Source organism: Larus michahellis, chromosome 1, assembly GCF_964199755.1.
Source record: "Larus michahellis chromosome 1, bLarMic1.1, whole genome shotgun sequence".
Lineage (NCBI taxonomy): Eukaryota > Metazoa > Chordata > Aves > Charadriiformes > Laridae > Larus > Larus michahellis.
In genome coordinates, this window is record NC_133896.1 from 207,308,269 (window position 1) to 207,452,447 (window position 144,179).

The 144,179-nt window shown below is 39.5% G+C and overlaps 2 protein-coding genes across 9 annotated transcripts; both read right to left on the reverse strand.

Moving 5' to 3' along the window:
- Nucleotides 1-4,641: 4,641 nt before the first annotated feature.
- Nucleotides 4,642-95,821, reverse strand: YAP1 (Yes1 associated transcriptional regulator). Of its 8 annotated transcripts, none has more exons than XM_074570895.1 (9): nt 95,224-95,821; nt 92,013-92,260; nt 47,660-47,775; nt 39,352-39,465; nt 26,305-26,498; nt 24,774-24,821; nt 13,719-13,849; nt 7,328-7,440; nt 4,642-6,732 (listed from the first exon to the last, which is right to left on the reverse strand). In XM_074570895.1, the coding sequence occupies exons 1-9, from the start codon at nt 95,542-95,544 to the stop codon at nt 6,494-6,496; spliced, it is 1,524 nt and encodes a 507-aa protein (XP_074426996.1). In that variant the 5' UTR covers nt 95,545-95,821; the 3' UTR covers nt 4,642-6,493. The 8 variants fall into 8 exon arrangements, with proteins under 8 accessions (XP_074426996.1, XP_074426931.1, XP_074426970.1 ...); XM_074570830.1 differs by having other exon boundaries at nt 26,317-26,498; nt 95,224-95,692; XM_074570869.1 differs by lacking the exon at nt 39,352-39,465 and having other exon boundaries at nt 26,317-26,498; nt 95,224-95,692.
- A 731-nt stretch (nt 95,822-96,552) lies between these two features.
- Nucleotides 96,553-118,151, reverse strand: CFAP300 (cilia and flagella associated protein 300). The gene is made up of 7 exons (XM_074572973.1): nt 118,019-118,151; nt 117,467-117,548; nt 115,739-115,811; nt 109,878-110,044; nt 107,495-107,667; nt 101,241-101,307; nt 96,553-96,947 (listed from the first exon to the last, which is right to left on the reverse strand). Exons 1-7 carry the CDS (start codon nt 118,126-118,128, stop codon nt 96,810-96,812), a joined length of 810 nt encoding a protein of 269 aa, XP_074429074.1. The 5' UTR covers nt 118,129-118,151; the 3' UTR covers nt 96,553-96,809.
- Between the last annotated feature and the right edge of the window lie 26,028 nt (nt 118,152-144,179).

A 144,179-nucleotide genomic window follows, 5' to 3' on the forward strand; every position in this document is an offset into this window, starting at 1 on the left:
TCACCTTTTGCAGGCACTGAAACTTTCCTCGGCAGCACTCCGAATCTCTCCTGTATGGAAAGCATAGGGCTGACACACCGGCTTCCCTTTTGCTGGCAACTTCGTGGTCTGAACGGCCACCCAGAGCCCACCGCAGCCTGCAGGGCACTGGTCTAACCAGGCCTCTCTCAGCTACTGCCATTTGCCGTGAGATGTCACCACCTAAGTCATGCCATTTCTTAGAAACGTGGCCCTGGGATTTTGTCGTATGCTCGCACGACCAGTACCTTGGTTTTAACTGTAGGCTTTGGAAGCCCAGAACTACAGCTGGACCTCTGGGAGGCCTCTGGGTCACATTCTTCAACAGCAGACGATGGGTATGAACGGATTATATCGCTTGGTGGAGCCTGAAAAAGTGTCACTTGTCAGTCAAGAGAGCTGAGACAATTGTGTTTGCATACCTGACAATCAAACTAGGAGTGAAAGGCTGAATAAAACTGTCAGCTTTTAAAAAATAAAAATATAAAAAGAAACCGCTGTTCACACCAGGTTGAAGCACTGGTGAGGAGTGCTCCAGCAGGCAGGGTGGCACCGGCGCCGGGAGGACTCCCTGCCCCTGGCTACAGAAATCAAAGTAACACAAGAGGGAAGGTGAACTTCCCCAGTCCCTGGGAAGACAAACCAGAATAGGAATCCACCATCGCTCAAAAAAAAAAAAAAACAAACAAACAAAAAACAAAAAACCCCCACCATGCTCGCCAATAACCACCCCGCAACAGTGGCTGTGTAGCATGTCTGGAGCCAGGCTGGGATTTCTGCATCACACTACAGAGTTCACACAGGATGAGAGCTGGATGCTGCAGAGGAGGAACTCTCTTCTCCTTTGGGGACAGAACAGCACCAAGCGCTACAGCCCCAGCCTTTAGGTGTTAGGCAAGCAAAACTCACAGATGGTAAATACAAGAAATAATTTAAACCACACTAGAGTATCTCGGAAATAACATACATGGGAAAAGGAGAAAGAGCATTTCAGGTGAGATCTAACATGCCATTCTTACAGAACTCTATTTTGTTGCTGCGTAACAAGAAAGAAAAAGCCTCCCGGGCTGCTCCTGACTTCCCCCATCTTTTTTTAAAAAAAAAAAAAAAAAAAAAAAAAAAAAAAATCACTCACTAATAAAAAGACAGGAAAATCCAATAAAATTACTTTGCCTCTCATGTTCTAATACTAGCAACTTTAATATAGAAAATACTGTAATCAGAGTGACCAACTTAATTCCCATATAGAGAAAACAATACCAGTCAGTAACAGCCTACATCTGCAGCATTCAGTGTTACCACCTCTGCATTAAGGAGAGGAGTACGTCAGGACAAGTAAAAATTGTGAGTTCCGCCCTCCACAAAAAAAATAAATTAGGCAGCTTTGTTAGATGTACTGGCATTTAAACGTTTCTTATTCAACATGCTTCCTCAATTTTTTTTCTTTAGAGAAAAACATAGTGGCATTTTGATTAAGAGACATGAAGTAGTGGATGTGGTAGTTGTTACAAAGCTCTACCCTATATTCTAAAGACAATTTGCTTCTTCAGTTAGTGTTGGTTTTACCATTTCATGTCAGCCAAGATTTGTCATGCTGTACGGATGTCTTTGACTTTGATGACATCTAAATTTAGAGGGTGCGGATAACTACTGTTAGCAATAATAAGTGGTGATGACAAAGGGCAAAAAACACATTTACTCTTCAACAGGAACGTATGAGCTATGGACGCTGATGCTGTAAATAAAATCGATGGCCCCACTTAATCTCCAGATGAACCGCCAGAACAGGAGGCGCTAGACAGAGCACAGCCTGATCTCAAATAATTATTTTGTTAATGATCCTAGGTGAAAAATGCTTTTTTTGTTTTTGCTGATAACTTGCACATTAGCATTGGGAAGACTCAAGAGCTTCCTTGGAAGCATGCTATTTCTAGCTTACTGAAACCAATACTTTTTATGTTTAACTAAGCGTTGAAAATATTTCAAAAAGAATTGCCAAGTGAGCCTGGACCACCTGGACCAGATCTCCTGCTTTGCCATAGCACCGTCTATTCAGGGCTGCCTCAGAAGGTCACTCGTACTTCCACTACTGCAATATCTCACCGTCTTATAAATGGGAGAGAGATATCAGCAAGTCAAATTCCGTGCCTTGCCTTGCCCTGGCACTGCCTTTCTATTCCCCAGCGCAAGGTGTGATGTGAGGTTTAAATCTACAGGATGTGAGTGAGTAATGCTACGAAACCACAAATAAAAGACAGTGATTTAGAAGCATTGAGCTCTGAACTTCTAACTAAGAAAACACACAACTGCACTGAATTTCTCAGGGTTGAGGCATTTCAGTGCTGAACAGTAGCAACTCTGGAACTGCTAAAATGCAAATAGTGTATGACTTCAGCCACCGCGAATTGCATTACATTAAAAAGAAAAACCACCTTTCAGAATTTCTGCTTTACAGAAGGTCAGAATTAATGAATCCTGTCAAGAATTTTTTAAACTAAAATCTTCAGGCACTTTCAAGGTATGTCATTACATTATCTCACAATTCATAACTCAAAACTTGGAAATGAAAATAGTGTGTCTTTATTGATAGTCTAACACAAATTATTGTATAAACTCAAGAGTTAGCCAAAAAAAACATATCTTCTACGTGGGAAGATCCTGAACATTGCAAGTATATCTGCAAAAAGAGGATGCTTTCTTATAGTAGATAAGAGATGTTCTGTTACCGGCTCTCACTGTAGTGCCGTATCAATTAAAGTATTGCTTTACACAGACTACGAGGCTCAGCAGAGTCACTGTCTCTACGTTACTGCAAGCGCACAGAGATGGGTACGTTAACGTTAAGCCTTCTCTGGCTTCAGTGGGACTCCTCTGTCTCTTAGGTGAGCTTGTACACAATGTCTGCAGGACTGGAGTTCTACGACTACAAAAGCTGTGACAAGGGGGACGAGAACAGACATACCACAACAGGAATGCCAACAGTTCAATGCATCCATCTTACGGAAGGAAATCAGTCTCTTTACATACTACTGAATGTTAAAAACAAACAAAGATGTTTAAGCACAAAGTATATATTTATACCAAATAAAACAACTGAAAAAGTATTACATAAAGAAAAATAATGTAACAGAATGTACTTAAGTACCTAACTTACAGTCATGCTCATATCTAAAAGTAACATTGGTAACTAATATATATAATTTTTGACAAGGGTGCATTTAAGAGTTCTCTAACATACAACATATTCTAAACGTGGAGAGTATTTTTTCCAAGATACAGAAAACAAATTATTTTACACAGGCACACCTGTTAATTTGTATAAAAAAAAAAACATGCTTGTAAGTGAAAAGGTCACTTTAGTACTAATTTACCAGATGCATGAAAGCTACGTAGTGTTAATCATGTTGAAATCGTCTCTTCTCCTTTTGCATTGGTGAGCGCCAACACTGAATGGTACAATATTTGATCCGTGTGGTTTACTGACACTGCAACCTGTTTCCAGGCAGTGGCCCTGCCCGGGTGTTGAACAGCACAGTACTGTACAGCCCCTTCTGTCTGCATGTAGTGTATTTATAACTAAAAGCTATTACAATTATTACAATGATTTCTGTTTCAATATATACATCAGTATAAAATACTACGCAAAACACTTTCGCATTTCAAACAATTTTAACCACTTCATCAAACAATGCATTTGCAGAATTAAAAAAAAAAAGTAAAATCCAAATTAATGTTGATTGCCAACAGTACAGCATCTCTATGGTATGTTTCCTAATAAATGAGAGAACGGAAATGTATTAAAATCAATTAAAATAAGTATCACAAAACAGAATTAATGTTAGAGCAGTTCAAGGATTCCCAGTTTGTCAGTATCTACCCTAAGCAGTGCTACCCAAATACAGTATAAGCCATTTAGTGTTTCTACAATGAGAAGAAAACATTCAAATATTAAAGCTGTGACAAACACACAAAAGCAAGGAAAGAAAATTTGTTCTGTACTCATCCCTGTTGTAGCAAGGTACAGCATGTCAGGAGTTTGCACTCGGTGCATCGTATGTGCTGTTATACCTGGATACAACTGTGGAAGACAACTGAAACGGAATAAACTCTGAATTTCCTTGCTGTTGTGGTTTAACGTCAGACCATTCAAGTTATAACAGCTTAGTGTCTTTTTTTCCTGAAGGGAAGGAGAGAGAAGAATTCATAATGAAATTGTAAAAATGCTACTAAAATCCCTATCTTGGACACAATATACTGCTTTAGGAGCTACTGTGTCATTGCACAATATAAGTGGCCTATTAATCGCTGAATTATTGGTGTAGCAGAATATATTTATCATTATGGATGTGTTTTGAAAAATCGGTATTTTAAAACCTGTCTGTATTCCATAACAAGCCACAAACAAATTTTGTGTATTTCAAACACTAATATCCTTACGTAAAGTAGTAAATATACATTTATAGTGGCAAATTTCAAATCTCTGCCTCTGCTGCTTCAGTTTTTAAAATGAGACTTGGTTCAGAATTTTCATTCATTACATTATCCTAAACCAGAACTATTTCTGAAGCATAAAAGAATCCAGATGATAATAACAACATGGGGGTTTTTGTTTTGTTTTGTTTTGCTGATTCATTCCTAAGTTGAAAAATAATCAATGTCTTTTAAAAAACCGACAAAACAAAAAAAACCCCAAAAATCTCTCCCAGGAGAAGTCCCTGCTAGCTGAGATTTTTTTCAAAACGGTTTCACACTTACAGTATCTTTATAGTCATGTTATACACCCTAGAAAATAAAGGCTCATGTTGAGAATGGTGACAGGCCCTTAATTATAGAGGTGTTAATGGGTGACACTATTTTTCATCATAAAAAAAACCAAAAGCCCCAGAAAACTTCATAGCTTATACTGAAAGTTTGATTCATGCTCATTTTGTTCATTTAAAAAATACTCTTTGGAAACTGTGTCAACTCCTGGAGACAACTTAGTGATAACGTCTTTTCCTGTTAAAATAAAGATAATTCATACTCACCTCTACCCCATGCTAAGCTCTACTACTAATATACACTTCATTACCTGCTCATGTCACCATCTAACACATATCTTTACATTCTTCTACATATAGTGTCCAGGGCTTATTTTTCACCAAACAGAATTGGATAACTATTACACTTACGAGTTTTTCTTCAGGATATTATTTTTTTGGTGTTCTAGCCTTTTCAATGCAACTTAGGAGTGATACTAATAGTTCAGACTTTTTCCGTACTAACTTAAGAGAAACTTTTCATAGTTTTTTTCCCCATGAAGGATTTTAAAATCTAAACTCGCTTAGATATCAAAACTGAAAAAAACAGAAGAGAGATTAGATGCATCTGTCATTTTAAAATGGCTTCTGCTACTTTAAAATGCATTTTTAAAATTGTACATAGGACACTTAGGATTCTACCTTTTACATTGCTGCAATCAGCTTCTAATTGAAAATCTTGCAAATAACCATGAAAAATAAGCCACTGGTCATGAATTCTAATGATTACATTCAAAACTAGCCTTTAAAAAAAATAAAAAAGTTACAGGCAAAACATACTGGTTTATGTACTCACTAGCTTATCAGGCTACAATAGGCATGTTTTAAGTATAAAAAAAGCAGACAATTCAGATTTAAATAAGACTATGTGAAATCAGAAAAAACCCTTAGATTTCACTATTTAAAAAAAAAAAAGAACACCTATAATTACTTCCCATCCTACAGCTACAGTTAAACCAACTAACAAAAATAATCAAAGTATTTTTGACAAAAAAAAGTTAGGCTAGAATATGTGGCAACAATCAAAGTTCATATATGTTTCTATGTAAAATGACTCATGATTTACTAATAACATAAAATATGAACAAGAGCACTTTGTGACTAATGAAAGAGCTACTAGTAGAAACACTTAATGCCAAACAGTCTTCAGCCCTCCTTTAAGTCATATCTCCAAATCAGTATTGACTTCTTTTGACCAGATACATCATTTTTGGCTTGTCACCCCAGTATGTCATGTTTTACCACTTGCCACAGGCAGCAGGAGACAACTAGCCGAGCAAACTACAAGCAGTGACATGCAGAAATTAACTCCCAAATCTGAGTACTTAGATAAAATGATATGCAAGCGCACACTAGGACAAAAGGAATGGCATTCGTCATCCAAATAGGCTCATCATCCCTCCCCACCCCCCTTGAACAGTAGTTGCAACAGCAATAGAAAAAGATCAAGAAGATGTCTGTTCTTCAGAGTCAACTGTGGAAAAAAGTCAGCAATATATAACAGCAGCGATGGACAAGGAAGAGCAAAACGAAAGAATCTTGTTGAATATTTGTTCATTTACTTTTTCTGAACACAAGCCAAAGCGTGCCACACTGGCTTGTTCTGAACTTCAGATACAGATGTCCTATTCTCCTTAGATCCTTCACAGATTTAGAATTCAGTCTCCCTGAGGCCCCTATAACCAAGTAAGAAAACTCTCTTTATCTAGCTTGGTGGCTGCCAAGACAGATTCCATGTCATTAAGGATGTCAGAGCTCAAAGCCTCTTGCAGACTTGGCATCAGTTCTTCTCCTTCTATATTCATCCCATCTCCTTCCAGTGTCCCAAGGTCCACATTTGTCCCTGGAATGGCTTCAAGGTAGTCTGGGAAACGGTTCTGATGGGACGGTATGTTACTTTGGCTGATACTGTCACCTAGTTATAACACAGAGAAGGATGGATATTAAACATACAGGAAGTACCAAACCCACAGTTTATCAGGACAACTGGTTAAAGGTCAATCCTGTATCTCTTGCATCATACAAGCAATATGATTCACAGAAATGCATCACAAAACCCAAAGATGACTTGCCTGCATGCAGGTGTACAAAGAACATGCCTTTGTTTCAAGCTTTTCACCTACTGACCCAAATCTCTAAAGATCTTTGATGTCATTTAGTGTATTTTCATTTTTACGCTTAAAGGAAAGACACAATACTGAGTCAAATATTGGTTTGGAGCGGTATTAGCAACACTGGATGAGGTACTGTTCTCAGCATTAACAAACAATATTACTTAAAAAAGCAAACAGACACTCAAATTCCATATAACAGGAGCGATACTATTTATCGGCAATCCCCCATCGTCCCAGTAGAGCTGATTACAAGCATGTTTTCACAAATCTAACTACGATACTTCTATCACAGAAATAGGAGAAAGTATCACAGCTTCTCAGAGTAGGTTGTTTTCATTGTAAGTGGACACGAGCATATACAGAAAACATGCGTTAAGGATGTACAGAGAAACAGACCTGTATCCATCTCATCAACACTGTTCAGGAAGTCATCGGGGGTTCTGGGTACACTATAACTGCTCATGCTGAGTCCACTGTCCGTGCTTTCGTCTCTGGAGTGATACGTGCCACTGTAACAGAAGAAAGGGAGCAGAAAAAATGAGGGCAGGGTACTGAAGAAATTAAAATAAATGCTTGGTTTTGGCCCGATTCAAGGGCTTTGAGAAGATTGCTGTCATGAGAAATGCTCTATTCTAATAAAAAACTGAAGCTTTTGTCTGTGTGAGACACCTGGGGTTTATTTTATGCAGACCTTTTCCAACTAACACTGTATTATTTAGATTCAATTTAACTTGATGAGAGCACACTTATGCAGCTTAAAAAAACTGCCTACCTGCGTTCTGCATGGTTTTAAACTTTTCACGCCCACCCACAGCTGAAAACCACTGGAAGCATATCGCAGATAGTCCCTAATGACTATAATAATGGCGTACCCTTTCACGCTTCTCCAAGGATAATAAAAATATTTCTAACTATTAATGTCCCATGTTTAATCAACCACTGAGGCGTATTTTTAGGTCACTGCTGTTATAAATAGGAGCTATAGTTGGAACTCCTTTAGCGGTTCTTCAATTGCTTCCCACTGCTGCATTACTACGAGCTCAGTCACACGTGTCACGGCACGAGAGCGCCCTAACATAAATCAAATCCTGGTACAGAAGCTGTCCTGTAAACAAACCCTGTTCAGAACAATCTTGTTGACAGAACAGTTAACAAAACAGTGAGGGCACAGGGCCTTACATGTATTCCCTTTCGCACTGCCATCTTACTGCCAGCGGAGTGAGCAAGACAAAGAAAGCTGCAGTGGGAAATATGGGATGGGGTGGAGAGCAAGTAGGCCAGTGTATTGAGTTTACACAGCAAGGTTTTGGTAGCAGGGGGGCTGCAGGGATGGCCCCTGTGAGAAGACACCAGGAGCTGAGCCCATGTCAGACACAGCTGGTTCCAGCTGGCTCCAAAATGGTCCTGCTGCTGCCCAAAGCTGAGCCCATGGGTGACAGTGGTGGCATCTCTGTGATAACATATTTAAGAAAGGGTAGAAAGCCACTGTGCAGCAGCTGGGAGAGACGAGTGAGAAAATGTGAGAGGAACAGCCCTGCAGACACCAAGGTCAGTGAAAGAGGAGGAGGAGGTGCTCCAGGTACCAAAGCAGAGATTCCCCTGCAGCCCATGGAGAAGATCATGGTGACAGAGGTTGTCTCCCTGCAGCCCACAGAGGACCACGGTGGAGCAGAGATCCACCCTACAGCCTGTGGAGGACCCCACACTGCAGCAGGTGGATATATAGAATCATATAATCATAGGGTTGGAAGGGACCTTTGGAGATCATCTAGTCCAGCCCCCCTGCCAGAGCAGGGTCACCCAGAGCAGGTTGCACAGGAATGCGTCCAGGCGGGTTTTGAATGTCTCCAGAGAAGGAGGATCCACCACCTCTCTGGGCAGCCTGTTTCAGTGCTCTGCCACCCTCAAAGTAAAGAAGTTCCTCCTCATGTTTAGGTGGAACTTCCTATGCTCAAGTTATGCCCATTACCTCTTGTCCTGTCCCCGGGCACCACTGAAAAGAGCCTGGCCCCATCCTCCTGACACCCACTCTTTCAGTCTTCCAGACTGAACAGACCCAAATCCCTCAGCCTTTCTTCGTAAGAGAGGTGTTCGAGTCCCCTAATCATCTTGGTAGCTCTCTGCTGCACCCTCTCCAGCAGTTCCCTGTCCTTCTTGAACCGGGGAGCCCAGAACTGGACCCAGTACTCCAGGTGTGGCCTCACCAGGGCAGAGTAGAGGGGGAGGATGACCTCCCTCCACCTGCTGGCCACACTCTTCTTGATGCACCCCAGGATGCCATTGGCCTTTTTGGTCACGAGGGCACATTGCTGGCTCACGGTGATCCTGTTGTCCACCAGGACTCCCAGGTCTCTTTCAGCTGAGCTGCTCTCCAGCAGGTCAGCCCCCAACCTGTGCTGGTGCATGGGGTTATTCCTCCCCAGGTGCAGCACCCTACACTTGCCCTTATTGAATTTCATAAGGTTCCTCTTTGCCCAGATCTCCAGCCTGTCCAGGTCTCTCTGTATGGTGGCACAGCCTTCCGGTGTGTCAGCCACCCCCCCCAGCTTTGTGTCATCAGCAAACGTGCTGAGGGTGCACTCTATCCCCTCATCCAGGTCATTGATGAATATATTGAAGAGGACTGGACCCAGTACTGACCCCTGGGGAACACCACTCGTCACTGACCTCCAACTAGACTCTGTGCCCCTAATCACTACCCTCTGAGCTCTGTCTTTCAACCAGTTATCTATCCACCTTACTGTCCATTCATCAATCCCACTCTTCTTAAGCTTCCCTATGAGGATGCTGTGGGAGACCGTGTCAAACGCCTTCCTGAAGGAAGCTGCAGTCCATGGAGAGCCCATGCCGGAGCAGGTTCCTGGCGAGAATTAAGACCCGTGGAGAGAAGCCCAAGCAGGAGCAGGTTTGCTGGCAGGAGCTGTGGCCCGCATAAGCAGCTGTAGAAATATACCCTCCCCCTGCATCTCCTAATATCCAAGCTTCACAACATATTTTCAAAAAAAAATCTGTATTTTTTCAGGTTGTGGTAGCATTCACTGAGAATCCTTACTGATTTTCCAGCTTGAATAATAAATGAAGATCAACTTGACATACTGTTCAAATTAGCATTTGAAAACATATTGATCCTTCTCATAATGTGCTCATGAAATATATAGTGTATGCCTTTTTGTCAAGTATGAAGAACCAAACAGAGGATGGCTGAACAGCTACTGAACGCTGTATCAAGTAGAATGCCATCAGCCATGAATAAATATACATATAGATATATATATAAATATAAAAGATTTCATGAAGACATCTTTGCCATACAAGAAGGAAACCTAACATTTCTTTATAGTGAAGTCATAATTTTATTTTTTTTTTAGATTGATTTAAAAATAGTATCCTCACACATTTGATAACAATCGTAATAATTAAGCTATTTAAAACTTCTGTGAAAAAAAATGCTGCTTTACTTTGTGGCACAAAATACCAAAAACAGAACCGAGACTATGCTGCACTAAATCACTCTAGTTGAGAAGGCTTTTTGGCTGCTGCTCTCACACTTGGAATGTCCAGCCTTTCTCTTGAAATCACTCTTTAATACACATTTCCTCTTTCTTCAACAAGGATTTCTTCATTTAGTCGTCACATCACCCAAAATTACCGCACGCAACTAAACTGCATTACCCAAAATAGAGTGGATGCTTCTTCAAGTAATATGTGTTAAAATATGTGTATACAAAAGAAGAAATCCCAAATTAGGAGAACAGAGAATTACTGTCACTACCAATATAAATCTAATAGACAAAAATATATGAACAGAGTGGGAAAACAAAAGGTGAAATAGTCTAATAGTCTGCCTCGATGGATGTCCCATTCAAAAAACCAAAATCTACCACAATGACAGTAGGTACCGGAGACAGCAGGCAGAAGACTGACTACAAAAATGAAAACACTACTGTGCATTTTCTCAAATTGCTCCAATATAGCAATTATTTTCTAAGATTTTTTGGATGTTCTGATTATGTAGGCAGTGGAAATTATTTAACTACCTCAACTATGGATATCCAACTTTGGTACCTAAAGTTAGGGGTATTTTCTCACCAGGAACTTATTTGTACCCCACAAAGATAGAAAGAAGCATTTCTGTGAGTCTGAACTTTAACACAAGGCACATCAAGGAGATCTTTAGGTCAAAACTATTGGACTGTTGTATCTAATTCAGAGACAGAAATGCATATCCACAAATGTCCTTTTTTAAAATCCCTTTCCCTTACCTATATGACAGAATTAAGTGCTGTGATGTACATAAAATTACCTAGAAGGAGACAATGCTCAAAACAAAATGCAAATTAAGATATTCTGAACTTGAGTCAGGTACAGATCTTCAGTATTCCGTATCAAGTAAGGGCTACCAAAAAAAGCCCACTTAAACCTATTTGCAACTAGGCAAGTAGTATCTTTATGCACTTTACAGTAAATAGTCCTTGCTAACTATCAACCTGCCAAAAAAATTACAAGCAACATGAATTGGCGCTTTCTAGCTTTTTTCCTGTTTCTAATTAAAGGTAAAGATCCATCATTTTATATGTTATGTGTGCCATTTGAAATCTGAAGATGCGTTCCTTTCGGGTCAGAAAAAAGGTTTTGAAGATGTGAGGATTCTATGTCATTTAAGAACAAATGTCAAAATATACCTGGCCTCAACGTATGATGGCAACAGCCTTCCAGAAATTCAAGCTAGTATGTTACCACACCACATCAAGGCCATCATTTATCTACAGAGCCTTCTCATAGGAAAGCAGGTCGGTTTTAAGATTTTTTTGGTCCTTTTCATTCCTTAGGACGGGGCCAGCACAGTTAAGGCTCACACCAGATCCCAGGATGAATTCCATGGAGGAGAATCCCTCCCTCTAACAAAACAAAACAAAAAAAAAAAATACACACCAAAAAAACCACCAAAAAATGAAGTTTTCCAATCAGATTTGTCTGTGTAGGAGAAAAGCCTTCCCGAAGGGCTTACTCAAAACGTGGAAATACCACTTACTTCCTTAGGGAGTTTAATAACAACACACAACTATTCTTCTCCATGTGCAAGACTTTTTTTTTTTTTTTAAACTTGTTTTTCTCCAATATATAACAAAGCACTGTGTACCTCGAGACAGAAACTCTTCTCCTGCTCTCACAGTAGCACAGACAACGCTACCACAGATAATACTTCATGCAGTAGGAAAAGAAGCCTAAGAGCAACGGATGTTATTTACGTAACCTAAACTATATGAACGACAATGGATTTCACTGGCAAGATGGAGGGTATGTTCTTGCACCAGCTTCACTGAACTTTACTAATTTTGAGAATTAGATTGAGGATAGAGCATATGAAATGATGGAAGAGTCTCCTGGAAAAGGCAGAAAATGAAACAAGCTAATTAGCTGCTGATAGAAAGTCAATAACTGGAAAAGTTACATACAATGACAGTACATCTTTAGGGATGAAGAACCTAAGCGTGAGACATCAGCAACATTAAGTTATTTAGAAGAATATGGGAAGGGATTTACAACTGCAGCAAAGGTTTAAAAAAAGATTATAGCTGTTTTCAGTATCTAAAATTACGTCAGGTATTTAAGCTTGACCTACTCCAAAATCATGCCAATGCTATCGTGATGTGGACATTTTACCTTACAAGCAGGTTTGAAACTGTATTGATGGCAAAAACCATGAAGTTAAGACTTATATTGAAAGAATTAAGATGAATTTAACGGGGTTTCCCATGAGTATAATAACGTACCATTAAACAGAAGGATGAGCATATTCTTATACTTCATGAGTATTTACAGTAAGCATCCCAAAGTTAGGCTAACATTTCAAAGTAATGCAGAAAAGCAGTAATTAACTCTGACAGAATACATAATTTTTCTCTTTTATGGTATGGGATACTGAGTCAGTATCAGTTTAGAATGCTGGCAAAATACAGTCCAATGAAGGTCTAAAAATTAACTACTCCAACTTAAGATCAACTACTTGATACCGCTGAAACGTTAGTAGATTTGTACTCTATCAATTAAAAGTTTATGTGGCTTGGAGATTTGACTATTTTACCATTTTCATCTTTTCTTTCCAGCATGCTAAGCAAAAAATACAGATACAAGTTATCTCATGTTGCAACGGTTTCTCCAAAGTTGTTAGTACGAAGCATCCGCAAGTTTTAATTAGAACAGTATTTCCAACAAAAAACACACTCCAACTCAGCAGGATTAAGGAAAAAGTTACATGAAAAAGACTTGCCTATACTGTGAAATTCTAAATCTTGAGTTAAAAGACCTACTTCAAAATAATACATCATTTAAAATGAACCATGCCACTATTTGCAGACCTAACATTAACAGAGTAAAAATACTGCTAAATTAAATACCTGAAGTGGAGGGAAGGGGTGAATGGAGAAACCTTAAAATGAACCTCAAGGTGTAGTCCTAAATGTGCCTCACGGTTCATTTGATCTCACAGCAAGCTATTCACAAATTCTTCTGAGTCAGTAATTTGAAATGACTGTTAGTCAACAGATTATGCAGAGGCAAACATGTTATGACTTTGAATAAGAAACCTTCCTACAAGTCTGAACAGACTACTTCCTCCCACAGGAGACAGCTTTTAATCCTCAACTTTTACTAGACTTGCCATTTAAGGAAAGATTCATTTACAGCTGTGGCTTTTGGCACAGACAGATGTTCAAAATAAACTATTACATGTACTAAACAGAATTTTAAATCAATTTTTTTCCCTCTAGCAGCTATTCCTACAAACCTGTTAAGAAAGGGATCAGAACTATTTGTAGTCATTGTTCTCAGTTCCTGAGACATTCCAGGAGATGACACGGGATTTTGAGATCCACCGTCTTGTTCCATTGTTGGAAGCTGGCTACGGAGAGCCAATTCCTAGAACAGGGGGAAGGGGAGAAAGAAAGATCACGTTAGGCATTTGAATGCACTTTTCAGATACATAAACACATGACATTATAGGCAATTGATGCTTTTAATGTTTTGAGTTACAAGATTTAAATGAAATTAAGTTTCTGAAGACAAATAAAGAATTTTTACTGTCTACAGTGATAATGAAAGTTCCACCAGTCAAGCCCAGTATTACAGACTTCACTGTAAATATATTTATGGATATAAATATCTGTATGTTTACATAAATCTTTTCTAGCTCATTTCAATATGCTTTTGCTAAGTCTATTCTTAAGATGAAAAATAAGAATTATTAACACTATCTGATCCCTAAGATACATCTGTCTAGCTCTGCTGACTAGCACTTTCCCTCCCATTTCTTCGAAGTTCCAATTTAGTCCCTGGTTTCCTTTTTACCTCGCTTGTTTCATTCAGCAAAAGTTTAAAGTCTTTACAAGTTCCCATTCACTCCTGTTTGAGGCACGCATTTAGCAATTTCTCATTGATCGTATCAGTGATTGTCCCACATGTAAATCTTAAAGCTCTTCAAATGCCTAGCAATTGCTTCGTAAAACTAAGGCACTGCACTTCTGAAGTTACAAACCAAGATTAGATATATATTTTTTACATATCTGACCGTGCGCCAACTTGAACCAATCCATCCATAAAGGTTGTCATTGCTATTTAATGAAAATAAATTTTAACATAAAATACACAAGATTTAAGGTGGGTGGAGATAAGCTGCACTTTACATAAGTTCCCAGTGCCCCTTCTCTCCCTTTAAACAGGTAATCCATGAGTTACACATGTGAAAAATACAATAATTTTCTTCAAGCAACTCTCCTAAAACATCATCAATGGTTCACTGAGTCTGTGCTTTGTTAATGTAGACACTCGTAAAGAAATGTATTGACCATCTTGTTACCATTATTAACAGTATGTGATTTCCAGACTGTGCCTGGGAAAGTAATCTCAGGCAAAACCAATCTTGTCAGTCTTGACAATACTCAACATTTCTCACTTGTAATAGAAGAGGTCTTAATCCATTCTCAATTATGAGCCTAAGGACTACTGTAGACTTTTAATATGTAATCTTTCTCCAATTCTTCCTCAAAGTGATCTCTTAAAAAAAGTCTAGGTCTTAAGTCTAAAAGTCTTATTTTTCAGCAGATTGTGCCAAATATTGAATGCTTCCCTACCACCTGTTTTTTTTTTTTTTCCCCTTTTCTAATGTGTGTATGCTTCACTCCCATTCCTGTGGATTATCATTCTACATATTCCTTTAATACCAAGTTTCATGTCTTGTACTAGAAGTTTTTCTCACTCCAGTTGATTAGACCTTGGCAGAAGGTGTACACACATACCATTGGTTTCTGCGTCCGTCACACCCAATTGCCTACTCCAAGTAAATCCAGTCCTCTGCTCACCACCGCTTACTTGGCCACTGTTCTTAATAAATAGTAATAATACTCCTTCTCCTCATTTTCAGATCACAGGATGTTAGGTACCTTTTAATCATTTCTATAGGCTTATCTGTATGATTTTCATTTGCTTATGTAATAAAACCAAGTGCAAAGACTATATAATGAAGTCTTACTTCACAGCTAAATTTACAAACTTCTGCTACATCAGCCTTGATGGAAGAAGGCTGATACACAGGTGGACTCAATCCGTAAAAAAAAAAAAAAAAAAAAAAAAAAAAAAAAAAGGGTTTCCTTTCCTGGAATGCTCCGCAAATGGTGATGTGAAGAAGGTAGAAGGTCTTAGAGCAGCCACCCCAGAGATGGCTCAAGAGCTGCTCCCTCACAACACAATCTTTATGCCCTTCTCTATGCCCTTCTTCTGGAGACTAGAATTCTTCCAGATGTCACCTGAGCCTTCCCTTCTCTGAGAAGCTGACTTCGTGTGATGTAGCTACTTTTAACTAATTCTATCTTGCTATTTGTCCAATTAAAAAAGAGGAAGGGAAAATAATTATTAAAAAAAAATCAATTGATTTTGCACTGCTGCCTCTAGAATCTTTCCATTGTTGGGTTCGTAGCTGGAATACAGCGCACCTTCCTTCTGCGCTCTCATAGCAGAGCTCTGCTCTTACGTAGCTACAACCACCTGGCTATGGCAAGAACGCTCTGTCCTTCCCCCCTTCCCTCTTGCTTTGATCTGTGCGTTGCGTTTTCATTTCCTTGGGCTGCAGTCCCTGCCTGGGATGAAGAGGAGGGGCCAGAAGCGCCAGCGCCTGGGGAAGAAGCTTAATCACACACCAGTGTCCCAAAGAATGATGACAAAGCAAAACCAACACGGAGTCATTTCCGTATATAAAGCACTAAAGTGACATTATATCTCATTGCATGGTAGGCTTGTCTTTCCAATCAGCACTGCCTTCTGATGCAATAGTTTAAAAAAAAAAAAAAAACCCAACCAAACAATACACCCCCCCCCCCCCCCCAAAAAAAAACCCAAACCCGAGAGAGAGAGAGAAGAGAATTCCATACAAGTCGTGTTCTCAAGGGCTACTGACACCAGAAAAGAAAACACTCACACATTTCTCCTTCAGGACCTTAAGAAAAAAGTCATTACAAAGGAATAAGCAATTTGGAAAAAGCAGGAAAGTTACCTTTGTGTTTTCTAAATCCTTAGAGGGCAGGAGAGATTGAAGCTTCCTCAGTATATGAACTTAAATAGTATGGTAAAAATTACCTTAACTCAGATACTATTCAGCTAAAAAAGAAAAATTACATTTCACTGAAGGCCCAACTAAAAAGAGATGTATTAAACCACAGGAGAGAACTGTATTTTGCCTATTCTTTGGCACGTACGACATATTGAAATAAGTCTTTTAAGTATTAGTACTACTTATATCCTTGTTTCAACAACACTGCTAAAAAGTGCAAACCTACCACTCTTTTTAACTATTTATAAGTAGCATTACTGCTAATTATTCAGGAGGCAGAAGTACAGCACTTCACCCTAGAAAGAATGTTATTCCATTACGCATTCAAGTAATAAATTTATGTCAATCTGGGAGTCAGAAAGAGAAAGAAAGAGAAAGGAATTACCAAAAAAAGACGAGCTGCTCAGAAACAAATACAGAGTGATTTTTTATCATTCCATAAGATAACCCATGTTTTTTTACAAGCCCTACAGAGTGTATTAAGACTAGTTTTAATTAAAGGTGCACGTAATGGAAGCTAAAGCTGTGTCGCTTGAAGAACAGTCTTCTTCCTTATAAAACTGGCTTTCAATAAAAAAAGTTACGTGTTTCCTATACCTAAAAAAAATGCGTGGGAGTGTACAAGCCTCTCCCAGCTCCAAACAGAGCAATGTGAACTCTAGGCTTTTAGTTCATCCTTTAAAATATATCCTTTATTAGAAGCACTTAAAAGTCTGGAGGCAAAAATAAAACCATGACAAAATCCTGGCTTAGACTTCTATAACTTGATCTCATCTTATTTTTGTAAGTATGTCAAACTTTTGAAGTACCTCTGGGAAAATAAAAGCTTAGCATTCCTGTTGTTAACACAAAAGCTGAATTTTGGTTATTACATAAAGACCAAAATGATCTGTCATCTCCTTAAGCAAAGTAATTTTAAAAACAAGGTCAGCATTGTATGCTTTATCTGGCTGACCTTATCCATTTTTTGTTCATAATTGCACACAGATTAAGTTTTACATGAAGTTTCTGGTCATTCACACCATGTCCAAATTAACTTTATAAAATTACTCTTTTCTGAGCATTTTTATTTTTATCTTCATTGTGCTTTTGAGGAAAAAGCATAAAAAAAAAGAAAGTAAAAAGAAAGGTAAACAGAAAGGTAAAAGACTCCCTCATGCAACTCACATATCATGTTCTTATTGTATTAAACATATGATATGCTACTCGACTTGAATTGATATATCGTTATAACTGGGTATTTTTGGTAAATTTCCTTTAAAAGGGCCAATTGTAACACTTCTGCCCTCAAACACTGCTCAACTATCAAACAATCCACAGGCTCCACTGGGATGGGAGAGAACTGTTTGGGGAAAGGGAGGACCACGAGACTTATGGGCAGACTTGCAGCACCAGTTATCCTTCAGACTAAGTATTTACGTTCTTGTTTGAGGGCCACAAAGTTAGGACACATGTACAAAAGAAACAGAAAACACATGGACAGATGAAGACGAATTCTGCAATGAGGAGTTACGCAATTAGTGAAGAGTAAGGGGGAAACATAAATCATTCAGTGTTGCAATCATGAAAACCAGAAAAAATTAATTTAAGAGGTGATACTGATAGGGAGATAATTAATTGTATTGTATATACTTGGCAAAGAACTCAATGCTACACAGAGCACTGTAAGCACAGGTAAGGCCACATAAATTGGAACAGATATTCGTAAATAAAAGCCTGGCTTCTCGTCTGGCTTCGCAGTCCTTTGCTGTGCCACTGCTTCATATTCCTCTTGGTATCTGCCTGCCCCGTGGCTCCAGCACTGCCCCTGCCCAGCCAGGATGTCCCGGAGCACTAGCGAGGCAGGTACTTGCCAGCATGAAGGACACACAGAGCTCTACCCATTTTTGTTTGCTTCTAGCAAAAGCTGTTATTCACGGCCATCTTGTACTCAGGTCAACATGGCTTATATCTTCTTCTGACCGACTGCTCAGCAGCACTTCTGAGATTAAGTTTTGCAACTGCAAGCAGCACCAGCAACGCCAGGAAACCCACTGCAGGGGGCTACAACTCCCATACAGACACAAGTGTGTCCTGAAGAAATTAGGGGCATAAAAAAACCCCAAACAGACAAAGGCAACGAATGCAGATCTGATTTACTCTATAGGCTTTTAGACAGGGTATTTATCCATAAAGATCTACGTTCACAAGCTAGCAGTAAAATTATTTCGTTAATCTGTAAAGTTTAGGTTCTGCAAGTGGAATCGGAGATTCTGAATTTTTAAGTTACTCATATAATACAAGTATCTTTCCCACTGCGTAACTTCTAGCTACCGATGCTCAGCATTTCCCACTTAAACTAACAGCGAGTGTGAAATTCAAATTCTACAGCTCTTGCCACACAAACGAATAAACAAAAGTTTCACTTAGATATATGGTTTTCAATAAGGAATGAAGCTATACTATTTCCGATGCCAAAGAACATTTAAAATGCTTAGTTCCCAAGACAGCTGAACAACAGCTACGTTGCCTTTGCAGTAAAACTAGCTGAATTCCACATTTTGTATATTTTGATGGCAGCCAACATACCCTCCCCCCCCAAATCCAGCCACACAGGACTCCCTTGCAATAATGCTTGCCTATTTACAGCCAGTCATGCTTGCATTTTCTAGGCAGTCTTTAAAGTAGTACCTTAGTGTACTGCTCGCTCATCACAAATAGCAAAGACTTAAGTAATAATTAGGTCAAGGAACATCTCCATAATTTCTACAGGATATCCAACTCCAAGCTGAAGTTCTCGATGCTGTGGCAAAACTTTGTTTTATTTAATAGTGTTTAGAAGAAGCAGAGTTTGTTAATGAGGGCACAGGAAGATGTGTGTCTTGATCTCTTAATCCCTGTGGGTCTACACCTGTAGCCACACCAATGCGTTGGCTACTAGATTATGAAAAAACAATGTTAGACACATCCTGTTCTGCTGCCTTATTAAGACAACCTCTGGCAGACAGCTGAGTTTAATGGCTGCAGTTCAGTTTGCCAGAGCATGACAGACCTCTCCGTCAAAACTCATTTTATTAAGAAGCGAGTATTTTGCTTAAAAAAATAACATACAACCCCCCGGCTGCAGCCTTCAGCCCCAGTTTAGGATGGCTCTAGACAGCTGTTGAAGTCTTCTCCTGAATTAATTTCTAAAGTCACGGCACTGCACGGGTGCGCTGCCTTACCTGTAAGCCTCGTGGTACACTGTAGCAAAGCTCTGTGTAAATGACAGGTACTTGACAGATTACCTGAACTAACCTTTAGCTACCTAAAATACAAGTGCTTTCCTAGAAACAGATGCCTATATTAGGGGCAATATGCTAAGATTTGTTATTACATGCTAAATTTACTGCCACAGACTAAAGAAGTCAGTTCCTTAATTTTGGAAGATAGTCCAGTGAATAACAACAGTTTGTTACCTTATGAAGTAAAATATTCCTGCTAACAATAACATATCAATAGTTCAATGAAAACTGAGATAAACATACACAAAATTTATTTCTGCCTACTTGGAACCTTTAAGTTACTTATGATATCATACGTGCTGCTCAGCTCCCTTGTCTGCACGGCAGTTCTCCAGTAATATTTTGTTACTTTGCAAAGTGAGCAATCAGTAACAATTTCTGTTCACTGTGCAAAACCACATCTAACAGAAAACTTAAGCCACAAGGGACAAAGCAAGCCCTAGTATTAGTGAAAAGAGCTATCAAGTGAGTAAAACACAAAAACAGGAGGGATACAATATTTACTTTCACTACAATGAGAAGTTTCAGGTATTATTTGTGACTATTGATTAAAAAAGTTCATCCAGAAGCAAAAATTTTAAATGCGAAAAAAACCCCAACTTTGTTGGAAAGACTCTTCACTGAGTGTTAGCTAGCTAACTTGTCACATAATGGATTCAAAACTTTTCACATGATGGATCTCTTCAGAATAAGACACATCACAGACCATTTTCCCTACCAAATATCGAGCAGTAAGGCAAATTAAAACCGAGGGACACAATACAGCTATGAATTTTCCACAGGTGACTTGTTATTTTCTTCCTGCATCTTGTAAACGAAATTTTCAAAGATGTTTCTCTTTATAAGTGGTCATACCTTCACTGGTCAAAAAAAGCCGTGTTCAAAGACCAAATGTCTGGCTTCGGTACCGTATCTCTGTTAAAAGAGCCCAACAACAACAAAAAAACCCAGCCAAAAGCCAACACCCAGCCCCCCAAACCCAAACACCTTTGACGGAACCAAGACAAGTCATTTATCTTGTTGATCTGGGTTAGCTTCAGATAACACACAGAAGGATGGGCAACGAGATTCAAGGGACAACACTGTTTGGGATTCACTAAGAAACTAAAATAACTATTGCCCACCATTTCCACTGAGATTTGAACACAAGTATATCCTGTTATTTAAAAGACATATTACAGGGAAGGGGGGAAAAAAACATGAACAAACAAACTCTAAGTCCTCAGTAAAACTTCCAGCTTCACTAACATCATGGAACTCCAAGAGTACAGAATTCAAGACTGTATTTGTTTTTAATGTCTTCCTTACTTTCTAAAAAATGTCACAAATCTGACAGTAACATAGCTTTGTACTGGTGTACATACAAAGTGACTGAAAAAAATCTTTTATTGAAATACAATAAAATTGTCCTAGGAAATTAACATTTTCCTGGAAATCTCATTGACTAAGCTGATGAAAGGCATCAAACACCAGCTAAAACGAACTCTTAAGGAATCATGAGAAACAAAAGTTGATAAGAAATAAGTCCAGGGCAACAGGACAGAGAACATGAGAGGCACATCATAAAATAAGAAGGACGAAAGAATGGAGACAATGAACAGAGAGCACAGAAAGAATCACTTTATCATGAAAACAGCTGTGTAGCATGCTAATCTTACTAGCAAATACTCTAATACTAGTGGCAGAAAAGTAAGAAATCTTCAGTCTTAACACAAAAAAAGTAGTCTCCACAACATCCAGGAATAATGCCATCAGTATTTCAACAGTATTTGACTCTCTTTCTTTCCATCGTACACTGGAAGGCAAGAAATCCGTTACCTAACGTCTAGCCAATTTTACGATATATATAAAAGAAGACTGATGGCTACTTTAGGTGAGACATTGTTGACAACCAGATGCTAACTGCAGTAAGTAGAAGGAGAGCTACTGGGGATGGAGAGAAAGTCAAGTCACTCAATCTCTTAACTAAGACAGGTAGACATCTTTAAGGTGTTCACAGGTGACTGATGATGATGATAAGTGTAAGTAACTGGTCAGATGCTTGCTGTTTTCAAATTCCCTGGATGCATCAGTAGGTCTTGTTTATGCACAGTAAATATGGAAGTTATAATCTTGGCTTCAAATACCTTTGACACTGACATTTTTGGAATTATAATAAAATGCACCCTCATTCAAACAAAAAGTCTTTTACAGTACTTGCCAGAAAAGATGAAGCTGAGCAATTGTTTAGTCTTTCCAGGAGGTATTTAAGTGCTAAGGCCTCCATACATAACACCTTGAGTGTTAGTGTCACTACAGGATACTAAAATATCATGGCAGAGTAATAAAAACTAGCAAGGACACAATGTTCACCCAGTACCGAAAAAAAAACCTGTCCAAAGATATCAATACAACCATGGCACTGTATCCAGGCTATATGGACACAAATGTCAGGAAGGAAGAGGAGGCTGGGCTGGATGCAGGATGTTGGACTACCTGACCTTCACCAGTCCCTTCCAACCTACTTGATTCTATGATTAAGAAAAGCTCAGAGACCCAGTAAAGGAACATTTTCCAGGTTTTGTTATCCATATAGAAGAGATACTTCGTTAGAGGCAAGCTTCAAGAATGCTGGTGTAGTGTAATTTCTTCACAAAAGGAAGACCTTGACTAAAACAGACCTTCTCTAAAACAGACTTAGTCCTCCAAGAATTAAGAGCACTGAACATTAGAAGACTTTATTTTCCGTATTCCTTAAAAGAACATCTAAAATTCAGCAAAAGCAGATATTATTCTTCCCCCAAGCAGAGCTTTATCACCATGAAAGCAGGTAATTCCTCTAAACTTAATTTTATGCACAAAGGAAAGGAAGGATCTGTCAAAAAGGAAAAGCTGACCGAAGAAACGTTTGCTCTTTCTGCAGATTTTTTAGATGCACTAGGTTGACTGTGACCTGATAGGATGTATAGATTGAGACTTCAATAATAGCATCACTAGAAAAGACAGACAACATTTGCTTCTATAGTACAAAGCCTCAAGAAGGATTTAGACAACAATTTCCAGAAGCAGTTCTCTAAGCACCTTCTTCCACACGTGGCTGCTCGCTACATTTTTGAAGTGACACATGAAAACACGGCAAATACATTTAGATGATACAACATGAATAATCTAGTATTATAGAACTTTTAAGTTAACATGATTGCCTACTTCTCTATCCACCAGATGACTCAAACACAGCTTGACTCATTAGCAAGTGCAGGCTAATAAAATTGATCCCGGGCAGGTGAGTATAGAGGTGAGCCTGGTACGAAGCCAGTTTAAATGTAAATGGAATCCTGATTTTTTGCGTAAATCCTTTAAGCAGTTCCCATTCCAAACAAAGCAGAGTGACCACCACATATACACTTAATGAATTATCAATAAGGTCCCTTTGAGTTGGTTTTTTTTTTTTTCAGTGTTTTAGTGTTTTAAGCCAGAATTTCAAGAAGTTCCAAAAATCTGATCTTATTAAGTATGAAACTGATCCCAAAGTTCTCTATTTTCTGCATATTTCTGAGTTGGCAACAGGAAGAAGTTACTGTGGAAGAGTGAACAAGTGCATGACAGAGCTTCAGGCATGTAAGAATACACTTTTGGCATTCAGTAAGAAAAAAAAAATCCCTTCTGAATGACCTAATTGTGGCAAAAGATAAGGTGTTTCCAACTGGTGTGGAGGAGTGTGCGTCTCTGTTTATTCCCACGTATACCCACAGTTCTTAAGGAAATTTTTTTCTCCTTCTTCATAATAGGATCCAATATTGATCAACGAGATGATTATGAGTTTAATGCTCTGTAAATGGATTAAATGATTACATCTTAATTAAAAGCCTTCTGTTTTAGAGCTGCACTGATATTGCCAAACAAGAAAGTGTTTTCTCCAGGGTGTTATAGTGCTTTCTCTAAGGTCTGAGGTTTCTATTTCGAAGATGATCTTCTTGGGAGAACTACTGACGTACAAATTTTGTGGTACTCTTCAGAATGCAATGGCACACCAGTACTCATGGCTTCCAAACACAGGATACTTTCTTTTATTCTGTTTTTCTTGCCTAGTATGCATAGTGTTTTTCTTAGAAAAACAAAGTACAATACAAGCCAATATAAATATTGTCCTAAGCACCGGTAGATTAAGAATACTGTTAGCGATAGCAAGCAAGAAGCTCTCTGAATATATCCATAAATCCACCCTTTCAGAGATTCATTCCATATTCAACTTCTTAAGAGCCTAAAAGAAGTCCGCATTAAACTGTTTATTGTGCTTCACATTTTGACCAATTTTCTTTTGGTCTGAGCTTGGGAGGCTTTTCAGAATTGTTGCTTCCTATACAGAAAATGTATTTGTGCAGAAGCCTATTAAATGTCAAAATGGAATAATTACATATCATATCCCCATAGCAATTATTTTGTTAGTCTAATCTATTAAATAATTCTGTTACGCTGTACATGCTTAAAAATCATAAATATTTCAAGTGACTTTTTATTAACTGATTACAGATATCCTTTAAGATCATACCTGTTTAAACAAACTGATAAGAACATTCACATGAACAGTACTTAAAAGTCACAAAGTACTACCTTAGATATAATGGGAGGTTTGCTTTAAATACACATCTTGATGACATCAGGACTGGAACGGCAGTATCCTCAAGAATGCTAAACAAGAAGGTTGTTTTCAATGCAGAAAAACGTCCAATGAATTCCTCGTTTGCTTTTAAAAACTGATATCAAAGTTGTGTGTAATAATGCAGCACGCTTATAAACAACGTTAGGGCCACGACCAGCGAAGTGGTTCAAAAACGTGTATGGCAGAGCCTGGGCTTTTTTGGTTGGTGGGGGGCTTTTTCTATTGGGTTGTTTTTTTTCTGTTTTTAAGAATGCCTTTATATAGCAAAAAGTTCCTCAGCTAGCCTAACGTAATGCCTTAATTTTTCTAATTATGCTGAAACATCAGTTAAGAGCCTACCTGATGTTTTGGAGAATTTGCTGTGCTGGGATTGATATTCCGCAATGCCTAAGAGTAAAAATAAGATGGATAAAAATTACTTTAGCTGCATGGTTTGCTTATGCAGGCTGTCTTATAAACACCATCTTGTAGTATCAAGCCCCCAAGACAGGCCAGATGAGACAGGATAAGGGAGTTTAGAGACTATGAAAATCATGACACAGTGAAACAAAACTCACAGGTTTACCAAGGATGCATAATTGACAGATAAGCTTAACGACCAGGGAGAACAACATGAAGGGAACTGGCTGTCACCTGGTCCACAGTTAGTCAGGTTCTCAATGACAACTGAGGCAAGAAGACAATTAGAAGGCCTACCTCGAAGCATGCTAGCACAGAGTAAAATGTTTGTTGGTGGATTAATAGCAAAGCAGGAACAGCAGAAGCCCAGGTGCTTAAGCGGAGAGAAAGTCCTGATGCCACCTTTGCAGTGTATTCTTACCTAGAGTACTATAAAAAGTAACGGCTGTAAAGATGACCCCTCTTACACCAAGAGACACTGAAGATTCCTACAAAACAGGCCTTGACTACAAAGGGGATAACAGGAGTCAGATTCCAGGACAGAATACTGCAGGTGATGAAGAAAGAGAAAAGCTGTCTTTGAGGACTTTAAGACGTTATCCTCTACTGATACAAGGCCCATCACCCAAAGTGAAAAGGGAACAGGGTAAGATTTTAGAAGGTTTTCCTCAAAGAAACAATTAGTGCTTTCTCTGACAGCGTCAAAAAAAACAAGGAATATCCTAAGGATCTAACACAGATGGTAGTAACTCTAAAAACGTTCAGATAGAAAAATCAAAGCAGAATGCTTAAAGTCAAATGGAAGTCAAGCCCGAATTCAAAATCCAGAGATTCCAATGTCCAGTCCTACACTTGAACTTTTGCTACATAGAGTAGAAAAATACGGAAAGGAATAGCTTGAAGCCTAATCACGAAGTCTGAAATTCTTCAGCATAAGAAAACCAGAGATTCAAAACGCAGCACGAGTGATTCAGTTATTCCATGCTCCACTCCACTGTTTAACAGATAGCAACAAGGTGTCTCCTCAATTAATCTTATACAAACTTTAAAAGTACTTTGAAATCCTACAGACTGCGACAGGTTCTAAAAGTGACTTTCCTCCACTTAAAAAGGAGAGCTAAAGCAGCTGTGGGAATCAACTTTTGTATGACTCAGAACTCAATGAATACGGAAGATATTCTCACGAGGAATATCCAATCAGATCAACAGTGCGTAATGTCATCCTAATAGTAAAGAAGCCTGTTCTTGGAGAGTTTTGTTAGGGAGAGGAACGAGGGAGGAAAGCAAAATCCTTCAGTCTGTAAGTCAGATGCTTTCACTATTAAGCTGATATCGGTAACAGAATGAATTCAGACCTGTTTAGATCTCAAAGCTTTTTGTACAGTCACCGGTCTTTAAGCCTCACTGAAACAACAACTTAGCCAAAACAAAACATAATGTACAAAAGAAATAGTGGAAGTAGGTGTCTAACCTGTGGCCTCACCTGCCGAAGCAGTTCTTGATGCTTCAGTCTCAGCCTTTCCTTCTCCATCTGTAGCTGCTGAAGTCTCATCTGTTGCTGCTGATTGGAGCTACTCCCACCCATCACACCACCTTGGGGACTCTGAGGAGCCAGAGGGGGTGGCTGTTTCACTGGAGCACTTTGGCTGATTCGCTGATTCATGGCTAAGGAACCAAAACAATAAACATTTAAAAATGAAATTCAAACAGATACATGCAAGGAAAGTAGTATCCTTAGAAGGCGTGTATTAAAAACTTTATAAAATAAACCTACAAGCCATGACAATACAAAACATGCAGCTACGTCGATGTTCAGAGTCTGAAATGTATGCTCACATGTGTTATTCCTGTGAAATCAATGCAACAGTCTCGTGTTGAAGAGTACATACTTGTTCTAAAAGCTTCTGAAAACAGTTAAATGCATGAATTGGTGAAAAATTCAAAAGTGGTAGTAAAATATTTCAGGTTTAGTTAGAAGGATCTCTCTCTTCTTCCTAATAAACTATTCTCAATTTAGACACAAATAATACCAAATCACTTCCCTTATTCGTGTGAAATCTCAGAATCATTAAGCTCAGGAACACAGAGAATGACAAAACAGATTATCTCACTTACATCAAACTACATTTGCTTAAAGGCCACCATTCTTTCCAAGGTGGTGCAACAATCATTCACATCAAGTTTTGAGTGGTACAGACTCTACTTAAGGCATCTTGACATGCAAAATTAGAGCTGGTACAGAAGTGGCAGATGAATTACACAGCAAAAAATACTGCCATCATCGTAGGAAACATTTTGCCCGTGCTTATTTTTCTTTTACCCCACAGAAGTATGTGATGCATCTTCTCTGGGGCATGGAGAAGAAAGAGTGTCGTCTTGTATGGCTAATGCACAGTGAGAACCCATCTTCCACCATAAAAGCAAGACCTAAGACAATTTTATTTTTATAAGATAATGCATGACTGGGATGCATCTACTTGACAGGCGTGATTTTCCCCCCACACAAGACCAGTATAGTTAAAGTCAACAGCAGCACTGGAGCTCCCGTAGTGAAACAGAGGGCTGGGAAAAGCTGACTGTATTACAAGGGCACTATTTTCAAGGGCTTTCAGTTTTGGAACTAGCTCTCCCATCTTGTTGTCTGGAACAGCCTGAATCTGTTAACATTCACAATCTCCTGCAAAATGCATTTGCTGAAGCAGTGATGGGAGAGTGGTATGGATTTATTTTTATTTTTTTCTAGGAATGAGGATTATGGTTTATGGGAAACTAAGAGGAAAAAAAAAGGGAGCGCGCTTCTTTTTAGGATGACAGACTGATTTGGTGCGAAGAAAACCATCTGTTGTATTAGTCTGCATGAATGTTTTCATCATGTATAGAGGATTCCTGGAACTCTAACACTTCTAACCATCATAAGAAAGGAGAATTGTCTCAGAAAGAATCTGTATCGTCTTTTCTCTGAAAAGCCCTTAAGTCTCCACTGTCTTTTGAGTGTTCAACTTAAGGTACAGCAGGTGCTTGTCTTCTGTTCCAAAAAAGCCTAAATATATTTATCTCATAATAGCAGTAAAAATGGCTGTTGCTTCACAGCCTTGCTCCCTTTTCCCACTGCCACAGCTCAGCTTTCCATTGAGAGGTAACATAGGAAGAAGAAAAGCTGTATGCTCACTGGAGTGAGAACAGAAAAGAAAAAAGTCAAAACCAGTTACAGACTCAAGTCTCTCATCTACCCTTTCGACTATTCCTTAAGTCCAGCACAAAGTAAATAGTCTATAACAGACAGGTGGGTCACATTCTCATGAGTCAAGTCAAAATAAAATGAAGTGTCAAATAGCTTGAAGTAATTTGAAATAATCTTTGATGTAGTTGCTTGTGAGAAAGCATCATACATCTGATCACAAACAAGATAAAACTTCCTCTAAAGGTAAGTGAACAGGTAAAGTAGGAATAGAAACTGAATCCCAGTAACAAGTAGGAACAACAGAGAACACGAACGGCCGAAGGTTCAACTCCAACCTCCAAGTCCCATCCTAACCCAGCGGGGGAAAAAAAATAGTGGAAAGATGACACTTCTGTGGATTAAAGCTTAAAATCAAGCACTTGATCTTACAAGACATCCAGCACCATTTCACCATCAAAACCGAACCTCAGGAAGAAGGTGACCAGGATAAGCCAATCAACCAGCTTTGTGACATGAGCTGTGGTCCCTAGACCAGCAATAGAAGAGACAGGACAGCTTGTTCCTCTGCTGAACAGACACAGAAGGTCCATGCGTCCCAAGACACCAGAAAGTGTTAAGCAGAAGTTTCAACAGCACCAACAGCTGTCCTGCAAGGATGTGGGCAGTGAACTGCAACTACAAGCTCCAGGACCTCCAGTGGGCAATCTCTGCTGGAAGACTGACAGCAATTAGACTGCCTACATTTACCAAATCAGGATGAAGCTGAAGCTAGAGAGAGCAATGCAAAAGGGAGGCAGCCCGCCACCCAGCAGCTCTAGACAAGCTGGACATGACACTGCTGGAGTGGGGAACAGATCTCCTCCTTTCTCTTTCTACCCAGAATCCTATTAAGTCTGGAACCTGGACCATGCCCTTTGCTTTTTATATCTTACCCTCCTTCACCTCAAAAACAGACAATGAAGGGGTTAGTAGGGGACAACAGAAACCAGCCGTCTCTTGCTGTTAGCTAATTCTGCAACTCAAGCAGAAGTCTGTGCTACCCTTCAAGAAGTTCCAGGATTCAAACCCCGTTATTAAACAAGATGGAAGGTCAATTACAGTGGAAGGTAAAAGGGGACAAAGGTTAGAAAACTGCAATCACCTGAAATAAGGACATCTAAGTTAAAAGCACACCACCTAGTTTGTAAAAATTAAATACCCAAAGCTGAAGAATGTCAATTTTCTTTTGGTTAAAAAGGCTGCTTATATGGTCTTGTCTCCAATGATATAATGACGGTTTTGGAGTCCCTGCCTCATGCAGTTCACAGTCAAGTCACGTTACAGATAACCTCGTGAGAATTTAACAGTTTCCAGCCTTAGTTAAACACTCAGGTGCAGTATCACTAACATCCCTTCAACACGTTATGAATTTGTTTTTCCTGCAGGCACCATACAAGTGTCACTCCCCTAGGTCTCTTTTCCACTACTATGCAGCTTTGGAAATAATTTACTTCTCATGCCAAGTTCTTCATATTTTATATACCTGTATCTTTCTGACAGCTGCTTGTATTATTCTAGTTCTCTCTGATCACAGTTTGCTCCATTCTTCCCATCTACTGACTTTGCAATTAAAACCATAAGAAACAAATCATGTTTGTCTGATGTTTTTCATTTTATTCCCTCATCCTACATCCCTGAAATGCCTTCTATTGTCCATTCTAAAGTAAGGTATATAAGTAAAGTGTATCTAAAACAGGAATATAAATAAGATATTGAGACTTTGGTGTATACTTAATATTCATCAATATTGGGGGGAAATTTAATTATATGATTTGGTAACTCTTCAGAAACTAAACCTAAAAATATAGTTTCTAAGTTCTTATTTAGGTATCCATCAAAAGGATTTTTCGGAGCATGTTATTATTTCAAGAACGCAAGTGCAAAAGACTTCAAATTGACAAGATTTTAAACTGCCCAGAACAGACCATGGACATGTTTTTCGTGTAAGGGACCTGTTTTTAACTGTGAAATTAAACTAAATGTTTGGACATTAAAAGAACGTACTGCTAACTGAATTTTACTGCCTTAACAACATACCCAAGAACCAGTGGAAAAAAACCAGCAGTAATAACACTGAAGGATTTTCAGCTATCTTGTCTGATTACACACGCGTGCTATCTTCAAGGGAAACAGAAAGAAGAATGTAATTTTCTATAATTTCCAACCCAATATTTAATGAAACGCAGGAAAACACATCTTGTTTCAAGTGACAGGAAAAACCAGAGGGTTTTAAAGGTTTTTTTGTTGTTGGTTTGTGGAGGGGGTTGTTTGTTTTGGGTTTTGGTTGTTTTGTGGTTTGGTTATTTTATGATTGTTTTTTGTGTTTTTTTTTCAATTCTCAATTCTCTACTACATACCGAGGCCATGACTGCAGAAATCTGCACTCTAAAGAATATGCTTATCAACGTGATCTCAGACAAGCACATTTTATTTCTTCCACACCTCACGGCTTTGTGATGATCCTGACACACACGGCCCTTTTTAAGTACTTTGAATTCAAAGGCAACGAGCTTCATTTATCTATTAGAGTCAGGACTTTTAGTTTTCTGATGCATCCTGTGCCTTACCTTCCATGGGTATGGAAAGCATTTAAATAAGGGGCTCTGCACCCACACAGAGGAGGCTGCAGAGACCTCACAGGCAGAGAAGGAACAAACAAGTCTTTGTTTCTAGGAGAGGGGGATCTGAGGGGGGAGGAGGAGGGGCAGACAAGTTAAAAAACACGGGCAACTTAAGACAATAAAAAAAATAATAATAATAAAAAAAAAAAGATCTTGCCGTCCTATAAAATGGCTTAGCTTCACGATCTGCAGAATACAGTCAGTGGTAATAGGTGCAATATGCTTTTGAGAACCGAGAATTCGTGGTCTTCAGATGTTACGCATTAAGTGTTCTACTGTCCGAACTCAACAGCAAAATGCCTATTCCGTACTGCAGCAGGTAATACTTGACAGTCACCGAAAAAAGTTTACACCGCTGTCTACATCATGAATGGAGGAAAAAAAGAAAAGAAAAAAAAAACCAAACAAACTAACCAACCCCCTCCCAAAAAAAAAAAAAAAAAAAAAATCAACGCCAAAACAAACCAAGAGAGAGAAACAATTACCAGCCATTGATGCTAGAGAGAAAAGGCCAGCAGATTGTTAACAACTCAAACATAAAAGGCTAATTCTCTCCCAGAGGTCCCAGGGCAATGACAGTCTGCAGTAACACAGCACCTTTCCCCTATGCAGAATTATACACAAAAATTTGCTGTAGAGCACCCTTAATGCTTAATAGACACAGCTGAATGTTTGACGTTTTCTTCTTTTGTATTTATCATTTCACCCTTCAAAACTAAAACTAATTTTAATCTGCAAATGTAGAGACATTTGAACAAACAACAAGAAAAAAGCTCAGGATCTGAGCATACTATAACTTACTGTGCTTAATAATAAGAATCAATGTTTTCATTGAGGGAACTGAAAAAGAGTACTTGTCCCCTTCAGCTTAATTTGGAAACCAGTCAGTTTTTGTGCATCGTTTTTGGCTACGGCCAGGTTTTTGAATGGTGCTAGTTTGCAGCCCTGCAACAAAGGCAAAAATCCTCTTTGATTAAATTGAAAAGAGCTGTGAAGAAAAAAAAACCACCAAAACCCAGCAGGATTTGAAAGAATGAGTCTCGGAAGTAATAAAAACTCGTTCCAAGTGGCTTTTTTAGAGAGACTTCGTACAACAATTTGTTGTTTAATCAGGATACAAGTCATGTTTCTGCACTGCATTCTTTGAAATGCATTACTAATATACTACTATAATGCATTACTATATTGCTTTAAGGAAATCCCAGTTCCAGTTTCATAATGCTGCTGTTCTAAAACAACCTAAAATTTAGCAGAATAAAAATATTCCATTGTTTTCAGTTTCCGATTAATCTGAGAATCCTGGAGTTTATACCCTGAAACAGACTCTTCTCCAGGCTCATTCTGATGTCTTAAACGTACAAACAAATCTTAGTGTCTTAGTCAGGTAAAAAGAAATATTCACACACTCCTGAGCTGGACTCTTGGTTAAAACAAGATATATCCAATGAAAATACTATTTATTACAGAAGTATGTCCAAACTATGGATTGACTACTCTGCATTTATCAATTACTTTAGTTCAAATTCAATTTTTTTCTTTTTGTTCTTCTATCACTACACCACCTGCTAATTAACACGATATAAATTTCTTTGTTTTCTTTGATAAAGCTGCCATTGTTTTTAAAAGTCTCTCTGTATCCTACAACGAAGGGGTAAAACAGCTGGATTGACTGACCGCCACTAAGACTCTACAGCATCCACAGACAGATTCTTAACACACTGCAAAGTAAACTGGAGTAAAATGCTGCTGCCATTGTTCATGAATCTAACTTTTTTTTCCCCACAGAAGTCAACAGCAATATTTATAAAGCACTTTCACTCAACATATGCCAGTTTCAGAAGAACTGAAATATTCTGGCCAGCCAGAAAAGCAAATATAAATGAGATTCAGCAGTAACGTAAATAGCTGTAAGAAACTTCTGCTCAGTGCGTGCGTATAAACCAAAACATTTTCCATTCTTTAAAAATAAATAATTTTTCATTTTGAAAGCGCAAACAATTTTTAAAATATTTGACTTTATTTTTAAATCCTTATACAGAATGGAACTGACAGCGTAAGTATTAGTACTACAGGAGAACTATGTAGGGGACACTGCATAGAACAGATTATGAGAAGAAACCTCAACTAATGTCATTTAAGTTTAAAGTGCACATATGAAATACTGAAGACTACAGAAAGGTCAGGACTCTGAGCTCATCAAGGCCCCATGTCTGTCCACCAAATAACTGGCAAAATACATTTAATCAAAGCTAGTCCGCATTTTAGACCAAAGTTTAATCACCAATGAGTCTATTAAGGGTATCAACTGCAAACGGTTTCACTGCTTCATCACCACATAATACTTCATGGGACCAAAAGACAAGCTTCTGTATAATTTCTTATAAAATTATTATTATTTTTTTTTTAAATGCAGATTTCCTTCCATTTATTTGAGGGGAACAAACCCTGTGTATATCCATGTGCACATCTGCACTTTTTTAATCTCTGTCATAAACCCACTAGAAATGGTTAAACAAGAATTACAAAATCCAGTAAAAACTACTGTAATAAAAAGAAAAAAAAAAATCAACAGTATAATGTCAAGAAATCGTTTTCTCTATATAAGAAACTGAAATCATGTTTCAACATGATTGAATTCAAGGAGGAAAAAAGCAGACGCTTCTTTGAATTTTAGATTATATATTATTAGATATAGAGTACATAATTATTGTGTGTGTATATATATATATTTAGATCACAGATAGTGAATGATGTGTTCAAAAAGATGCACCTTCAATTTAACATAGTATGCTCAATAAAAGAGCTACACAAACTGCAGTGTTAGAAGGATAGGGTGGAAAAAACAGCCCTATCAGGAGTGCAATTTTCTTTCACCACCACAGCTGTTCTAGCACAACACTGGAAGTACGCATTATTTTTACTGGCATAAAGACACCATTACCAACAAAGCTCCTTTCTCAAACAGAATTAAATTATTCTGAAAACAAAACAAAACCCAAACCAGGTATAAACTTACATAAACCTCCTGCCCTGACAAATCCTTAATAAAAGTGGGCGGGTTTTTTTCCCTTTTTATTCCTATACACATATTCTACATAAAGTAGATAACTGCATTCTTACACAGTACTTGTGGACAGGTTTAACAATTTCTTCAGTGAACTCTGCTCACTGAAGAGGTCTAAATAACATCCCTACTTTCGAACAAAACAAGATTTCACTTTCTGATATGATGATGAACAATTATTAAGCATTTGTTGTCACTACTGTAAGGGCAGCATCCCCTATCACAAAGGGATGCTTGACAGTGGTATTTCATGTGCCTCTGCAGGTTTGTAACAAGCTCACCAGTTCACTGAAAACTGATGCTGCTCCACCTGTACGCAATCTCTGACACACATACCAAAATACAGAAGTCTCTTCCCCATCCTAAGTGATCACCTGAAACCGTTCTTCTGGAAAAATAGAGTCAGAGAAGTGAAAAATCTAATACCAGTAGACCTTACAGAGGAGTCAAATCCAGTTTGGTTTAGAGAGCCTGTAAAGAGGATATGCCATTGCATCTGCACATCAAAACCAGCCGTGGCTCATTCTCTTCTTTTGTGCAAAACTAGAAGGCAGATCTGGAAATTAAAAAATCTGAAATGCCACTGTGACCAGACATAAGGTCTGGGCCTTTTTTTTTTTTTTTTGACCAGACAAAAGTCAAAAGAAAGTTTTCCAGTCTAGGGTTCTAGTTCTATCTTGTCCACAAATCTGCTTCTGGCAAGGCTCCTACCAACTAATTTGAAGAGACACATATTAAACAAAGTGCTAGACAGGTAAGGAATAAGAAAGAAACACTGTGGAATACTTCCTTTTAATTTCGAATACCTAAAATTAGCAGATGCTCCAAGCTTAAGCTTTTAAGCGCATTTCAAGTTTGTTGTGTGGTTGGTTGGTTGGGGTTTTTCATGGAAATGATAAATACACATTTCAATGATACCTACAGATGCATTTTACTTCGGTATTTCTGAACAAGCCCTTTTCATTGTTTCAAATGTTTAATGTTCTTACATTACAGAAAAAAGGAAGCAGAAAATCCTGATGTGCATCCTCCATGCTCCTATACTTCCCATCACTTTTACTCCTTTTCCTACTTGTGTAGTTCAAGCAGCCGCTGCACACTGAGCCCCTATGGCACTTTCCATAACGACACTAAACACTGTCTTGCCTTGCCTTCCCCCTCATCCAAAATTCATACGGAACTTCAAAATCATTAACATAATCTCTAAATGGGAGTGATGAACATAAAGCCGTGGCAATTACTTCAATCTGAAGTCACAACTTTTGCTTCATACCCCATATGGCAGCTCCAACATTTGACAGAAGAGAAGGAAAAAGACTGGGCATATGTGTAACACTGGTATGATCACTAGTAACAAGCTATAAAACTGAAGTCTGGAATAAAATAAGAAGAAAATTGAAATGCTATCTTGTCTTACTCCAGTTCCTGCAGACTGACTTGCCTGACTACTCTACCGGAGTACTACTGTTTAAACACAAGACTTACACTAACACAACAGACACACAGAAATCAACTGCCAGTTTCCAGTATTTTCCCACTTCAAGTTCACCATCCTATCTTTGAATTTAACAAATTAAGTATCCCCAAAAGGCAAAGTATTTTTAGTCGCATTTCAAAAAACAGTCCTACCACCTGCAAACTGAAATAACAGTTGAAATCCCTGTAATGGTATTTGATACAAAAGCCAATTCTTGGAAACTTTTAGCAATAAAGTTGAATGATTCCAAACTTCAACTGGTTCTAGGAAATATAATTTTATAGAAAAAGCAGATGTTGTTCTACTTTACTGCCTCCAGCCACTCAGAATGCATTACTGACCTGCTTCCTACCCAGACGTTGACTATCAAGAAAACGTATTAACTTATCTGAAGGCGTAAGAAAACCAGTAAGATCTGTGAAGAAGGACCAACAGACAAAAGCAGAAGCTAGTAAAAGACAAAACAGTCCAAAATCAAGCTGAGAGTCCAATTCCGTTAAATTTAAAATACAACAACAAAAAGTAGTCTGAAGCCCCTTACTACAAGGCCTGCAAAGGCACTGAGAAGGTAGGACAGCATGTTTGTACCAGATGCTCCACTAGACAAAGAATCCTGCTGACACAGGCCTAAGGACCCCTCCTCCTATCCCCATTCCTTTGATGCCATGTCATCTTTTATGGTTGTCCGTGCTTGGCATGAGAAGGCCCTCCTTTCATACTTAGCTCTTCCCCAGATTTTAAAGTTTGTGAATTCTCCTAACGCAAAACTGTTCTGAAGTCAAATATGTAGACTTGGAGGATCAACATCTGAGCCACAACAAGACTTTGCTGCTGCTGTTTAAGTGGTGTAGCTGAAGACCTCAAGCCCACTTCAAAGCTGTTAGATCTGAGTCTTGGAACAAAGTTCTTATCTTCAACTTGGAGCACTCAGGTTTTAGACCCAGCCTACTCCACAGCAGGGCATTCTGACAGGGACTCTTATCTGATGCATTAGTCTTAAAAGCCTGCTCCAAGAAAGAATCCATGTTAACTGCATCCTTTTATTTTCTGTATAAAAGCATGAATGCAATACCCAAATTCCCCTTACCAAGTCAGTCAGTAGGTGTGTCCGCCTAAAACCATTTTTTCAAACTGATTCTCCTGTCTCCCTCTTTTCTAGCCACATTAATGGAAAATTCCCAATACTAAATACTACTTAATGGGAGAAAAAAAGAAAGAAAGAGGTATATGCACACCTAGTAGAGAAAATAAAGATGAATACGAAGCTTCCATCTGATGAAGAACATACAGAGACGTAAGGGCTGTCTCCCTGGAAGCTGGGAATTCAGAAGCAATAAGGGCAAAGACTCTTCAAACCTTCTGTTTCTAAATCCTGGAACAGAAGAGTATGTTTGCACATACCATTCAACAGCTTTATTGTTTTCAATGGTTCTTCAGATTGGTGAAAGTGGCAGTATCAAGGATGAAATGAATTTCTCCTTCATTTTCAATCAACATTAGTATCACTGTAATAATCACAAGCTTCAACATTACAAAGATCAAGTCACCTAGGATTGCTTCTAAAAGTGTTAGTAGCAAAAGTAGTGAAAACCAAGCCCTTATATTAGAACACAGTGATAGAAAAAAAAGAGTATGGTGATCCTCAGGGGGAAAAAAACCAACAGGATTTTCAACTTATATTAAGCACAGAAAGGTAAACTTCTGAGTCATTCACATGCTATTTAGGGTCACAGCACATATTTGTTGAGGAACTCCACACAATAAATAAATGCAAGGCTCCGTAAGTTTGCTCTGTCAAACAGATTTTTTTCTTCTTCACTGGAGTGACTTAAGGAGGTCACAAGTGAGAAAGCAACAGGAATACGATTTTGTATTTTCTTGGCTCAAATGATAAAAACATAAACCACAATACAATGCGTACAACTGAAGATTTCAAGGAAAACTCCTTCAAGCTCAACAGCAGCTAGCAGCTTGTCTCTATTTGCCATCACTCTAGATCAGAAGAGCCCACATGCTTTTTTTTCCCCCCCCCTTTTTTTTTTTCCCCCTCTTTCCTGCCCCTTTCAGTTACACTTGAGCTCTTTGACTGAAAAGGTCTGGAACAGATTAAAAGTCCGACCACAAAATAAAGAGCCTTGGCATATACTCAAGCCTGTCTGGGATACACATACACAGTGGGCCCAAAAAGGGAAGCTATGCAGCAAGAAACCCTTATGCAGTCTTTTGGACATTTCTAACTTCTTTCAGTTTAACTGTACAGCCTTCGCATTTGATGGAGTTTCAGCGTGCACAAGACAAGTAGCTTTTGCCCTTAAAGTTAGACCATGCTATTTACAGGAGTACAAAATAGTTCTGAGAAACAAGATTCATCTTACTCTTGACCTGCCAATTAAAGCCTTTTCCCCACTCCTTTTTACTTCCAGCTCATTATTGGAAGCGATAAATACAAAGAAAAGCAAAATACATACCCTGCAAGATTACTTAAGTAAATATAACTGACCCGCCTCTTTTAACTGCAAAAGGCAACACTGATTTTCAAAATGACTGCTTCCTTCACAGCCTTATTCACATATTAAGTAATTGTAAAGTTGCCAATTACCCACACACTCCTCTTGCAACACGCAAACAGGTCTGCAACCCTGACTGGTGTTAAAGTCAGCGCGGACATTTGCCAAAGCTGACAACCCTCAATATACGCCCCACCTTTGGGCTCAAGTTGCACAGTGGTTCAACCTGTCTACAAACTGGTGAGCAGTTTATAAACAAAGTGTGACAATCTGGTCTTCTCCATAAGAGCAAGCAGATGTTTAAAGTAAGCACTCGAGCCTACAAAACAAAAAATGCTGAAATTCCTAACAGCCAGTTCAGGAAAAAAAAACCCAAACAAAAAACAACAACAAAAAAAAACAAAACACAAGAGCAACTGTTGGGTTCTGCAGCTCTGTGTTTATATGGCATTCATGGAGTTAATGCCTCTCCCAAAAGGGGCCCACAGTTGTTGTTAGGTCAACCCCTGTAAAGCTTCAAAGGCTTTGTATCCCCTCAGCCTGACCTACTCAGTGATCTGCACACTGTTTTCATTTAGTTGCACCGAGTCCAAAACTAAAGCCTGAAAAACCACAATGATCTCTTCTTCTTTTTTTTTTTTTTTTTCCCCTCCTTACCCCTACTGTTTTTTCCATGGGTCTGGAAAAATAGCTAAAATCCAGAGCAGCTGAAAATAGTAAGTTATTGGGAAAACAAATCAAGACCAAATTAATACAGCTAATAAAGCTTACACACACAGGTCATGGCTTTATACAAAAACTGAAGTTGTAATACCACCTTAAATACATCAGAACAATCACTTGGACAACCCAACAAACTAGTTTAGAGTCTCTTAACGTTATATGCTATTGCTATTCATAGTCACCAGTGCCAGTATTTTACTGAAATGCTTGCAGCTTTGCTTTTCATAGATTGAAACCATTATAAAACGTGAGATACCAGTTCTATTTTGTGAAATTTTTACATCTAGACCTTGCAGTCCCTAACTTAAGTTACTGTTTCTATTTCCAATATTACATAGTCTTTACCCCCACAAAGAGATTATTAAAATAGAAACAACAAAACTAATAATTTCTGTCCATATTGTTTAAAACAGAAAGTTTTGTCATGATCATCACTGTGACAAGCTGGAATTATAAGCTGGTATATGTTTCAAGTGTATTTAAACAGCATATATTATTATTTGAACAATGCCCTCTTTAGGATAGCGCAAAGGAAAGTAAATATTTGTTTGGGAATTAAAAGATTCTTCTGTGGTAAAGTTTTGCAGTTTTAAAGGGAAGAGTGAGCCTGGCTGAAACTGTCTCTAGGTTTCTGAATGCCACCAATTTTGGAAACTGTATGGACCATATGGCAAAATCCCAACCCCTAGCATTAGAAACTTTGGTGACATACACTCCTACAGGATATATGCTAATCCTTTTATTCTTTTTTTTTATTTTAATATATAATGATTTAAATAAGGTATCTATAATTGAAATTAAAATATATTTTAATTGTACTATAAAAAGTTTTCAAAATATGCCTGCAAAATTAAAGCTGAGCGAACTGAAGCGAATCAAAAATTCTGAAGTGAGATGAACTTTTACCAAAGCGTGGGTCAAGCCTTGGGTCTAGCCAAGATGTAGTCTTGTTCTTATGGTTTATGTAGTAAATTTCTCCATCCTGGGTCATAGCTTGTTCCCATCCATCGGGGAGTGGGCCTGCAATATAGAAGGAAGGAGTTGATGGCGGGCTCTTGTTTGCTCCAGCTGAAATTGATCTAAAAAAAATTCCAACATTTTACATATATAACAGTACATGAAGAATTTCAAGCTCATGTCTAACGTATCTGGGATAAGGGCAAAGAAGTGGCGGGTGGGAAATCAAAGAACAGAAAGCACTTCTATCATTTTGGTTTAGGATTTGGAGTTCAATTTTTGTAACTTGTTTGCATCCTTTCGTATGCTTTTGACACTTCCTTTTGCTATAGCGTTATAATACAAAACCAGCAATAAGTCAAGCCTGCCAGAATGAAACCAGCATGAGCACCAGGAAAAAGATGCAGCATAGAGGTATTCTGCCTTTCACGGGAAAGTTCATCTAGTGATTAAGGCCCAGCAGCAGCAACAAGGTAACGCTGAAGAGATCCTGAAACATCCCTCTATCTTTCACAAATGATTAAAAAAGTGACAAAACTCATCTTCCTTTTACCTCATACCATAACTTTCTGCAAGTGCATTAAAGGCTTAAGCAAGCAAAAACACAAACCTGAAGAACAGGAGGCAAACAAGCAACGAAAAAGTGAAGGTAAGAAAACACCAGCAGCAGCTACAGACACAGTGCTACGCCTCTACGAGCAGGAAGGCACAGGCAGGGAGACCTACATTTAGGACATGGTAAAAGGGAGGTAGGCGATGGTGTTCTGGAGTCCAGAGCCAAATGTCTGAACACATGGAGTCTTGAGGTGTGTTTCCCTTGTGTTCCAAACAGCGGCTTTCAAGAAAACCACCTTTCATCACTCATCCCCATCTCTGTATGATCATGTATGTTCATCTGTATTTTGCTTAGTCTGAAAACTGTTCTTAAAGTTACATTCATCTCATCTTATCTGGCACATGCTTTACAAATGCACGTTTTTGAATTCTTACACTCACATAGACATGGACTTTTAAAAACACCTAGATTAGATGCAAGATCTTGCCTGTATCTCTTCAGCTTTCAGTACAATCCTAAAATGATATGGCAAAAGATCCACTGCAAATGTTAAGAATGTAAAAGAAATTAGAACAAGACCTGCTGCAGGAAGCCATCATATTTCAACCTCTTCTTCCACTCTTCCTCAGTGTAATATAGTAATATGCTAGCAAAAGCCCTTTGGCTGTTAGACTTGGACTAACAGACCATTCTGTACAACGTAAGATACATTAAGCATGCACAAACATCGTAATTTCACAGATGAGATTCAGATATACACACAAAAATGTGTGTATCTGATAAATGCCTGAAGTACCTACTATGCCCACGATCAAATTACATTAGCTCTTTGGCTGTCATTTTGTCCTGAAGTCATGCTCCTGTTGAAGGATTCATTGTCTAAAGCTGGGGAGGGGGGAGAAGAGAGGAGGATACATTTGTTTGCTTAATCTGAAAACATGTTCTTGGAGAAATGTCAAAAAGAGTAAAATAATCATTCAGTTGCATTCCAGTAATATCCCAAGGCATAACCAAGACAAGAATTTGTCTTTGAAGATCCCCTGCAAACAACATTTCTAATTTAAACTCTTTCATTTTGGCTCAGAAAACTATGCCTTTCTCTAGCAACCCCACTACCACACCATTAGAGCTACAGGTTTACGAGTGAGCAAAAAGAGTGATCTTAACCACTGGACATTTCCTTCCCATCCTTCATCCTCACAAGCTTTAAAAGCCACATACAAGTGACAAGAGCACCTCAGCTTTTATCAGAGGCTGGTGAACAGAACAGGCAAGAAGGAGCGACAACACTGCAAAACATTCCTCCATCCTAACATATCCACAATATAACAGGTCTTCAATGCAGAATTGAAAGCTAAAGTGCAAAGAACCCTGTGCTTTGTTACCATACCCAAAGACCGGCCAGCTAATCAGTGACATGCTATTTTATGAAACTGGGTCACAGTAGCACACTGACGTGTCCCACATCATCCAAGCAATGAAGAACCAAAAGTGTTCCTTGACGTCTAAGCCAACACCCTAGCCATGTGGGCAGACCTTCACGCTACCATTCTCCTCAGAGTCCTTCTACGCCACACATCCCTCGGAGATGAAACTCAGCAAGAAATTCTCTTTTGAACTGCAAAGCCAAAAAACCCAGCTGGCTCTAGGAAAAACAAAACTAGCCTTGGGGTGTCAGTCCTGCTGAACACTGAGTAAAGCATATACTGGTCCAACATGTTCCTTTGTAGCAAATAAGAACAAAATGCCTTTGAAGCAGGATGCCAAGAGCCCATCAGTCCACCTACCTGGTGGAAGAATACTGCTTATTAGAGTCAGTGATCTGATGAGAACTAGCGTACCAGAGAGAAACCTGGGCAAGGTTCTCTTTCTAAATAAAATACACAGCTGTGGACAGGACAGGAAAGGTCTGACTGCTCACCTTCTCACAGTAGCAAGCCTTCCTCACTAAGTGCCATCAACGGCTGCAGAAACATAACTTTTCTCTCTAGAAACTTTTGGCATTAATCACGATGTTGCTTTCTTCCTTGGCCAGTAAACTGCTCGTGTTTCTACTGTCATGCCTACATGTTGACATGGTAGTGCAAAAAATTGATTAGTACTGCTTTCTGTAATTCCTATTTGGTTTTGTGAGCAGTTGTGAAACCAGAAGACTGTCAAGTCTGATTTTGTAACTGGCTGCCTGACAAACCCTGTATTAGAGGAAAAAATGGAAAACTATGGTGAAGAATAGCAGACACATTCACTCAGAGCATCTAGGAAAATTCCTGTGCAATACATGTCCCTTCCCCCGCCACCAAAAGGCTCAATAGGAACAGAATTCCCAGCATTAGCTTATCTTTTGAAGTGATTTAAGTTATAAAAGCTCCATATTGCTGCTATTCCGACCTTCTCACCAAGATGTGGGTAGTTACTACAGCCCATGTTGTACAAAACCAGCCACGCTGGGTCTAACCAAAAGTCCATTTAGTCCAGGCACCCAACCTGGGGCACCAGACAGATCGCACTGCTGAAAGCGGCCCATTTAGTGACTGTCGCACTCGATGAACTTTTAAACAAAGCACTGAATACAATACACATATAGACCCAAAAAGCACAGTAGCTATGAATAGTTGCTTGGCCTCCAACTACGTCAGGTGATTTCTTGAGCCAGATTGTGTCTACTTACTAGGTGCCAAAGGATCTCTCTTTCAAGTACTTTTCCAGTCTTCCCTTGAACCTTTGCAAACATTTAGCACCAACGCAATCACTGTGGCATGGTCTCCTACTAGTTCTGTTTGATGCCTCCTAGGTTAACTGAATACAACCACAACCATAAACTTACAATTCTATCAAATTATTGGCACTGAGAGAGACAACCTTTCTAAAGGACTGATCACTTGTTGTGGTACTTTTAAAGACAAGGTTATCAAAAATTAGATTCCAATTTCCAAATGTAAGCCATCCTTACAGAACTACTGATCAGGCATACCTCTGTAGTAAATATTTATATAACGTTTTAACTTAACATAAACACATGTCATTTTAAAAATCTGTGTGTCTCTCTCTCTTTGGTGCATGTCTTTTTTTTTTTTTTTTGAGTTTTTACTTTCTCCATATACCATTTTTGCCATGAAATGCAGATAGAAAGCAACAGAAGGAGGAACAAAAGAAACATAAAAGCAGTACAGATTTAAGCTATGCTGGTATACAAAGTTAACCTTGAAAGTCCCCACAGTTTCTGATATTTAATTGTAAAATAAATGTAAATAAAGCTGTATTTTATCACAAGGTTAATGCATATTAGAGGGCATCTGTATATTATAAGAACAGCATGGACAACCTAGGAATTGGAATACCTGTGTTCAACAGCAAGAATCACCCTACACTCCAAGAACCTTCCTAATCTTTCTCTGTGAAAGATGATATTTTTCCATCCAATCACTGTCACTCTAAAACTTTTTAAAATTATATCAAAGTCTACAAAATTTACCTCAAGTCCACCTTTATTCTGTTGAATCAGTAAAACTTACAAAAAGACACCATTTAAAAAGGGGCATTTTTAGGAGATGAAGAAACAAACGCTACTGTCATGGAGATACTTAGAAACCCGTTTCACAACAGATCATACGTAGTGTGAACTGTACACAAAGCAGAATTTGTAGTATGACTAGTTACATAGAAGAGAAACCTGCAACTAAAATGAGCAGGAATCTAACAGAAGAGATAGAACTTGTTTTAGTTACTGGCATATTCCTCCCTACCCTCCTGCCCCCCAAGGGGGAAAAAAAAAAACCTCAAGAGTTAGGAATTCGCGTATCCATTTTCCTATCAACCTCTAACATGGCACTACAGCCTTTCCCTAAGAGGCAATGAAATTACACTAGGTCTACAAACTTCCCCGGGGAAGCCCAATTCAAACCTGCAATGTAAGGTGGAAGACAAACGAGGACAAAGACAGGTAATCTGCTCCACAGCTAATGATCTAATGCCTATGCGCAAGCAGAAGAGGCTGAAGCAAGCAGTGCTGTCAAGCATCATTCAGGAAATAAAAGTATCTGTAGAATGGAAGTGTATAAATACAATCATTATCCCATCTCTGTTGTATCAACTGTAATTGTAGAAGAAACAGGCATTGTTTGCTTTCAAATTTATAAAACTTTACCTCAACAAGAAATGTACAGGACAGGCTCCTCACAACAACGTACCATTATTACTACCATTTGTTGGGGTTTTTTTTTTTGGTGGTTTTTTTTTTTTTACTCAAGAAAGAACATTGTTTTTCATGTAATACCTTTAGGGAAAAAATGGTTAGGAACACACACAAAACAGTCAAGACTAGTTTTTATATACACGTTGCATATTTAGAAGTAACAGACTTGTTTTCTTTCCATTATTGAAGATGCAATCCTATCTCACAGAAGATTAACCAACAAATGCCATCTGAAAGCACACTGTGTTTCTTTGCAAACATATGGCCCAAATCATTTTAGTTGATTACATGTAGCAAGCGAAGTTCAGCAAGACTGAGACACAATAAAAATACCAAAGAATCAAAACAAGTGTGTGTGTGTGGGGAAATCCTCACTTTTCACATACTGATGCCCTCGTGTAAATGATGTATGCTCACACTCAAAACAGTTCATTCACAAAATCATGCCAGGAACAGATGAAGCTGGTTCAGATGCCTACTGGTTTCCTTAAAGAAGCATAATTTGCATCAAGATACCCGGATTCTCATCCGGCCTTAGCTGCACCCACAGGTGGTATTTCTTAAGAAAAACAACATAAAAACCTCAACCTCATGCTAAACTACATCTTCCCTGTTTTTATTTAAACACTGTTTTGACTTGCTTTCACCCTTACCACACCTTCCAGTTTTGCTTTCTTCCCATTCTCCCTGAGCTCCACTCATCCTATTTATCCAGAAAAGACAACAGGTTTATCTTCAATATGCAGACAGCAGCCTTCTGAGATCTGTTCTCTCTCCCTCTTCAGTTTATTTTCCTGTTCTTAATTCTAGCTAATGGCTAGAACTATAATGCTGGCTAAACGGCTAAAGCTTCCAACGGCTTTCAAGACAGCTCCTAAAAATCTCCTGTCTTAGGTTTTACCACAGCAACTTTACTCACAAGCTCCTATGGCAGTCTGTAATTAAATATACTGAAACTTGGACAGTAACTTCCAATTAAGGGCTACAATTACTAAGCACAAGGACGAACAGTACAAAAGGAAAACATTCTCCCCTGCGGCATTTCGGACATTTTTTTTGCAAGTCACTGACCTCCAGCTGTCACAATACTTACACTTGGTTTTTCCCAATATCTTTCATGAAAGGCTCTCCAAGCACAAGGGCATGTTTCATTGCCAGCAATATTTCATAACAGGAAACTTGTGTCTTAAAGGTCTCAACTTTATTTCCCAGTTCTTGAGGATGAATATCCAAATTAGAAAATTAAGTAGTCTTATATTTATGACATTAGCACTCAGATTTACGTTCCACTCTGCTGAAGTGGTACACAGTTACTTGATTTTTCCATTTCTCTCATTCTTTATGAGGCCACCAAAGAAGCGTAAGTTACCATGAACTGGGCAGTAAAAAGTAACAGAATCATATAACACACTTCAGAAAAACAAATATACATTCATAATTTAAAGTTAGTACATAAAGATTTGCCAAATCAGGTATCAGAAACAGAATCATATCCAATGAATGCAGGTTCAGTAGTATTTAATGCAAAACAGACTTTTGTTAAATGCAAGTAAATTAAGAGTAAGCATGTGCATCCAAAGAGCCAGTCCTGTCATACTACCTCAACTGACTTAAACTTAAAAACAGCAATGTCACATAAACACATAACTCAATATACAGAGAAGCTCTGATTCCTTCACGCACTTTATCAACTTCAGAGCAGCGGGGAAAAAACTTTACAAGATTTTCAGTTCATATTCAATACAGTATCATCTATGAAATTATAAATAAATGTTCAATGAACTTGCATTCAAATAAGTGCTTTCTCAAGCCACGAGACAACCCACTTAAATGCCTGAACTCTTCTTTTTTGGATGAGCAACAATATCTATGCAGGATCACTTGCTCACACACTTACATCAATTACATATAAATTCTTGGTTTTCTTTTAAAAATAATCCTCATGTACCGATTGCTGGATTCTGTTTTAGAGTTTTACTCATTACAACTAACCAGTTTTTTGTGGGTTTTGTTGGGGTTTTTTTTGCGCTAAGGACCCTTCATTTCTTTTTAAGTACATAAAATGAATCCTACTTTGCTATCAATATTTTTTTCCTGTTAATTCTTGGTACAACAGAAGGTTTGAGGAGTTATCTTAACACACAAATTTATGTCAATATTTAAACAGCAAGAATCTGATTTTCGCACAACTAAGATAAGGCAAAAGGCAAGACAGACCAAGGGAATTGTTTCGCTTCTCCTATTCCCTGTTCTTCACAAGTGTCCCTACAAAAACACGTCATCTCTATTGCTGCAGGTTTCCTGAGATATATTTACAGAAAAAATAACCACAGATACTATATTTTCACATCAGCGCCTGAGACCTTAATTACTCTGAACCATGACTTCCTGAACTTGAACAGGACTCAAATTTGTTTCAGGATAATCCAACCTCCTGGCCTAGCCAGCAGAAAATTTGATGAGCTTCCCCTCTAATACTCAGTCATGAACAGCACAGTTTGGTCGTGCCCGTTGATCTTTTGGTATTGTCTGTCGCACATGAATTGCAGCATGAAGCAAAGCTGTCTAAATGGACAACAAAAAGCAGCACCAGAGAATAACCTTTGTGAAATACAGAAACAGCAGACATACACAAAATACAATCAGACTGTGAGAAAATAAATAAAACATGAACCTCAGCAACAGACAGAAGGTGACAAAGCACAGGGAAAAGCGCAGCAGCCAAACTAGTATAGCACCACGTTCATCTGGTTGCTCTCTGCACCATCAGGACAAGAGAGCTCAGGAAACAGAAATCAGATTGTACAGCAAGAACAAGCACACTTTACTGCTGTCTAGTGAGGGCCCCTCCAGACTAGCTGAAAAATAATTCTATATCGCAGGAAAAGATATCAGTCTTCCTCAGATAGAGGAATAATCATCAGGATACAAGATTTTGGAAATGATGGCAAAATAAGGAAAAACATCTCTGCTTCCAAACACGATTTTCGAGGTGTTTGCTTTATTCATTTAGTGAAGTCAGAAAAAATTAGATGTTAATAACAAATGTAGGAAATGTAAATAAATGGGAGTATACCAAGTCTAGTAAGTGAGCAAGGGGGGTGGGGGTGGGGTGGGCAGAATAATACTGCAGAGGCCCAGTGGCTTTAATGTAAATTGATAATAATTTACTAGAAATTCTGGTCTTCATCCATTTAATAGCATTTTCAGTCAGAAGAAATTAGCAAAAAATCCGCTTCTTTAAACGTCTGCATCATCCATTTGAAAAAACAAAAACATAAACCAAATAACTACAGGATACTTTCTGTTGACATCATAAATATTATACAAATTCCCTTACCTCAAGCATCAGCCTTTTGCTCGATGCATCAGGCATCAACAAATTTAAAGTTTTAAACCAGGGTAACTAGAAGGACATTTTTGAGATTTGGACTACCTCACCCGCAATTAAAATGGCTATCGGTATCTTCATTCGTATGATCTTTTTCATAAATACAAGTTTTGTTTACCTGATGCCGAGTTCATGATGTTCTGCTGCACGGAAGGACTGGTGGGAGCTGTGACATTCATCTGGGAAAGCATGGCCTTCCTAGGATCTTGCCATGTTGTTGTTTGATCAATGTGACTAAGACAAAAGAAAGTGGGAGTTAGGACAGTGGTGCATTCACAACAACGACCTGCTAGCACTGAAAGTTTAACAACAAAAGCTTAAGCCTGCACCAACAGCCACATTCAAAACCAAGCAAGAACTGTTTGGATTCTTTCCAAGCACCATGTCAGATCCTTAAACCCTTAACTCTGGCCACCACCACCCTCCCAACAAACAGCTGTAGTGACCAGAGCTAGAGCAATGGTGAGGGGTAAGGCTCAACATGACTATCGTCATCTAGACTGTTGGACCGTAACTAGATGTCATACCCTTGAACTAAACACTCTCTTCCTTTTCTCGTTGATTAGTTACTTGTCATTTCTAAATGTGACTTCGGAGTCTTTCAGACCAAGCCAGTTATATGTGGAATCTCAAGCACAGTCCAGTAACTTGGCATGATGAGTTCATGTTCGGTGCCTAGGGAGTTGTAATGAACTGGCTAGCGAGTTATCACCAGTGTTGCCAAACTTTCTGTGCGTAGACCACATCCTCAGATTATTTGATGGACTACTCCCCTCACCACTGACAACTGAACAATCTCGCTGTGCTAATTTAAGTAACCAGTCACACCAGAGCAGTAACATGAAAGTGATGTGCAGCTGCCTTTCAACTTCATGCGAAAAGATGAGGACAGCTGGACTGTCCATAGCTCAAGTAGCGCTCTGCAGAACCTCGTTACAAAACTTTGGGAGCTTGGAATTATCTGTTTTGAAAAAACTGGAAAGTACATTCAGCACTGTCATTCACAAAAGTATTCAATTCAATGAAAATGCAGAAGTGTAATGAATGATTACTTCACCTTCTGAGTATGAGATAAGCATGTTTTGCTAATGAATAGCAAATGCAGGCTATTCGTAATAAGCATCAACGTTATCTTGATGCCATTAAGCAATATTGCTCAAAGAAGTACACGTGGACAAAAATAAAACTAATACACCAAGGTTTGACAACAAAGTCTGTTATTGATTCATTTAGAGCTGGTATCAATTAAAACTCATCTTCAAATAGTATTGTTATCAATTAGAATCCAACACATCACTACCTTGGTACCATTCTTTTCTTACATTAATAATCCTTAAAGTTACTTTTTTCTGGATTACACGGAATGCCCATTTTCATTTATTTCAGCAAAACCACAACATTTAAAGCTGCAACACAAATTCTACTGGTGATCTCAGTTCAAAACTAGGTACTCCAATTCACGACTCTGCTTCGTATCTGTATCTCGCATTGTGTTTTTGATGTATCTTCGTGGATCAACGTCAACTATCAAACAGGCTGGACATTTCCATCTTTTTGTTGAGATTAAATAATAATTGTGCAGCTACTGTTCCTAATTCACAGTTTCTCTTATTTTAAAGCATATTCAAGTGTAAGAGTTGGTACCGTATTATTTTAGACATTCTAAAGGGATAAATAATTCCGATTTGGTCACCTCAACACTAGCATCTTTGTGGACGCTGACATCTCTGTCAACGAGAAAGGAACCTAAATAAGCACGGTTGTGATATAAGTCATTTGATCAACTTAAGGAACATATTGAATGTGAATCAGGCCTATTTTCTCCTTCAAGAAGGGAACCTAAGTTAACTAGGTCAAATACACTGACATTAGAAGACATGAATCCTAAACTTTATTTATGTATTTGCATGACCAAAACATCCAAGAGCTCTGATCATAAATGAAGACCTCGTCATAGGTCAAACTGGATGAACAAAACAGAATATTATTTTCTCTCTGCCCTAAGCAACTAATTGCTATGCCTAGAAACTTACTAATGAAACCCTTGACTCCAATTAATAAAAATGGGCTCTTCTGAATTGGTAAATGTTTTTAGCACGTTCTTTGATGTTCAAAAAGTTAGCATTTCCCCCCAAAATACTATTTTTTGTAACTATTTCATAATTTCAAACAAGTGAGAATGAATAGATACAAACAGAAGATCATAAAATGGAGCAGTAGTCACCAAGATAAGTAATTATGTAGAATTATTTATCATACTCTAATTATTGAAGCGAAATTCAGTTATAAGGCAGAAGGTAACATGAAGTGCCTTTTATAAGGAGTTTTGTTTTACAATATGCATATTTCACCCTCTCTAAACATGCACACAAACAATTCTAGGTCAAAGAGTTACAGACACACTGCAGCAGGGTGACAAAATAAGTAGAAATGTTATTTGTACAAAAATACAATAGTAAACAAAGCTCTACTTTGTCTGCACGTGACAACTACTGCCAGTTTTCCCTTGTGTACAGGAACCCCCTCGTTACTACAGTGTTAACTGAAATGTCGTCACTGCCACGTTAGCTTTCACGACACAGCTCATTTAATACAGGTACTACTAAGCACACTGGATCTTTGGTTGTATTTGTTTTCCAATATTCAGCTCCACAGAGAAACATGTTACACACAGCAAGACTTCTTTACTTCCTTTTTAGCCTATTTATTTATAAAACAGGGCACAACATAGTGAAGAGTGCCCTATATATATACTGGGCTATACATAAATCGTCAAACTCGAGAACGTTTTTTCACTTTTCTCATGGTCAATTTTGCACAGCAGTGAAAGCAGGTAAAGACAATACAGATGTAAAAACACTGCACAGTGATGCTTCACAGACTACGTATTTAAATTACAGTACCAGCATGTGCTACTCCTCCCCTCTATTTCACATTTGTTATATTTGCTCAACTCAGTTCTGGGAACGGTGGAAACTGGGAAAACACCACTGCACCCATGATTACACATTTATTTATCTCTACTTAACTTCTATAAAAATCCATGAACTTATAAAATGTCTACTGAAGGTACATACTTTATAGCCTTTGTTTTTATACGCTATTTGAGTGTAGAGTAAGAAACAGAAAGAAGAAAGTCATCTCGCTGCATTACAGAACCATTTTTGCAGTTAACTGTAAGAACACACTGAAGCAACATTGACCAGCTTTTCCAAACATATCTGAATATGGGATAGACGGATGGGCTACGGAAGAAGCAATTTTAAAAGTACCTCCAATTCTGAGCACAAGGACGGCATTATCAATTCCTCAAGACTGCTTAAGCATACCACGCAAAGTATAGTTAATGTTCATATGGAGTTGTTCACATGGATAGCTATTTTAGGCAGCAGTAGCTTCCAACTTTTCCCTAGCTGAGGATCACTTGAGAACAGTCAGAATGTTCCTTACTGCACCAACTAAACTTTAACCAGTAGTCTTCTAAGAACAAAGAGCCACAAAAGTCTCCAAGCAAGCTGACTACATTAAAGTCATACTAATCATAAGGTTGGTTCAATAAGGCAAACTTGGTCCCCTCCCACTCAGCTCTGCCCTTCCTGACCTATGTATGCATTTCTCCCTACACCTTCCCTTTCTTTTCAACCTCCTTCAAACCACAGTCCTTACATGTATCTTACTTGCTCCATGTCCTGAGTCTTTCAACGCTATATAGTAAGAAACCACCCAAAACACATCATGACAGATCAGTTCTTTTCCACAACTTCCAAATCGCGCTCATCAGCTTACGGAACAGAAAGCAGGCAAACGCCCACTTACATGGATGGAACGTTTATAAATCCTCATACTACAGGAATGGATATAGGTCTTCATTTTGTTCAGTATCTGCAGCATGTGCACCAGGGCAACTTCCTATTAACGCTATATCTTTCTGATTAGCAACTTAAGTATGGAAACAGGACATTCTCCACCGGTAAAGATCTTTCCCTCTGTTTTGAATAGCAGAAAAGGTCTAAATTGACATAGCAAGAACTATGACACCAACACTACATTGTTTTTCCCTGCACTAAAAAGGCTTTTTCCCATAATAGCTGCATTACACGACAACTGCCCCAATCCTTACATTCAGTACCTTCTATTTTACATGACCTGAGCCACATCTTGATAATGTCAACCTCAAACTTTTTAAAAAACCCAGCAGATTATATCAAATCAATGAAACACAGAAATCAGCCATTATATTTAGTACAGTACTATCAAATTAAATTCTACCTACTCATGAACTAGAATCACAGCTCTGTATTGTGTGCACAGAACAAAATGAGTAAACAGTCTTGGAATTAAAATCAACATCTCTAGGACAACCAAGGAACATAAGACGTTTTACTTCACAGAATAAATTCTCAAATCCAGTGTCTAGCTATCTGACACTATTACTGTTCATTTATGTCTAAGTGAAGCAAATCCTTGTTAAATCAGACTAACGTTGTATAAACTAACGAAATCAACCTTAACTGTACCACAAATATAGGTCTACAGTAACAGGCCTTAGAAAAACAAAGCTAAAGCACCCTGAACATGCTAAGTGTTTGTTAGCTAACTTCTGTCAATTCTGGTATCAAGAGGAAGGACTGTTCCAAGCTACACCACCCCCCACCAAAAAGCACTTTCAACATGCTATGCATTATGAAGAGAATCAAACTGCCTCTCCCAACCCATCCCCCAGTTTTACACTTATATATAAATTATTTGCGTATTGACAAGGACAACTTTAAAGAAGAGAAAAATGTTCTTATTTTATGCAAAAGAACATTTCTGCCATTACTAAGAATTGGAATTGGTAACTGAAATAAATCTTTACTGCCATTAAACACTATCATGTGCCTTAAGATCTGTCAGACTCAATAACCTAATTTTAAAGAGCTGGTAGTTTGCAGTTGGGTTGGAGAGGAAGGGGGGAGAAAGGGCGGGGGGGGGCTGGTTTGCTTGGTTGTTGTTTGGGTTTTTTTAAAAGTACAATGGAAAAGAAGCACGAAGTCCAGAAACAAGCAAACAAAAAATAAAATAATAAAAAAAAAAATAAGAATCACAGAATGGTAGGGGTTGGAAGGGACCTTCAGAGATCATCTAGTCCAACCCCCCTGCCAAAGCAAGTTCACCTAGGGCAGACTGGACAGGAACTCATCCAGGTGGGTTTTTAGTATCTCTGGAGACAGAGACTCCACCACCTCTCTGGGCAGCCTGTTCCAGTGCTGTCACCCTCAAAGTAAAGAAGGTTTTCCTCATATTGAGATGGAATTGCCTGTATGCCAGTTTGTGCCTGTCACCCTTTGTCCTGTCGCTGGGCACCACTGAAAAGAACCTGGCCCCGTCTTCTTGATATCCTTCCTTTAGATATTAATAAGCATTGATGAGATCCCCTCTCACTCTTGTCTTCTTCAGACTAAACAGACCCAGGTCTCTCAGCTTTTCCTCATAAGAGAGATGCACCATCCCTTGATCATCTTTGAAGCCCTCCACTGGACTCTCTCCAGTAGCTCCTTGTCCTTCTTGAACTGAGGAGCCCAGAACTGGACACAGTACTTCAGATCTGGCCTCACCAGGACAGAGGAGAGGGGGAGGATGATCTCCCTCGACTTGCTGGTCATGCTTTTTTTAATGCGCCCAAGGATGCCATTGGCCTTCTTGACCACAAGGGTACATTGATGGCTCATGGTCAACTTGCTGTCCACCAGGACTCCCAGGTCCGTCTCCGCAGAGCTGATTTCCAGAAGGTCAACCCCTGACCTGTACCGGTGTATAGGTTTATTCCTCCCTGGGTGCAGCACCCTACATTTGCCCTTGTTGAACTTCATTAGGTTCCAACTCCACCCAACTCGCCGGCCTGTCCAGATCTCGCTGAATGGCAGCACGGCCTTCTGGTGTGTCAGCCACTCCTCACAGTTTCATGCCATCAGCAAACTTGCTGAGGGCACACTCTGTCCCCTCATCCAGGTCGCTGATGAATATGTTGGACGAGACTGGACCCAGTAGTGACCCCTGGGGAACACTGCTAGCTACAGGCCTCCAACTAGACTCTGCACCGCCGATCACAACCCTCTGAGCTCTGCCATTCAGCCAGAAAATCATATTCGTTACTTTGTATTGAAAATAACCTTTAAATACTAATAGACTAATAAAATAAAATCATTTCTAAAAAAACAGAGAACTGATCTGCCTTTGCACAAGGTGTGATATACCTTCACATTCATACTCCAGTTGCTGCACTGAAAAGACAAACTGTATTACTGAAAGCCATGCCAGAAATGAATACACAAAGGACACTGGAAAAAATTACTTAAATCCTTCAAGAAAGGCTTATCTAAGAGGCCTTCAGTTTTGATATTCTGTAGTATTTATTGCAACTACAGGGTCCCTGTTGGTAGGAACACTGTTCAAAGAATGCCGAGGACTTCATTCATGTAACAGAATTCTCAGTCATTACAAAACCATGATTCTTTCTTCCTCTCTTTCACCTTTATTAGTACAAACTAACCTTATATACTGTGCACATCGCTACGTCATTTGTAATGAGAACTTTCACAATAAATGATCTTCTTGGAAAAGATTATTATTACTATTTTAAGCAAGTCAGAAATTGCCAGATTATTTTACTAAAATTTGTAATAGAAATGTGCCATTAGGAAGAAAAGCAAAAGGCAATGAACAGATATTTTAAGCTTCTGTGCCAGATGATCATACTGTATGAAATTTCTGCAACAGCAAAAAAATGAAGTAGTCTGATCTACACAGAAAAAAATACAAACAAGGCAGAATAAATAATCTGTCGCTTGTCTTTGAGTTCGGACATGATTCTTCATAAAATGACATTTCAAAAAAATAGTAACAAACATTTAGAAAGACAAGTTTTTCTTCAGTATAAAAGCATCACCGTAAGAAGCTACACGAGAATCTGTCAATAAAGTAATGCTTGTGTTTTACAATGTAGACAAGACTTATATTTTACATCTGTGAGAAAATTATTTCCAGTCTGTAGTGAAGTTGAGATGACTAACTTGGATTTTGGTTTTCAGATTTTTGGGACTATTTAGGAATTCACTGGAAATCCTATTTTATTAAAAGCAAAACACAAACACACACCACTGACCACATCACGACAGACTGACCAAAACTGTTGACTTCGCGTTGTGTACTTTTTGTATTGGGGATTGATAGGAAAGTCTCCGTGTAACACAAGCAAGCGCACAAATGAAGTTAAGCCTAATTATTTCACTTGGTGTGAAATTTCAACTTTTCATTATATCCCAAACGTGAACTGCTCCATTGACAAGCGTGTCACCTATGAATCTGTTTCACCTTAAGCGACTGAGCTACAGATTCTACCTTTTCATTTTACCTTTGTCAGCCTAACCAGCTGGTTTCCTCAATCCACATAACATGTAGCTTTCTGAAAGGTTTTCCCTTTTTGTTTCTTTTCATCAAAGAACTTTAAAGATTAGATGAATCATGACCAGAGTAAGTTTGTCTTCATAAATGCCATTACTGACTTACTTCAGAGCTATCACCAGTACATTTTAGTACATCACGACTTGATGTATATACCGAAAGTTAGTTTTCCTGGTGACGCTAGGAGAAACTGAGTATTTCTGCTCTTGAAAATACCACAAATTATGTTAAAAAAAAGTCAACTTCAAACTAACCCCTTTGCAAATCTTATATAAACTCGTCCTCTGCATAGGCAATGCAGGCTACCTGCAAGATACTCACCTACGTATCATTCTAGCAGGCAAAGAAACCTGAATATCTTCTTCTGCAGAGGCCTAATAGCTACAGGAGAATCACGCATGTCATGGTCTGATCGTAGGGCAGCTGTGAGAGTATCTACTAATTCAAGAACAGCACTAGATGCAAATTCCTAAGAAGGGCAGTAATAGGTAGAAGGCGGCCAAGATCAGTCTGACATGGCAGATGGGCTAGAGGACCCCACAGGTGAATTTTCCACAGCTTGATTTAGACATCGGATGAAAGAAAAAGTTTAGAGCAGAAACAGGCTCAGCATGAACCACTCTGATTACCACTCCCATAATCTGGAGTGGCGCACGCAGAGATTTCTGGGTTATGGCTGATGATGCTCTTAGGATATTACACACAATGGAGTGGATTCAGCTTTGCCTGAGGGTAGAAGCTGTGACATTCTTTGTGCACCCGTTTTTTTCTACCCTATTCAGGGGATTTCAAGAACTGAAAAAGATTAAAACATGAAACTAAGTCTTCAGCTATATGGGCCATGTTTAATTAGGCACTGCAGACTTAAAAGAGAAGTATGTTTCTCTGCAAATGGCATAACAAAGTTACAGATTTATACCTAAGTAGCACTAATACATTGTCTGAAATGACACAAATTTCAATTCCAAGCAGCAACAGTAAAAAGAAAAGCCTGAAGGGGAAATGAGACAGCTCTGTTAGCAATTATCTCTACCCCCAGTTCAGTCCTCCATAAACACTTCCCTAAATTTGAACACTATTAGACAAGAAGACACACTTAAAATGGCCTAAGATCCTTTAAGTACTTTCCAACTGTCTTTGTAAATAACAAATCCAACAAGAGGAAAAACTGTTGGTCACACAACAATGGAAATCTCATCTGCTGAGAGATGATATTCCACCCATCGCTTAGGAAAGTGCTGTTGTTTCCACTTCTCCTCTCTACATTAACTTCCAGTATTTCCTTAGGTTTCAGGATTATTACAGCCTAATATATATAAAGCACACAGCAGTAAAATTCATAATTTCTTAATCTGACAGGATCCCAAAAATGTCAGAAAAAAAACCCCAAACTAAAATTCGTAACACAGTTTGTCTCTTAAGGACAGTAATGTGTCCAGCCTAATTGCCTCAAAGAAATAGAAACGTAGATGGAAGTTTCTGAATATTGCTGCAATACATAATATGGCTGTATTTTTGGATTTTCCACATTTTTTTTTTTCTGTTTGACAGGTCTTTATGCACTAAGCAAAGCCTGTGTTGGACTACTCCACCGATGCTACTGATGATGTCCTCACCAAACCATACCACAGGCATATAATGACAGAGAGCACGCTGGTGACAACAGGCAGCTCTATCCTACTTTCAACTTGCAAAAGCCTACCTTAAAAATCAACATGCAATTGTTCAGTGCGCAATCATGTGTTGTGCCACTGCTGTGATTTCACTGCCTTTGAGAAAGAACACAAGCACAACGTGTGGGAACGGTGGGCACGAACATCCTGTTGACCAGGAGGGAAGAAAGACTGTCAGAGCTCCAGCCCCTTAATCAAAGTATGAAACAGAACTATATATGCTATGCTACATAATTACCATCCTAGGCAGCAGAAATTCATTCAGCAAATTAATGGTTTGAATCTGAAGCAGAACAACGCGGTAAGAGGAACTTAAATGCCTTACACGTCTCTGGCAAAAGTCTAACTGGGGCAGAAATTTTGCACGCAGTCAGTAAGAGCCAGGCAAGTTCTTCTACAAACCCTATACAAATTTATTCCTACAGTAGCTGCAGCTTGCAAGATGCTAAGAGCTACCAGAAACTCCTGAAAGCATGGCCCATAAAGCTGCGGACACCGATACATGAAACAGTTTTTACAGATAGACAAAATACAGTATTTAACATTAAGGTATTCAAAAGCAGCCTTCATGAGCACTGGCCTGCATGCAGACAGTGCACACAACACGTGCACCGAGGACTTCACGCTAAGCTTACTGTTCTGATTATAAACATCTTGCTGTTTTGGAGCTGCAGAACAGCACTGCCCTTCTCAGAAAAGCACTCAGCAAGGTCCCACTTCAGTGTGTAATGCTGAACCGGACGGCGGGCAGCAGGCAGGCTAACCATACACGCATGACTAATCGAAGAGACGAAGGCATGACACGATGTCCAAAGGTTTGCCAAGGTGGCACCGCTTTCATTATAATATACTCTTGGAACAACTGCCATTTGTCAAAGCAGAAATGGAAGTAATAACGTGCTTATTTTTGCTTTTGTTATTACTTTTCCTTCTCTCCCTCTTCCCACCCTGCACTCAAGGACCTCATCTAGAAAAATATCACAACACTTAGAGATAGTTTAAATGGAGTCTCAAAAATATGATTCTTGGATTCCCCTGTGGATTTCACAAATAAAATAAGATTATTTTTTGAGTTTCATGAAAAAAAAAAAATAATATGAGGGCATTTTTATTTCCAGGGCTCTTTCCACTACTTTGAAAACTGTAAGAAACAGCAGTATTATAGAGACAAAGAAGAAAAGACCCAGCTTTTACAGCCCTTGTACCGGTTCAATCCTTTCCCAAACTCCAAAAAAGACTAAATGCTGTGACCACATTCTGTATCACCAGACACATTTAGTTTTAAACTTGCCCTCTCAGTTCCACAGCAGAAAAAAAAGGCTATATTTAAAAGAAAACCTCCCTCTTCTCTCCACCCTGCCCCTAAGGGTAAGAATTTTGCTTCCCGTGGCCAGGTCACTCCGCATACTCAGAATTCATCTTTAGTTCTCTCCTTAATTTTAAATGAAAGAGATAAAGACATATCACCAAGGAGGGCAAATCTAAAGGAAGAACTGTCTCCACAGCTATTTCAGATCAAATTACTGGATTCATTTGACTTCAGATACCCTCCTACGCCCCTGCTTAGCAAACACAGAGAAGACCTCAAGATGCAACCATTTTGTCTTCTGTAACACTGGAGACAAGATTACACAAATGCTGTTTCACATTATTAAGAGAAGGGCAGATGATTTTCAGAAGTGATGGGCTGTAGAATACGTTATCACTTTATTGTCCTTTTATCTCTGAGATTCTATCTCATTCCTCTCTCCCTAGTTAGCTCTTAAAAGGAGACAAAGAGAGCAAGGGGAAAATCAAATGCCTCTTTGCAGGAATAGGAGCCAGGCAATTTTACACCCCTTTCTATATACCCTGTTTTTGGTTGCCTGAAGGTTTTCAAGTCAGAGAGGCTTGCCTAAGCATGCTGCAATAAAATCTGCTATATAGGCAGCTGCCTTCGTATCTAAAGGGGGTTCCTAGCAATCTTGTTGAATAACCCTGAGGCTAACCACCATCAAGGAAAACAAAATATTAAGATAAAAAGATTCTTTAGGTTGTTTCCTTATTGCTCTAAGTAGGAAGTCTCCGAGGGCAGTTCAAACTGGTTGCTCCAGCATTCAGACAATGATCACTCCCAGATGGCCTTGACAGGATGAGCTGACTAAGAAACCATTAGGTAGGACCTACTGGAAGCGAACGCATAGCTTTCTGCTACAAAGAATAAGTGAATCTGGTTTTCTTGCCATTAAAATCATTAATATCGACAACTCTTTTTAATGTATGTTTCAGAACTGACACTTCACACCTTCAATCATATCAGTTGTTTAAATGTTCTCAGTTTTAGCTATACAAATAGTCTTACGGACAATCTTTTCCCTCATCTGAGACTGCAGTTTAGCAAAAAAAAAAAAAAAAAGAAAAAAAAAAGAAAAAACCCAAACCAAACCTCTATTTCCTTTCTCTATACTTACATGTTTTTATGTTTTTCCCCTTTTTATTTTTCCTTTTTCACTTCCACTTCCTGTATTACAGTTTTTTTCATCCCTTTTTGATTCTTCCTTATGGCTGTGTCTCAGCAAGAGCTTTTTACTTTTACAGTGCAGACAGACACTACATGCTGCTGAGGTTAGAGGCAATTATTCACGTCCCTGAAGACTTTGCAGATTGCCATGTAAAACAAAGACGAAAATCTTCCAACAGCAAGTTGCTGCCTGAGTCAGTACTTGTGAGCTACCAACTCGTGAGCAGCCAACTCTCGGCAATCTTGCGCACTCTATTTTTCGCCAGCAAATTATTCTTTTTCATCCCCCACATTTCAGCTCCCCAGAGACAGATTTCCCAAGCTGCAATGCACCAGAAGCAACAGATTTCTCAGCACCCAGATACAACACATTGTCTAAAGGCTATGCGTTGAAAAGTTATTTTTATTTACCCATGTAACCTAGGGTGGCAAAGACAATACAGAGCAAAAGCAGGAGATGAGATTAAGCTACTTAGATTATATCATTTAAAATGACAGGTATAATAATTAAACGTATAGTATAGTTAAATATAATAGCTATTGTATTTATTCTTAAAAGTGACCTAAAAAAATGTTTTCAGCCTGAGATTTTCAAGGTTCTACATTTCCCTTCACGAGTCACAAAGAGTTTAAAGATCATCAGTTTAAAAAGTATTTCAGAATCCCACTGTTAAATAAATAATGCAAAGTAAAACTAATTTTGAACTCAAACTTCACTGCAAGTTTCAGAATGGAAATTTTCATTTCTATTTTGTTTTATTATCAAGAATTTGCGGAAGTAACAAAGAAGCTTAAAGTTTGACAGAGAAATCACCAGCATCAAAACAAACGCAACTTTTTTTCTAGAAACAAAAAAAAAAAAAAGACCCACGTATTATTTAAGAGGTGTTAGGTTTTAATTTATGCTATTAAATCAACATGATAAATACCAATACCTTAGCTTTTAAGTATTTGATTTGCAGTAATTTGATTTGTTTTCTGAGTATCATTTGGTATATAGGGAATTAAAAATAGTGATTAAAAAAATGTGTTAAGCACAGGACTTGGTTTAAAAGCGTATCGCAAATTATTAACCATTCTTAAAGTACAAATTTCATCTAGAAATACGTAACAGTTTAGTCTGCCAAAATTAGCAGCTACCATGTTTTACCAATAAACATAGTATTTATTTAGAAACTGTTCAACCCTACCCTTAGATGCAAAACAGATCACACAAAAATAAAATATAAATGTATCAGTTCTCCAACTTTCACTAAATTTCAGCAGGAAATTCACAATAAGAGTTGAAGTTCCAATAAATCCTAAATAACTTAAAATTAACACTTTAACTTAGTGTAAGTTAACTACAAATTTAGAATCCCTGCAGTCTTCATCTACTACTTATCAAAACCAGGGTTCAGCCACTGGGGGGTGAGAGGGGGGCTGGTGCTGCTGCAGTGGGAGAAGGGGAAAGAACATTATATTTACTTATTGGCATCCATTTTTAAAACACATGTACTCATAAAATATACGTCTAGCATTTAAAAAGCACGCTTACTAGCAACAGGCCTCCCTAATACAATAAAGATAGCCTGATACAATAAAGATATGAATACATCCTACCCACGCAAGAGATCAGAATACAGGTCACACCAGAAGTTAGTTGTCTGTCTTCTTTAATGGCTAAGAACATCATTATAATCACGCTCTCCTTCCAGCATAGTCCCTCCCCACTTCCCAATAATCCAGTTTAGCAACTTCCCCAACGCAAACTTTATGCTTGAACAGTACGGGGTTTATTTTCCTTTTCGGAAGTGAGGCCAGCTCTTAACACAAGAGCTCCCTTACAGTGTTTGCCGACCATTAGTCAGCACTTCCCTACGACCCATCCCTTTCCTCCACTCCCTTTCAGCTCCAAAGGCTGCCACTATCAGCTTCCAGCTTTTCCTTTTTCACCTGCGAAATTCACAAACTGTTTTAGGACTTCCCTTGATGGTGAAGAAGCTATTTCCAATCAGTATTAAGTCACTTTGAACTCTTGGACAAACTGAGCTCCTTTAATCTCTTCTGTAAGACAGGTTTTTTTATAGTCAAGTCTTCTTACCACCATTCTACAGGGCTACTTTTGCCCACCCACCACGCAGCCAAAATTGGTTTAAACACTTCAACTCAAACACAATTGTAGGCACAAGCTCTGAAGGTTGTTTAGGTTTTTTCTATTTGCTTGGGTTTGGCTCACTCAGTAGCCAGCATATAACATTCTGGAGACAAGAGGTATTTGTTTCATAACCTGCGTTTGGAAGAGGTACTTCTACTGGTCTCAGAAGTGCCAACATGTACACAGCTGAGTAAGAGGACACAACTTTTCTGAATTTTGAGCAGTAAATTAGAGAACAGAGTTAATGGAACAATATTCATCCCACTGCCACGTCAACTTCTCACAATGGGAGCCTTCATATAGGCTCCCGACATACACCTGCCAGGGCAAGCTGCGTGAACTGCAAACGAACACACAGTTACAACAGGGCTCCATCCCACAGGGACTCACTGACACTGCAAACTTTGGAATACATCCACTCTTCCCCTTTAGCTCAGTAATCTAGATCGTATTCAGAAGATATATACCAGTACCTGCAGGCAAAAAAGGAAGATACATCAAGAGAACGAAACCCCCAACATTTTTTTTAATTAATATTCCTTCATATTCATCCAGAATTAGCCTGCTAAAACCTAACACTGAGCTAATATAATCCCTTTGGTCTGCCCTGCTTCAGTAATTTTCAACATTCTTATAAAATGTCTGATTTGCATTTAATGATCTGAATCAGTTCTTTCTAGTCACCACGTATGGAAAGCTTTTTTTAAACTGACGTCATTTTTTCACATCGATTTTGGATTCAGAATTATGGAAGAAGGAAACAAACCACTCTGCTCTTCAGTTCTCAGTTTCTTAGTTTTGAACTGAGAGGCTTGAATAAACCAAAAAAGTAAACATTCACTTGGCTAATGCTTTCTGAGCTGTGGTTTAACGCTTTATAGTTCCAGGTACTTATCCAGCAACTTCCTTTCCAAATTTATCACTCAAAGTTCAGTAGCAAACATGCACTGCTTAGTATTATCTTTAAAATTTATTCTGCAATCACTTTATATCACTGCAAAGGTCATGGTTTTAAACTTTATCTCAAAACCTTTTAAAAGTAAACTGTAAATTAAAAAGAAATAAATCCATTTCTAGATGCCGTGACTCTAGTTTTATAAATTGGCACATTATACCTTTTAGCTACTCTTCTCTGATACCTTATCATCCTTTAAATGTATTTTCAAAAGTCTCTTTCTTCAGGAAATTGTTACAAAATATTTATGTTCAAGTGAGAACTGAAAAGGACTGTTACAGATCTTACAATATCATATTCTTATCTCTAAGAAACCGACTTGCATTTTCATGTCTATCGAGAACAACATAATGTAGCACCACAATAACAAGGGCAAAGAATATTCTGCAGAAGACAGACAAAATACCCAGTATGAGACTGAGGAAGTGGACAAGGCCCTGGAGTTTCATGGCACTATTTCAGAGTCTCCATTTCTTTGTGCTCCATTTCTCATCTCCGACTTGACTACTTAATCTTCTGAGCTCTTCAGGACTGCAGTCTCACTTGCCTAACTAAATGGACCTCGACTGCAGTAGTCCTGTATCCAGCAGTCTATCCGGTAACTCACCTACCCGACTAGAGGGAACAGCTGCTTGGAGAGCAAGCACCACCCCAGCAGCCAAATACCACCTTCTGCGCTGGAGCACGCACGGACGGGCTGGAAGCTGCTGCTGCCAATGCTGCTTCCACATGAGAGAGGAGGAGGAGGGCCTGGAGGCACACCACTCCTGCTCACAGAGCAGGCCAGCAGCTGCTCTGTGCCCATTTCATCAATGCAATCAACAAGGGAGGCAGCAGGCAGAGGTTGGATTCGTCCCTTAAATACAATAACTGCAGTGAGACCGTATCACACTATCAATACACACACGACAAATAAATCCGCGGATGGAGTCACTCTGCTACAGTTTACTTAGAAATTCACTGGTGGTGAGGGACTTCACGCAAATCAACTCCCTGGATATCTTCATCACATGCCAAGTATCTTATCTGAAAGTCACTGTATATATTGGAGCAACAGATGTCCTGCAGGTGAAAGCTGCCGAAGAACAGTTTGCACAAAAATAAATCACATCCATGGGAAATTAATTTGCGTCCTATCCAGAACTGTGCAAGGATCTAATAAACTGTTTAATTACTGAAAACCTGTAGCTATTTTGTGAGGCAATGAAACTCATTTAAACTTCTGCACTTTCACAAAACTGAAAGGCACTACACTCCAAAACAACACAGATCTGAAGACATGGTTTATCTGGCTCCATAACTGTGGAGCCGATTATTTATTTTCAGTCATGTAAGAAAGAAGAAAAACACTGTGAACCACTTCAGCACAGTACTAGGGGTGATTAATTAGGGAGTGGCAGAGGAAAGGATGAAACATCAAAAGAAAGTGAATAGTGGAAGTCTAAAAGAAGAAACATGACTTGCAGAGGAATCTGGCAATCTGGTAATATCAACATCTCCTAAGGAGCCAAGCTTCATGAAGAGAAGCTGAAGTAGCCAAGGAAGGAGGCTGAAACCTGCAAGTTTACAAACCACAGGAAGAACTCTTGCCGAGAATGAACGAACTGTCGAGTTCACTGGACAGAAATATATTGGTCTGGGAGATTAAACAGGGAGGCAGACTCTCACTGGAATGGAAAGAAGCACTGAATAAAACCACTCTGAACCCTCTCCTACTCTCAGGCAGAGAACACCACAGAGCACTTCAGCTCTGGTGGAAGAACTAACTCAATTTGCTGAGCAGAAAACTATCACAGAGGAGGAACATAACTTACCAGAGAGACTAGGAACTGTAACAGGAGACAGTTGCATTTGAAGATCAGCAGCCAAAGAACATAATGAAGGAAAAGCTAAAAGCTAATATAAAATTTTCCCAATATAAGGACAGATTTTGTTTGGTTTTAAATCTATGCAAGTCAAAAATAAAGCTTTACATACTTGCAAAGCAAACCACTGTTCCTTCTATTAAGCATCTGAAATGCATTGTAGGCATTGAGAAATTGAAAAACATCATGAAAAGCTGCAAAGCAGTAAGTTTTACAGCATAAAATATATGCCAGCTGCATAAAAGAAATGTCCACTTCTCAATGCTAGAATTATTTTTTAAAAGTGTTGTGCAATTCCTTCCTTTTGAAAATCTTGCCCAAAAAAAAAAATAAGAAAGGAAAAGTTCCCTCACTCTCCCATTGAAAATTATTAGATGAAACACTTTCACTTCGCTGTAATTGTTAACAACCAAGACTTTTGCTTAGTTTTGAAGAGACAGATTTTCTAAAACTATGCAACAAATATCCCAAGGCCCTACGGAAACGAGCATGTATTCTCTGTAAGGTGGTAACACTGCTCTCCGCACAGAGGAAGCCAGCACTGACTTAGCAGTTTTGTGCACAAAGCTGCCCATTTGCTCCTTGCTCTCCTTGTTTTTGCTTAGCTGATCAAAGGAGTTGCCAAGTTTTTTCTTTACCATTACAAGGCAGGAAAAATGGCTCTCCTCAGAGAGGCCCCTTGTGAAGGTCACAAAGGTTAGCTCTGCAAGCCCCGGAGTCTGCTCTGATGCTGGAGTGATTGGCTGGCTTCCCTGCAGTTCCCCTGCATTTCCCCTCCTTCACAATAGCACGCTGGTTATGGAAACTAAATATGAAAGAACCTGGTGGGGGAGGAAAGAATTTCTGTGGAAACACAAGTCAAAAAAACACTCAGAAGTTCTACTCGTTCGAGCAGCCTGAAAAATCTAGCATTCTAAAACATTTGATTTCTTTCTGGAACACTCAAAACAAGAATTTCAGCATACACTCCCCCCTTAACAAAAATTCAAAAGGGGAAAAAAAAGAAGAATACAAAGGCATACTGGTCTGCCTTGGTCTGGAAAAAGTTATTTCTTAAGATGTTTACTTGCCCCATCCCTGGATTTAATCAACTGGAACCCACAGGTCACACCCTCTTAATGAAGCCTGAAATGAAACCAACTAATCAGGACTCAGATTGGTAGCACCTTCCAGCTCCTGAGCAGTATCACACCAGAGACATATTTAAAATCTTACAGAATATATGAAAGCTTATTTATAGGCATCAGACACCAATTACGTCTAGGTTCTAAAGTTAGGTAATGAAGATATCTTGGAATATCCAGCAAAAGAATCATTACATTTCAGATGGTTGATTAGATACGCTCCCCATTTTCTATAAATTCAAACCCATCAACCCACAGGCAACCAAAACTATTTAGGTTTTTCTTAAACACAAAAAATTTGACCTGCAGTGTGTACACTGAAAGCTCTAGCCTCCCAAGCATCTACTCCTAGGAAACAGATTCAATGTTGGCCCAAGTAGGGGAAAGTAGCATAAATGCTGTATATTGAAGAAGGAACTTTTTGAGACTTCGTATTTTAGGGGCACAATTTCATACCACTTTATAAATAAAACTTTGATTCTCAGCATTGCTCAAAAGGCTTTCTTGCCACCCTGAAAGTGTAGCCAGGTTCTTTCCCCTCTATGTAACTGTAGGTGTCAAGTTCTGCCTCCAGTGCCATCACCCATATGTTTGGACAGGTGAAGCCAATTAAAACCCAGCCATCAGTGTGTTCGATGCTGAACCCACCTCTGCAGCTGTTTTGAGCTCATTACGTTGCCAGGAGTCAAAAGTACTTCCAGAAGCAGTCAAGCTGCACAGCCCCACTAACTACGTATTTTAATCTGTTTAAGTACCAGCATTTAACGATATCCAGTAACAGAGAGGCTGATACTACAGCTTTTTCTTCCTAGGAAGAATCAACAGGCTTCCTCTTCCTAAGCAGTCACCTTTGTTCACAAAACATCTAAGAAAACAAACCCTCTCTATTGGGAGACAGCAATAAATGACTGACAATGCCAGAATCCTAAGGAAGCAAAGCTGAAAACAATAGAATACATTATTAAAGAAGGAATACGATACTTCATATAAAAGCATAGAAGTGTAAGTGGGATTTTGACGCAGTTACTTTGATCTATTCACCTGTAAAAATACATAGCAAAAGGTACAGACACCTCAAGGGGTCTCCAGAGCTGCTTCCCCTACAAGTTCAGATTCAAATGTAGAAGCATCAGGAGAAATCCGTGCAATAGTCATACTGTAACAAAAGGCAAAAGGTACACATAGGAAATAGCTGTACCTGATCATCATTAATATTTATTGGAGAAACTTTTAAGAAAAGCACAAGAACACAGTAACAAATTCCTCTTTTCCTGTTTTGCAGGAGAGCTTTTATGACCAACACGTGCCTTTATTTTTTTAGATGGTGTATTAAGAGATAGCAAAACCTTACCAAACTTCTCAAGCCTCTTTGGGGGTGGCTGCAAAGGCCAGCACACCTAACAGCTACCAAACTCAACCCTCCCCAGCTCCCATACAAATGCTGGGTGCACAATGTGCTGGCCAGCAGAAGACACAGTCACCAAATTACCTGAAACGTTTACAATGCCAACAGACCACTTATCTTTCAAACTTGCCATGACAATAAAAGTCAAGGGGAGACAGAATTGAGTCAGTAACACACGCTACTTTGCTAGCAGGCACATCTTTGACCACCTTGGTACGGGACAAAAATTCTTATCGTTCTGGCTGATGTTGCTATGGAGGCAGAAAGTCTCCCGTGGTATACGCTGTGCCAAGATTAAGGTAATTTTGGCCCTGCCTTTGTTATTCAGATGATACAAATACAATATTTTTTATTTTTAATTTATTATTTATTATTATACAAATACTTTATTTACCATCACTTATGTAATCACATATTCTGAGAGGTACTTACTTCATAACTACATTAACCCACTCCTATCTAAGGAATCAAATTCAGTATCTGGAAAAGGTGGAGCAACATCACCTTACCGCAGCTCCCGGATTCTTATAGACACCACAGCTAAGAGGAAGGAAAAAACCAAAACAAAAAATAGCCGAGAGTATCAAAACCAACAGAAGCCACTAGCAAATGAACAAAACCCCCTCCCTAAGCAGCAAGACCAAGACCCCACCCAAACCTGGAACACGGGAGAAGGCTAAAGTTTAGGACTATGGTTTTGTAAGTTTTTATGTTAAAGGTTCAGATTGCTGTAATTCTTCAGCGATGACACAACTGGACCAAGGAACAGACACACTGTAACCAGCCCCTTCTTTCTGCTGTATGTAATGCAGAAGGAACTTCCAAGACAGCTTGGGAAAGCATCCCCCTTCAAAACGACATTTTTAAGAAAATGCTGAGTAATTCCCTGATACAAGACTCTAGCAATACAAGAATCCGTCAAGTGGATGTAGTACCAAGTGCCTGAGATCAATCCTGAAACTGCACAGAAAGAAGATGTCCAGAGTTACTGCCTTTTTTTGAGCAAGTTAATATTAGAAGAAAATTACTAGAAACAGCCTGGACACCCATCTTTCGCAAAATTTGAGTTGAAAGAGTTTCGTGTATGGCAAAAAGCTTAAACATTTCATTAGGTACCTCAGTTTCTTTTAGTTTTATGACTTACAACAGTAAACCTACCATTGTGTTGTTTAAAAGTGGCCAGTATTTCTCATAAATTTCAATTCTGACATCATCTAAAAATGCAACTCCTAAAATTTTTACACCAGAACAACTGAATCAAAGCAATCTTACCACAATTTAATTGTTCACACCAGACAACCTCACATATACCCATGCAAGTAAACCTGATCAACTGAAAACAAAACTGCAAAATGCTTTGTTCCCAATGTTTTTAATATATACAGAGGTTTTCCAATAAGGAAGAGAAGCAGGACAAAGAGCCCAAAAAAACCACACATGCCACAATAATTGTTGAGGTAGTTTAGACTAGTGGTCTCCAAACTTTTTTGACCATGAGCCCTACCACTAAAACATTTTCGAGTATGCACCCCCAATGTATGCATATTTATAAGTTATACACATGTACTACACAATATATGATGTACATTATAAAACATGCACAATAATAGAATGTAAAAAAGATGACCTAAACACTATTTTGTTGATTTTATTTATTAATAGTACAAAACCCATTTTCTTCCCCCACACTCCAGTGTCTTGCACACCATCTGGGATGCATCCACCCTACACTGGAAATCACTGACTTAAGATTGTCTAAAAGGTGAATTTCATCCTTACGAAATGCACTCGATTTCAGAACTTGGAATACGGTTTCCCTAAAGTAGCCAAAAATACAATTAAATTGTTTTTAAAGTAAATTACGCTGGTTGACCACACTGCTCTTGTATGTTTGCTGTACAACTACTGGAAAAGCTGATGAGAGCTATACTTTAAAGCAAGACTAAAAGCATACATGTTTTGTCTGCAACAAGACATATTTTTAACAGTCGTCATACTTGTTACGCTCCACCAAAAGCTGCTGAGACTGCTAGTGGTGTAGGGAGGAGAAAAGGCAAAACTGGCACCTCTTAACACTGCAAAATATTATTTTACAAGAGATTACATACTTTCGTCTTTCCAACTGGGAAATCCATTTAGGCACATTACAAATACTACCTGAAATTAGGAGTCTTGCACTGAAAGCTGCTGGAATGTCTGTTCCCTTTCTATTTTCATCAGTGCAGAAAGAAATCTGACCTGGAGTTCATGCTGAAGGAGATCCAGTCCTAATAATTCTCCATTCAATACAACAAGATTGGGAGAGGAGGTAAAAGGAGGGGAAAAAAAGGTTGTTCTAGGACAAAGAGAAGTCCAAATCCAGAAGACAAAACAAAATCATAGCCAGCAACGAAGCCAGGCCTGACATAAAAGGCACAAGCTACTACAAATACAAGGTTTCCCCTGTTCATTGCTTGCTGCAGAGAAGGAATCCTTTAGTTTGCCACTATTTTAGTATCACAAACTCACATCTTAAGGGCGACCAGCTCATCACTGATTGCCTTTTGAAAACTACTACCTCAGAGAACGCTGACTTTAGCCTGAAGGATGCTCTATTAAGGAAACAGAGCGATGACAATATATACAGGTATTTACTACTTCTAAATGTTACTACTTTTTGCTAGCTCAAAGGATTAGATGTTCAGAATGTATTCAAGCTAACTAGAAGTGGGACAGGTTAGAGATTCAGCACTGCTCTCAAGGATTTTTAAGTCATTGGGCCACAAGGTTCCATTTCTACATACGGATAAACAGGAAAAAACACACATGTGCCCAGGAAACTAAGAGGAGAGACAACCCTTTGACCAACTTAGCCTTATTTTGATCCAACACTCCCTGCGCACGTAGCAGTAGTACCTCAAGACAGTCATCAGAAAGACTCCGATTGTGCATCAGTACAGTTGACTCAAAACAACCTGGTAAAGTGGCAGGGGAAATTATGGCCCACTTCCTAAGCCTACATTTGTTATGTGAGTGTGCTATTTATAATGTCACATGCTGGAACTTGTTCCCAAGCTAGCTAAACCTACATGCTTAATTGACTCAATAGACAATGCTGCATTGTCAAGACTAATCTTTTCCTACAGGCTACAGTTTCTAAACCATGAAAGCTTTTATACACTTTAGTCTCCTTAGCAGTTCTGAAACAACAAAACTTCAAAATACACACACCCGTATACACATACACACAGAGAATTTATGTGGGTAGTTACTATATTGGCTACCACTAAAATTCACATATCCATATGCAAACTGAGTCATTGGAAAGTTCAAGCATTTTAAAGAACATGGGAGCCAGACAGTTCTTTAAGTTCCTATTTCAGACATCCAAGACTAAGGAAGAAAAAGCCTGGAAACAGATTCATGTCACCATTATACCCCATGTGATGCATGGAGCAGCAGCTCTCACATTGCACTAGATTTTAAGCCACCTTATGAAGTATTTGTTTCAAGTTACTTCCCAAGAGCAAGGTTTTGGGAAGAAAGAAATCTAATTAGTTTAAAGTCTGAGAAATTGCCAATTAAGAACTAATTTAAACAAATATTACCTTGAATGCTGCAGGCAGACTGAATCACCAATTCCTGCAGACTACTTTTTATTCTTACTGATGAAAAATGCTTTCAGAAAAAAGAAAAAAAGCACATTTAGGAGAATAAAGATGTCAGAAGATACAAAGTTTTGCACAGTAAACAAGTTTCATGAAGTACTTCAACACTGAAATGGAACTTAAGTTTTTCAACATTTGCATACCGACTCTCAAAATAACAGCTGCATTTTAGGAACTGAAGTGATTCAATTATTATTTATTTAAAACAGCAAACTGGCTCAATCTCTTCTATAACTGGCTCCAGAAAGCTGAAGTTCAGTATCTTAGGATCCATCAAGAAATTTTGTCTTCTTAATATTCCTTCTGCCTACCCCAAAATTGATGAAAAGAAACACCTTGGAGAACAACACTATTGAATCTCAAAAGCTCTTGAGCAGCTGTAGGAAACAATAACAAATAAAGAAGAAAAAAAACAACTAAACTATGCCTTCTCAAACTACTGCCAGATGTCAGCATTTTTAGCAGTTCTAAAGTCTTCAAAATACCACCAACTAACTCTGGTAAGGGCACTTTAGTTCTTTAAGAAGCTGAAAGTCAGTTGTGATCAGCTGGTCTAAATGCCTATAAACCACACAACTACATAGACCCAACGGTTACCAAAAATACAGAGACTAAAAGTCAAGCTAAAGACATCCATGTAGAGATGTACATATATTTTTCTGTAAGGACTGGTTGTTTAATGAGTTTACATTTCAAATTTTTGTAGTTAAAATAACGAAGATTGTATTTGAACTCACGCTTTTTGTTGCTGGTATCTCAACAAGTTAGTGCTCAACAACAGAAACGGTCTTCCCCTTTTAAATGGCAGTGTCTCACTGTAAAGACAGCTTTCAAAAGGATGTATTCGAGTACTTGCAACATTTCTTGAGTACGAGTCATGAATGACTGAGCAGGTTGCGTCCAGCACACAGCTGATAAAGCTTTTTTCAGATACTCTGCCATATCTCGTGCTTCATTAACTCAAGTTGAAAACACCCTTCTAAAACAAAGGAGGGTTAAATTAACAACCATCAAGTCTTTCCTCTGTGATGCGTCTCCTTCTAATTTTCCATACCAAGCGGCCTTCAGGTTTATACTGCAGAAGGATAAAACAGCTTTGCAAAACCAATTCATTACTTCCTTTAATAACATGCTGAAGGGCATCTGGTCCCACTTGTTTCACATTTTTCTGATCTTCACAAAACCACCATTTATTCAACCTGACTGAAAAATTAAAATAAGAAGCTGTAGATAGAAAACTGCTAAATTACTTAAAGCGTAAAAAGTAGACTCCAAAAAGCCAAGCCATGTTGGAGAGATTTCTTTCAATTGCCACAGGGTCTAATGATATTTTGACAAGACTGCAATTATGCTTCTGTTACAAGAACAGATCTTGTTCTCCACGTCTTGCCAGGATAATACTGCTTTTAATTAATGCTTTTGTTGTGAAGTGTATCCTCAGGCAGTAATAAGTTTTACAATAATTTCAGTATGTAGCATGTATTTCCCCACACCATTTATTCAAAATTTCTCATCATTCGGCCTCACAGATAATGCCCAAGCCCTTACTTCCCAGAATGCTTCAAAACATGGCTAAACACTGTTGTGCTGAGCAAGACACTGTTAAAACATGTCTTCATATGATTGTTTTCCTCTGCTTTCTTCAAGAAGAAAGGAACATTACGTGCCTTATCAGGCTGGCACAACCACAAGAGAACCAAATTTCCTTTTGAACATCAGTCCCAGCTTCACTTTCAAGAATCAGCACACATCTTTCTTCTTTTCAAATAGTTGATACGTGCTTTTACTCTATTATCTTTTAAATAGTTATAAGCACAGCCAAAGTGTCATAAGGTGCTGATCTTCAGTTAACGTTTACAGATTACTAAACCTGGGTAAAAAAAACAAAAACAAACAAAAAGAAAAAAACAAGTGCAGCTTTTATTCTTACAATCCACGGCATAACCCACCTCTCAAATTTGAAAGGTCTCGCTAAAGGAAGTTACAAACCAGAGCTTCAGCAAACAAACAGGCAATTACTGAAGCCACAGAAATCTAGACACATATTTATCCGAAGGCTGAGACAAGTAAAGTACTGTGTGGGAAATGTTATGAAACCCCCGTCAAGAAAACTGGGCCTCAAATTTAATCTACTGCCTCTCTCCACCACAAACAGCTGTGAACTCACTCATTTTTGGTTTAAGTGTTATTAATTAATAAAACATGACTGTCTAATTAACTTCCCAAGAAGGTGGGAAGTTTCAATTCTTCCAACCCAATTAAAAATGGCTTTACAATGTGTTTGGATAGATTGCATTGACTTTGAAAAGTAAAGTCAATATGTAAACTGCTGCTTTCAGATTTCAAGGACCTGCTTTTATCTGCCACATTTTCTCAGACTACGTTCAAGAAAAGAAATTAAAATTTTAAATCTCACTTCCATAGGAGCATTCACAATTTTTTTAAAAAAAAAAGAATAAAATTAAAGTGGTGTCTATATTTTAGCAGACTCAGTTCTCCAAATTATTCTAGCACTAAAAGCAATACCAAGTTTATACCTTCAACAGAGAGGAGTTAACGTTAAACATTACTTCCATTTATTTTCCATTACTAATAATAATGGAAAATTTCTCTAATAAAACAAATCCAGTATTTCTGCCTCATCTCTCAAACGATAAATTAATTTCTGAATCTTGCCCCCATTTAATGCAGAAACAATCTCCAGTTTCTCCTGCATAGTGTTTGCATGACTTCACTGAAAGTAAACGTTTAAGTAGAACAGTATTTGGTAAGAATAAGCGTATGTACTGTCAACAGTGAAATTTATGGATTACATTATCTGGCCTTTATCAAGAAGGTCATATTAGGTGACAGCCACCTCTACTGTTTCCAAATTTTCTTGCTGTTGCTGGAAGGTGCATCTGTCTAAATACAAGGGCACCACCTGAATGTTTTAGCCAGGTTGGACTTGTTTGTGCAGCCTAAAATCTGATGAACTAGTAAAAACAACAACAGGTTGAACTCCAGGTTGTGTGATTTTGATTTGCAAAAACAATCAGTGGAAGAGTTCTAAGGCTCGCAACATCACAGAACATGAAGTTATTTAGTATGGACTCTATTTAAACAGCTTAACAGACAGAAGACCACTCACACTCACACCCCCACACCCCAATGGAACTGTGTATTATGCAATTATTTTTAGAGTCAAACCTACCAAAACTTTGAGCTTTGTAATCTTAACTGCCAGTTTCTTCTACCCACTGACATATTTGTCCACCAAATAACCACTGACGGACTTAATCAGAGAGGTCAAAGCCAAACCAAAAATAAAGATGTTAAGCACATAGGCTTTCTTTATAAGAAGTGGATGAATTGCCACAATCGACAATCCACTGGTTGCCTCTGAACAGCATGCTATAAGTATTGATTAAAGAAATTATCCTTTTGATCCTTCCCCTTTTCTTCAAGGAGAAGCCTGACTGTCTTACACGATTCCCAGTATGTTTCTCAGAATGAAGCAAAACATAACCTTGGAATGAAAATGGATTCACCAAACAGAAGCAGATTGAATAACAGACTTCTGGTGATCAATCTTAATACCATTAATACCAAATAATTCACTAAACAAGGAAGTATTCAGTATCTAAAACCTATAAATTGGCTTCAATTAACTGTACAATCAAAGAGCTTGTGTCTTGATATAGAGCAGTATTAAAAAAAGGAAATTGAAGTCATTAATTTTTACTGTGTCTCTGCAGTTGTTACAGGGTGACGTTACCACCAATGGCATATCTTGTGCTACTAGAATGAAAAATGAGGTCACAACCTAGAGTATAAAAAAGCACATAACTCACAAACAATATTGCTTCCCTCTCTTTTATTATTTTTGTCGAACTGGATAAGCTGCATAAAGTTACTCTGTAAAGACTGTTAAAAACACATTAAATAACTTCAAATAAAAAAAAAATCCAGAATCAGAATTACAACCGTTAGATCTCGGGCACACCTGATAATTTCTACTTTAAAAGAACACAAATTTCATGCTATGCAAAGTCCTTGACTGGATTTACACAAAATATTTACTGCTATACCTTTTTCATTCCAAGGATGTGTCGATCATTGAAATTCTATATTGAACATTGAGAATTTTAATGGCATTTATTTCTTAAAACGTATTTGTGTGTTGCAATTCTGACTTCTGGTTAAAATAAATTCGTATACCTTTTGATTTACGTATCCGATACGGGCAAATAAAAGGTTCACAGACGAGTTGAATACATCTTTCTGTAATGAACACATACACCAAAACTATTTGCTCTATCATCATATAGTAGGAAAGTTAATTAAAGCATTCGAAGTTTACTTTAGTTTTACAAAGCACAGCAGTTAAACCAAGCTGGTCAACTGGAAGAACAAGTCATAAATCAAAAAGAAGCTGTGCGTAGCAAGGAACAGCTTCATTTTTTATTCTGGTGTTTGAGATGAACCGTAACTACAGTAACTATTTACATAAGGAACAGAGAAGAACAGATTTTAAAAAAAGCACTGAACTTTAGAAAGTTTTTAAGATACTACCATTTATTCATGCTTTTAAACGTCTAGTAGAATATCTGAAGACAGACAATGGTACAGGCTTGAATTCTTTGTTAGTATCAGTTCCTCCAAGAATAAACCCTGACAAATTCCTTTACTAGCAGACCTGCACCTACATGTTTCTTGTTTTCTTGTTTCCCCACATCAGCTCCTGTTGGTCAGACATTCAGTATTCTTCATCATCCTGCTTTGCCTCTGGCAAACAAAACAGCCACCTGTATTTCCTGAGCAAAAAACACAGCGCAAAACAAGCCTACCCCTCCTCTTCGGTTTCTCTATCAAGCCTAACTTGACTACAGGAAATAAAGCTGTAGCGTGCTGGTTTTGTCACTGAAAAGCATAATACACCATACTGTATAGGCATGCAATTATCACTTAAAAGTGTCATTACTACTTAAAGCTAGGCTAAATCAGTACCTGTTTTATTGCTTTTGTGGAACAACTTTGCTTCAACTCAAGGGAGAAATGAAGAAATGCCAATTCTGCATTATTTTTTTTGTTCCTTTCTATCACAGTCTCCCTATAAGCTCTCCCTCACACTACCTTCTGTATGAATTTAAACCTTGCTCTACAATTTTGTTGGTAGCTGTTCAAGAACTTTCTTGCAAGTTGTTCAACAGGAAAAGAAAAAAAACAACCAAAAAAACCCAACAAAACCAAACACCAAACCCTGAAATCAACAACAATCCCAACAAAACACGAACCCCCAAAAACCCCAAACCCTGGTGTGGATACAGTTATGAACAAAATTATGTGATTACCCTTTTCTTAATAACGCTTGCACCTTTTATGATTTATTCTACTGATGTAGAGTATCAGCACATCTGAGGTTTTCGCTTGCACAGGTGTACTTACAGAACTTTTGAGGACAGACAAGTACATATTCTGATTTTACCTGGACCAGTAACAGAGTCGCAACATACCTACTTATTAAGAGTTGTGCTGCCTACGTACACAAGTTTCAGTATTCAATATCCCACTTAAAAATAGAACAACTCAGAATATTTATTAATACCCTACTTCAGATCTAAACCACTCTGCTTTTGTAAAAGTGTGGGGTTTTCCTCCATTTTATTTTTAGCATGCTTTAATCAAATTATTACTGAGAATGGTGCTGTGGGAGTATTAAAAAATCACTTGTAGGTCAGTCATTAGTTGAGCTCAGTAAGCTTTTCTTGTAGTAACTTTTGAACACGGAGTGTACAAAATCCACATTTTTAAGAAACTAAAATTAATATTCTGATCCCTCATTAAAGTTGCCTACACTAAGATGCTGATTTTGTGCAGATTTTAAACCCTGTTAAAAGCGTGAACAGACAGAAACTCTGTTGAGCACTCGTAGGCTTAAAAATTAAACACTTTGATACAGTGACAAAAATTCAAGCTGTCTTTCTCCCAGCACTCTTCCCAAAACCCACAGTATTTCAGATATTCCAGTTTAGCTAGAGGTTTTGCTGCTGTGATAAATCACAAGGAAAAAGAGATTCTATACAATAGGCTAACAGCTTTGTTAGCCTATTATCCACAATATGATAACACATTATACTGGCTAAAAGCTCAATTCAATGCCCAAGATTATTTTTTTTTCCACTAAAAAAACTAACAAACCAAACAAACAAAAAAACCAAAACAAAACTCCAAACCAAAAAAAAAAATCCAAACACCACCAACCACAAAACCACCACACACACACACCTTGCTGACATCAGCTGAATTTAGTTCACACATCAAATTTGTAACTGCAGCAAAGCCAAGTTTACACATTTTGTTAGAACTTTTTTAAACCAAGCTCAGACCATAGAGTATCAGCTACCAAACGTGTACCAGACCACAGTCAAATATTGTACCTATCCAGCATTAAAGTATGCCTTTTTTTTTTTTGGTTGGTTTGTTTGTTTTTTTGTTGTTTGTTTGTTTTTTGTTTTTTTTTTTTAATTGCCAGTCCTAAGTAACTAAGATGTGTGTTGGCGGGATTGGAAGAACCATTGTGTCACCCTAGTTCAGTTTCTGTGCAACAGGAAGGTGGTAAGTCTACACAGATGTCCACAATAAAACTTCTTCAATTTCAGTTTACAAGCCAGACAAACACCAATGATTTTTAACTTTTTTTTCCTTCCATGTGGCTCATTAAGAACTGCTTTTCCCCATTACTTTATTTGCTGGTTTTGAAGTTCATGTTAAGCTACATATTAATGCATGGTTTTATTTACTAAAAACCAAAAAGCCCAATAACCACCACCCCCCGAAAAAACCCACTCCAAGCCAACAATTTGTTACACCAACCGATCTGTACCACTTCCTCTGTCCCCCATTTATGTACCACGTATTCCTAGCAGAAGACTGACATTTTCCGTTAAAGACAATGAAATAAACCATCTTATACCATTTCAGATTACTCCCATTCAATGAAATCTGTGCTTCTATAAACAGCATGGGAACACAGAGTCCACAACAGAAGATACTGACCACGTAGCTACAGGAGCTCAAAAACAAGGGGTTTTTTTGTTTGGTTGTTTGTTTTTTTTTTAAACCAAATATCTCAAAATACAATTTTTAGAGTGAAATTCTGTAGACTTTTAAAACAAATTATCCTGAGGACTGCAGTCAGTCAGCTCTCTGAATTTTAGATAAAGAATAGCCAGTTTTGTTGAGCACCACCACAGCTACTAGAATGTGGGTAGAGATTAACTGAAAACCCAAAAGGACGACTTTTCTGGAGGTTCAAAATAGAATCTGGATTTAAGGAACACAAGAATAAATGTTATGCCTTATTACTGGCTTACTCTTGGAATGACTATGTTTAATAGTCACAATTAAATTGTTTGCAACTAGGAACAGAAGAATACTGCTTAGAAACCTGAGCCAATAATAAAATAAATAAAAAAACCCAAACACATTTCAGTACCACTTTTAAAAAATATATTTACCTCATCTCTCCTGTAAACATAGTTTTAACATTCAACTCAGACATTTTAAGGTTTATCAAAATATTATTTGCGTAAGTCACAGGGTAAGAGTAAAAACGGGCTCCAGTTAAATCTAAAATATATTTATTGCAGACAATACAAATGGATTAAATCCTGTCTGAAGCTGCCCGGGATAAAGCAATGTAGAATCAACCTATTTGTCCACACAAAATGTTAACAATATGGTTTTGCATTGCAGAGAATTACATAATTGCAGAATTGCATAATTATAGAACACCAAGAGTACAAACATAGAGGATGATTTCACAGAAAAGCAGCAATTTCTTCTATTTTGAATAGGATTCCCTGCTATTATGACTTAACACACACCATATAGATCATTTAAGAAGCCATGTCACGTGCTAGCTGAAATGCAATTGTATTCACATCCAGTAGCCTGTCAGAGCTTCAAGCACGTTGAAATGAATTGCATAAATATGATCACAACAGTAAGCAATAACCTAGAAAACTGATATACATCAACCAGGCATTCCAGGAAGACAAGTCCCTGTAAGAATTACTGAACACATACAAGACTGTAGAGTACAGCACAGTCACTTGGACAACTTATTTCATATAAGATGGGATGTAGGATGTCACCGCACATGACTACCTTAGGTATACGGAACAGATTGGGCGAGTTTCTTAATTGCTCTTTTTCTTTTCTTAATCCCAAGAAAATCCTACCAAAAGAATGACATTTCATTTTCTTGGCTAGTAGAGAAAATACAGACTATTTAAAAAGTCATGAGGTGAAAGCTGTCCATCAGGAACTGCACTAGATGTTCTGCTCTGCTGCAGAGAACCATTTTCTGAAGGAGCATATTTAAGAGAAGGAAGGGAGGTTGTGGGATCTCCATCCTTGGAGGTTTTCCAGACTTGGCTAAACAGTCACTTCTGACCTGATTTAGCATTAGCGACATTCGTGCTTTCAGCAGAAGGTTGGATGGATGACCAACCTTCACTAAATACTAGGTTGGCTAGATAATAATAAGGACACTAATGGCAGTGTTTGTGAACAAGAAAAAGAAACCAACAAAAAACAACCATGTCTAGATCACCTGGTAAATTCATGGCTCTTGGAATCTTCCAGTCAACTTAAGACCCTAAAATCCTGATTTAATACAGATTTAAACAACGCAGATTTAATCAACCTTCACTGCTGGGAAAACAAAGCTTCCATCAGAACCACTTAAGTGTTGTTTTTTTTTTTGGACTCAGACAATTGTCCCTTACCATCTGATGATTTACCGATTGCCACATTTGAAACAACATATTCAATATCACCAGTTACAGCTGGTTGACAGTCTTAAACTCAGAAATTTGGAGAGGCAAATACTTTTCTTTTGGTTACTGAACCGATATGTATAGGCATACTGCATGACACAGAAAAATATGTTGTATGCATGTGGTACTGAGACACTAGGAAGTAAGGCATGGTATTGACAAAAGCTATTTTGTAACTAAACTTAGAAGTAGAATACGAAATGACAGTTCCAAAACAAAGTTGAGATGGACATTACTTCAGCACTGCTGGAACTGAGTCTATGAGGAAACATAACCTGTCTTCCAAATACCCTGGCATTGCTTACTTCTCTAATGACATATCCATTCAATTAAAAACCTACATACATGTGTAGTATCACCCAGAAGATAAGATACTTTACTCTAAAAATAAATTTCACTTGGATTGTTTTTAGTGACGTGCACAGCATCACTTTATTACCAGCATACTTCCATTTCATTGGAGCAGCTCCTAGACATAAGCCGTAAGGAAGCGCAGAAGACTTTTCCCTTTCAAGGTGAAGGCACCCAAAGGTGTTTGCATCCCGAAGTTCATACAGAAGACTCAACTTCAATCATAGCAGGCACTGAGTTCCAGAAACCAATAACTAAAAGATCTGATTAGGAACTGCAAGTGTTTAAAAAAAACAAACAAAAACATGCAGCTACAGGATAACGATAGGTCCTGATATGACATGAACAAACAGTTACTGGTAAGAAATTTAAAACAAAACAAAACACAACACCAAACACCAAAACCAGGAGAGAGGAATCAGCAGGTTTTGTACCAGAGGTAGCCTCTGGTCAACTTCCACAGGGGCCTATATACTAGATCTATGCAAGAAAAAAAACGTAGGAGCATCACAAAGTCTCCCAATGACACAAATTTACTCTTGATGCTAACTGCAAAGAACTGAAAAATAATAATACAAAAGTATACAGAATGAAAGGACAAGCAGCAGAAGGAATAAATTGATTTTTTTTTTACCTTTTTTTTTTTAGATGAAAGGTTCAGAATGTTGGATTATGTAAAACATTCTAAACCTTTCATCTGAAAAATAACAAAAATTGGAAAAGGCTTACAGAAAGGCTGCAGGGATCACTGAAAAAAGCTTCTACCCCAGTAAGACCCAGCAGGTTAGGACTCTAAGTTTCAGAAGAGATTAATTTCCAAAGGAAAAGATATCCACCTAGAGCAGAACAAATATGCATCAACTGTTCATTGTCACTTCCAAAATAAGAACTGGGCACCACTGAATGAAGCCGATGGGAGCCAAGCTTCAAACAGAACAAAGGCGGTTCTTTGTGCGGTGCATGGACAACCAGTGAGACTCCTTGCCAAAGGATGCAGCAGATGCTAAAAGTTTCTATGGCCTCAAAGGGACACAGCACAAGTCTTGGTGGACAGTTGGGAGCTGGGAGACTTCTCAGTGAAAGTATCACATATGCCTTCCCTGTTCTTGGTCTTTCCAAGAAACGTGCCTATGACCACTACTGGCAACAAAATACTGATCTGGACAGACACTTGGACAGTTTTAAAAAAAAATATAAATCAATACAGGCAGTTTAAAAAGATGCTGCAAAAAAACTCTCTTAACAAGAGCAAAGCTGGCAGGTCCCAGCAGCTGCTATGTTTTAAAACTGAACGTCTTATGAAGAACAGCATATTAAGCCTTAGGAAGAACAGTATAGCTACTTCTACTGCCTCCCTACTGCCAATATTCCTAATTTTTATCTCCACTTCTACCACACATCACCTTCCGAATTTTTTCCTTCGCCTAACCATTATAAGTATACCTTAGATGTACTACACAAAAAGATACCTATATGAAGCAACATAGCATTATCATCCAATTCTGCAGTTCAGCCTTGCCATGTCCACCAAAAGCCAAATACAGGCTTGGTAGGATCCACTAGAGGGGTAACAGATAGGAAATTCTCAGCTGATTTAAAACACTGGGCAGGAGCATGCGCCAAACAGCCTGATAGCTTTGACAAATAAGTATTTTTTTCTCTAGTAGAAATACTGCCTTGAACAGTATCCAAGTGATATACTAACCTAAACGAAAAGCTGCCAGTCCTAATGAAGTGCAAATGAAAAGACTGCTCGATGAAGCACAATGTGACAGCACCAGTTGCTACTGCACTGCAGTTTGTGCATCTTAGTTTAATAAAACTTTCTCTTTTGGGACTCAACAGTTTGATAAAGTAATTCCTTACAAGAATTTGCATCTTATTTTTCTGCAGCTTCCAAAACAGACAAAAGATTTTTAGCTGGAATTCAAGAACTGAACAGCATCCTATACAATAAAAGAACGCATGCATCTACTTCTTTTACAGGTCTGTCTTGCAAAGAGAGACCAAGTACAGGCACAGCTACCTCCATATGGTAGGTGGGGCTGGAATATTTTAATCAACAGTGGGTATGTAACTGAATGGTTAGTATTCTAAGCTCTCGTAACTTCATAACACAACTGCAGGTAAGGGCAATAATGATCAAATATATTTATCTGCAGAAACTGGAGAGAAGCTGGTTATTTCAGCTAGTTATGAAGTATCACGCATTAGCAAAATTCTAAGTTTGCTTATATCTTTCATATAAAGAATTCTACAAAGTTTATAGGCAAATTATGTGCAGACCTTAGCAAAGCAAGAAGAATCAGCACCAGAATCTCCTGTATTTCAAATAAATCCCATACAAACGAACTAGTTCTGCCTGCACAAGAGCTAAACAGCTTCTTGTGAGGATAAAAGATTTCTTTCCATATTTACATAAAATTTATCTATTCAAAAACCAGCAGTTTTCATTTCATCGCAACTCCCTCAACTATATGGTAAGTTAGCTGTTACCTTGGCTTAGAAAATCCTTAAGAAGTCCTTTAAATCCTCCCCCTTTGGTTCCACAGAACAAGCATTTGAGACCATTTTAAAAGGGCAGAACTTGGCACAGACCAGGGTCTACACTCCTACTCCAATAGGACTGCAGAGGGGAGGAATCAATTAAAGTTCACACGCAATCTCCAAGTTGCTCACCATCACAGCATGAACAGGATTCAAACTGTAGCCCTGAGCAAAACCCACACAAATAGTTGCACTAGAAGAAGAAAAAAAAAAAGTTCCCCTTCTGCTTCCCCCCTCGCTATTCCAACGGAACCTTAAAACCAGGAGTTGGAAAATGGGTACCGCAACTATGAAACTGAATTAAGATTGATTTTTCCTGGAGACATTACCACATACAGATGACATTTAATTAATTAAGAAAACAATGAACTGTCCAAGTTCCTCAACAAACCTCTATAGTACAAAGCTGATCGTGTCAAGACCCACCTAACAGTGTAATAAAAAAGGGGCACAAATTTGAATTGCAAACTGTTTTTAAGAAGAATGTAATTAAGACTTCCTTTGACCTTGTTAATAGGGATGCTAAAATGTTAATTCTTAACTAACTGTTTACACTAAGGTCTGTTTCACATTTTCTCTTCCTTATGCCTACAAAGTGACTAAATTATCAGGATATTGTGAAAAATACAATAGATTTTTTCCCAGTTATTAGTCATTACGGTTAAAAAAAAAATACAAAAAAAACCCCACAAGCATACAGATTAGAACAGTGCTTCTAATACCACAAATCTGAAAGCTCCTGTCCTCTGTTACCTAGTAATTATTTGGCCCCAATATCTTAGGTCTGCTTTAGAATAGTTTCAGAATGAGATTCCTGTAAAAAGTTAAAATCTGAAAGACCAGTTATGAAAGGGAAGGCTTACTTCAGTTCAAGTGTTAAACAAGTGACATACACAGATGGAAATTAAGTGTACATGCGTTTAGGGACAGAAGGTAGGACAATGAAATACAGCTCTACACTGATGATAAGATACATATAATTATGTCAACAGCAGCATAACAAAAAGCTCTCACAAATCTATCCATACACAAACTAGAATGCAGGCAGTTTTAGCTTAGTCAGGCTCATGCGTACAAAGCCCTGTAACCATGGAATGTGCTATTCACTGTTTTCATGAAGACTGGAAGTATTTAAAACTTTTTATTGTTCAATGAGTCTAATTCATCCTGACCCAAAGACCAGCACAAAAGTCAATGGACACCTAAACTCCAATTAAAGCACAGTATTACTTTTTTTTTTCCTGTAAACACATTTTTTTTCATATGTATACAAAAATGTCCGATGAAGTTGGGCATAGAACATTCTTCCAAGTCCTTTACCTTTTCCTCGTAACAGCCTTTTATACATCCGATTACACCTTTTTAAGTATATCTCATTTCATATCCTTACGTCATGCAAAGCTGGTTACTCTGACAATGACAAAGGTTTTCTAATTAAAAAAAAACAAAAATCACCACTGAGTTACATGTGCATCGGATATTTAGGTCTACCAACTCTATTAACTACACCACCAGCATAGCTAGTAAATATGGAAAGAAATGTCTCTTTTTCTCTATTTCTCACCATTCTAAAAAGACTATGTAAATGTTGGAATGAAAGTAACTGCAGAGGACCTGCCAATCAAGCTTTTCAAATAGGAACAACAAATTAAAAAAAAAATTAAAAAAAAATTGAAAAGTGAGATCCTAGGAGAAAATATACCTGACTTAACATTTCTTTCCTTTACCCAAAGAATTCCATTTTGTCTATACAACCTATGCTTGTTTGCTTTCGGATAATGTTTTATTACATCATAAATGTCTAATTTTATAACATATCCAGAAAAGGCAAAAAGTTTACTTAGCATTTCAGTTACAACAGGTAATCAGAAAGGGAAAGGCACCCTTAAAGCAGTAACACTATTTAAATAACTTGCATAGTGCAGATGGACTTCTAACAAAGCTCTCCATAAATCAGAACCCATTGGAGATAAACTAGCAATAGCAAATGACCTTTAGTTGACTTTCCTATAAAACAGTTCACCAGAAAAAAACAAACAAACAAACCTGGCTTCACAACCTCAATGTAATAATCAATAACTAAACCACTAACACTGATCTAAGTTACCAAACGGCATGTCAGAGACTCAAAAAGGATCTGGTCTTTCACTATGACGCAGCAAAGTCTCATCAGTGAAATTAAAGCAAAGTCCAAGACTGTTTTCAAGACAGCTTTGTTTCCTTAGCAACTGGTGTGACTGACAGGCAGTATACTGGTAAAAGTCTTACTTTACAAGGCAGCTTTATATTGTTAGCTTGACTTAACCAGCAATTTAGAAAACATAGCTATACTTGCCTGAAACACAGCCTGAAGTAACTTAGTTAAAAGCCAAATAAAACACCAGCAGAGTGAATCCCAGAAAACAGAGTCCAAGAAGCACTTCAGGAGGTCATGAAACAGCAACACAGTTTAGTCACGCCCTTCAAAAACTCCTGTTCTCCAAATAAAACTTCAGTTTTATTTACAAAAAAATAGCTATTAGGTACCATTTTCATAATAAAGACAAGTTTCCCCCATGCTCTAGATTCCTATTTAAATGCTTAGCAAAAAAATATAATTTAGCTGGTAAATTTCCCAATACAGCCTTATACCAAAATGAGGTTTAGCAAGGTGTTCGCGAGAGTAGTTCCTGACACTACGTGGCTTCTATCTGTTAACATTCCAATACACAGCCTCCTCCCAAGAACTTTGTTTCACATTATGCTGACCCCCAGGCTGTCAGATTTCCCCTACAGACAATTCAGGCTTTCTCTTGGGTCAAATACATGGTATCCTGACCATGTCCTAGGGACACCTGCCAGAGGACACCCACTCACAGAAATCTCCTATAAATTCACTGCATTCAGCCAAGTGAAATTTTCTTCAGAATTTACAACAGAAACTGAGTCATTTAAATACTAGGGTTTACATAATCATGCACAGCTTTGTTTGGGGAAGAAAAGAAATTAAAAAAAAAGAAAAAAGAAAGACCCACACAGTAAAAGAAGAAACAGCGTTTACAAAAATAGTGAAAAACAGTGAGTTCTAACATTAATCCATGCCTATGCATGTTTGAATTGTATAAACAAAAATGCAAATAGGTTGGAATTTATAAAAACACCAGGACACAAAATTAATAGGAGAACTCAGTAGCTATCAGTTTCAAAAGGTTAAGCTAAATCTAATTCCATCATCTGAATTTGTTCCCAGCTACGAAGATAAACACACGCAGTGGTCTGGCCCCATATAAAAAGAAGAGAAACATCTCTAGTTTTGGTTGACAGCTCGCTATAGCTGTTTACCTTGTTTTCGGGTTTGGTTTTTTCTTTGGTTGGCTGCGGGGGGGAGGTGTCTAGTTTTAATCAAGAGCCTGAAAGAAATTGCTTGTAGTTAGTATCAGACTAGTTTTAACAGTTAATCTTGTATCTCAACCCTGAGTAACGCATCTTGCTGTCCTGGGCATCATCCAGTAACTGCTTATGTCTGACACGTGGAAATGTTTCTTCAGCGGCAAACTAGGAATTCTGCTTTAATTTTACATGTGACCCAATTTAGGTCCTGCAGTTAAAAATTTCACCATTCCCACTGCTAATAAGTGACTTTCTCTGAAAGTCTACTGTAAAAATGCATGAACTAAGTGAAAAATCTACCTCACTTGCTCTGTGTCAGCTTTTAAAAATTTGCAGCTGTTGCCACAATTGCAGAGGGAAACTGAACAAACTATAAATGGAGGTTTTACATTTGGTATTTTAAAGCTACTGTTTTGTTGTTTTGTTTTTTTCCAGAATAGGAAAGATAAGAGAGAGTAAGAGGTGACTCTTGTAAAAGTAGGTATGATTTTACCCATATATGCTACTGACCAGTTCAACTGTGTTTTACCCAACAGAAGTATTTTTTTTTGCAAAAACTGGTGGGGTAGTGCCTCTCTTACTTTCATGGGAACTTTCAAATTAACATCCCCTTATTATTTTACTGCTTTCTATCGAGTAGGAATTTCCATGATGTGACTGATGGGTTACAGATCACCCTATGCTACAAACCAGATGACTACTAAAAAAACCACAACTATAATTCTTTGACATCTTCAACATACAGAAGAAAGGCAAAAGGATAAGGGAGTCCAGAAGACACTCATCTTGATTTATATCAAATCCTTGTTTGTCTTTAGAAGGGGTCAAGACCCGAGAAAACAGAAGTGGTTCCACAGCGGTGTAATTGCTCCCACAGAGCTTGACGCTACTACTTTTAACCAAAAACAAGCTGACAAACGTAACCTGACAAAATCTTCAATAAGCAGAATTGCAGAAGCATTATTTTTGTACACGAAATTCTGTAAACCTGTATCAGAAGCCTCCTCTTATTACTGATAGGAGAGACTCTAAGATTTCTCGTTATAAAAGACTAGTTAATGAAGATCTTGGTCACAATTATAGCTTCCAACGTAACACAAAGTTTTCAGACCACAGTAAGATAAAGCTGATCTCAAATTCGACTCAGAAGATAGGAAAGCATTGCTATAAAACAGTATTAGGCATTTAAAGCATATAAACCAAAACTACACCAGTGTTCTCGACAGCTAAACCAGAAGTAATTTTGACCAATTCCATGAGGGAAGTTGAAAGATTTAATTTTAGGTTTGCTACTTGAAACAACTGTGGTTTTCCTCCTTAATGAACATTAAGTTAAAACACCCTTATTTTTCCAAGTATGCCACTGCTTTCTCTCTCCACTGAACATATATTCAGATCCTATTTAGATTTGTAAGAATTGTATTCACATTATATTTTCTACCTCTGGCGTATGCTTCCCTACAGTATTAGGGGCTCTTAGTAGAGGTTTAATCCAGTGCTTTTTGGAGTTTATGGGAAGATTTCAATAAGCACCAAATCAGACACTACTAAGTGCAAAGATTATTTTTTACGAGACATACCAAAAGGCAAAACCTGTGGGAGGAAGAAAGGTACAGATCAACAGACAATTAAAAAAAAAAAGGAAGGAAAAAAAAAAGAAAATCTTCAGAGATAACTTAATAATTAAGTTACAACTAACTGCCACAGATCCTATTTTCTTCCCCAGTTCCAGAAAATAAATGCCAATATACTTATAAATAAAAGGAAAACACATTAGTGAAAACACAGGGTATGTTTTTTGTTTACCTGAAATCACATCTATCAAACTGCTTTTGGAACAGTCTTGTAAAATCACCTTGTATGGCGAGGTATTGAATGCACGGATATCATCGTTTGCAATTTTTCTTACGCAAAACAAAACTAAACACAAGACAAGCACCGTGTGCCATTGCTTTCACCGATGCCCACCCACTAAGCTGGCTGCAAGTCCTCTGAATCCAGAGGGCTGAGATGTACTTTCATCCCCCTCCCAGCTCGGTCTCAGCACTAACACAAATAAGGCAGCTTCCCCCTCATTCTTCCGCCGCCCTTTTAAAGATACAGAAATCTTTTAGTACAACTGCAAATTCAAAACAGTCTGTATCATTGCTCTTTCGTGGGACTCTTGAAGTAAGAGGCAGAAGGAAAGATATACACTTAGTAGTACTATGACTGTCTTCCAAGATGAAAAAAAATCTCAGGTTGCCAAAAACATACCATGGCATGGTATGTCTACTTCAAAAGCATTATAACTAGTATTTCTTTCTTCCAGCTCTGTTCTGAAACTGACAGATCATCCCTTTTATGACTATTTTCATAAACACTCAGAAATCATCAATATAAAAATGAAATTAGTTTGACGTATTATAAAAAAAATTTAGCAAATAGAAAAATATTCAACTGCTTTTTGGTATAAAAAGCATGAAAAACTGGACAAACCCATCAAAAGCAGTGGTTGCAGTTTTTGTTTCCAACAATATAGCTCTTTTAATGACAAATTAGCCTGAACTATAGAACCATAAACACAAGGACTCATGTTAACTGATGATTCTGAATATGCATTTCCACAGGAAATTAAGGTATTCAATAAAATATTCAACTGCGCGGCAGTTTTTCCAATAAACATTTTCTGTCCTGGAAGACTAAGATTAATTTGGAGGGGTGAGGAGGAGAGCAGATAATTATTAGTGTAGCGGGTGGTTCCAGCCAGGGGCAAAAAAGGGATGCAAGAGAAATTTGACACAGTTGCTGAATACTTTTCATGTGTTATATGAGAAAAGATTAAAAAAAAAAAAACATAGCAACAAAACTTCCCTGTTATCTTGAAACGGTTTGGTTTCATAACATCCAAAGCCATACCTCTGTATTGAGCCCATAAGAAATGTCTATCAGCAATCTATTTTTAAGGTTTCTGCCAGATGGGTGAACACCTCAAACAAACCCACAGATACTAATGAAAACCACCTTGGCCTCCTTCAGGAAGTCATTCAACACTTCACAGAAAAAAATAGGAAGTTGTTGATAAACTGCTTGCAAGAACTACTTCCTGTAGGAAAAAATAATTACAAGACTTATTTGCTGGACAATCAGTTAACTTTTCCTCACGCTACAAAATGAGAAGAGGTATTACACAAGCTTTGTAAGAATTAAAAGCTTAACACTAAGTTAGAATGATAGAAGAGTAATTTAAGATTGAGCAAAACTTATTTTTTCCTTCTGCAAGCTGTTGCCTGCCACTCCCGTGGCATATTATCTTTTGCCTAGAGAGCGATCCCCTGTCTTTCTCCATAGTTCACCGAAATGTCAACCAGCAGCTGGCTAACAGGAAGCGGTTAAAAAGCAAGGCAGTTGACATCTCCACACAAACCACACCAGTCTCTCTCACTGCCTCTCTCACTGCGTGTTTAAGAATGGGCTAAAGCAATGCTGAGATGACTCAGACGTGACCACTTACTAACCAGGCAAGCCTTCACTCACGAGTTCTATTTAAGCAGCAGTTTCAGTAAAAAACACTATTAGTTTTACCAGCTGTACAGCAAGCACGTCTTAACTCACTGGCCAAAGTCATCTGCATTTTCTCTTAACAGAAAGTTATGCTCGGGAGTCCTACTCCTAACAATGAGATGAACACTAATGAGTGGAATTCTGGCAAATCGTATGTTGGGCATTCATACGTAAAGGGCTCTATTTATCTAGATGACAGACTGATTTACGAGAGTAGTTCTAGTTCAGACCCTACACTACCACTCTCACCTTCCTTTAATACATATGGATACGTGTGTGGTGTGTATTTAAAATACCTGGCCAAATAACTCTGTGCATATGTATCTATATCTACACACAAGTATTTTCTCTCCGATACACACTTTTTTCATTTCTTTGCACAGACTACTACGTTTGCAGTGCTTGACCCATTGGTTAGTGGAAGTGACTATATTCCAGACTGTATTAAGTACGGTACTCAATTTAATATTATTCTGTTTGCACTGTAGTATATTATGATAACTATAACCATAAGGCTTAGTGACATCTGGAAAAAATCTAATAGTGTTACCTATTCTGCAAAGATCTTTCTAGAGCCTGATTACCAGACTGTTCATGGAGTGGCTACAGAACAGAGCAAATGGAAACAAAGAGCAATGCAGCCAATCCAACAAAAAAGCTGAATACTTGGAAGAAACACCAAAAATCTGCATACGGTAGAAGGAACCGCATTAAATGTCTTTAGCATCAGGAATCTTAGTACTCATGCTTCGAGCAAAATTTAAGGTATAGAGAAGATGTGAGTTTTAACAGGCTTGCAGGTATGAGAGAGAACTCAACACTAAAAAAAGCTTCTGAAATACAAACTTAATACTCAAAAATAATTCTTACATTTCTTTGGATTTCCTAAACATAAAATGCAAACATTTTGCTAGTACTTGAAATGTTTTTTGCTCCCCCTCCCCCCCCCCCAAATCTTCATGAACTCCAATGAAGTTGGTGGATCTCACCTGTAGATAGTATTAAACCAACCTTTTAGGAACAACAAATGTTCTTCAAGTGTGAACAGAGCCTTCAGAACTGTCCTCATTAGACTCTCCCATACCACAGCATCACCCAAGGAAAGCCAAAAGAAAACAGCCCATTAAGCTGTTTAAAATCTCCCAAGGTCAGCATGTGACCCAGCAGGGAGAGGTTCAAAAAGTACAGCCTTTATTTTTCTTCCTAACAACCTGGTTTGTTTCCACTCCTTTCCCCTTCAAGACACATCCTTCACAGCTAGCAGCTCTTTCAATCATTTACTTTGGATGTCTGCTTGAGAACAAACGATCTTGCTCATGCAGATGAGTTTGCCAGACTTGTGTGTACTTTCCAGTCTCAGGCTCTTTATTGTTCTTGCTGAAACCTGACCCTTTGAAATGGATACCAGGACACCAAGAAAGGACAAAAAACTTGCAGGAAAAAAAAAAAGGAAAAGATTTTTTTGCGGTAATAACGAAACTGCAGAAAAGCTTTCCAAGAACAAATCTTTTGCTCTGATTTTACCTGAAGGAGCATAATTTTAAAAGAATCGATTATAAGAGACTGAAGAAACTTCGCATCTCTCAGTTTTATTTTCTGTAAAATGTACAGCATTATCAAAACCAAAGACTTGTGACAGTAAAACTTTAAAATCAAATATCCATTTTTCATGTTTCATAAGCTGCTCTTTAAGAGCTCTCACTAGTACAGTCAAAACAAAGTTTGCTTTTCATTTCAAAACTCAGTCTGTGCTTTCCTCAAGGTCCAATGAGCTACAGTTCTCAAATGGCGTAAACTTACACAGTTCCGAAAAATGTCTATTTGTGCCCACTGAAGAGCTCACATTCCAGAATATGCTGATTTGTTAAACTCCACTGAAGAAAATACCACATCTTCAAGATCTATATAGCTAATGCTCATTTTTGCATCCAGACAACTCCTGTAACTTCAGTTAAAAAAAAAGGGATGCTACTTTCCCTGTATAGAAACACCATTGCTATAGGGACAAGAAGCAGTTTTAAGAAGTTCTGCAAGTTCCATTTTCCTTGCAGATGATGTAGATTTGTTTTTGAAGCCACAAAATCAACTACTTCAATCAAACGCACATATTAGTGACAATCTTTTAGCGAGAAAGGTAGGGATAAAGATGTTTTTCTTGGCTGAAACAAGTTTTACATAAATAACACACGGTTCTGCCCCTTCCCTCTCCCAGCCCTGGAAATGACATACAATGGGTTATTTAAGAGACGTGCAGTTAAACAAAATGTTCAAAATATAGTCAAAATATTTAAGGGCCCATTATAAGTCTTGGTGGGCACACTTTCAGAAAGAAGGACAAGCTCCTGCTGTTTTAGAAAACTACGTAGCATAAAAGAAAATGCTCCCTGATGGATGAGGGGTCAGATGGCTGGCATGTGTACCCTCTCTTCAGTTATAGAAAAGGTGATACTAATTTCACTGTGTGAAAAAGCTACAGCTGCAGGAACAAGAAACAATGTTAGACTTTGTGCAATTTCCCTTTCACCGCAGGGAACGTAGAGGAGTTACGAGTTACAGACCCAAATACCACAATCAAACACATAGATTAATTTCCTCATGAGTAGAGAGTAGGCAAAAATGTTTTGATTGCATACTTACACAATCGTCCTTAGTAAAAAAATTACTAAAAATAGTAATATTCTCACTACAATAGTTTCTAAATTCACTCTGTATCATAAAAATAAGGTAAAACATATTTTGACCTGCATGAGAACTCTGGCAAGATTCAGCAAATCCAAAAGTCACGTTGTTTAAAAATCACTATGCGCATTTCACTGATCTTTAGTATACAATATAACAGACAACATTCTTCAGCTAAGATTAAGACAGGATAAACATTCAGAGTACCACACAGTTTTCAGAAACAGCAGAGAGTTGATACAGGAGAAATACCGAAGTGGAGCATGTTTTTAAAAATATGTACACACGTATTTTAAACACAATGAAATTTACTAAAAATCAAAGACTGAAAAAAAAAAAAAACCCCAAACCAACCAACAAACAAAAACTCACCAGAAATACAGCTAGTTGAAAATAAGTTTTACTTACTTAAGAAAGTATCTCTGTCCAGATGGTGTCTTCGCCATCTCCCAACCTGGTGGCAAAGGTACATCGTCAGGGATCTCAAATGAAGACTGGCGGAGATGCTGAGAAGATGGAGCTCCGGGTCCAGTCACTACTCCAGAGGGTGTAAGTGTCCCTGGAGAAACTGCTCCCAGCTGCAGCGATGCTGGAGAGGAATGAGCTCGGACATGCTGAGGGGTCAGGGCGCCTGCTGTCCCTGCATCAGTGCTGGCCTGCCAGGAATGAAATTATTCCCATTAAGATTCTTATATTTCAGTAGGAATGCAGCTGTCAGACGACATTTCACTTTAAATGAATCGTTCAGAAGAAATTCTAAAGTTCTGCTTATTTTCCAGTAGTTACTGTGCAAGAGAGCCTCCAAGTTGGTTGGTTAATTAGCATCACAAAAGCCCTTGTGTAAGTCAAGAAATATTAACTGTAAGTATGTGCTAAGTGCCTTTAGTTTTATTTTAGTTTTTATTTTAGTTCTTACGCCTTGGTACAGGGTTAAGAAAAAAAACATGCCAGCCATCAGCAGACCTCATAGAGCATACTGCATGGCTCGTTACCGGATGGCACCCACCCACTTTCTGTTGGGGGAGTTTATTTCCCACTCTCCTTTGGGAACAGGGGTGTGGGGGTGCAAGGACACCCAAACATACACCCTCTGCAGGGGCTCAAATGACTACACAAGGAGAAAAGCAACAAAGAAATGCCAACTGACAGCAGTGAGCTCCAACAGAGGAAGACTCCTGAAATCAACCATAAAAAACCCTATACAACACTGAACACAAAATTTCCTAACCCGCACACAAACTGCACTTTAAGGGTATTGGAAGCGTATAAAGAGTCTTGCCCACGCTCTACACAAAGCAAAGCTGCAGCAAACTGTTGAACCGGTCAATCAGAAGTGACTCACAAAACCATTCACCAGAGTCACCAGTCGTAACTACACAGAACTTCTTTGCCAGTAGCAAATGCGTGTCCACCATGAACAGAAAAAGTAGCTCTGAAAACTAGATTAAAATAATATTGACCTTTTTTTACATAATTACCGATTAATTGATTTTGTAGATACACCAGAACAACACAGGCACCTGTAATAAGATGCACGTATCAGCCCTTGCCACACCTCCCTACACAAGGTATTGCACCACACGAGGCCCCATTTATATACTCTTACGGAGACTGACAATTCTGTTTCACTATATCTGTGTGCAAGCACGCGTGAAGTTTAATATATTAAATTGGAAATGAATTAGCTTACATTTACACAAAATACACAAGCTGCAAATCAACTGAGTCTGCGGCATTTTAATTCTTGAGAAACAGGGAGAATTACAGAAACTTACAGACCTTTCCTGTTGAACAGAATATTTTTGTGGGACAGCTAAACAAAAAGGAAAATGAAAACAGTCTTATTTTAAAAGGCAGTCCGCAATGAAGCAAATTATTTGGCTAGATTTCGAGTTTATGTTTTAGGAGGCACCGACTGCCACAAGGAGCGGTGACCCAATCAAATATGCATTACAGATGGAGAGTAACATACACAAGCGAGATAACGCTAAGCTTAAAAGTACAAGTTGCATGAACGTCACACACGTTAAGCGCATTTCAAACATGATAGCTATTTAACCGCAGATACTGCGTTTAACAGGACACAGCACCAAGTGTTAGCTGGATGTATCCCAGTTCACAGGGGTGCACAGCGGAACTGCGATAAGATTTGCACGGCCATACGTAATAACCCAGTTCCTCGCTGGATTTCAGTACGTTATTAAAGGTCTGCAAGCCAGAAGCCAGCAGAACTACAGAAGCAGCTCAGCCCCACCCCTTTCTATTTTCTTTTCAGTCTTGCAAAATGAAGGCCAGACTGATTTTTTCGAGTATTTGGAAAATGAATTAACTCCTAGGTTGAGAGGGTCTGTGCCAAGGTTCAGCCTGGAGTAAACCTCCGAGGCCAAGTTATAAATCCTTCAAAACAGAAGTTTAATAATGGAAATGTTGACAGACCCTTAACAACAAGGGTACCAGGCACCAGTACACAGAGCGAGTTTCACTCCTACTGGCTGCACAGATAAAAGTGACAATTGCCAATAATAAAACCTCTTTTACAGCTTAGCAACAAAGTTCATTACTTAATAAAACACTCAGGGTCGGCACAGCCTCCTTCCAAAAAAAGTTGGGAGCAGCAGCCTAAACATTAACTTTCCGTCGTATTCGCACCGGCGCTTCGCTTTGGCACAAAAGTCACCCTGCTCCGAGACCAAACGCTGCCGGAGGCCCAGGGCCGGCCCTGCCCCGCATCCCCCCCGCCCCGGGCCGGCCCTGATCCGCATTCCCCCCCCTCCCCGGGCCCAGCCCCGCATCCCCCCGCCCCATCCCCGGGCCCAGCCCCGCATCCCCCCGCCCCATCCCCGGGCCGGCCCTGCCCCTCATCCCCCCCTTCTCCCCGGCCCCAGCCCCGCATCCCCCGGCCCCGGGAGGTCCCGCCTCGCACCGGCCCTGCCCCCGCTGCCCGGCGGACCCCCGGCGCCCTCAGAGCCGGAGGGCGGCTCGGGAATTAACTTCTGGAGACAGACTCTGTGTGTGTGTGTGGGGGGGGGGGGGGGGGGGGGGTCATCCCACAGCCCAGCGCAGCGATGAAATGGTGGAAGAGCTACATCCATGTTGTTTGATGCGGGGGGGTAGAGTTTGGCACAACCTCGTTACCCCCCTCAGCACACGGGATGAGACCCCAAAGCGAAATCCGCCCGGTTTTCACCTAAGTTTTTTTGAGCCCCCACCACCACCCCGGCCCCGGCGAGGCCGAGCGAGCGGCCGCGGGTCCCGCCGCGGAGCGGATGTGGAGACCAAGGCCCCGCCGGGGACCGGGCCGGAGCCAACGGCCGCCGCGGCGCCGGCTCCCCCTCAGCGCCCCGGGGCGAGGAGCCACGCAGCGCCCGCCCCCGGGGGAAGCGGGGGGGAGGGGGGGGCGGAGGAGGGGAAGGAAGCCATCGAGCACCCTGGCCGGGCGCCCCCCGCCCCGCTCAGCCCCGCGGAGGGCGGATTCCCGCCCCGGCCCCTTCCCCCACACGCCTCCCCCGGGAGGAGCTCGACGGCGGCGGGGAGGGAGGAATGGGGGAGCGCCGGGCCGGGCCGCCCCCCGCCTCCCCCACTCCCGGGCCGGGCCGCCCCCCGCCCTCTCCCCCCTCACCTGGCGGGAGTGGGCCTTGGGCTCGGGCGGCTTGAAGAAGGAGTCGGGCAGTTTCCGAAGCCGCATGGGCAGCGTGTGGGGCACGTTGGCGCCCTTGGGGTTCATCACGGCGTTGAACAGCGCCTCCAAGTCGGTCTCCGAGTCGCCCCGCACATGGACGATCTGGTGCCCCGCCGGAGGGGGCCCCGCACCGGGGGGCTGTGCCGCGCCGGCCGGGGCCCCCGACACGGAGCCCGGGGGCTGCGGCGGCGGCGGCTGCTGCGAGGCCGGGGGCTGCGTCGCCTGCTGCGGCTGCTGGGGTTGAGGCTGCCCGGGATCCATGGCTCCGTCGGGACCCCCCGGCGCTTCCCTGGCGGGGCTCGGCGGCTCAGAGCCCGGATTCCCAGCCCCGCATGCCCCGCTCCCCGGGCCGCGGCTCGTCCTGCTGTCGCCGGTGCTTCTCGCCCCTCGGCGGGGAAACCGACCCGGCCGCAGCAACTGGCAAAACAACTCTGACCGTGCGGCGCTTCCCCGAGCCCGGCCCAGCCCGGCCGGCGCCTCTGTCCCGGCGGCGGAAACTAACTCACACAACACTCCAAACAAAAGTTCGCAGTTACGCCCGCCCGAATCACTCTCCGCCGCCGGCCCCGCCCCTCCTGAGCCCGCCCGCACCGTATCCGACACAGGCAGCCTGCGCCGCGCAGCTCTCCTGCCTGCGCCCGCCCGCACCGCCTCCCGCTCCAGGGGCGCCCGGGGGGGGCGCTGCGCGACCCCCCCGGCCCAACACCGCGCGCGGCCCGCAGTCGCCTCACGCCTCGGTTCGCCGCCCCCCCTCCCCCCGCTACTCCTTTGCTCGCCCGCCCGCCCTCAGCCGCAACGGAGCGGTGTCGCCAACCAGAACTTTTATTTTTCCCTCCCGAACTTGTATCCCAACTTCCAGGCGGCCGCGGGGCCGGGGGGGTGGCTGCGCTCCCCCCTCTCCCCCGCCGGGCAGCGGCTGGGCCCCTCCCGCCCGCGGGGCCTGGGGTGGCTTGGCCTGGGACCCCCTTGGGGCGCCGTTAGGGCAGCTGCCGGGCGGAGGCCGTGGGGCCCGGCCCTTCCCGGGGCCAGCAGGAGGCCGGGCCTGGCCCGCCGGCCCTCGGCCCCCGCCTCACCTGGCGGTGTCGGGGCGGCCGCGGCCTGCGGGGCTGGGGACGAGGGGCGATGGAGGGGAAAGCCGGAGGTCGGTCGGTGCAGGCTGGGGCGCCTGACGCACTTTTTTCCCCATCCCGCAGAGAGTTCACTGAGTCCAGAGCCTCCCCTGGCATTTACACGTCGTGGATCTGAAAAGCTGGTTCATAACGAGACATTCGGAGAAATACCTTTTATTAGATAAAACGGGTGAGGGAAGGGGGGGACAAAACTGCCAAGATAAGAGATTCAAGAAGCGTGCCTTTTAAATACAGAAGAACTTTTTAAAAAAACACCCAGAAATATGTACGTGAGCGTGGAGCCATGCGGAGGCTGTCATGGAGGTGCACCTTCCTCACAAGAAATCTCGGCAGCTTCTGCCTGAATCAGTGCCATGAGGAGGCCGCCCCGGTGATAAAGTCGGAGGATGGCCAAGTTTATAACGAGCTGGTAGATACACTTGTGCCAAAACAGTGGTACAGAACGTGGACGTGTCGCCTGCAGGGATCCACGGTCAAGTAGGCAAAAGTCTGCTGGTGGCTTTGGCTGGAAGGGTAACACAGGCCATGGGCATCCTGAGAAGAAATAAAATCAAACAACCAGTATTAGTGACAGCACGGATACCCATGAAAGAATTCATAAAAAACTGAGCAAAATGTATCATTTTGTTCCAGTTGTAACAATTTATTTCATGGCAAAAGATAGAATAGATACACCATAGTTTATTTAAGCAGTGTTACGTCTCGGTGAGGATCCTGATGCCACAAAACGCACCAGTTCTGTCGGAATAGTTCCAATAACCTTGAGGTAAATGGAATATTAATATAAAATGTAAAATTAACCATGTAAGCGTGTGTTTACACAATTAGAGCCTAAAATACAGATGATTAAACATACAATGGTTCGATCATGTTTCATTTGAAACAGAAAAAAATTAGGGATTATATTTATCAGTAATTCTTTTTCACTTAACATTTGCTAATGCATCTGTTCAGTTTCAAATATTTGCATTTAAGGAAAACCCTCCTTACAGCTCTCGTTAACAACTTCGAACTGTTAGCGAAAACATGTTGTGTGCCGGTCCTCAGAAGGGGTTTGAAGGGAGTGCAGGCACCGAGCTCCAAAATCCTCATTCTGGAAACACAGGTTCAGGTGACAGCCAGCTCCAGAACCGGGCTCTGCCATTAACGCCCTCCCTCTGCCCGCTTCAAGAAAAGCTTCAGCGCTGATGAGGCGGCACAGCCTGACACGCGCTTCGAATCCAGCGGGGATCCAGAAACCAGGTGGCGGGATTTTTGGAGGGTTGATTTTTTTTAATTCATTTAGTCTAATAATTGAACATCTAAAAGATAACAAATATTTAGCTGACACCTCCTTTCCTTTCAATCACAGTACAGTTTCCTCCTGCTCCCGAACACCTTTATACAAGAGTTGAAGAGATGTAGGTTCTGTTCCACTTTTTTGCCCGAAGGAAATTGCTATATTGCATTTTTTGTCAATTTTCTCCAAGAAAATTTTAAACTCCTGGACTACAGACTATTCCAGATTAGAGGCACATCTCTCACATTCCTTTGTTGAAGCTGTCTTCCTTTGCACAAAATAATCCACCTCTTTTTGGACCAAGAAAATATGAAAACTGTAACCTCCCTCAGTGGTTAGGGCAGTCAGCTTAGAAGGAAAAAGTCTGGGTTGTGAATTTTATCCAGTAGCTGTTACTGGCATCCCATTTTCTCTCCTGTTATTTCAAACAGGAGGAACTATATCCTCTTTGGATACTATGTGTTCTGGTGTCTTCTTTTGGTGCACTATTCCAAACCATAAATCTTAAATTAAGATAAGCACCACCATAAAAGCATTGTTTAAGACAGGTAGACATTTGATAATGTTTATTCACAGCATTTTCCAATGGTAGTCAAATGCCACAAGCTAAAAATAGCATTCTATTTTTAAGCAACGCAGCATACAAGCTCCATAGCTCCAATTTTAAGAAGCCTAGCCCTCTCTGTGTGGTTTTGAGGTATGCATGTGTATCAAACACTGGATTCTCAATAGCAGTAAGGAGAGCAAGCTTTAAGATTTTACAGTACGTGGCATCACAATGCCTTTGGAGTTTGATCCAAAGATAACCTAAACTCATGCACGAAACCAAAGAAAAGCAAGAGAAGACCAGCATCAAGATGTGATTGCTAGTTAAACTTTTTTCCCATTGCTACTGAAGATCCCATTCCTGCAGTCCTTATGGAACTGACCAATGTCAGTTGAGGTTTTGACTGTTTAAAGGCAGCATTGGCACACTAAAAATTTGTTCAACAATTCAAGAAGAAAAGTTAAGTTTTGGTGATGAGGGATTTCAAGAAACTCCAGAATATACCAAACCTGGTACCAGGAAAATAATAAATAAAATTTAATTAAATTAAAAGGGATCTTAAATTTATTTTAATTAGTAAAAGAGGTCATAAAAACCCTGAAATACTTGAGCATAAAGCCTCTGGAATTTACACAGACTTGCTCTGGTTTTTAGAGCAACAGGGTGCACGGACACGAATTCAGAATCATACCAATTCCATCTGCAGTGTGGACTTCGGTTCAGACGTGCAGGGGGTGTAACGATTGATTTACTGATGTTAGAGTAGGATCATTTTATTTTTTCCTTGTAGGAACGCACATAATCAGCTGATGATTTAAGAGTACATATGCATAGCATAATACAGAAATAAAGATACCACTGAACATCTCTCAGAACTGCATCATTTAATAAACAATTTTTTTAGAAATACTTTTTGAATAAACTGTGCATTACACAGATGTCTGACACTGCCACGATTCAGGTTCAGGTAAAGAAAGTTCTAAAATGCCAGTTGGCATCCAAATACTTCAGCTGTAACAATGTTTCATTATGTGCAAGCCCCAAAGCTCTCACGGGTATTTGTGATGCCCAGGTGTATGGAGTTTTGGTGCTGAACAGATATACAGATGTGTATAACTACACCTTAATGCCTTGAAATATTTACATCTCTAATAGTGTGCTTTTTTAGATATTGTTTCCAAAATAAGGGCTTCTTAGCCACAGCTTAAAAACCAATGGATGGTGTCAGTATGGTGTTACATAAAGTTCTTAATTCCTGATTCCATTTGTACTTGTGGAAATATACAAGTATATTTATTTGTCCACTTACTAATACAGCTTGAAGAAATGTGTGTTCTTCTAACTTCTCAGATGCTCTTCAAGTCACTTTTACCAGAACAGCTCTTTTTTTCACTTATATCAGGCTAAGAGAGTATGTCCATTTCTTTCAGATATAAACCAAGAAAACATGGCTTAAAAATTGTCAGCTCAACGTTAAGATTATAATAACACACTCTATGGTTATTTACCACACGAGCTCAGAAACTAAATCTACTGCAGAAATGTAGTTATCTCCTTGAGAGAAACTTTTCGTCACAAGCACAAGACATTTGTGCTCCAGTAGGAGCCCTTCCTGTAATTTCCAAGTAGAGTTCAAAGAGTTTTGATCCACATAGCTACCAAACGATCTAGACAGACACGTTTAAGGCTTTCTCTATTCCAAGAGAAAATTCTTCAGGATGTTCTTTAATGGAATCCAGAATTTAGGAATTCTCCTTCACTTCACAAATTTTCAGAATGTGCAGTAAAGCCCAATATCCCCCCAAAGCTACAGGGAGGATAGCCTGCTCTGTATTTACACTGGATTTTCTTTCATCCATCCACTTTTTTTTTGTTTTCAAAAGGTTGACAAGTTTTGTCTTTTTTTTTTTTAAATACTAATGATATTTAACGTATGGCAAAGACAGTTAGGGGAACTCTTAAATATCATGCATCTACCGAAACACAGAAATGTGCAAAGTTCACATCAATACACTTGATTCGGAGATGGGGAGGACCCAGTAATAACAGTAGAACATCAAGTTAACAGGGTTTTTCTTTTTTATTTTATTTGTATTACAGTCCACAGTCTAGTAGAAGGCTGCATTTTGATACACCCATAAAGCGCTTATTTTCAAAAACCTTCCAAAAGCCTTTTATGAATCACACATAGTACTTAAAAGATGATGATCCACAGATGAACAGCTGGGCTATTGGCAGCTTACAGGGAAGCTTGTGCAGTCTGAAATGACATCAGCTAGTTCTTTTGAAAGTGGGTACATTATCTGACATTTAATTATTACATATTCTGGTTACTCAAGAAGAATTTGGAGTAGTTCATCCTACTATAACAATTAAATGACAGATATGCTGAATCTAGTAAACATGCAGCCAGTTCTCAAACTTATCTTGATGGTAAATGTATGATTTTGCAAGAGAAACAGATAGGAATGAGACTTGACAAGGGAGGGGAAAAGAGGTGAGCAGTCATCTCACCACCCCAACTTTCTGCGTACTAAACTTGCAGTCTTCACAGAAAATAGATGCAATACAAGCTATTTGGAAAGCTCTAGCAACGTTTCTAAAACCAGAACTATACAAAGTCAAGAGTGGATTCTTAATCCTTAACTGCTATCTCAAGTAGATCTAAAAGCAGAATTACTCAGACCTAAAGATATGTTTTTTTCATAAACTAGTTTCTGGATGACTATTATGACTTCAAGTGTAATCCAGTAAACCTATTTTTAGTGAGCTACCAAATAAAACTTTAGTTGGTCATTGTTGATGAAGAGTCAGTAAAGAGGACAAGAAAGCAGGGTGAGATCAGGAAAAGAGTTCATGAATACAAAATGACAACAACTATGGAAAAATAAACCCTTAAAAATGGAATATTATGCTTTCTTTGTGTAAACGTCAATTCATTATTTTCATGTTATACATGTGACGTCCAGTATAATCTTGTACTAAAATTATTAATACTTACATATGCGGACACTCTGAAGACTGTAGAAATAATACGTATATCTTTTGTTTCAGGATCCTTTTGAACACTGAAATACAGGGGAATAATACATACTTAATACATACAGTAAGCACTGATTATTAGAATCCTTCACTTAAAAAATAAATTTTTAACATATGCACTGTGTTCTCACTCAAATTTGACCAAGTTCAAATTAGTAGTTAAACTTCAACTCATGTCACATTGACTATGAAAAGCTATGTTGACCGTTGTTAGAGAACACGGATATTATGACATTTTACTGAAAGCTATTGAACGTATCTAGTCATCTGAGTTAGTTTCACTGTTTTCAGCTACTAAATCACAGCAATATTACCCAGGCCTAGATGACTCCAATATAAAGTTTGCATTTTGACACCTATGAAAAGTTATTCAGCTAAACATTTAATAAAAATCTTTTCACATATTCTTTGAGAAAAAAACCACTTGCAAAGTGAACTGCATCGTAATGCAGACTACAAGAGGTAGCAGCCGTACTGGTGAAGAAATGCAGACTTTAGCTCATTTTTAATTAATATATGGTTATAATTTAGCTTCATTTTTTATCCTTTGAAATGATGTATATACAGACAGCTATGCAGCTTAGGATGGTATTGGGTCTGAATTTGTATATTTCTAGACTTATGTTTGTTGTGAGGGGTGCCATTTATTCCATCACAATTATTAATAACACTAAGATATTATTGCAAAGCATGTCTACATATTTTAAACTTAAATGTTTTTAAATATGTCATTTTTCCTCAGATCTGCTTGAAGTGATGCTTACATTCCTTCGTTAATTAGATTATGTAACTTCTATTAATTTATGTAATTTTACAGATTCCTATTTACATTAACTCCCTATGGAGTTGTTGAGTCTTATAAATTCCATACTTACACAGTTCCAAGAAATGCATAGCTCAAAACCTGCCTTGTCACAAACAGGTTCAGTTCCTGGGAAAGGTCCCAATACAGCTAAGTCACTAGAGGATGTGTGTTAAACACAGCCTAGTTGTACACTGCACCAGCTCCAAGCTGTCTGTGACAGCAGCCCTCTGTTACCACTGCTTTCACAAAGCTTCTTTTTATAAGAACAAACAAACCCTAAATCAACACACATCATCTTTGTTGATTCAATCTCTCCAGCTAATAAAAGAAATTGACTCTCCGATGAGCTGATTTCATCTGTAATGACACAGTCATGTATGAATTAAGCTTATACAGTGAAGCTGATCTTTCCTGTGGTGAGTCAGTAAGGAGGCTTTCTCAGAATTTTTTGTTGCAACTGACTTGTTGATATACTCAACAGTGGATTAAAAAGGCATTGCTGAAACTGGTACTGGCCTCAGTTGTCTGCTTTACCACCCCTCTAGAGATTACTGCCTTCCCAGCAGGGACAGCTCAACTGGTTCATGACTCAGCTTCTGAACCACTGCAGTTTACAGACCGGCATATTAAGATAAACTTAACACGGATGTCAGTTTATGCTAATGTACCAGGCTGTAAACTACAGCAGTTCGGGAACTGTTCAACCATCTCCGCTGAAAGAGTGACAACTTTCAGAACAAGGTGTAGAGGGTCAGTGGGGTTAGCGCTTTCTACCATACATCACCACCCCCAAAAGCTACAGTTGTATTTAAGTTACTCTGGCTTCACATTCTTGTGTCTGAAAACAATGCTTTCAATTTCTGCTTTCTTAATTTTTATGTTATATATATCTAGGATATGAAAGTAAGGGGTGACAGAGAATAAGTCTTCCTATTTATTATTCTGCTGCCTTGAGACATTTTCCCCTTGTGGTTAGCTTCCTGTAAGTCATTTTTCAGACGGATTGTATATTTCTAGAACTTTGGTTAATTTTTAAGGCAAAATAATATATCTGCCAAAATCAGATGAGATTCTTCCCTTGCTTACTTGAAAGAAACCAGAAGGTTGCCTTTGACAAGCTCGTTTGCTCTATTTCTTTTCTTTTTTTTTTCCTAAAAAGGTTTTAGAAAAAAATACCTTGTCTTCTGAAGAGGATAGTATTTCCTTAAAAATAGTCTTAATATCCTCTTTGTTCTTTCAAATTGTTAACTTCTAAACTATTCATTGAATATGGTCGTTCCTTCATCACTTTAATGTGAGTCTATTGTCTTTTTATGAAGAGCAAACTTCCTCATCATCTCGCAATTCACTTCGGGTTGTATTTATATCCTAACCTTACAGTCAATATTTTATTACGATTTCCAAACATTAAATGAACAACTCAATGCTTTCACATAAATTCATTTGTTATGGGGGAAAGGGCATAGAGGTGGCATGGAAGGAAGGAGAAGAGAACAATAAACACAAGATACTACAGCAGCTGTCACCACAGAGAGACACTGTCAGATAAATCAGGGGTTAAGTACAGAAGGCAAGATTTATCAATAAAGATTCATAGATTATATTTTAGCTAACAAGTTTTTGTCATGTAAATGTATGCGTTAACTAAACCAAAAATACTACGAGAAGCATTTTGAAAATATTTACGTTACACAGGATATGACACTTAACACTAAAACTTTGCATGGATTTAACTGGTCACAGACTAATTACTGGTGGATTAGTAACAGACAACAAGTTGTGCATTAATTCATTAGGAAGTAATTATTGCTCTTTTTACAAAGGAGAAAATGTCTGCCATTTAATAGTTGTATTTGGAAGTCCCTAGCTGTGCTTGTAAAATAGAGTGGCTAATTTCAAAAGATTATTGCATTCTTACATAATAAAGCAATATACATGGAAACACTTCAATAAAATGAAATCTCAAACCTTTTGGCACTATTTTGAACACTAATGCCTTAGAGTTAGAACTCAGGAAAGGCCAGAAGAAAGGCTGTAAGAAAAAGAAGTGGGGAAAAGCTCATAATAGGTCTGTCATTCCCAGTACTAGAGACGCTTTTGTGGAACTCTTCATGCCAAGGCTCTTTTCCATAAGAAAAACTGTTACAGGACCAAACAGTGGTGGTTTATGCCTCTATAAGCATATAATGATTAGACTAAATTCATCTGTGGGGGCCAATTTTTCAATGTACATCAGCTAGCAGCTAATAATTATTGTGCTATCAATTTGTTTTTCACCAAGCCTTCTGAGCCCTTAAGACATAAAACTTAAAGCTTAAGAAGAGTACAGTTTACAGAATTTTTTAGTACCACAAAAAGTTTTTATATCACTTTTCAAAGAGTAGAACATTTCCAATGCAATGGCAATCCAGGATGAAAAGAAGCAGTCAAGAAAAGAAGAATTTAAAGAATAGTTGGTTTTCAACAGGAATTTGAAGGTGAACTGTTTTGTAAACATAATTTAATAGGCCACTACTCTCCTTAGCAATTGTTTACTGAAAATAAGAGGCCGTAAGAAAGTAATTTTCATTGCTTTATTTTCTGGTGTAATTTGTGCAAAAATGATCTAAGTAACAGTGCACAGCATGGACTAGCAATTAGAAATCCAGTCAAGACTGTGGCATGGATGTCCCTCTGCAGAGCTGTATCGCTTATCCTTTCACTGGCCTTTTCTCTTACGAAGGTGGTAACAAAACAGCAACATCATTTTGGATAAACTGGGGGCAGGGGGAAATGAGACAAAGCAGGAGACAATCATGATTGGGAAAGGAAAGTCTGAAATGTCAAGATCAAAAGCTTTTCTCATGGGACCAACAGAGAACTTAATATCATTGGAGCAAGATAAAACATTTAGTTGTGAGATTTCTTTTGCAACTGCTAGCCAGGTCCAATGGCAGTGAGAAACAAGCAGACATTTGTAGGCACAGAAATGGAGACACAAGGTAAATAAATAGTGAAGATCAGTTATGTCACATGAACTGTGTAGATGTACTTCAAAACTTTGGAGGATAGAAAGCAAGCTGCCAACTGGAAAGAAAAAAAGAAACAAATAAAAACTAAACCAAAAGCAAACACCCAAACACCAAAAAAAAGTGGATCTTCAATGGTTTTCTCTTGATATTGCATAAAGGACGGAAGTAGCACTCCAGAGAAAAATCACAGAAATACAGAAAGGGCCAATAGGGAACAGGTTGAGGGTATAGGAAAAGCAAACCTTGAAAGAGGGATGAAATTGTAGGGAAGATTTTGGCAGACGCTTTTTTTTAGGTAACAAGAACTACTTGACATCCTTATTGAATTTTACATCAGGAAAAGGAAAATGAAGGGGAAAAGGTTTAAGGAGATAGAAAGGTAAAGGAAAGGAGTGGCTTTGAACAAAACTTGAGCATGCGTAGCAGCAAACAACTGAAAAGCAAAGGGAAGCAAGAAAGTGAAGGAACTGATTGGATTTGCGCTTTGTCCTAGGTCAATTCAGCAACACAAGAGCAGAAAGAGCTGTAGTCAATGCAAAGTCAACTAAGGCCAAGGATTAGAGTAACACACAGCTTGTTTCAAGTGTCGAGTGAACCATTTGAAAGAAAAGGGAGGGTAGAGCTGAAGCACTGATGGATCCTTTTAAGTCATATTCTGTATTTCTGAAGAACCCACTTGATTTCCATCTATGTATGATATGAAAATATCAAAACTAATCACACTAATAAGAAAGCTCTGGTGACTAATCACAGTATTCAAATTAATACATGCAGCAATCTAAGTTCGTTATTTCTAAAAAATCTTGGAATATTGATAATGCTCAATTTCTCTGTTTCATTGGTTTCACTAAAAGTATGAACTGTTTTGCTACTTTAATAATTTATTTTAGATGACCCGGGAAACAGCACATAACTAAATCAACTTGTACCCTGAAAAGTATTGACCATTAGAAAATCTGAAAGCTGCTTAGAAGTTATTAAAGATGTCTAAGCTTCTTTGGTTAAGTACTACAAAAAATTCCCCAAACCAACAAATATTTTGTTTTAAATATTTTGTTTGGACACAGCAATCTATACACAAGTGCCACAGAAGTAAAGAAATATTCAGGTGATTAAGAATCACTGGGTCTAATCCTTTCATTTTATCTTTGTTCAGACATACACATTTTACTCTTATGTTTATCCAAAGACATTTTAAGAACAGATTTAATGACGAATACACCTTACACGATCTTTTTCCTAATATGCTTGTGTATAATCTTAAAATAGGAGATGAAATAACCATTGGTCATCACACCATTCCAAATAGAGTGAGAACGAAGAAAAATATCAATTCCTACTTTAAGTGATTTGAAGCCCTTGTAGTGTACATTGTAGTTGCATTACTTAGTATCCACATTATCAGAGTTCTTGTAGTATCTCTCATTTTAGTTTTCCACTGTGCAAGTTGATATTGTTCTTTATAGTATCCCACAAATACTTAATTATAAGTGGCAAAGTATAATATAATATAAAATTTTAGTAATATCATTGATGATCTTTATATTCCCATTAGTTTAGCTATGAATGAGTCTGCGTAACTGATAAGTACATTCCATTGCCCACTAATCAGGAAATAAGAAATTTTGTCAATCAGAGAAGTCAGCATATGGATGTATCAAAACAGGCCAAAAAATTGCCCTTTTTTTTCTGAATTTGAACCTCTGATCGATCACCTCTAATCTCAAGGAAAAAAAAAAAACAAATTCCAAACAATTCCGTATACCAGATCTAGTAAAAATGTGTATGCTAACATGCTAACAGCATGTGTCACGCTAACAGCCAGATTCTATCACCGTTAGCTTTACGCTGCGATAAGTGTATTTATAGAATTAAGAATGCCAAAATCTAACTGTATTTAAAAAAAATAAAAATCACCTGGAATAAAATATATACAGAACTACAAATTTCAGCTGAAGTATTTCAATTTTTAAATCCTAAGCCAAAAGCAGCTTGAAAGTAGTCCAAGACTATACATCCAAGACTTAGCTGTTGATATTTTATCAAAGATAGTGGGCACACAATCTGCTTCCAGTGCCACACCATGTTTTCAGCAGACAATTACAGAAACAAAAATCTTTAAAATGGGAGTGAATTACAAAGTATCAATGTCCATATATGTAATATAACAAAAGTTTTTATGTGGGACAGATGCCATTAAAATTGCATATATTTTGCCATTGAACTCCTACCATTGTTATACAGTATTTTGATAGGTGAAGTCAAATAAGCTTGTAGATTGATTAACTAACAGCCCCATTTTTGAAGCAGTAATGCACAGTAAATTTACACAAATCAACACAAAGTATCTATGCACAGCGCATACATATAAAATTGCATAAAACAGAAAATGCTTACCTCACCAAGTCTTTATATAAAGCTTTTGTAGTTTCTAAGTATGGGCCAACTACATCTTCAAACTGGCAAAGAGTTCCTCCAATGCAAAGATGCTTAAAAAGACAGAAGAGAAATTCTTTGCGATCCAATTGACTGAATAAGTCATAATGGTCTGAATCTTCCAGAAGCAAAACCTTGTGGAACAGGAAAATAACAAAGTTTATAAACAATGGAACTACTTTGCTGTATTTCATACAGAGTTTACATCCATATAAAATACATGAACTAGGGATGGAAATAAAGTACTTCTCTCTCAATCTTTCCTCCAATGATGCAATTATGTTCAAAATTTATAGATAGAATATAAAGCAGAATCACTGTCAGATTTGTGCCCACAAGATATAAGGGAAGATTTTTCAAGAGTCTTGTTATTCACTGGTTAATTGCTCATCGTGCTAATGAAACAATAATCTGAAAAAAACCCAGCTATATTTGGTATGTCAATCACAGCCAATTAGTTTGTCTTCGGCACCTTTGCCTACGTTTGCTTTTTTACTCTAAGTTTACACACTTATCTCACATTTGTAAAGGAATCCTAAGGATGTCCCAGAGGACATCATTCAAATTCACATCATTCTTTACTGCAGACTCTAGCGAGTCTTTATCTGCAGCCTGGGTAAACCAGACATGCTGTCCAGCTGCCTCCATGCCTCTCACCTGCCTTTTGCTGCAATATTATGTGAACACAGAGGACTTGCTAGATTAGTCCCAACACTGCCCACTGTAAGGGTGGACAGGAATTGTAACTGAGTATGGCTACAAGACATTTGAGTCACACCAGCCAAACTGCAGATGTCAACTCAGGCAAACTGGTTAAAGCTAGACATGAACTTAACACTCTCTGGTCCTCTTCATAATATCACTACACAACCTGAGTAACAAAGGGTCAGGGCAGCAACTGTTGTTGATGGTCACCTCATATGTATCCCAACCCCCTTCTTGGTTGAAGCAAGAGACGATGTGACAGGTGGGAAAGAAACATGGAGTTTTGCAGATGAAGGCCACCCTCTGACATCAGGAGATAGACAGTTTGCTGCCCCCTACAGTCTACCGTCCTGGGGCGTGGACTAATTTCATCTGAAGCTTTGACGTCGTTCCTGAAAGACTTTAACTCTTAATTCTTTCTGCCATCTTAGGTCTTATGAGTAGGAATCATGTTCCTTTCAAACAAACGTGAATCCTTCAACTTGCAACTTGCAGACACACACATCCCTTCCAAGGGAAGGAAAATGGAAAGAAACTCAAACTCCAATCATTTATTTTAAATAAACTTTCCTATACCCAGTATACTTAATTTTCAGAAAACATTTCACACATACCCAACTTAGAAATAAATACATAGTATTTTGAACTGCTAGGCTACAAACCGCATCTGAAATTCAAAGCTGAGCTTGAGTTCTCTCCTTTTCCCAGAACTTCACAAGACAGACCAGTATTTCAGGCCACATCCTGTAACCAGTGTCACTGGTTCAAATATCCTTCAAAGGATTTGGCAAGTGCAAATGAGTGCAACTCTATAATTATTAAGTACTTATGATGATTATATATACAAGGAAGAGCAAAATCCAGTTCTCCCACACTATGCCTTGCTAATGCTAAACAAACATAAGTAAAAAAAAATTGTTTTAGCTTATGACGTCAAAAGAAACACTTACAGTGAAGACATATGTTGATTAAGAAGGTGCCACTGTTAGAGAGAGATCCTTTTTCAGAATAATCTGCTCTTTAACAACTCCACTGGAGTGTAACAAACAGGTTTTACCTTGCAGGCCTGTTCAGGAGCTATATTTAGTCCTTTTCCAGTGTTAACACTGAAAAATAATTTCCCTTTTCACAGTTTCCTCTCCTTTGTTTCAATGAAAATATACAAAGATCCTTAAATGCCTTCAGATATGATACGGTCAGCATTCCCAGCCAGGAGTGCTTCAGGATGTAGCTATTGAGTACGTTCAGTTTCACCAGCTACCTGGAAGGTTGTGTGAACCTGCAGCTCTGGGTATCATGGTACCTTTCCATTGGCACCATTTGTTTTCCCCTCCTAGGCAAATGAGTAGCTGCATTTCCCCCCCAACCAAGCACAGACTACTTGAGATAAGGGTGTGTAGAAGAAGGTTGTGCCTTTTTCTCGCACCTAAAAAGGAAAGAAGGCCCACCTGGAAAACAGCCAGTGCTTTCACACATTCAGGCACTGCAGTGCCTCAATTGGTTCTATCCCATGGCTATTGATGCCCATTTTTACCACAGAAAGTATGTATTGTCAGAAAAAAAAATACTGAAAAATGTGTCCTTACGGTACCTAATAGAGTATGAAAAATTATAAGAAATTATTCATTGCTATACTGACCTTCCTTAATTCATCGGAGATGAGAATATCATCGTAATAGTCATCATAACATTTCACAATATGTCCAGTTTCTCTGACAACTCCTTCAGAGTACAGCCGATCAAAAAATGACATAGAAATCTGTGTACAGGGCACCAGTGTAGCTTCGATTTTTGTCACTTTGGAACCTGAAATACATAGGAAGGCTTCACTCCAAGTCTCTTGCAATAAAGAAAATAGGAGAATTTCCATGTACTAATTTGTAATTTGATACAGCGTGGAAATAATCACCTTCTCTAAATGGCTGTGTGTGGCATATTCTTTAAAAAAAATACAGACCACATAAGTATGACACAATCACACAGTCCCTCAAAAAACAAAGAAAGCTAAGAAAGAAACAAGCGTAAAGAAAACATTAAATTCATCTGAATACTACCCTCCATTAAGGCTCATGTGTGTGCTCCCCCTGTTGGTAATACTATGAGCCAAAACAAGTAATAGATGAAATACCACGTGAAACTCAACATCGCCTTAGATCACACCCTTAGAAAATCGTAATCCACAGCTTAAGCCTTGAAGAATCTGAGGACAAATACCAAACTTGGCATGATGAAGTACAAAAGCCAATAGCTGCTAACAGCACCCCACAAAGTAAAAACCAAAATGAACACAGCCCTGATGAATTTTTGGTTTGTTAAGTATTATATCTGAACTTTTTGAAAATTTATTTTGTAGCTACTGTAAGCTTTACGAACCAGCAATTTCAGAAGATGAAAAAGGTACTATCAGCACTTCCTGTATGAATCTGGAGTACTAAATGTAATCATTAAGTGCAGAGTACATTCTTCTAGAAATTTTCCATTTTCTGTGCTTGCAAGTCATTGGAGGCTTGATCCTGTTACTCCTAGACATCTAGTGCCATTTGAGATGCCCTACAGTATTTTACTTAATGAGGTATCAGTCCATAACGACACATATCTTTTCTATATACAGTGTTACATCTACAATCTGTATGTGTGGCGTTGGATAACTTAGGGCACATCAAATAGCATTAGAGTCCATGTTTAAGAAGCTTTGGACTCAATTCAGTTCCATCAGCTCTCTACGGTCCAAGTGTTGAGACCAAATGATAGAACTTATTCTCTACTCATCTCCAAGTCCCCCTGAACCCCCTCAAAATGTTTCTGGAACAGGAGAGGGGAGGAACGCACAAGTTAGCATAAGCACGAGCGAGCACACAACACAAGGGCAATGTGTCTTGGCAGAGATAATATTCACAGCATTCCAGCTTTCTATGACTTTACTCATATGTTTTCCCCTCTGGAGGCTCCCTTGACTGGTCAACAGCATCACAGTATCAAAGGCTTTTGACCGTACAATTAAAGATAAAATTAAGTGGTGTCCTGACAAACTGACCTAAAGGATCACTAAAGACTAGTACTTAGGAAATGCACAAATTTCATTCTAGATGACAGTATTTCATGAACAGAAACATGCCAAAAAGGGATGTATGAACCATGACGCTTCTAAGAGCACCTATTATTTCATGCTGATCCTAATCTTTGCAAGCATAGCACAACCTAAAATTTCTCTTGCCTCCACACTTCCAAAAAGTTCTTGGGATGTCTCCCGTATGTTATTACATGGAGGTTAAGTAGGACTGGCATTTTGTTATCTAAAACCAGGTAAACTATACCACCTACCCAATCAACTCTAAGAAAAAAATTAGAGAATTTACAAGTTGATGGCTTGAAAATGTGTCTACTTAAGCTAAAAATAATGGCATGAAATTTTATAATTATTTTATTGGGCCAATGTGATGTAAACAAAATGAGCTATAGAGAAAAGCTTGGCATTTAATTGCTTGGCTTCACATCTACAGATATGGTTATGAAAACCATATCTTTATTAACCATTTATTTATTAAAGAAAAAAGGTTTGGACATTCTCCTAATGTCCACATAGTGACTATCAAAAAATAATCAAATTATGTAACCAAAATCACAAGTCAGGAGAAACAAGACTTACAGCTTTACAACTTAAGAAAAAAAACAAACACTGATTTTTGATTATTTATTTATGCTCCCTCCCTCACCCTCACCTCCAGACTCCTCTAACTTCTAATTCTCCAGCTTCCTTTAGAAGGGATAGACTTTTTATTTTATGAGATATTTAATAAGAGCTAAATCAGCCTCTAACATAGAACTTATTTTCTAAAGACCTATGAATCAAAAACTGAATCAAGACTAATAATAATCAGATGTTAAATGACTTGAGGAAAAAAAGACACATCTTACATTTTCCCAGTTATTGAGCTTGAAGTATAAGAAACAGAGCTATTTATAGGCCTTCAAATTGTTAGGATTTTATCAGGGGAGGGGGAAGAAAGGAGACACACTTCTGCTTTGAAACAAGATGTTATGAAAAATCTCATCAGGAAAAAAAAATCAAGAGCTTTGTAATCTATTCAGTAGTTCAGAAAATCAAACTACAAATGGAAAAGTTTAAATATACTGGAAGCTCCTATTCTCCATTTGAGAGGTGAGATTTGAAATTGGAGATTCAGAATTTCCTGGAAAAGAGTGACCAGTTTTAATAACACTGTAAAAGTGAGCAATAAAATAGGAAGAAGAAATGCCTTGACAAATCTGCAAGTGGAAAACAAAGAGCTGAGAAGTACTGAAGTAGATTAAGCTTCTTATAACAGCTAGCTCTGGAATATATATAAAGCACTGCCAATATACTTTTAAATGAACACATTGCATATCTAGTATGGGGCAGATAAACCCCAGATTAGGTATATTTAGAATTCCTCCAAAGTTTAAGAAAGATTTTTACCTCAGGGAAACATCTACAGAACAGTTTATATAGAACATACATAATGCAAGTTCAGTGCTCTGTACTAAAAAGACGGTATTTCAAAAGTAAAAGGTGCAGGTTGATGATTTATAGGTTCAAATGACATCTAAAATTTTTGCAAATGATAACCTATAACAGTAGTCTAAAAAATTGCTTCCAGATTTTAAAACGCCATTTCAAAGACAGCAATCATTAAAGCTTCAAGTACACATGGCAACTCAAGAATCTTTCTTAGGCAAATACTTAATTTCTATTTACACAAAAAGACAGTAACCGTATCCCTTTGAAGATAACTTTTCAAGTGTTAATTGAGCTTAAGCAGATACAGTCCTGCCTCCCCAAGACTGTTGACAGGTGCAAGGCCAGTAATATGTCCAAGGAAAAACTACTATTTAGTTTTCATTGCAGCTATTTAAAAACACAAGACTCAAGACATAACATGGTATGCATCAAATTTGTTCCTTTTGATGCTTCTATTTTAGAAATACGAGAGTAACAGATGAAGGCGGGGCTTAATGCACATGACAGAACTATCAGGTGCTCTGCCATGCAGCCAGGAAGAGGGAAGAAAAAATCCCTCCTACAACAGGCAAAAAAGTGTCATGTGAGAACAGGTGATTAAGTATATGTCCGATCAGATGAAACAGACTAGAGAATATCCTTGTGTATTGTTTACCTAAAATGTTATCTTTCAACTAATATTAAAGCTGAAGTCCTTGAGACAATGTACTACTGTGGGGTTCTACCAGGAATCCCAACACGTCAGGGACCTGGGGAGAGAGGTACATGTTGCATTCCTTGGGGACACCATGTTTTATGGCACCTTTTGATCTAACAGATAGAGACTGAGGATGTTATGGTCTGATAATATTAAGGTGAGGATGAAAAGCAGTCAAGAGAAGAAAAAAATGAGATTAGACACAGGGAAAAAAAAAAGAAGTAAAGAACTTTTAGAAACAGATTTTAGGAAAAGGAGATAGACAAATAACAGAGAAGAGGAGGTAGAGATAAATATGAAAGTGAAACCACGCCCACTGAATTAAAAAGAAAAATAAATTCTTAGTGAGAAGGTAAAAGGGGGAACACAGCCTGGAAAAAGACAAAAGGATTATGAAAACAAAGAAGCTCATAAAGTAAATATAATATTGATGTTTTATATAATGTTGACATCTTTCTGTGGGTCATAAATAAATACTTCCTGCCCAAGCTCACGTCAGGGAGAAGGGAGTTTTTTAAGAACCTATCTAAACCCCACTTATGTTATGCATCCAAAATATCTCCCCCCTGTAAAAAAACCCTAACATTTTTGTTTGCAAGGAATAAATACAGTATTTGAATCGATCTAGATTATGTAATTTTTCTTCCTATTTTCTAAAAAGCAAAATAAGCCTATTTCCAGTATTTTCTTTCAAGAACAGGAACTTGTTTTTAAAAAAGTTGCTCCACAGTGATAAGTAAATGATATATCTGGATTAATATATTGACATGTCTGAAGAAGAAAATACTAGAAGATGATTTTTCACCTCCTCCCACTCAAAGCTAATTCTTACTATATTTTCAAAAAATGCACATGAAGACTAAGGAAAGAAAAATGTGCCAACATTCCTCACCAAAAATAGGCAAAGAATGGGAAGATGAAATTTTAAGGGCAAATGGGGTATACCAGCTGTTCAGGATTTAGAAAGGGAACCCTTCCAGTCCTCAGAACAAAATGTATTACTTCTGTGTTGAGGAAGAGTGAGCGGAATCAGGAGTTAAGCCGGGATACTTGGCAAGTGACCCTCTGCTCTTAAACACGAGGTATGTAACCTACTGACCTTCGCTACAGGGACTGGCAAGTCACAGGCTAGACATACAGCCTAAAAAAATTCTTGCCTAAAGCAGGAAAAGGTTTACCCACGGTTTGAAATATATTTATTTTCTTTTTGCTTGCCAGAGTCAAAAAGAGGTACCTGAAGGGGAATTTGAGATATTTTTTGCATCTCATATATTTCAATTGCTTTAACAGCCGGATACAGTATTTGGAAAATGGATTTTGCTGACAAAAAGGTGGCAATGTCTAGTGTCATTGTATATCGTGGGGAAAACCTATGCCAATTCCAGAGAGCTGAAATGGAAAAGTTAGAAAATTCCCACAGCTCCATTAAATATTTACACACAGTAAAATATTTGCAGACAAACCAAAAGAACTGAGGACTTCCCAGTACCCCCTTTTAAAATATTCCTATTAAGGAAAACCACTTTGGTGATATCAGAGTTCACATTATGCCTAAAATCCCATTACATTATCACATGCAATTTCCAGGAAATTTTGTGTGTCATTTACATAACCAAAAATACAATTTCAAAGTGGTGCCATAAAATGGGCTATTTGCTTCTGGTCTTTCTCCTTTAGTGTCTCATCTCCATCTACAGACGTAATCAAGTGTTATAAGCAGTTAATGGTATGGCAACAAACTAGAAGCCAACCTTATGTCATGATTGCAACTAAAGCAACCTATCACATGGCTCTCTTTCTGCGCCCAGATCACGTTTGTTGTGCAGATAACATATTCCCACAAGCTCGGGGCTTTGCTCTATCTAATCTTCCGCTCTCTCAACTTTAATTTGTAACAGAGCAATAATCTCAGATTTGTCCTAAGTAAGGTGGTTGCATCTACAGAAGAGTGTCTTTCTCCAAATATTATCTGGATAACGTAGAACAATAATTCCACAGTTAGGGCAGTTGATTATGTCTGGATACAAGATCAGGTCAAGGATGTTACCGACCACTTAAAACCACTTCTGGTAGCTTAGTTTATGGATCGATACAGGGGTTAAGGAAAAAAGAAGTGTAAAATGTGACAATTCAGTAACAAACTAGGTAAGAATCTTTTCTTATTATTTAGTAAAAGAAGTTATTCTTTAAGATATTTCAACCAGGTGAAGATACACATATATCAACTGTCATTATTACAAAATGGTAAATGAGAGGAAAATAGTTACAGACTTTTTTATTTAAGATTAATTTATTCTAAATTTACCCAATGTAGTCCATTGTCCTGAAGCTGAGAGCAACTTTAAACTGGAGTTCACATTTTGATCATTAAAAAACGCCTATAATATTCAAATAAGAGAATACAAATTAATGAAATGAAACATAAAATCATCATTTATAGTGCCTTGGACACTTTCAAAGCAAATTATAAGGATCCAGTTAGTAAATAGATTCTGTATGATCTTTCAGTTTGGATACTAAATATCATACCACCAAATACATGTTTATGCAGTATTAATGTTTTACAGTAAAGCACTTTTAGTCCAAGAACACACAAAAAGGTTGTATGAAATCCTTGGAGGTACAGAAAATGGAAGAAGAGATGAAACAATTCTATCATCTCTGCATACAATGTTGTTGAAGTAAAAAAGGAATGCTAAGTACGATTGTACAGTTTACATTTTGTAAATAAATTCGAGGCTTGGAGAAGTGTAGATACACACAAAAAATATCAAAAAGATACAGAAGACATCCATAAGTTATCAAAGGGATGGAGAAGATGTTTTTTAACTGATTTATCAGTTAAAAAAAGGAGACATGCATAGTAATGTTGGTAACTGACAAGTTAAATGATAGATAAGCCAATTAAGAAACCTCATACTTATGTATATGCATACAAGCAGAGCGAATAATCATTGATGAAGCTGCTAAGAAAATGATGGATTTTTCACACTCTGCATCACCAAATCTCTTTACCACCTCTCTGGGATACAGCGAGATCAGACTATAAAATGTAATGGTCCCTTTGTTCTCAAATAATTCACAGCTACTCAGAGTTCATAATTTCATAATGATATTTTTACATTTTTAATTCAAAGGAGACAAGCATTGAGAAGGTAAATGCATATTTTGTAAAATTCAAACATTTGAAATGTTTATCAGTGGGAGATGAGATATTGGTGTATTTCTGTGTGAATTGCTTTAAAATAGAATCACAGAATCACAGAATCTTCATGGTTGGAAAGGACCCTTAAGATCATCGAGTCCAACCAGACAACCAATACAAAGAGTCTGAACTCTTTATCCAGGATAACAATATAAAATAGGCATACAACAAATCAAAGAGTTGTTTTTAAAACAACAAATGTAAAAACCACACTGTTTTTAAAACCACAGATTATTATTTTTTTTCTGTCTGCAAACAGATGAACAGATTTGATGTTGCAGACCACAAAAGTGGAGGCCATAAAATCAACAAAAGACTCAAGTCTCAAAAAGCTAAGAGCCCAAAATCACAGTATAAAGCAATGGTATCCAATACATTTTTAAATCTTGTATTTTCAGATATATGGTGCCTATGCATGTCTAATTGCACAGTGTATTTACTGTGACAAAACAGTAATAGCTGTGAGCAAGTGTACCAACTGCATGTACACTGTTTAAAGTCTTCCCCTGGGTGGACTTCCCAACACGAAATACGGTGGCCAAGATCAGCATCCAGTTCCGATTCCCATTCTTGGGAATCTTGAATGACTAAATTGCTCCCTCTTAAAACAGAGTAACATTAGTACAGACTAAAATATTTTTACTGGACAATACAGTTAACCCACAAAGTAAGATTTGTGCACCACACCTAAATCACTGACTTTCAAGGAGACAGTGATATGGCAAATAGCATGTTAACACTGCTACAATGTTTGCCATTAAGCAGTTTTCCAATAGATATAATTCCCTGCAAAAAAGTCAACTTAAAATATGAAGGATTTAAAGCTACCATAACAAATTCATCCTTTTGATAGGGCTTAAACTGCTGGTCAAAACTGAACGCTTGTGCTGTGATCCTGCCTTGCATGGACCTGAAATGGAAAAATTAGATGAAATATTCTGCAGACATACTAGGCACTTACTCACTTTGCAAATTTGCCTAGGTACACTACATAAAGTCCTATTCTGACCAATAAGTATAGTTTATTTTTTTCTTTTTCTCTTTTTCATTCTCACTTATAACCACCTCCGTGGAGAGGGGGTGGGGGGAGCACGACGGCTGCTGAAGCAGCACCAAAGCAACGCTGCGACGCTGAGGCGGATCCTGGCTAACTCTGGAAGGCAAAGATAAACGCCTTTGCTCCTCAGAACAAGCCTTTTAAGTGCCTGAAAAACACTGAGGAGACTTCCAGTTAAGGGGGAGGGGGGAAGAGAGACCGGGACCCGCCGCCACTTCAGAGCGGGAGCGCTGAGGGCGCGGTGGCGGCCCCGGCCCTGAGCACCGCCCGCCCCTTCCCCTCCCTCCCACCGTCCCCAGCGAGGCGGCCTCTCCCCCTCCCACCATTTGAGGAGCCGTTCCCCGATGTCCCTGTCCTCCAGGGAGGGGAAAGCTTTCTGGGGCAAGCAGCGGAAAGCGAAGCCGGCCGCGCAGCGCCGATCCCCGGCGGACATCTTCCAGCGCCGGCGGCGGCGGCGGCGGCTGGGCGGTTGCCGTGGAAACGGCGGTGCGCGGCCGGCGCGCTCCCGCCGCCGGGCCCGGCCCCGCTCACAAGCGTTCCGCTGCTACGGCGGTCCCCTTTCTGACAGGATTTCTTTGTTTTTTACCCACAAAATCCTCTAATGGAACACCATCCTTCTCCCCCCTCCCCTCTGCTCCTGTCTGTGCACCGGGAAAACTTTCAGGCTTGCCAAAGGAGGGCCTAGCAGGCCGCACGCAAAGGCAGGGACTACCATTGCTGGCTTAATCAACACCACCCCCAATAACGCAATGTCAAACCAATTGTGAAAAGCCCAAAGTTATGAATTGTGAAGCTGTAATGAATCAGCACTGCTTCTTGCTTCCCAGGGTGTTGAGGCGTTTGGGAATAGCGAGGCCATACTTTCAAGCTCTTCCCAGTGGAGAATTTAAGGAAAGTACATCATTAGTGAAGGATGTTATTTCTAGAAGTCCAGTAAAGCAAGAGACACCTTGCAAAATTTAGGGAATTTCCTGCCCTTTGCAGGGAAAGCAGCGAGAGTTTAGGGCTGCTGCACATTTCACGCTATATCCTTTAGCAATCCAGCCCCCCATCCCCCACCCCAAACTTCGCTGCAAATCTTAAAAATTGTCATTTTCCCATTAATCATCTGCTCGGGCTAAACAGCAGACCTGTTTCTAAGAAGTTAAGCAGTGGGGTTTTTTTTGTTTTTAATTTAAAAAAAATAAAAATTAAGCTGAATGGCATTCAATTTGATTAGAAAGCCGAAGGGAAAGGTGCAGCGTGCCCCGGCGGCAGGGAGCAAAGCCGAAACTGCCGGCGTGCACGCCCGTGTCTCATTGGCCTCTAGAAGACGTCCTGCGGATTTAACTTGTGAGACATGTTACTCTAACAGGCTTGTACCAAAGCAATCCAGACAAAACAGATATCATAAGCCTGTTAAAACCCCCTGTTTTAACACAGCTTCATTAGAATTCATTGCTCACTTCATACTCACTAAATTTTGTAAAGGAGTTCTTAACACCAGCAGGTTGCAGCTCAGCAGATCAAGTTATTGCATAGCAGCTCTGTAACATTTAAGGAGCCATTCCGCTCTATCTTCTCCATTCTGTTTTCTCCAAGTGTTTTCCCACACACATCCTTTTTTTTTTTCCCCAAAATATTTTGCTTACACCTAAACAATAGAAAATAAAGCTACACTATCTTCAAGATGTTTAAACGTTAGAGGTAGTTCAAGAGGGGATATGGAAAAAGTGTGCCTTTCTTCTCAGTATTTAAATATGATCTAAAGAAGAGGCACCTGAAACAAATTATTATAACCTTTTTCTCAACACATCCCCACCTACTCCAGCACTATTCCATCTGTTAAATTCCTCTTGCCACTAATATTACTAGCCAGAGATTAAATAGCCAAAGTGAAAGAACTGGTCTGGGCAGGGAGTGATGCGTAGCAACAACTAACAAGCACATAAATTCTCAATTTCAAGTTGTGCAGACTCAAATACAAGATTAAAAAAAAAAAAAAAGAGCGAGCGAAACTTTAGGTCTTTTGCAGCAAAAATTCCTACTGACTTCAGTGAGGATTTTCTCTGATTAAAGTGTTGAATCAACAAGCATATGCTTAAATCCCACTGAAATCTAGAGCGTTTAAATGCTTTGATGAATCAGGAGTAAGGAAATGAGTAAGGACTTCAGGGCTGGCTCAGGAGGATCAGGACAGGAAGCTCTAAACTGTGGAATTAATTTCTTTAACGTTGTGCCATCTACCTATCATAGTTTTATAACTCAACATTTCCAGTTTTAAGCAGTTTACAATAATAAAAGTTAAACTGGGACTTTCAGTTTAAACACTGACCTCATTATCCTCTGATGTCATTCACAACAGCCTGAAGTAGAAAGTCAGGCACAGTACTCTTTTAAACACAAACATTTAACTTGTTTTTTTTTTTTTAAGTTAAGGATTTTATGGTCTCACAGAAGATATTTGGAGGGTTGAAAATCTATTTTTCTGCTGCAGAATGAAGCCTTGTAAGTATGTATTATTAAGCAATAGTAGTGCCTCACTTTTGACCAGACTAGTTTTCAGCCTTGTTTGTTTTTCACATATTTACTTATATGTGATTTTGAAGAGTTTTACAGTCCTGAATAAACTGTGGGCCTTAAGTGCAAAGCAAACAAACCATGCCTTTCCATGGCAAACAAAAATCAAATTACAGAGGACCAGCCCTGTTGCACCTCTGCGAAGTGCATCAGTCTTTAGGGCAAAGGTCAGCTGGTGACAGAGCAGCAGCCCGTTCCAGTTGGGGAGGTAGTGAAGGACCTGAAGAGCAGCTCCTCCCTCCCTCCTGCAGAAGTCCTCAGCATCGCTGAGTGATAGTTAAGCCACATGAATCAGCCAAACAGAGGAAAGGGATAATTATACATCTGTGAAATAAATGAGTCTTTCCAGTGTTAAGGTACTGTAGGAAGAATCTGATGGAGAGTAAATTAAAGGTCCAGATCCTACATCTTGTCTGTAATGAGAACTAGACCCCCCCCAGAACAGAAACCACTGTGCACTATGGTCAAGCCCAGCTCCTGCAAAAGATTTATGGGGTATCAGCACCAAATTCTAGGCACTTGGACTGATAAAAGTCCCCAGGCTCAAGTCTGGAAGAGAGACAGAAGCTGAATACCATGGAAGCCAATTAGAATACCTACAAGTTATCACAGAATCACAGAATCATAGAGTACCAGGTTGGAAGGGACCTCAAGCATCATCTGGTCCAACCTTCCTTGGCAAAGCAGGTTTAGACAAGATGGCCCAGCACCCTGTCCAGTCAAATATAAAAAAGTGTCTGATGTTGGGGAATCCACCACTTCCCTGGGGAGATTATTCCAATGACTGATTGTTCTCATTGTAAAAAATTTTCCTCTTGTGTCCAGTTGGGATCTCCCCAGGAATAACTTGTACCCATTACCCCTCGTCTTTTCCATGTGACTCCTTGTAAAAAGGGAGTTTCCATCTTCTTTGTAGCCACCCTTTAAATACCGCAAATAGGAAGGACTGGGGTATAACTGAATTCCCCCTTTTCTCCACCCCTGCCCCAAACGTTGCGCTTCAATAACCCAGGGCTGCAAGGCAGAAGTCCTTGTCCACTCCGGAGCCAGGCTCTGGATTCTCAGGTGAAGGCAGGCACCAACACCTCTGCTTGCAGAGAACTGCCAGAGTTTTTCTTTAAAAACACAGCCAAAGGGCTCATGGTGGTCACCTTCATACCATGCACCTAGAGCCCTCACCCAGAAAGAGGGAAAACTGGATTTTAGCTTCTTTCAGCATGAGGAAGCTCACAGCTTTTACATCTGAAGTGCCTCAACTGCTAGGGCTGGTTTCATGTCCCCTGAGTTAGCCTTCCACTGTCCTAGCAAGCTGATTTCTGGGTCACGGTGTCAGGGCCCTGCAGAGACTCAGCAACCACTTTTCCCTGGCACTGTGGCTGCCTGCACTCAAGGCCAGCTCTGCCGTGACCTGGGGTCAGATGGTTGTGCGAAGAGCTGGGTGGGACAGAGCTGTGAGGTGCCGCGATCGGAGCCTCATCCTCTTGGCTTGGGAGCTGCATTGCAGCCCCGGCTGTTGCCCCTACTTCTCTTCTCGATGGAGCTGTGTGGACAGCATGCCTGTGCCTGGCCATGAACCCCACTGGTCCTGAGCCTGACCTAGACTCAACCTGTCCCATCATCACTGCCGACTGGTCTGGTGATCTGGACTCATCGATGAATGTGGTCACTGTCACCAGACCTGCTTTGCTGTTGTGGTTGGGGTGCTGCAGCGCCGGGGAGGGGAGGGCACTTCCTACGAGCTTCACTGTCACTCTCGGCTCCCAGCTCACCCCATCTCACAGAGCAGCCCCCTCCTGCTGCTGCCTGACACACCGTATCTCGTAGAAAGATGGTTAAGTTTATGCTAGACTCATCCATGTTGCCTGTTTTAGTTTAATGAACTCAGTATGTCTGAGTGACTGTTTCATTAATAACCTTTCCTTCCAAAGGACGTGTGCTATGTTGCTTGATACATGCACTACAGCCTATTATGAAGCTTAATTCAAAAAGCAATGCCAAAATAGATAATTTATAATTTGCATCATAAAAAAGTATTTAGAGATATGTAGTAAAGAAAATATGTGAGGCTAAATACCAAAAGTGAGTTTAGGCATTAAAGCATTGGAATGCCTAAATTTTCTTTGGTCCTCAAAAAAGAAACATGAGATGCTGGAGATGCACAGTAAGAATTAGAGTGAGGCCCAGGAAACTCAACACAGTGTGTGTGACACCATCCAGGCCTATCTAAGAGGCAAACAAAGAGGATTTGTGCACTTAAGTCTCATCTCTCCGTTACAATTTACATAGTCCCCTGGAGATTCCCTGCCTTAAAGCTCTCCTTTGAAGGCTGGTGTCTAAACACCCCGACTCTAAGTCAGATATGGGTTGCTCTTTCTTTTAAGCCCAGCAGAAGAGAGAAGGGTTACTGAGCTGCTATTCCTCTTTTCAAGCAATACATGAGTTGTTCATAAACACAAGTGGCAACTGAGACGCCCAGTTTCAAATTCGTCTTATGCTTTGAGAGTTCAGCGCTATACCCTCTTTCTTCTAGGACTGCAAGCCAAAACCACACAGCTTACATACACAGTTTTCATACACAGTTTACATACAAAAGCTTACAAGGCCTCAGAGTAATTGTTTATCAGAAACTGTTTCCCTATGCAGAAAATGACGTTTTACTGTAGTAGTTGGAGAACAAAAACATGAGTCTATATACTTATCTCTATAGCTTCTTGGTTAGGGTCTTTAAGAGGGAGGGGCAACTCTGAGGTTTGTTCAAGTGCCAAAGACTGTTTATTACTTTTTTTCCAGTGACTGCCTGGCTAATATGAAATATTGAAGTAATCTTGGATTTGGGCATGCAAATTCTTCAAGTCAAGACCAGGCTGGATGAGGCTTTGAGCAACCTCGTCTAGTGGGAGGTGTCCCTGCCCATGGCAGCGGGGTTGGAACTAGATGATCTCTAAGGTCCCTTCCAACCCAAACGGTTCCATGATTCTATGATTCTATGATTCATCAATACTATTTTAAATGCTTTCTACTGATTCTGACTAATTGTGGGGTTTTGCTTATTATTTGTTAACAACTGTGTAGCCATACTGCAAGGCTACAGAAGTTTTTACAGTTATCCAGCACAGTTTTTACATACATTTTAAGAACTAAATTTTGCTTATAGATGTGCCTTTGTCTTCATTGATTTTTTGATGCTCTCATCTCTTGTGTTGAAAACAAATTCCTTTAAAGTGTAACAGTTCCTCTCCCTTCTATGTGTGTGAGTACAGCAGTACCAGGCTACAGGTTGTGCTGTTTTTCTCTGGACAGTGATCAGGGTATTTGTGGGAGTGACTTAAATTCTAGATGCTGAAGGCTTGGCTTGATTCAGTTGCTTGGACTTGGTGACTGCTACCAGTTTAGAACCTTCAAGGGACTGGAACACCTTCATGGGGCTGTCAGATATGACACGAGACCTAAAGAAGACCTAGGCTCTTCCAGACTGGTGGCTGGAGGTCAGGTGGGCATTTCACATGGCACTAGACCTAGAGGTGAGAGCTGAGACCTGAGGGTGTGTTTCAGCTTCAGAGACTTAATTTTAGGTATCTACTTGTAGACGTTTACAGGTTAGATAAGCTTCCATTATCATCAGGAGAGATCAAGATCTCAATTTAATTGCATAGGCAGGCATTTCATATGCCCAAGGTGCCTTTCAGATTGCCCCAGATACCCTTTCACTGATTTTCTGGAATGGCAGCTAGAAGCTGAGTCTACTTTAAGTAATGATATATCTGCCAGCTCCATAAAGGGCTGCTTTGTCTCAGATGGAACTAGGTGGCCACATGCAGGCATCTGAGTTGAGTGCCAAGTCAGTACTGTTCTTAGAGTCAACAGATTTATTTAGCGGATGAGGTGTCTACCATAAGATGAGCTCAAAAACATCCTAAACTCCATACTTGAACTCTATTGAATATATGATTGCATATATACCTGAAGTACGTGTTACATGTATACATCTACTCAACAGGCACCTAAAGTTAGGATTCAGGGATGAATTCCAGCTGTGGAGGTGCTGGCTGTGTGGCTGAAAAAGCCCACTTGTCCCTTCTGTTGTAAATTTACTTAATAACCCTCTTACCTCTGTACACCTTATTCTCCACCTATACTTTTGATATTATTACCTTCCCCACCAGTATTGTGTACATCCCCATTTAGCCCCACTCTCCCATACCTATGAGCAAATTACAGCTATCTCTAGGATCCCAGTTCCTGTGCACCTTCCTCCCACCTTTGGCACCTTGTACCCAACCTTGGGTTGCTTTGTCCCTTCTCCTCCCGCTGACCCTCAGGGGTGTTTGCACCCTACGCTGCTCTCTGTGCGTTAGTGTTCGTGTCTCACCCACAGCTCCTTCACTAAACACACCAAAGCTAACCAGCCACTTTCAGTAAAAACAGTGGGCAGAAATATCACCACTATCTTTTTCAACAGTTTTTCTTCTCTGAAAAGGGCTATATACAATACAATTACTATATTTAAAAGGATTCTTTTTGCATATTTTATATTGGACTACTGAATTGGAGAGGAGTTGTAAGCATATCACTGATGTATACTCCTTGGGTGCTTATTCTGTTACTTATTCACCTTGATACTCCTTGGTTCTCCTTCTTATCAAATGGGATTTTATAGGGTTTCCATTTTTGGGTTATCAAATACAAAATTCGGTCAGTATTGGGTGGCTCTACAGGGAGTGATACTGCATTGGGAACTTTATAAAAGCTTTCAGCGAGGAAAAAGGAAACCGCCATTTGAGAAGGAAACTGAGTGTGGTTTTCCAGCAGGATATATTTACTGAAAACATTGTTAGGCTTTGAAGAAGTGTGTGTGTTGCAATTAGCAAGCAACAAGCAGGGGCTTTCCTGCGGTATTGATTTTACACTGAGAGCAATACATCAGTGATCAATCTCACTGTAGTTTGACAGGAATGGTTTGAAATTAGGATATTTAAGACATACAGAGACCTTGATTTCTCTCCTACAATGCAGGTGAGCTGAGTGTTTACGAACACGTCCCATGTATGTAAGCTACCCATCAGTATACAGCTCAGCTGCTGTAAAAGTCAAAGGCTATGAAGGGTTAAGCCCAACGGCATTTTTTTTCTCATCAAGAGGGTGGGGTTAAGGCAAGGGGGGAAGCTATAAAGATGTAAGATTTGGAATGTAGCACTGTTGCCTAACGAGACCTCTGTCTTTGACATTAAATTCAGTGTTTTTTCAGGACTGGCAGGCAAAGCAAGTTCTATTGCTCTCTTAAAAGCTGGGTAAGAGGTCATGTGACTTTTACTTTCATAAAAATAGCTTTTATTGCAAAATCTAGTTTCCTTTGTCTGCTGTTCATACTGTTTAGACAAAGTTTATGGAGCGTTATAAAATAAGGTACCCAAATGTCGCCTTCCATTCAGTCTGACAAGCATTCTTCATTGCATAATCATGAATCTTAACCTAGGCCATCTGAGAGACTGGCAATCTAAGCCCTGAACGAGCTTGGGAGGGTGGAGAAACTGCTCTGTTTTCAGATTTGTTTACTAAAATTATGAGGTCTTTGCTGAACTGCAGTATTTGTTCTCTGACCTTTATAGAATGCCTTATGTTTGCGTGTTTATTTTAAACCATTTAGTCTAAATCCCTATGCAGATTGTTTTCTTGCTATTGTTTTCAGTCGTGTAAGGAAATCTAGTCTAGTCTATTCTATTCTTCCTAGAAAGGGGAGGAAAAGATGGGCTCCACTGTGAATTGCTTCTTTTGGGCTTTGGAGAATTGAAGTCAGTTCCCAATGTGACCATAAAGCTTCTATTGCAATTTACACGTGTAATTTAGCACTAGACCCACAAAGGATATAGAAGGTAGCGTTGTTGGGCTGAAATGCCCATCAAGACCCAGATTCTTAGTTATGTGTCTGGACTACCACTTCAAAATGTGAATAGTTACAGAGATCCTCCCCAAAGCCCCACACTAAGCAAAATGATGCCTAAACTAGCCAACAGGAAACAGCATCTGACAAAAGGAGAAGTTTCGTGTGAATTTTGAGAACTGAGGCGCAACCTTGGATTGAAGTCTCCCCATTTTCAGTTGAATATTCTCCCTAGTAATTCCACAGTCATTCTTGTGCTCTTCAGCGCAACAAGTGTTATGCTTCTACTCAAAGAGGGCCAGTTTCAACAGGAAGACTCATGGAGATCAGTTCTATGTTGCCCTCTGATCTGAAATTATAAAAGGCGATATATGAATACACGTTTCCCCTCTGGGTAAAATCCAGCTTTACCCACATAGATGAAAGGATAAGGGTAACACAGCCACTGGCTCTCTTCTGCAGGATTCCATCTACCAGAGCAGCTTTGGGAATGCTTACTGAGTTGGGCTTGGGAAGTCACATAAAAGAGGAAAGTCTGTGCTGTGAATGCTGATGGTATTTAGGTGTAGGAGAGGTGTTCCACAAAGTCAGGATTAAGGTCGTTGTAGACTTGTCCTCAGAAATAAGGGAAGTACCAAGAAAAAGGGCTTTTTTTGGGAAAAATATCTTTTTTTTTTTATGCTTTTGAAATTTTCCAACTGACCGTTGTGCTGTTTTCCTCCACAATTATGACTTTCACGGCAGCCAACAGACTACTGGCCAAGACATTTATTTCTAGTGGTAATGCCCGTACCTTCTGTCATGGAAAAGGCAGAGTAAGAGAGATGTTTCATGTGATTTGACCTGCTCAAAGTGAGATTAAGATTCTGCCGGAGAGGTCGTGATAATGGGTTCCTCGCTAAGTATCAGGGACTATGACTGTCCTTGTTCACCTCTGCAAATTCAACTCTAGGACAGACAAACATATCTAGGGATCCAGAGATAATAAGTACCTGGAAGCAGACTGGCACCCATGTAAATGTCTGAGGCAAAACGTTCTTGTTATTCTACTCAATTTAAGGGACTGACTGGAGAGTGATGGTAGCCTTTCTATTTTGCCCATCTATTTTGGGCGCATTAAGCCTGAAGTCAACAAGTATAGGGTCATTTTAGGAAACACTGGTGTCAAAACAAAACCATCCCCTGGTTTGAAGAAAAACTTGATACTTCTACATTTCCTACAGAAGAAACAGGAAATGGGTTTGGAAATAGGTAACCATTTTGGTTTGAGTTCCGGGAATTCTGTGGTTAATTCTCAGCTGTTGGTGAATCTGGGGCCTTTTGTGGATATTGGAGAAGTCTACAGGGTTTCTAGTAGTCAGTAAAACGCCATGGAGTCTCCCAAGGTAGAGCTGAAAGTCTACAGGTTGAGTTCCACAGATGATGATGGAGGTCACCAGGTGTCCAGGCTTATTCCTCAGCGCCAGGGTGAACCCCCCATTAGAGTTAGACATTTTAGGCTCTGGGAACAACAATATAGAGTCTAGAAATCCAGATCTATCTGCACAATGGACGTGTCTTGAATTCACAGGCTAGGGAAGACCAAGCTCCTGATTATCCTACCAAGCAGTGTTTTTTTGGTGGCAGGAAACTAGGAGGGGTTTTATTCAGAACTCTGCATGAGTTTTGCTAATGTTGATTTTGATTCATACGAATTGGGATTATCTAATGAAAGCCTGCTTATCCAAAACCTCCAGTTATACAACAGAATAAAATAACATGTCAGAGAACGTGATTACTAGGTTATCTTTGCAAACTCCTCCTGCTGGATCAGTTGGTGTTTTTCTTCTCTATTTTCTATTCTAAGCTGCTGTGTGATTTGCTGTGCAGCGTTAAATACTGATCTCCTGACAGTAGTATGCCTCAGAATCCATGCTGAAGGAAGCCGTTCCTCCCCCCAGATGCAGGTCCAAGACCAAGGAGAGTGTGGAGCTCTTGTTTATGGGTACGAAATGTGTGACCTAAATCTTGTGCATGTCCTCTGGTAGGAAACCAAATCAGAGAGATCACCACTTTGTCTACAGATGCCAATAGATAAGAAGATATGTACAATGGTTTGCTTCTGTAATTTATCTGGTGAGAATAAATTTATATCTACAAAACAATTGAACAAAAAGGCTGCTGCAGATTCACAGTAAGTATAGCAGATAGTATACTTTGCAAGTGCAAAAATCTTCTAGAATCTGTCCTTGTATTGTCTTCCCCACCAGGTGTTTCCATCTCCCTTCAGTCCTCGGGTCTTACAAATCATGCTGTGTAGTTAGAACATCAGCATCAATCCCGTCTTCCCTTTGACTCCATTCTGAAAGAATCTGTATAAAAAATATGAGCTTCCTCTTAGCCTTCCAAATGAGCGCACGTGGCTCAGTTCCTAAAGCAATACTGTGCTGATGAGGAAACGACAAACTCAGTCTAAGATACGGGCCAGGTAAGAGTTTCACTTGCTTGTTATTCTGCACAGTATCATTTGAATAAAATTATATGCAAATGCTTTCTTAAAGTGTTTCCGAGAGTATATACCTTTTACTTGGAATAACAAGAAGCCAAGTTGAGCCACAAGCTATGAAAAAACCCCAACAATCAGTTCCATTCCCTGAAAAAGAGACGATTGTCCTTCCTGTTCAGTTGACATGATGAAGAACGGATAATCTGCTTTTGCTCCTTAGCAATGAGTCTGAAAGAGAAGTGGCAATATTTTACTTTTGATTTTAACACTTTCTGTATTTCAATGTCTAAATTAAAATTCTCCTTGCTTGAGCTTGAGCTAAGAAGGGATTGCTAAAGGTTTCAACTTACAAACTTCAAAATCAGAAGTCCTGACAGAAGGATGTGAGGTCATTCTCTTCTGAGGGGTACATGATTTGCAGTGCCCGGTCTGGCTCCTGGAGGGAACAATAAGATCATTGCCATTTTCTCTAAAGTTGCAGTTGACTTCCCAATCATGTTGCAGTTCAGCTGAGGAATATTTAGACTACAGTGGTATATATTTGAGTATTAAGACCCTCTTAGAAAAAAAAAAACAACGGATCAGGGAATCAACATTTAGAGAAATTATTTGTATAACAATAGACCAAGGGATCCTTGCCAAAATATAGACTAGTTGTGCCAGACATGTGCCTAGAATAAAAGAGCCTGTAGTTTGAAGGAGAGGTGCTAAGGGTTTTCAAGACTGTACCCAAGACACAACAAGTAGGGGAAGGATAAGTTGCTCTTAATAAACCTGTAACTTCCTTCGGAGCTTACAAACTCATCTTTTGAATGCATTCAGAATGGTACACAATCATCTGATGCTTTATAGTTCTATCTAGAGATCTCCATACATTTCAGAAAACGTTATTTAATTTTCTAGAGAGCTTGTAAGCGTTTCTTTATTCCATAGGCACAGAGATACAAAGATTTTTCCAAAAGACTGGTCTAACCGAACTTATGCCTGACAATCCTGGAACTGGCTGTAAGGTCATCTTTTCTTTTTTTTTTTTTCCTTGAAAGGTAAATTTAAGTTAATTCATAAACAAGTTTTGCTACTGTGGGATTTTTTGTTTGGTTTTGGTTCTGTTGTGCATTTTTTTTTCTTTTTCTTTCCTTGCTAGCCATTTTTCTTCTCCATTTTAGGCCCCTGGAAATGTTTCAGATGCTATTCCCACTACAGTTATTGAGTTCTGCCTTTTAATTCAACAGCAGAAGGACTGGAGACATATATATTATTCGTAGGTGAGTATCTCAAGATGCAAACACATCACTTGATGGATAATTAGGTTTTCAATCTTAATATGTAATTTTAAAGAACATACTATTAAAATTTAGATTTAGAACACAGATTGAGAGTTAATAAGGGAACAGCAGAGTATTCAAGGAATAAACAAGGGGTCTCAGGAAGCAATTTTTTATACCTATATATTTATAGAATCATAGAATCATAGAACTGTTGAGGTTGGAAGGGACCTTTAAGATCATCGAGTCCAACCTTTAGCCTACCCTGACAAGAGCCACTTCTAAACCATGTCCCTAAGTGCCCCATCTACCCTTTTTTTAAACACCTCCAGGGATGGTGAATCCACCACCTCCCTGGGCAGCCTATTCCAATGTTTAATAACCCTTTCAGTGAAAAAATGTCTCCTAATATCTAATCTAAACCTCCCCTGACGTAACTTGAACCCGTTTCCCCTCGTCCTATCACTTGTCACCAGGGAGAAGAGGTCAGCCCCCATCTCTCTACAACCTCCTTTCAGGTAGTTGTAGAGGGTGATAAGGTCTCCCCTCAGCCTCCTCTTCTCCAGGCTAAACAACCCCAGCTCCCTCAGTCGTTCTTCATAAGGTTTGTCCTCCAGACCCCTCACCAGCTTTGTAGCCCTTCTCTGGACACGCTCCAACACCTCAATGTCCCTCTTGTAGCGAGGGGCCCAAAACTGAACGCAGTACTCGAGGTGGGGCCTCACCAGTGCCGAGTACAGGGGGATGATCACTTCCCTAGTCCGGCTCACCACACTATTCCTGACACAGGACAGGATGCTGTTGGCCTTCTTGGCCACCTGGGCACACTGCTGGCTCATATTCAGCCGGCTGTCAACCAACACCCCCAGGTCCTTTTCTGCTGGGCTGCTTTCGAGCCACTCTGCCCCAATCCTGTAGCGCTGCATGGGGTTGTTGTGACCGAAGTGCAGGACCCGGCACTTGGCCTTGTTGAACCTCGTACCATTGGTCTCAGCCCATCGGTCCAGCCTGTCCAGATCCCTCTGCAGAGCCAACCTACCCTCAAGCAGATCAACACGCCCGCCCAGCTTAGTGTCATCTGCGAACTTACTGAGGGTGCATTCAATCCCTTCATCCAGATCATTGATAAAGATATTAAAGAGAACCGGCCCCAGCACCAAACCCTGGGGGACACCACTTGTGACTGGACACCAACTGGATTTAACTCCATTTACCACCACTCTCTGGGCACAGCCATCCAGCCAGTTTTTTACCCAGCGAAGAGTACACCTGTCCAGGCCATGAGCAGCCAGTTTCTCCAGGAGAATGCTGTGGGATATATATCCTCTTATTTGTCATTAATTAGATCAATGATGCCAAATATCCTGTGAGCTGTAATTCTGGCAAATCATCTGGCTGTAGGATAAATTTCATTGTGTTGGAAGCAGTGAAAGTTGTGTTAGATGTGGAAGGTGGCCCCTGCATAGAAGTATTCGGATGTTAACAGAAAAAGTTCAAACGCATTGGCATCTAATTCCCTAAGGAAATTGAAAACACAGTCAGAGTTAACTTATCCCCATTCATTATGCAGTGAGCAAGCAACTTAAAAGGTTGGCAAGCTCTACCTCTTCCCCTCTGGGGAAAAATAAGCATGAAATTAAAGTGAATGCCCTTCCTAGGATCCTGTTTATTTTGAATGTCTTCCTTATTCCAGACTTTTATTTTACCAAAATCAACATGTTGACTACGTCCTTGTGAAGCATCGGTAGTAAACCTGAACACTCTGACCTTATCAGAACAGACAGATTTCTCAAACGCTCATCCTATCATCTCCCAAAAGCCCTTAACTAGACAATACAGCAGCTTGATTTGTGGGAAAGGCGGTGTTAAGAGCCCTAAATTGGCATTAAATGGAATCAGAATTGTTTGCTCCTTTTCATGTCATTGAGCATACAGACTGTTTGGCTGTGTTTATACTGCTGAGTTGATTCAAGCCTTGAGGCTGAATAGCGCTGACTGGCTTGTGTCCACACTCCACAGGGTCAACTCCCTCTGCAACTGACTTCTCTTAGTGACAACCGAAGTGGTCCAAAACAGTCAAGAAGAGCACTAAGAATTAAGCAGTGTGGCAGTAAGTGTGAATGCCTGAGCTCATTACCTGATCCTCTTTAGTTTAGCAGCATAGATATGCCCTAAAGCAAAAAAATATCTGGCTGCTGTGGAAACCTAAAAACAAGGGACAAGAGCAACAGTGACAATGAGTCCATTAGATGTATGAGTCTGTAGGGGTACGTGTCACAGCCTAGGAAGAGGGCTCCTCCCTAGGATTCTCAGTAATATTCATGTCTGGAGAAGTAAAGCAGAGACCTGCTTCTCAAGATCGTGGTCACAGCAATCATGGATCACAAAGAACCCTGCTGCAGGCACACTTACAAGGATCACATGTACCTTGGTTTAGGCTAGGCAGCTATGCCTGCCTGCACCCAAGGGCTAGTTACCCCCCCTGCATGTACGTACACACACACATATACATATGGGAGACAAAATTCATATGCATATACATAGATAAGCAGATAGATATATGAAATAGAACCAGCACTGCTCTCCAGTTTGTATTAAACCAGCTTGTGCTAAGGCACTCAGTATAATTTTAAATTGCTGCTAAGAAATCTTCCCGACAATGGAGCCATTGATTTGAGTATGGTCCTTTTAAGATGTTGCCCTGGGCTGCTGTTGGGAAGCTGTTTCGAAGGCTGCCAGATATGTCTTTTTGTTGTGTAACACCAAGGGTGGCTTAGGACATGAGGCCATCGAGAGGCCTGCTGAAATACTGGTTAGTCTGGGAGAAGCCAAATCCGACATGAGTCACGCTCGTACTGTATCTTCATGCGGAGCAGGGGTGGGACGCTGGCACACACCATCTCTTAGGCTCTGCCTAGTTCTTCCCAGCCCAGAAACAACTGAGCTTGCTCGTGAACAGAGCTTGAGGGTGAACTAACATTTAGGCAGATGAGATATCAGGAGATAAGACTTGGGCACAAAACTCTAGCAGACACCAAGACAACAGTATAGATGTACTTTCTGTTGGCTAAAGCGGAAATAGTTTTTTTCCTATGTGTTAAGTCTTCCACCTAGAGTAACTCAAACCTCCATAGCAGAGTTGGTGAGGTTGAGTTGGGAAAATTATTTAGGTAACGTTGAAAATTCTGCCTTGAAAGATTGAATCTAGAGTCTAGGGAGGCGTGATATCAAAACTTTACTCCGGTTTAATATTGAGCATGCTACTGCAATATATTGTTTTCCTTTGATACACTCACAGTGTGAGATGATATTGAAAATACAGCCAGTTGTCCAATAGTGATGGCCAGATTATCTTTGTTGAAGTTAAACCATGTCCTAGGCACAGAGACTTATGATCTGGCTGTCTGAAGGAAACCGTAACCCACATTCAAGTGGCAGTATGTCTGAGCCAATATATTTTATTAGATTCTTAAACCACCTCTGTAGCTATACTGGAAGCATGCAGTAATGCAGGGAATGGGTTTAGGCACTGAGCTGTTAGTGGTCTACAGGGTTTAACCGGTGGCACAGTCCCTGGCATGGTATGGCCTGTGCCAGCTAGCACTTTCCCAGACAACGTCCAAGCCCAACTCGGGGCCTGGCACAGTCCTGGGACTCTTCCCAAATGCAATATGAACAAAGCCGCCTGCTCTAGGTGGAAAGAGAGTTTAGCTGTGTGGTTGCAAGCTGTAGCATGCCGCTTGCTTTTGGAGCTAGAGACATGGCCAAACTGCTAGAGATACGGCCAAACTGATCTACGCAGAGTCAGCTTAGCTGGCTGCACTGGACATGTTAGGAATTAGGATGCGAGACTTCATACTTCCCTGGTTTAGGTTTGGAAACCCGTTTTTTAATTTACTTGTGGAATCCCAGCTCTTTGGTTACTTAGATAAAGGAGAACTGGCTGCAAGTGAACAAAGTTGCATCCACGGGGACACGACCAGTTTGGCCAGGATGTGCCACAGGGTCCATTGGTGATGATCAAGTTCTCACGTTATACATCCTTTTGTAGCTAACCTGGGTAATCTCAGCTTGAGATCTAGTTTAAAAAAAAACCAACCCAACAGTGTACCAAGACAAAAAGGTGAAGAAAAGAAGTCAATAAACCTCTTCTGGGGCTGTCTACAATGGCATCATATCATCTACCTTCTACACAGTGCTTATGTGTGAGCTAGTCTCTAAGGTCTCTTTCAAGGCATTAGAGACAAATAGGCACTTTTAGGGACTGACTTATCTGACCTGTTTTAGACATATAGGGACAGATGAACCGTACCTTAAAATAGTCTATTTCTCTCCAGTTGTTATAAAGGAAGCACACGGCAATTACGTCACACATCATTTCTACACATCTACAGGAGACACACAAAAATTCTAATTCCTCAGTCTGCAGTGGTACCATACAATTATTTTTGACATTTTCTTCAAACTTTTTGAATAAATCCATACCACAAGCTTTTGGCTTGTGTCTGGTCCCCCCACGGTGGCTAGGCAGTAAAGGGAAGGGGCGCAGACCTCAGTGGGATGTGGGTGACACACAGTGGCCCGGGGGGCAGCTTGGGGGCCCTCCTCAGCGCATGGCAAATGTAGCAGCCATGGACCTGGTGGGACTTGGGCTCTGCTACAGCTGCAGATTTACGGCATGTTAAACCTCCGGTTACTCAGCTGCCAAAGGAAACACGAGCAGCACGGTAGTTGTGTCCTTTATAGGAAGTGAATAAGCACAAAAGGGCCATCTGATACCCCCCCGCACTAATGTGTGAGTACTGTCTTATTGAGGACAAAAGAGATCTGAGGAACAGGCAGAGATGTGAAATCTAGTACTCCTGCTTTTTAAAGTATGTTCGTAATTCTGTCTTCCTTAACCCTTCAGCTTTTTTCTTCCCCAGAAAAAAAATAGGAATAACTTTTAGACTCATTGGGTTTAATATACCTTGTATTTAACAGTACCAGAAGGATCTTAAAATGCTGTATTAATTATGGGCCAGATGTTGCATGCCATGCCAAGCTAAATTGATAGGACTGTTCACAGCTGTAACTGCTGTGCCACAAAGTTATGTGCTTGCAGTCAGGCCTCAGGGGAAGGGTAGCGTGGCTGGCAGCGACGTACCACTGAAAGAGAATTTTCACCCAGGCAGACAGGAAAAATCTCTATGATTTTAAGGATTATGTTATTTTTTAAAGTCTCTTCCACATGACTTCTGGAAAGGACTTCTGGAAAGGATTTACACTTTGGTGTTCAGGAGCTGAACTAAGCATTTCCATTGGATTCACCTTGATCTGCTGCAACGTGTTCTGGACATTCATTGCTCTTTTTGGGTGCTGTGTTTGTACTTCGTTTATAACTCATACCTGAGATTTTTAAATCTTTCAAATAAATGTGGACACCCAATTCCCATTAAAATGAACTGGAATTTTGAATCCTGTCCCTTCAGGTGTCACTAGAACCTTCTGAAGGGGCCTTGGACTATTATAAAATTGTGCAAAAAATTATTCATTTCAGTATGCCGAATACTTTATTTCAGCTTCTCTCCTTCCAAATGAAAAAAAAAAAAAAAGGCACTTCTTTTGATGATTTCATGGCAACATATTTGTCTTAATTTGGATTTTTAACAATAACACAAAAGCCAAATGAAAGTATTCTGCAGAGACTAATGCCCTTTTTCTTCAGAACCATCCAGCTTTTGCATTCAAAAGAAAAGTAACCTGCTCCTATATTTTCTATATTCCTAGCTCCATTCAGCAAGCCACAAAACTCAAGCTTTTTCTTGGCTTCTCATTTTGTAGACGATACCAATATAAAAATAAGTACGTAATGACATTATTAGCAACATATAATAATGTATGCATACAATATAATATAATATATATACTGTAATTCTTATTACATATATATTTTATATGATAATATTGCAAAATAGCTTTTATAATGCTCCCCCTCCTTGTGGTGTAGATCCCCAACATTTTGAAAATCTATGAGTAACAGATTCTGAGCTATCAGCATTCTGAGTTACTAGGGATACCTGACTCCCCAAATGGCATCTGATCTGTTATACCCGATTTCTTCTGGAACATAATCATACTTAAGAAATGGCCATTTGGGTTTAGTGTCTCCCAATGGTCTCCTTCATCTAAACTTTGAATCAGGATATTTTGACCTACATATAATTTCATTTAAAAATCTTTGATATGGACAATAGGGTACTTGAAAAGGGCTTTGCCGGAGCAGCCTGTTTGTGTAAATGCTACCAGCCAAAAAGGTCACTTGCAAAGACAGAGGTGACAGAATCTCAATATTTACTGCTTTTGTTGGAATAACTGAGCCCAGATGACAGGACCTCAGAAAATAGACTCTTGAGGCATTCTGCAGAGTTGTACTGACTTTCCTTCATGCTGTTCTGGTGTTGGGTTGAAAGTATGGAGTTCTCTTCTGTGTGGGGTCTCTGTTCCTCCATTAACGGCAGATGCAGAACAACTTAGAACTGGTCTCAAAGTTCCTTTTTGTAATGGATGAAGAATGGAGATGAGCTGCTCTCAAAACTATTTCAGTGTAGTTTTCTGTATGTTATCGAGGCAAAATCTGCCCTGATGATGTTCTCATCATTTGGGTTGCCATAACGCAAAACTATGCAATCATATTTGTACAGAATCTCTCAAATAATATGTACCCCATAGCATTCTTCGGAATCAGACGAAAGAAGTGACAAGACTGAGTCTGCTATAAATGCCAATAAAAAGTAACAAAGCTAGGGGCAATACCACCTCTCCAACTAGTATGCGTGAGGGACAGTCGCACTGGACCCTATGTGGTGAATAAAGGAATACATCTAGACCACAGCTGTGCCGGAAACAACTCAGTAGATCTGGCTGTTAAAATTACCATGTGTGCCCAAATGGCTTTCGGCAAGCTCTACGCCTTGCTGCAGGGTCTTCCAGAAACGGTGCTGCCCATAGTTAGCTCAGTTTGCAACTCCTCCTCCTTTCCTCTTCTCCTTCCCTGCCTGCCAAAGCCTGGATCCAGAAGTCTCTGCCTCTGGCCCTGCAACCATTGTCCTTGGATATTTATCTGGCAATGGATTTAAAGACAATAACGCAGGGAAAAAAAAAAAAAAAAAAGAGAACAGAGCTAAACTGAAAAGAAAACAATCTTATTTTAACTGCAATCAGAAATCGTTGAGATATTCATCTGTGTAGTCACTATCTGTGTATCTGTGTATCCATCGTCTTGACATGCAGTGCCAGGCACAGTTTCCTTGTTGGAAATGGTCTCTGTGCAGTGTTTATTATCGTGCCATCTCCTCTCCTTTCCTGTCATGCGCTCACGGCCAGAAAGAGCATGAAACATCTACCAGGTCCCTGAAAAGAGGGGAAGGTGGGTGGGTATTGTGAGCATACAGGGTCTCTCTCTTTTGCAAGTATGTATTTTTTATCCAATTACTTTTTTGTATGTCCCCTGTCTAACATGACTGGGGGACAGCCTGGCAAACAGCACTGTTGTGTTTTGACTTCCAGTGCTATCCACGGCAGGAGGCTTGTGAGTCAGAGTGCCCCAGGTCCCAGCCCTGGGTGTTAACTAACAAGTTCTGGTCTGTGAAGTAGAGCTGAGCCATGGAGATGCAAATCTCCAGAGAGGGGGAGGACGGACAGATGAGGTCTGTGACTCGTTAGGTGACCCAGCAGTGGGCCATGGTTGGACTTGATGATCTTAAGGGTCTTTTCCAACCTAAATGATTCTATGATTTTGTGATTCTAACATGAGCAAGGGGCTTAACAGAGGTTTAACAGCTCTGAGACTGGACCATGCGATTGGATCATGGCAAAGAGAGATTCTGGAGACAGCTATTTGTTTATTAGAGTAGCATGTAACGTCAATAAGGTTGGAGAAGTCATAGAATCATAGAATCATAGAATCATTTAGGTTGGAAAAGACCCTTGGGATCATCGAGTCCAACCATCAACTCCACTCTACAAAGTTCTCCCTTACACCATATCCCTTAACACCACATCTAAACGAGTCTTAAACACATCCAGGGATGGCGACTCCACCACCTCCCTGGGCAGCCTATTCCAGTGTCTGACCACTCTTTCTGTGAAGAATTTTTTCCTAATGTCCAGCCTAAACCTACCCTGCTGCAGCTTGAACCCATTCCCTCTTGTTCTATCACTAATTACCTGTGAGAAGAGACCAGCACCAACCTCTCTACAATGTCCTTTCAAGTAGTTGTAGAGAGTGATGAGGTCTCCCCTCAGCCTCCTCTTCCTCAAACTAAACAGTCCCAGCTCCTTCAGTCGCTCCTCATAAGATTTATTCTCCAGGCCCTTCACCAGCTCCGTTGCCCTCCTCTGCACTCGCTCCAACACCTTGATATCTCTCTCATATTGAGGTGCCCAGAACTGGACATGATACTCAAGGTGTGGCCTCACCAGTGCTGAGTACAGGGGGACAATCACCTCCCTGCTTCTGCTGGTCACACTATTTCTAATACAAGCCAGGATGCCATTGGGCCTCTTGGCCACCTGGGCACACTGCTGGCTCATGTTCAGCCGCTTGTCAATTAGAACCCCCAGGTCCTTTTCTGCCAGGCAGCTCTCCAGCCACACTGCCCCAAGCCTGTAGCGATGCATGGGGTTGTTGTGGCCCAAGTGCAGGACCCGGCACTTGGCCCTGTTGAAGCTCATACCGTTAGCATTGGCCCATCGGTCCAATCTATCCAAGTCTCTCTGTAGAGCCTCCCTATCCTCATGTAGATCAACACTCCCGCTTAGCTTTGTGTCATCTGCAAACTTGCTGATGATACACTCTATGTCCTTATCAAGGTCATCAATAAAGATGTTGAACAGAAATGGTCCCAGCACCGAGCCCTGAGGGACACCACTTGTGACCGGCCGGCAGCTGGATTTAACTCCTTTGACCACCACTCTTTGGGACCGCCCATCCAGCCAGTGCTTGATCCAGCAGATCGTATGCTCATCCAGGCCATGAGCCACCAGTTTTTCCATGAGAATTCTATGGGGGACAGCATCAAATGCTTTTATGTTTCTCTTCTCTTCTCTTCTCTTCTCTTCTCTTCTCTTCTCTTCTCTTCTCTTCTCTTCTCTTCTCTTCTCTTCTCTTCTCTTTTCTCTGTCCTAATTCATTGAGATAATGAGACAGCACATCTGCTATGACTGTTGGTATATATATATATTAGAGTGACTAGAAGCCAGGAATAATTATTTAGTTGTCTGAAGGATATTAACCTCTGGGGAGATTCAGAATGACATGCACGTATCTAAGTGGATAAATAAGGCCAGGACAATGGTCCAGTGCCTAATCCATACCCAAAGTTTGTTTCCTGCCCATGCACAGAAATGCTATTACCTTGAGTTAAGACTATCTGGGCATCAGTTCTAGGCCTAAGATGTTTGAGAGCCCAAATCTACATGTCCTGGAGTATATGTGCTCTGAAAAATGAGGTACCCTTAAAGCACACCTAACAGATGCAGGTAACATGGAGCACACAAGGTAAGGGGTGGAGGAGGTGGCCCTGGTTGCCTTTTGTGTAGGGTCTAAACAGTGAGTTTGCCATAATGATTTGCTCTTACCAATAGGAGCCTTTCTGTCAAGTTATCTTTTTCAAAATCAAAGTCTGTGGATCTAATGATGTAGCTCTTTTATCATTTTGATGGAGTGTGTGGATACAAAATACGATTTAAGAATCCACCATGCGATTCCAAAACTGAGGCCAGAAGCTTTTGCATAGTGTCTTTCTGCGTGAACGCAGCCCTGCTTTCCCCTCTCTGGGGCCAGGTCCTCAGAAACACGACAAGTGCAGTTTTCAGAGGGAAGGCCGGGTGAGCCAGCTGTAGCTGCTGTGGTAAGAAGGTATGAATGGCACTAAGAGCTTTCCAAGAAGAGAAACACAGAGGACACTTGAAAATGTTTTTTGGTTGCAAATATTTAACCAAAGACTCATTGCTTTGAGCATCGCTTTGTCAGATGGTTGCACTTTGACAGAGCTTTAATAGCTGGAGTAGAACAAACTCTCTGGTTTGTCTCTTCTAGCTCTTCATGCTAAAGGAAGTGTAAAATCAATTGCACTTGGATGGGAAACTTGTAAAGGAGAACTTCCTTGATGGAAAATAAGATTTATGAGAAGTGTGGCTATTGTGGGAGATAAAGACTAGTTAATATATTTGGGGAAAAAAAAGAAGTAACTGTTCACATTTTTCTGTCACTTAACACCAAATGTTCTGCCAAAGGAAAAAAGGTACGGATTAAGCCAAAGACTGACAAAGTTAGTTAAAGCTTATCATTCACATATTGCCTAGAAAATTCCATCTATCACTATCCTAATTATTCCATATTTGGGCTGTCTGGCATTCAGCGACAAGTCATTAGCAAGATAGAAAAGCTGCTGTTGCAATATGGTCTGAACTCCTCTGGAAAAAGCTTGCAAAACAATCAATAGCACAAAGTGAGCAAGATGTTCCTATTTCCCCAGGCTCCCCAGAGCGCAAAGGTACTTGATATGAAGCTGAGATAACCTGAATCCATTGCAAAATCTGTTTAAAAAATGAAAGTTAAAAATACTGTGCAACTGTACTGTAACAGTGAGGCCAGAAGCTGATTGAGAGGATGTTGCACGATTTCTTTTAATCTCTACTAGGAGACCAAAAGGAAGGTCTAGCTACAGTCCCACCAGAGGGTGAAAGGATGGTCTCCGTTGCTGATTCAACATGCAAAGACTCAGCTGTTGTACCTTTACTGAGGAGAAACTTGTCCTATTTTCACAGTACAAATTGCACATACCAAAGATGTCCCTGTCGATCTTCACAACATCCATTTTCCCCCGTGCTTGCTTCCTTCTGCGTGCAATGTGGCTGATCTGTGTTCTTTGCAACAGTAGACGCTATTTAGCAGCAGTTTTCCATGATGTGGAGCTGGCTGCCGCCGGAAGATTTGCCTGACTTATTTTTGCTGCCCTGTCTCCTCACCTACTCTCAGCTATTTAGTATATGTACACTGGCCATCAAATTTGGGGTTGAGTGACCTCTCATCTGACATGTGCATCAGCTGTCTGGGAGAACATCGCTCACAGGAGTATTACTACAGCACTCAATATGTGACAGGACTGTGAATAATGGGCTAATTGCACTGTGTGGTGATTTATACCAGCAACAGCACGAAAGTCAGTGCAGGTGGAATTGGGAAGTCACATGCCTTGATAATGATAAACTGCCCGTGTTTCACAGGAGTATGAAAAAGTGGTGATGACAACTGGGTGGCACTTGGTTACTTTGAAGCCAGATGCCTCCTGTATTCCAGATACGCTGTCCTTTAATCTCCTAAGAGCCATGCTGGAGTTTGCTGTGCTCTGTGTGACTTCATCCCTCGCCGTGACACCCCGAGACAGCCTCCCGCTGAGGCAGCAGAATTGGTCTGCAGGCTTCAGCGCTGCGTTGTCAACACACGCCGCTGGGACAGTCTATTTTCCAGCGCGGTGAGACTGGAAAAGGACCTCCATTTTCTTTTTACTGGTGGTCAGGCCAAATTGCCTGGCAGCATTATTGAAACATTAATTAATGTGCTGTGCATCCTCTTCTGTGTGCACAATGATTACTCGACTGTCAGCGAAGAGCAGGTTCTGGGCCATGCCTTTACGACCTTTAATTTAGCATGGAGGCTCTGGGGGTGGCAGGAGGGAAAGTAGCTCTCGGTATATTGTTGTTATTCCACCTACTAATGGTTCTTCTGCACTGGAAGAACATTCTTTCGGTGATTATGTATGATTTGCAAATACCAAGCTATCTTTGAGTGACTCAACTGTGAATAAACACAAATATGTGAAAAGGCATTTTAAGCCATGTCTCCACAAATCTTTACGTGTAATGAGCTTGAGTGTGACATAATCATTCTGAGACTTAAGGCCAGAAACATAAGCCGTGTAAGTGCAGATTGAGACCGCTCTATGTTTGACTAACTATTTTCCTGAGAACTTTCTGACCTAAGTGTGTGACAGAAGCTTTCTTTTTTAAATAAGTTTATGAATGTTTGTTGGCATGGCAAACCAAAAGAACAAGATACAATAGCCTCTTGGTATAAATCTCTGTTAATGAGATCAGGACTAGAAACCTCATTGTTCAGCTCACATTCTGTCTGAACGCAATCTGCTTCTCAAATTATAAATCAGGGGCAAGACACTGTACCATTGTGTAACCCTACACCCCGGCTCTGGAATGTTTCCTAGTCACAAGAGGATTGTCATCATTTCATTTACGAGAGAACTATCAAACAGGCCTGGGCCATATTTGGTCTACAACCCCCCTTCAAATGAAGACAAATCCCCCCACCTCGCTCCCCCTGCCTTGCAGCAGGGTATTTTTGTAGCAACAGCACAGAAGCATGCATTATAGTGTGCCACATCCTGAAACCTAAAAGAAAAGAAAAAATTATTATGTCTATCACTCTCAGAATCCTAATTACTAAGGATTAAGAATTTGTTTATATATGCCCTATATATCTCCATACTTCTAGAAAACAAACACACATATGTGCAGTAAGATCATTGAATTGGAAGGTTTAGATGTGTCTGCAAAGGCATATTGCGTGTGCAAAGCCTCTGCCGTCCCACAAGACCTTACAGCACATTCTGCTTCAGAAAGCAGATCCCTTCTGACCATCTCAGTCAGAGAGAGGGATTTAATCACAGGGTGCGTGCGGGTGGTGCAGTAATTTCAAGAGGTCTGGAGGACATAATTGCTTCCAAGTTTTCATCCAGCTTTCTAACAATCCAAGAAAAAGACGAAAGACTTACTATACTTGTTACTGGCTTAGGAGCCCTCTAGGAAATCCCAGGCTCACTTTTTAGCTCCACTGAATGTAGACTATTATACACTTAACCTAAATGTACAGTCTTTATGGTCAGCCAAGTTACCTTTCATTTCTGGTGGGGCTCAGGCTACAAGGATGCTCTCCAGGCAGGGAAAGAGGTTCACCCTTAGCAACCTGTGGTCTGTCTCCCTAGTTCTGTTTGCTGTTAAGAGCAATATCCTGAAAGGTATGTGTAAATACTCATCCTTCCCCCCATACCCCTGCTGGCCGAAACCTCCCTGTGCTGCTCTCAACTACTGAGGACATCTGTGCTGGTACTGCCACAGCAGCTGTGCGAAGCAGTGCCATAGAATAGAATCATAGAATCATAGAATCATCTTATCATCTAGGTTGGAGGGGACCTTTGAGATCATTGAGTCCAACCATCAAACTAACACTGCCAAAACCACCACTAAACCGTGTCCCTCAGCACCACATCTACATGTCTTTTAAATACCTCCAGGGATGGTGATTCCACCACTTCCCTGGGCAGCCTGTTCCAACACCTGATAACACTTTTGGTGAAGAAATTTTTCAAAATATCCATCCTAAACCTCCCCTGGCACAACTTAAGGCCGTTACCTCTTGTCCTATCGCCTGTTACTTGGGAGAAGAGACCAACCCCCACCTTGCTACAGCCTCCTTTCAGGTAGTTGTAGAGAGTAAGAAGGTCTCCCCTCAGCCTCCTTTTCTCCAGGCTGAACAACCCCAGCTCCCTCAGCTGCTCCTCATAAGACTTGTTCTCCAGACCCCTCACCAGCTTCGTTGCCCTTCCCTGGACCCGCTCCAGCAGCTCAGGGTCTTTCCTGTAGTGAGGGGCATACGGCCACATAGCTCTGTTTTCCAAAGGGAGACCGTGGGCGTGGGCTGACTAGAAAACACAGAGATCAGTGTTGCAACATGAATAACTAGGAGAAAATAACCGCAGCAAACCGACCATACAATCTCTGAAGCCATTTCTCCAGTGCCAAACCCTTTGCCTACAGCTGAGAACAGAGTTCAGACCTCTTGAACAGATCGTGCAAATAAGTTTTGCTTTTTAATAGATGGACAAACTGAGAAATCAGAAGGGGAAATAATTTCCACTGGCAAGAAATTGCCTAAATATTTAAATGGACCAGAAACTAAACATTTCACATAGCTTTTGACTAATCTGTTTAAGCTAAATTTAGTCTCAAAAACTTAAACTGAAGAGAAAATTTAGACTTTTAAATAGAAACAGAAATATTTCAACTTCAGTGATTTTTTTTCTGTGACCAAAACTCTTTGCTGAGTATGAAGTTTTTCAAGAGCATTTCCTTCTTTAGAAGTAAATGTTTTCATTTTTTTCAGTTTGCTTAATGGCACAGTTCTTCAGTGACCATCAAATAACAGTCAATGGTCCATTCTATTGGCATTTTTACCTACC

Excerpts from the sequence above, each read along its gene's own strand:
- YAP1 (XM_074570895.1), bottom strand. The coding sequence starts at position 95,544 with ATGGATCCCGGGCAGCCTCAACCCCAGCAGCCGCAGCAGGCGACGCAG. Across the intron at positions 47,776-92,012 it reads GGACAGAGATACTTTCTTAA|TCACATTGATCAAACAACAA; the intron begins GTAAGTAAAACT and ends CTTTTGTCTTAG. Across the intron at positions 24,822-26,304 it reads TTCGGCAGGTGAGGCCACAG|GCATTGCGGAATATCAATCC; the intron begins GTTAGACACCTA and ends TTTTACTCTTAG.
- CFAP300 (XM_074572973.1), bottom strand. The coding sequence starts at position 118,128 with ATGTCCGCCGGGGATCGGCGCTGCGCGGCCGGCTTCGCTTTCCGCTGC. Across the intron at positions 117,549-118,018 it reads GGGGAACGGCTCCTCAAATG|GTCCATGCAAGGCAGGATCA; the intron begins GTGGGAGGGGGA and ends TTTCCATTTCAG. Across the intron at positions 107,668-109,877 it reads TCTCCGATGAATTAAGGAAG|GTTTTGCTTCTGGAAGATTC; the intron begins GTCAGTATAGCA and ends CTGTTCCACAAG.